The following is a 144,179-nucleotide window of genomic DNA, read 5'->3' as shown; positions in this document are numbered from 1 at the left end:
GTTGCGTGAGTAGAGCTTCCAATGTAGATAGTTGCTGCTTCATCGCCTTTTTATTATGTTATAATAAGGAATAACACAATAAATATATCACCGTTCTGCGGTTTATTGATACAACACTGTCACAAATAATTCTGTTACCAAGTGCCATGTTGTAGATGAGCACTTTATGGAAAATTATGTAAACTAATGGAGGTTATACCAATGCACGGGAAGTCCAAGTGAAATACATAATTCCGCTGGATTCACGAGCCCGTTGCCATACTAAGCCTACTGAACACTGAAGTCCAAGTTCCAATATAGCATTCGGATTCTAAGTCCAGAGCCAAACTCAATCAACATCGAACAGCAAACCCTCCGCAGCGTATCACTCCCGAGTTGTGGAGTAGAACGTTGCACGATGAGAACTGGCTTGTAAACGTCAGTTGCGGCGTTAAATAAGACTCCATAGTTAATGGACCGGCGGCTGGCGTCGCTGTATATTCTGGGTGGCAAATAGCTGAGTGTTATGCGTGGCCAATCGCTGTGATTTGAAGCGCGCTCGTGCGAAGGCGGTCTGCAATGTTGGCAACGGCCAGCGTACGGCGAAATGCGACCTACGACGCATTTCTCGGCCGCGCGTAGTGGAGCGCGACGCTGCTCGGTGCGGAGTTTTAATGGATACCACACTTCCCTTTCCTTATCTTTCTCCCCCGTCCATCTTTAGTTTACATATAATGTATCACAGCTGCGGATTCCGCGGGGTGTATTTCCTTTGGACACGTCTGAAAGAACAGACACCATGCATTCAAATAAAAGAGAGCTGCGTCACATATTTAAGCCTAGGCGACAAACGAGAGCTGAATGAAGCGAAAATGATTGTAAGGAGAGCAAAGAGAGAAGCATTCAATTACTTTAAAAGAAAAATTTTGTCAACCAATCTGACTAAAAACCCTAAGAGGTTTTGGTCTTTCATAAAATCAGTAAGCAGCTCGAAATTATCTATCCAGTCAACCAGTGGCCATACTAGCACAGAAAATGGAAGACACAAAGTGAAGGCCATAATACTGAATTCGGTCTTCCAAAACTGTTACCCCACAGATCATAACACGGTTCCTCCTTTCAGTCATCGTATGAACACCAAACTGGCTGATATTGAGATAACCATTCTTGGAATAGAAAAGCAACTACAGTCACTTAAGTACTGGAAACGTATCAGGACCCGATAGGATACCTGTGAGATTCTAGAAGGATTATGTGAAAGAACATGCTCCCCTTCTAGAGCAGCTTATCATAGGGTACCCAGCGATTGTAAAAACACGCAGGTCATTCCCGTTTTCTGAAAGGGTTGTAGCAAGGGCACCCATGCCTGCTGCGCCTATCTCCTCCACACAGCTGTCAGGGAAAGGAAAAAAATTATACTGTAGTCTGGCGTTTTTTCTTATTTTAATTAGAGGACGAAGTTTTTAGCGAGGTCAGAACTGGAACTTTTTTATGGTCACTTATAAGCCGCCATTCATCTTCCAAACTATTAAAAATACTCCATTCTCCCAGGCTGCCCCTCTCCCCCCCCCCCTCACCCCTACAAACTATCACATGGGTGCCCTTGGGTCGTAGGACAGATGCACATAATTACAGGCCTATAATGTGTTTGAATAACGAAAATCTTCCCTGTAAAAATCAACATGGATTCCGTAAACTGAGATCTTGCGAAACGCCACTTTCCCTGCTCCTCCATACGATCCATCCGGCATACTGTTTAGTGAAAATAAACACGAGCTTGCCGAGTATCGGACCAGACTTGCGACTCGATTCAAGACTTCCTTGCAGAACTCAACACGTCACAACTGCCAGAACAAAATCTACAGACGTTAAGGTAATTTTCGAAAGAAGTGTGATTTGATCGTTATTGTTTACAACGTATATAAATAACTTACTCGTAACTGTCGGATACTCTTTAAATGTGCGTCCACACGATGCCTTTTCTGTGTTCAACTTTGCGCACACGCATTAATTTCCAGCACCGCAACTACGCATGCGCATTTGTGTATGCGTAATTTCCTGGATATGGAGGCCGTGCGCAAGGCGCATTGCTATCCACCTTCGATCGGAATTTTTGTGGTTTTAGTATACGACAGGAACTGGCGCTAGGGTTGCCAGACGTACGGTTTCAGCCGGAGAAATATGGAATTTTCCGTTTCGTTCCGGGTACGGTGCAAACCTTTAACCGTACTAAAAATGTTCCGATTTTGAACATAAGGCATAATGACATATTTTGTAATCTTCTAGTACCAAATTTTAAGATGCAGATTACGTTTTTCATGCAAGGGGCGCATGTGATTGCAGTTGAGATTGAGAGATGGGATGTGCCGTGAGAAGCAGAACTGCGTTGTGTACAGTCTGTTAACAGAGAGATCAACATTGCAAAGTGATTGTTGTGGTGTGCTCTTTTTATTGCCAAAATGTAAGTTTTATTACTGGCCCTTTTCAGTTTCGAATTGTCTATGATACGGAATTTGGAACAAAAAAGCACCATCATTCAACATGAAACGATCAATTCCGATTGGGGCCTTGCTTGGGCATAAATTGATACCGGTATGTAAGTGCGAGTGTAGTACTATCTCTGCGTGTCGGAAGTGCGACTTGTTCTCCCAAAACCGCTCCCACTCAGAATTTTTCTTCTTTTTGTGAATAAGCTGTACTTCCATTCCAAGCAACAAGGCACATTGTTTCGTTCATTTCTGGAGCAGGTTCAACACTTTATCGCAAGGCATCGTATATTTTACGTTTTAGAACTTATTTCTTTCTGGAAGTAGTGTATTCAAAATGGCTAGGGCTGTGACATATCCCATGAAAAGGAAATTAGATATTCAAACCAGCACATACCGGAATAGAAGACTGCAAGTGTATCGTTCAGTTTGGGAAAAAGAATTTCCAGAATTGCGGCCAGTTCCAGGAAACGCATATTAAGCAAGGTGTTCTTTATGTGTTGAAAAAGCTGGAGAGGGATTTTCGATCTCACACGGCGGCGTAACAGGATCAACCACGAACGCAGACGCTTAACATCGGAACAAACGACACTGATGAAAAGTCTCTACAATGTGGACTCTGTTGAAGCAGACACAGTATGTAGCAGGTACATGCTAATTTCAACATTTCTAATTTTCAAGGTAATAACAGACCTGCTTAGGCAATTACAAAAAGACGCTATTATTGTTGCTTCTTTCTTCGTTTTCAGATAACAATGTCTGAGCTTACATTCGCGTTTCACACAGTTAAAAATCATCTTAGCTATGCAAGCGCTGACTGCATTGTAGAGATACCATCTCAGTTATTCCCGGATTCGACAATTGCATATAAAATAACGTGTGGTGAAACAAAATGTGAGGCATTAATTACTGATCTTTTGGGATCAAATAGCGTCAGTAATTTAGCTCAGAAGTTGAAGGATAACAAGGTTTTTTTTATGTGGGGTTTGACGCTTCGAACAAAGCTAATCAAATGTGTAATCCCATTTGTGTAAGGTACTTTTGTGTGCAAATAGGTGTGTCCCACAGAATTCTAGATGTCTCTGAGGACTCTGGTGAATCTGCACCTGCAACGTCTGAGCAGATCTTGAAAAGGATTCCAAAATACGAGTTGATTTTGTCCTAGGTTTCAAGTTTTACTGCAGACAATACAAATGCAAACTATGGGAAGAACAAATTTGTTTATGTTCACTTAAAAAAGGGAAAATCGTGGTATGGCGAGATCAAACTGCTGCTCACATATAGTCCATTATTGCTGTAAATCTGGTAAGAACGCTATGTCAATAGATTTTGAAGTGTTAGTAATTAAGACTTTCAACTATTTCTCAAATTCAGCTGAAAGGGTATCTCAGTTGCAAAATTTCTTTCAATTTGTTGATACAGAATACAATGTTTTGTTGAGGAATGTACCTACAAGGTGGTTAACCCTAAAGTCTGTCATATAAAAATTGTTGAAAAATCTTTCTGCAATTATATTATAATACATTTCTAGTGTAGATGATGGCCCCAGCATCATTAAAAACAACTTGATAGGTGTGTGTGGTTCAGGAGAACAACTAAGTTTAGTTTTCCTTGGACTTAACAGACGTTTTTTCGAAGGGTGTACTTAACTTAGGAAAAAAAAAATAACTGACAATTTGTGAAGTATAACGTGTGATGCAGAAAATAAAAATGGAGTTAGTACGTAGGATAAATGTTATGTTTTTTGGTTATAAGGTGCAACAGTTGCTAGATAAACTGGAGGACCTGATAGCTGGTGAAAAACAAACACAACTGGAAGAATGCAGAAATATATATGAAGTTTGTCTGAAATATTTAAATCAATGGTTTGATTTTGATAAGAGTAGCGCTTTGTCCTTAATGGATTCCATATCACTTGAAAAAAAAACTGAGTTTCAAAATATTTTGAAATTAGCCGAATCACTTTGCATTGCTGATTTCCTTGGTATACATAATATGTATTCAGAGGTCGTTATGGTTTCTGATTTGTTTTGGGGGGAAGGGAATGAGCATTTGAAAGCAAAGTTATCTACTATGACGATACCACAGAGATGGGCCGACATTATAGAAATGATTGGAGCATCAAAATTGTGCCGCGTTTTAGTTTTAGTTGCATTTATTTCGAGTATATTTCCTTCAAATACATTCACGGAGAGAGTTTTCTCCTTTATGAACATTAAATGAAGGGATGAGCGAAACAGATGTTCCGTTGATCTAATAAAAATTGAATTGTACACTTATTTCAAGTATGATGAAAGTTGCAGGGATTTTTATAAGATAGTATTGTCTAATGCAAAAATTTTGAGAATTGCACGCTCAACTGAAAAGTACTCCTCTTCATTGTGTCGAGTGTATTATCAAAAAATGTGTAATAAATATAATTTTTTTAAAATGTCAGTTTTGATAAATGTGTTCCTATTTTCCCTCAGCGAAATCAGGCAACCCTAACTGGGGCCCAAATGTGTCTGATTGTGTAGTGTGTTGACGTTATGCTGCGAACCAATTTATGTGCATAACGTATGTTGACTCCAGAGGAAGCACTCTTAAGTCTGCAGATTATTACAAAGAAAAAAGTCGTGTGGGACGCCTCTTCTGGAGATTACTTGAATAAATATTTGAGATGTGTTGTCTTGAGCATCAAGTATTAGATAAAAAGTCTCCTATCATATTTCTGCAAAGACTAAAGTACCATAAGTTTCGAAGTGTGAAAACTGAGAAGAATAAGCCAAAAATTTGTGAAAAGTATATATGAAAACCGTGGACGAGTATTCAAGCTACGGCGACTTAAAAGCACAATAACTGAGGAGCCTGACATCGGAAAAAAAGAAGTGAAAGGGTATGTGTAGCTCCTCAACAAACTACTAAAAATATAAATGAAGCACACAGATGGTGCAAAAAATAAAAAATTGAAAAACACAACTTCCGTTCTAGTATATTCTGACGTCTATGAAATTCCCAAATTTGTATAGTCCGAGAATGTTAATCTACACATATTTCATGACTTGTGTTGTGTGAATAAGTGAAATGCAAATGACGCGTCTTCACGTAACGACTAAGAACCTCACTTAAGTATTTCTTTGTTTCAGAAATAATCATTGAAATGCTTTGTTTTGAAATGAGGAATAAATACTCCAAACGTGTATTAAATCGCCAGTTACTAGCTAACGTAACGTTATTGCCGGCTTTATCGCTGCAGTTTCCCAAGCAGAACATCTAGAATCTGGCTGTGACCTTCTTCTGAAATTTGCAGACAAAACGTTGTCATCACTTTGTATTTCTCATACCTCTGTTATTTATATATGTACTTCTTTAACTATAATAGCTATTGTGTTTTCTTTTTCTGTCGCCCTTTTATCACAATAAACGCCACATGAGCTCCCAGGCAAAGAATGGGATTCATATCAGACTGCTTGTGCAATGAGGCAACATGTAGACACGAGAAAGTTCGTGCGTACATGCGTTATTTCCACAGATTTTTGCGCATTCCTTTTTATTCCCGTGCGTCTGCATTTGCGCATGACGAGAGAGGTTTCGTTTGAACATACCTGAAGACTGTTTGCAGATGAAGTGGTTGTCTACAAGAAAGTAGCAACACCAGAAGGCAGTACCGATTTGCAGAATGACCTACAGATGATCAATGAAGGGTGGAGGCTCAAGCAGTCACTCCTGGACATAAATAAATGTAACATATTGCGCATACATAAGTAAATAACTGCAATACTGTACAACTACACTATTGATGATAAACTGCTGGAAACAGTACCTACTGTAAAATATCCAGGAGTAAGTATCTAGAGCGACCTTAATTGGAATGACCATATAAAAGAAATAATAGGAAAAGCAGATGCCAGACTCAGATTCATGGGAAGAATCTTAAGGAAATGTAACTCGTCCACAAAGGAAATGACTTGCAAGGCACTTGTGCGATCGATCCTTGAATACTGTTCATCAGTCTAGGACCCTTACCTGCTCGAACTGTTAGAAGAGATAAGAACATCCTAAGAAGAGCGTCACTTTTTGTCATAAGATCGTTTGGTCAGCATGAAGACGTTACAGAGATACTCAACAGACTCCAGTGGCACACGCTACAAGAGAGGCATCGTGCATCACAGAGAGGTCAGCTATTGAAATTTGAAGAGAGTACTTTACATCTCACATGTCTCGCGAAATGAGAACAACAAGAAAATTCGAGAAATTATAACAGATACAGAGGCTTACCGACAATCATTCCTCCCACGTGCCGTTCACGAATACAGCGAAGGGGAGGGGGGCAGTTAGTGATACAAGAAATACCCTCTGCCACACACTATCAGGTGGCTTGCAGAGTATTAGTGTAGATGTAGAAGTCTGACGTCACAACAGTACATGACGGACGTTCTGTGTCCTCATGTGTTACCTCTCATGTGGCTGTATCATGGCGCCATTTTTGAACAGAGCAATGCTCATCCACACATGGCACATGTCTCTATGAAATGTCTGCATGAAGTTCATGTACTCCGATGGCCAGTAAGATTCACAGATCTGTCGCTGATAGAACATGTGTGGGACGAGTTCAGACATCAACTCCGTCCCAGTGGCAGTACCCAGGATATTAAGGACCATTTACAACAGTTGTGGACCAGCTTGCCACTGGAGACGATACAACATCTTTATGATACTCTTCCCAACTGAATCGCTGCGTGCATCCACCCCAGAAGGTATGCAACATCGTACTGATAAGTGGGCTCATACTGACCAGTTCCTTGTAAATTTGGCTAATGTTTGTAATCACTCAAATGACGCCACATACATTTTTGTAGGCAGTTTCCCAGCAGCTGTCACGTGTCGTCTAGGTGTAACTATGACAAGTTCCCAAACAGCAGATCGCATACAAGGGCGACTTGCGCTTAGCCGTGTTTACTGAAAGAGGTTTCCGGTGCCTCAGTTTAGCTTGGCACTTCCCTGGGACCTCGAGGACCATCCACCCACATCCAGCTACCGTCGCGTAAAACGCTACAGCAGTGACTACCGTATAAACATTCAACCTTTCGTACTTCCGGTATGAAATAATAGAGACAAACAGTTATGAGGGCTCAGCTGTGAGTGTATTTCTCTCAGGCTCCAAGACTGAACCGCGAACATCTTAAATTGGTGAACAAAAAGTACTACACAATGGGGAATAATTGAAAACAATAACAAATACTATTAAGAAACACATTCTTGGGGCATTGTGGCCTTGCCCCTAACTGGCGCCATTCAGACGCTTTTGAGTGACTTGTACTTATGTCTTCCTTTGACAATGAGAATCCCACAAATATATCTGAGCTTATTTCTCTGATTAATCAAGTATTCTACGAGTTATCCCTTTTCATTCTTTTACTTACACGTACTGGGGAGTGTCACCTCTTTGAATTCTGTCAGTGAACGATAGCTGCGAGACAAGATGCCTCTGGCCAGATTAGTACTGTGGTCCTTTATTCTCATTCACTAGTTATTCTGAACCGAACCTTGAGAGTCACTGCTTGAACTGAAAACGGAAAACAGACACAAATGTCAGCTGTTCCTCGCTTTTTTTCTTCTCTTTCGTCGCTTTAAGATCTGATCAGAAAATACAGCTTAATATTCTCGCCACTGGCTGCTCTTCATTTACCTATACTCAAAAACACATCTTTCCCAACGTGATTTTCATGAACCTTCTAAACCGAGCGAGGTGGCGCAGTGGTTAGCACACTGGACTCGCATTCGGGAGGACGACGGTTCAATCCCGTCTCCAGCCATCATGATTTAGGTTTTCCGTGATTTCCCTAAATCGTTTCAGGCAAATGCCGGGATGGTTCCTTTGAAAGGGCACGGCCGATTCCCTTCCCAATCCTTCCCTAACCCGAACTTGCGCTCCGTCTCTAATGACCTCGTTGTCGACGGGACGTTAAACACTAACCACCACCACCATGAACCTTCTCTACACTTTCCATGTTCGTGTTCAGAGACGTGTAGTTAAATATTGTTTTCTTTCCTGAGTGGCTGGCGTCGGTGACTGCCAGTACGGTGTTTGTGAGTGTGTGTTTATCATTTCTAGGACAACTGAATCCAACTGGAAACTATCTACTCGGTAAGATGGGTTTCAGCGTCTCAGCCGGATCCACTGATCAGAACTATCTTCGGCAAGTCCTTGTGAGGAATGGGAAGTCCTGGTGTGTAGATTACGTCCAGTACCTCGGCAATCATTTTTGCCAGTTCCTCTACCTATGAGGGAACACATTCTCATTCTTCCAATTACCTCTCTCCCTACTGAAAACACTTCAGCCTCTACTAAATTCGACAGCTCTTCATTGATAGTAGTTTTACCTCTCTCTCTTTCTCATAATCTCTCTCTCTCTATCTCTATCTCTCTCTCTCTCTCTCTCTCTCTCTCTCTCTCTCTCTCTCTCTCTCTCTCTCTCTCTCTCTCTCTCTCTCTCTTTCTCTCTCTCCCATCCTCCAGTCCACAGACTGGGAATGCCAGACTTTGGACAGCCCCTGTACAGTTCTTAATAATGATAATAATAATAACACAAGACCACAAAATACTCGTTACATTCATACCATACATGGAAATCAAACAAATTACGCACTCTTAAAACTAAGTCATGATAGACAGTCATCGAGCCCTGCCGAACTTATCACAACGAAAACTCTCAACAAATTTAACATGAACGTACCAATACAAAAGAAAAAAGTCTGACTTCACTAATAAAGGGATTATTATTTGCTATATTGTGTATACCCTTCTCAGTGTCAGTATTGGAGTCCACTACCACATAAGAAATAGGACCTTTTTCACTTTGATAGGGCCATCATACTGCAAATACGACTTGAAAATATTTTTTCGACCATATCTCATAGCGGATGATTCCGGACCAGTGCCAAGTCCATTCTGTAACTGTGAGTGTCTTTGCAAAGAGGGTATGATATTATTTCCTTAACGACTACTTTCTTTGAATCCTCCTTAGAGCAACAGCCAACTTTACTTCTAAATCTACAACAGGTGAAAGGGGTAATTTTGTTGTTGCTCTTATCGGCATTACTACTGACTTGTCTAATATCAGCTATGTCAGAGAGTAGCCATAGTGTCACTTGTCCATCAATTAATAATATCTCCAAACTGGGGTACATATTCCACCCATCTCATATGCTTCTCGGAATAGAGTATCCTCGTCTCTTAGTAGTTGGTAGTGTGGTAGACACTTATTCAGTGAAGGGTTGCTCTTCACTGTTGCATTTCGGAGATCCAAGCCCAAGAAGTGAACAGCGGATTTGCTATCTGACAGGACACCTTTTGGGTTACCAAAAACCCCTGTATAACAACGAAAATATTTCAGCTTGTCCAACAGACGTTTCAGCAGATTTTATGGATAGTTCACCTTCTCAGATCCCCGCCCACAGGCAACAGAAAACCTGGTTGTGGGCATTAGTTTTCCACACTTGCTTTGGATATCGAAGCTGTCACCACTTGTGGTGTATTATCTCTCATGGGTTGTGGTGGAGCACACCGTCAGTGATTTGACTTGTGTTTACTCCCCCTTGTGCCTCCATACTGCACAGACATTAGGTTCCTTTCGCCTTCGTAACTCTGATGGTAATCGTTTTTCTGGCTTAGACTGTCGACATCTCACACAAAAAGAACTCGCACAGAAGTCCTCCAACTGGACTGTACATTGGGCCATCATCAAAAAGCGTCTAGCACTCTGCTGTTGTGCCCAGATCCAATACTCAGTGAGGAATTCTCGGCTCAGTTGCACAAAGCTGAAGCAGTTCCTACTTCATATCTGCCACAAGAAGCTTGCTTCATGGTTTAAATGCTCACTGAACGCGTATATCAATTATCTAGGACTAATTCACATGGAACTGTACGAGTTGTCGAAGTTTTGCAAAAAATCTAACCCGTGAATTTTGGAAGTCATCCCACTAAATCTTTCCCATTTAGCAGGGTGGTTGGTGTGGGTGGATACGATAGCTATGGTTCATGAACTACATTGGAAATGTGGCAAATCTTTTGTGTGTGTAAGGTTGCGGGTTAGACTCCACTGGGATCTGTTGAAATAAACGAGCCTACTCTGGGAGTTCTGTTGTACTCAGGGTACAATACTGGAGAGAGAAGCAAAGCCAACAACTGTAGAGGTAAGTACTGGTCATGCTGGCTCAGTGCACATCACACAAGACAAGGCAATGTGTGAAATATTGTTTATTTAGGGATACAAGGCAGTGTATAGAATACCGTTTATTTATTTAACTATTAAAAGAATTTTGTGGAAAATCGTTTGCAATGTATGGAATATTGTTTAAACAAATTTTGATAGATAAGGCAATGTGTGGAATATTGTTTATTTAAACAGTTTACAGGATACAAGGCAGTGTTTGGAATATAGTTTATATATTTAACTAAAGAATTTGTTGGGAAATTGACTGCAGTGTATGGCTCTTAGCACTATGGGACTTAACATCTGAGGTCATCAGTCCCCTAGAACTTAGAACAACTGAAACCTAACTAACCTAAGGACATCTCACACAACCATGCCCGAGGCAGGATGCGAGCCTGCGACCGTAGCGGTCGCGCGGTTCCAGACGAAGGGCCTAGAACCGCTCGGCCACACCGGCCGGCATGCAGCGTATGGAATACTGTTTGTTTAAACAATTTGTGTGTGACAAGGCGGTATGAAATATTTAAACAATTGTGGCGCTTTTTTATTCTCATAGCGCATGGAAACGCTGAGTGGGCTTAGTTTATATTTGCTGCTCCAGTCAGAGATGTTAAGGCACTTTTTTTTTTTTTTTTTTTTTTTACATTCCTCGCTTTTCTAAGCGTAGACAGGAAAATCAGAACAATTACATATCTAAAAATTCATAACATATTTCAAAACCCGCGACACACTGTGAAAAAGAAACACACAAACAGATTTCGAAGCACTGTCCTACAGACGAGAAAAATGGCTGGGCCGGCCGCGGTGGTCTCGCAGTTCTAGGCGCGCAGTCCGGAACCGCGCGACTGCTACGGTCGCAGGTTCGAATCCTGCCTCGGGCATGGATGTGTGTGATGTCCTTAGGTTAGTTAGGTTTAAGTAGTTCTAAGTTCTAGGGGACTGATGACCACAGCTGTTAAGTCCCATAGTGGTCAGAGCCAAAAATTGCTGAAATTCTCAGTCAGTTTTGGATGACCTACAACTGTAGGTCTAGAGGTGCTCTGAAGCCACAATGGCGGTTGGGGGGACAACATCCCACCTGTCAGAACCAGAGGAGGCTTGTGTGCTTGGACTTTTCTCTGAACATTCGAACAAAGAAGATGTCACGTGACTCTCTGACGTCATCGACCTTTCTGTAGATACATTGCTCTGCTCTCGTCTTGTTCGACCCAGTCAGAAGAAACTATTACGCTCCCCCTCCCTACAAAGGATGTCATGTGACTCTCTGACGTCATGGAACTTCCTGTAAATCGAGGATTCTATTGGCTCCTACTGAATTTAGCCGCCAAACTGCTGTTGCTGGTGTGGGAGCACTGTCCACCACTTTCTGCAGATGCACAAATTACAAGAATTTCAATGGCAAACCATTTTGTGCAGATCGAGAAACATACAGCAGTCATATTGCACTGACAGTTAACCCTGCGAAAGTGGTCTACAGATCATGAATGGGATGAAGTGAGATATAGTAACCACAAAATGGAGTCTCCCAGGTGTGTGTCTATGGTCAGGGCGCCGCTACAAAGGTTAAACCACCCAGTGTCCTAATTACAGATCACATTACTAAATACCCAAACCACGGACTGGACATCAGCCTCCTTTGATCTCACGGCCTCCCAAACAAAGCATCAAGTGGTGGCGTTCTGTTGAACAGGAAATCCCAGACTCGCTTCCTGTCTCTGCCTCTCTCAAGAGGCCACTCCCTGTTTGTCTGTGTGAACCGACATTTTTAAACATGTAGATGGACGTTTTCATCTCTTCTCAGAATACTGTGTTCCTACTTGCTACTGCTGGTGAGAAAGGGAGAGCTAACGCAATTTCGACATCAAAAATACAGTGAAATAATCCATTTGCACTACCGCATCAAATTAATTGTTAAACAATTTACAGGAGTCAAACAGATCACTTAAGGCACTCACCTCCACCTTACGATGATCCTTCTTCATAATAAAACATATTTTCAATGTTTGAGTATCACATGCAAACATCATGTAAATCAAGTAATGAAATTTCCGCTACAAATAGACTGCAGCATTAAGCATATCCGAAGTCTCGTATACACGGACGTTTGAGAGCCAAACACCATCCTCCACTACAACGTTTCCACTAAACATATCAGGTGAAAAAATTCAACCATTCACATAAACTAACCTGCATCCGTATCGGCTATGCCGGCATCCGCACACCTGCTGTACCGAACGCTCAGAGATCGGCGAGAAACTGTCCACCAAGCAGTCAACCAATCAATTCACTTGCGTGGAATAATCATCCAGCCTTCTCATGCAACACAAACGTCCTCTTCTATCACCACTCACCTAGCACACTGCTCATTTCGCCATCTCCCGCAGCCGCAGGCGAGAGCAGACAGGTCGGCGCAAGCTTTGTACCTAACCACCCGTGTCACACGCTGAGTTAATCCATTACTTCCAGTCGCCGACTTCTCGTAACCACACCTGCCATCAGGCGCAGTGCACTGCAAAACAAACACCTGTGACTTGGACGTATAAGTACTTCTAACCAGTTCCACACCGACGTAGACCCCTAGTTTAAAAAATGCACTTTACCCAAACATACAAGTTATTCCCGAAGACAGAATAAATCGGGGAATACATGCGTTTTCACATCGCAAAAGTGTCGCTACTTGTGAAAATCCTGTAACAGTATAGCATAGGCTACATTTCCGCTAAGTATTTTCTCATCGGGTAGAACCAAATCTTCTGTTCTAATCTGCCTAATATCTGTTACATCATGCTCACAGGACTAGAATATTAAATTCATTTTTGGTTCATGATGGAGTGCTAAGATCTACCTCTGTCACAGGATGCCTCGTGACTTTTGAACTTGATGTGTTGGTAAATGTGCCAACACCTTGTAGATAGAGGAGGCCGAAATCTAACGCAGACGGGCGTGAATTCTGGAACAGGATAAGTAGTGAATTCTCATAAGAAAAGTATGCAGCTCCTCGAATACTTATCTTTTATTTATCCTTGTTGTGAATACAGCATTCTGGATGAGACATTTCATACGATAACTATCAAACTATGTAAGGCTAATGGCGCCTTGCTAGGTCGTAGCCAGGGACTTAGCTGAAGGCTATTCTAACTGTCTCTCGGCAAATGAGAGAAAGCTTCGTCAGTGTAGTCGCTAGCAAAGTCGTCGTACAACTGGGGCGAGTGCTATTCCGTATCTCGAGACCTGCCTTGTGGTGGCGCTCGGTCTGCGATCACACAGTGGCGACACGCGGGTCCGACATGTACTAAATGGACCGCGGCCGATTTAAGCTACCACCTAGCGAGTGTGGTGTCTGGCGGTGACACCACAGAACTCCCTTAAAGTAACCAAATACCTCGCCACCTACGAAGTCTCTTAAGTTACCAGTACAGAGAAGTTGTAAATATCAGGTTTATACTATGTATCACTTCGTAAGTTCGGTAATACATCTGATTTCACTACTATGGTCGTCTCTCCCTGTGTGGTTCGAGATTGAAATTTCGTTAGAAGATATCGCCGGAACGAAAAAAAGCCTAATTACCGCTCCAACTCAAGAAACATATTTGTGGTGCCCTAGCCATCGCTTCCACCCGCCAGATGGCACATAATTTATATCAAGTTGGTAGACTAATTAATTAAATTGATCATGAGAGTCACTTTTCAGTCGGTTTATGCCCACCAGGCAGGCCAAATGGGAATCTCTGGAAGGAACAGGTTCTTTTCAAGGAACACTATTGAGAACCGACATTTGAAGCTGACCGCAGAAGGATTCTACTGCCGGGAACATGCATTTCGTGCAGGGACCGCGCTATTAGAAACACGATCACAACGACTACGTTACCGTCATGCTGCATAAAATGCAGTCTTTGTTCTACAGGCAACCACAAGAGTCGCTGATAGTGTTACTCTTTCTGGTAGAAAAGCTGTCTGCGATTTGGAATCAAGGCTATCAATACAACTACATACTTGAGTTTAATCCTATGGAGAAGTCTTTTAATGATTAAAACCACTCACGAATCATATTTGTGGCACTCTCATATCTCAAAATAAGTCACCTTTTTCGAACCTGTCTACTAAAGATCCCACACAGCAAAACTCCAGTGTAGTTTTTTAGACAGTCCCTCTGCATCTTGTAACTGTTCCTCAGTCTCTGCCGCGCCCTCCCTGCACCAAACGAAGCTTTCTCCTGCAGCCTGAGGTAGTAGGAAAGACGGTACCAGCAGTTAAGGTACTGTTTCTTGTCAGGAAAATTAGGAAGACTTCACATCATACCAGAACTGGAATAAGGCCGAGGATTTTGCTACTGCACTGCAGTATGTCTCTGAACTACATATAGGTACTGCAGTCCAAAGGAGGTCTGCGTCTCTCAGGATGCATTAATGTCTGTCATCCAAGCATTCTATCCCTCCTCGTTATTTGTACCATCCTGTGGAGAAAAACTATAAACTATAAAAACTCTGCTAATGTTACCCGGTAGACAACTCAATAAGATATTACCGTGTCCCTATCTTCCGATGTATCGAAAACAAATACCGTCTGCGTGATGTTGTTGAGCATGTGTGACTATCCTATTAAATATACAGGTATTGGTCCACTGGAGAAGGTGGCCAATGACTGAAGTTGCTTGCACAGACCAGTGTAAAGTTTCGTCGCCTGTACTGTAGGAGGATCATATGACGCGGACTATCATTTGATGCATTGTTCTTTTTCTGCTGTAACACGTCCAAGCATTGTATGACTCCAGCTTTTTACATGACCACCATTTCCCCCCCCCCCCCCCCCCTGTAACAACTTTGAGGTCTGTGTCAGGTGCTAAACTGACATCAACGGGTCTTGAGCCACTTGCTCTCACTGAAATCTAGGCATCCTATGGTGTAAACTATGCTGCTCCCACAACACACAGGAGGGTTGAAATAAAAGACAGAGGTGGTGTTTCTTATTGACAAAAATGTGGAATACATTGCAACATATGGAAACTGTTAGAGTTTGGGGCATTGTGGAGCGTTTTCAAATAGCTGCCCAAAGGTGACTGGTGACCTTCATCTTCCACAGTGACTTGGTGGTAGATGTCTAGTTGTTCCATTTTGATTGATTCCTCATATTGTAGTCAAGTATGCGATCACAGTTTCGTGCAGGCCATCCCCGAAAGCTGCTGCTCCAACCAAGAGTCTCCCATATCAAACAAGTGGCATCAGTCAACCATTATGTAGTAATCAACAGCATACCGGTGGGTGGATAGGATGGAAATCACACCATCAATATGAGGTGATGTACTGCAATAAGCACCACAGCTGATAGTGCGATCAATTTTAGCAGTTTTACCAGTTTTTCCATAGTTTCACTGTCGACCAGTGACATGAAAACATGATTCAAAATTTCTATATCATCGCTAAACCACCCCTCCCGCACTTTGCATGTACCATATAGTAGATTGCGAATTGACTGCGCAGTTATTTCATTACCAGATTTATATAATGTTTGTGTGTGATAATTAAATATTGATAATATGTTTTATTATGAAGAAGGATCATCATAAGATGGAGGTGAGTGTCTTAATTGATCTATTTGACTCCTGTAAATTGTTAAACAATTAATCTGATAGGGTAGTGTAAATGGATTATTTCACACTATTTTTGACGTCGAAATTGCGTCAGCTCTCCCTTTGTCACCAGCATTAGCAAATAGGAACACAGTATTCTGAGGAGAGATGAAAACCTCCATCTACATGTTTAAAAATGTTGGTTCACACAGGCACACAGGGAGTGGCCTCTTGATAGAGACAGAGCCAGGAAGTGAGTCTGGAATTTCCTGTACAACAGAACGCCACCACTTGTAGCTTTGTTTGGGAGTCTGTGAGATCAAAGGAGGCTGATATCCAGTCTGTGGTTGGGGTATTTGGTAATGTGATCTGTAATTAGGACATTGGGTGGTTTTAACCTTTGTAACGGTGACCTGACGAGAGACACACATGTGGGAGACTCCATTTGGTGGTTACTATATCTCACGTCATTCCATTCAGCCGCTCAAATTCTTGTAATTTGTGCATCTGGAGAAAGTGATGGATAGTGCTCCCACAACATCAACAGCAATTTGGCGGGAAAATTCAGCAAGAACCAATAGAATGCTCCATTCACAGGAAGTTCCATGACGTCAGAGAGTCACATTACATCGTTTGTGGGAAAGAGGGGCATACTAGTTTCTACCGACTGGGTCGAACAAGACGGGGGCAGAGCAATGTATCTACAGATGGGTCAATGACGTCAGAGAGTCATGTGACGTCCTCTTTGTTCGACTGTTCAGAGAAAAGCAGACCAGCCACCTCTGGTTCTGACAGATGGGATGTTCCCCCCCCCCCCCCCCCCCCAACCACCATTGTTGCTTTAGAGCACCTCCAGACCTACATTTGTAGAACATCCAAAATTCCCCGAAAATCCCAGGCATTTTTCCCGTCTGTAGGACAGGACTTCGAATTCTGTTTGTATGTTTTTGTTTCACAGTCTGCCATGGGTTTCGAAATACATCATGAAGTTTTAGATATGTAATTTTTCTGATTTTCCTGTCTATGCTTAGACACCAGTGTGGTTTGAAAAGCGAGGAAAATAAAAAAAGTTCCTATATAGCCCTGACTGCAGCAGCAAATATAAGCTAAGCCTATTCAGCGTTTCCATGCACTGTGAGAATAAAGAAGCACCACAATTGTTTAAATTTCCATACCGCCTTGTCACACACAAATTGTTTAAATAAACAGTATTCCATACACTGCAGTCAATTTCCCAACAAATTCTTTAACTAAATAAATAAACTATATTCCTAACACTTACTTGTATCCTATAAATGTTTAAATAAACAATATAACGCATATTGCCTTATCTACCAGAATTTGCTTAAACAATATTCCATACACTGCAATCAATTTCCCACCAAATGGCCAATCAACTCAGTCTTTTTCCCGCCAATTTCCGGGTGGCTGTAGGAAGGGGAAGGGCAGGGGGTTTCCCAGAGAATCGATTTAACTGATTAGTCAATGAAATTGACATCACAAGTGCACTTGTATGGGTGAGGGAGTTCACAGAGGGTTGGGGGAGGAAGAGAGGGAGGAGGAAGGGGAGGGGCACAGGGAAGGGTCAGCAGTGACATGGGAAATGAGTTAAATTAACAATAGGTTAAGGACGCAGTACCCGAGAGGGTCATAATCCTCTTAGCAGAACAATAGGTTAAGGTCCTGTCAATCAAAAGAGCACAACAGATTTGCCACTGAATGTATGCTTGCCCCTGATGCTGGATGATGCTCTCCTATCCTACTACTTTCGTGTAATAGAACTCGTAATAAAAATGAAAATGCTTGATAGCAAAGAGATTTGCATTTGAAAAAAAGCCCAAACAGAGGCAGCATGAACTGGCTTCTCATATCGGCGAGAAAAAATTATTTCTCTCATTGGTGGTGACGTAAACAGTTGCATCTCTTGGAAATCGCAATTAAAATATTGAGAGCATTCTATCGAGAAATTGTGGTGCTAAAATGTACTGCTTGGTTCATGGCAGCTACGAAGCAATGGAAGCAGGTACACAACCAACGTAATGGAGTGGTGGTTATAATATGTTCCTGCCAATGACAGAACGGCCTACCAGCTCTAGAGTTGGGGAGACTGAAGGAATGTCAGTTCCGGGAATTTGGGAAGGCGTGGCATCCTTGCACGCCAAAGCAGCTGTAACTTAAAATTCAAAGTAACAGCCCAGAACCACTACAGAATTTTGCCATCTCGCAAATTACTAGCTATAAGTAGTCTGCAGTCCTGATAACTTCTTGATCCTCACCAGTAGATGGTTCTCTGTTCACGTGAGCCATTGACGGTCTCTGATTGCTGTGGAATACTGATTTGATATCATTTACTCATCAATTAATTTTATCGACTTTCGAATTAATAACTTCATTCGCCTATAGCATGTATCATTAAATTCGTAATTTTACAAAAACCCGAGTCTGTCATCAGAAATGTAGATCAGATTTAATTAGCAGCTCTCTCTTTTTAAGGAGAATGGACAGAGCTGCTGCCATGGCATCTCCACATTACTTCTATGTCAGAAAGGAGTCTCTGAGTTCCAATTAACCTCGACTGCAGCACTTTTCTAGGATCAAATATCATTACTCAGGTGCTCCAAGCTTCAAAATTCATGCAAGGGGCTATGTTTCAAAATTAGGTCTTCTACAAGAAACCTGTTGATTTCTGGTGCTTCAGCAGTTGGCACAAGTAGATGGCAATATTGCTACTCTGACGACAGCCTGAGTTGTTGCCAAATTTCTGATGGCCTACTTTCCCTAATGATGTCATGTGGTGTTGCCATTATTTCCTTCCTGATTCTTCTGATCTCACGTGGGTAGTCACTTGTGATACATATACAGTCCAGGATGACGAACCTAGTCCTTAAGTTTAAAAGTGTCGGAAATTCAAAAAACTCAAGATGGCACAAATGGTGCGATCGTTCTAAGTTTAAATGGCGGAACATTCAAAGTTTTTCCTGCATGGCTGCCAGACCTACTTAGACCACTTGTCCAAAGTTTAAAGATGTGATGTCACAGCATGCATGGTTGGCAAACAAATGCAGCCATGACTGTGTGTGTACTAGGATAGGATAGGAATGTTAAACAGTTGCATCAGACTTTTATTTATTTAAACAATTGTGAAGTCAAACCCAGGGGACATAGGGTGCATGTCATCACTGTCTGACAGCCACACCAGCACGCCAAGCAATTGCAACTGCACGGTATGAGTCCCACCTTTGCAATTGGCCAGTACCACTAGGTGTGCAGTAGGATACACACTTATGTTGACGTTGTATTTGTGTAAACACTCATGAACTGTTGCAAGGCTGTCGCGCCACGGGTCAGCCAAGACAGGGTTGTGCTGGGAATCTTGCCCAGCAGCCACGTCAAGCATAGCTCATGCAAAACAAGTTTCTCTTCATTGCTCAGCGAAGCCTCTACCAATCGCTCTTATTGCACCAGAGAAGTTCTCAGCTGACTGCATGCAACATGATACACAGAACTAGGCAACTTGCACTACGTTTACAATTGACATATTTAAAGTTTAAACAATTAAATAACTGAAACTTCCTGGCAGATTAAAACTGTGTGCCCGACCGAGACTCGAACTCGGGACCTTTGCCTTTCGCGGGCGAGTGCTCTACCATTTGAGCTACCGAAGCACGACTCAGCCCCGGTCTCACAGCTTTACTTCTACCAGTATCTCGTCTCCTACCTTCCAAACTTTACAGAAGCTCTCCTGCGAACCTTGCAGAACTAGCACTCCTGAAAGAAAGGATACTGCGGAGACATGGCTTAGCCAAAGCCTGGGGGATGTTTCCAGAATGAGATTTTTTCCCGCAAGGTTCGCAGGAGAGCTTCTGTAAAGTTTGAAAGGTAGCAGACGAGATACTGGCAGAAGTAAAGCTGTGAGACCGGGCGTGAGTCGGGCTTTGGTAGCTCAGATGGTAGAGCACTTGCCCGCGAAAGGCAAAGGTCCCGAGTTCGAGTCTCGGTCAGGCACACAGTTTTAATCTGCCAGGAAGTTTCACATCAGCGCACACTCCGCTGCAGAGTGAAAATATCATTCTGGAATTAAATAACTAATTTTTGATGTTTAATTGCACTCTGTGCACCACTCACCATTCTTAAACATCTGATATGCTGTTTTTTAGTTTATAAACAATTGCAAGTTCTACGTCACTCACATACAGATAGTGCCGATATAGGGCTATTAGTTATTTGCAGCTCCCAAACACACCATTTCAATGAACTCAAATACTATACATGGATCAGTACTCACAATATGGACGTGGTGATGGTAGCAGTTAAGGTGTTGAGTCCATATGATTGATTACTGAATCATTTCAATCGAACGTTGATGTAGCTCCTTCAACAAGTTCACAGCACATTTATACCAATACCGATGTCAGCTAATACTATCTCGATGTTGATAGTACCTTAATTTCCAATCCACACTTTCTCTTTACAATCAACCCAGTTAAAACAACAATTACACTTTGAGCAGATAGCACTCAAGCGCCCAGACTAGCAATACTTTTCTTTCACTTTAGCAAACCCACATGAGTTAATCAGAACGACTCGCTTTCTACAACTTCGATAACGTACAGTGAATCAGCAAAAACGATATGTGTAGATGAGGTGTTCTAGGACTGTCAATCAAACATCTATGATTTGCACTCACATCGAATAGAATGAGGGCATAATGTCACAACGACATCACGCAGCAGCTTCTACGATATAATTAACAATAATATGTTGAGTGGTAGCTTTCATAACAGCAGCAGCATGTCAGAGTACTGTGAGTTGGCACAGCTTCTCACAAGAAGAGAATTATTTTAAATTTTGTAAGTGCTCTTTAGCTTTTCCTATATTTCATGCATGTTTGCTTAATTATCAGGCTACCTTTAGTATGGATAGTAACTGTGGTTGCTATCTTCAGATGCAAACTGTGTTGGTGACCCTTCACTCAAAGCTCCAGGCTACATCTACATCTACATTTATACTCCGCAAGCCACCCAACGGTGTGTGGCGGTGGGCACTTCACGTGCCACTGTCATTACCTCCCATTCCTATTCCAGTCGCGTATGGTTCGCGGGAAGAACGACTGCCGGAAAGCCTCCGTGCGCGCTCGAATCTCTCTAATTTTACATTCATGATCTCCCCGGGAGGTATAAGTAAGGGGAAGCAATGTATTCGATACCTCATCCAGAAACGCACCCTCTCGAAACCTGGACAGCAAGCCACACCGCGATGCAGAGCGCCTTTTTTGCAGAGTCTGCCACTTGAGTTTGCTAAACATCTCCGTAACGCTATCACGCTTACCAAATAACCCTGTGACGAAACGCGCCGCTCTTCTTTGGATCTTCTCTATCTCCTCCGTCAACCCGACCTGTTACGGATCCCACACTGATGAGCAATACTCAAGTATAGGTCAAATTAGTGTTTTGTAAGCCATCCCCTTTGTTGATGGACTACATTTTCTAAGGACTCTCCCAATGAATCTCAACCAGGCACCCACCTTACCAACAATTAATTTTATATGATCATTCCACTTCAATTCGTTCCGCACGCATACTCCTAAATATTTTACAGAAGTAACTGCTACCAGTGTTTATTCCGCTATCACATAATCATACAATAAAGGATCCTTCTTTCTATGTATTCGCAGTACATTACATTTGTCTATGTTAAGGGTCAGTTGCCACTCCCTGCACCAAGTGCCTATCCGCTGCAGATCTTCCTGCATTTCGCTGCAATTTTCTAATGCTGCAACTTCTCTGTATACTACAGGATCATCCGCAAAAAGCCGCATGGAACTTCCGACACTATCTACTAGGTCACTTATATATATTGTGAAAAGCAATGGTCCCATAACACTCCCCTGTGGCACGCCAGAGGTTACTTTAACGTCTGTAGACGTCTCTCCATTGAGAACAACATGCTGTGTTCTGTTTGCTAAAAACTCTTCAATCCAGCCACACAGCTGGTCTGATATTCCGTAGGCTCTTACTTTGTTTATCAGGCGACAGTGCGGAACTGTATGGAACGCCTTCCGGAAGTCAAGGAAAATAGCATCTACCTGGGAGCCTGTATCTAATATTTTCTGGGTCTCATGAACAAATAAAGCGAGTTGAGTCTCACACGATCGCTGTTTCCGGAATCCATGTTGTTCCCTACAGAGTAGATTCTGGGTTTCCAGAAACGAAATGATACGCGAACAAAAAACATGTTCTAAAAGTCTACAACAGATCGACGTCAGAGATATAGGTCTATAGTTTTGCGATTCTGCTGTGTTGGCTTTGGTTACACAGCTTGAGGCTTCTGCCAATGGGGCCAGACATGGGGATCTGTGAGATGTCCAGCACGTCCCCCGTGCCCCCCAATTAGTTCACTATTGTGGCCACCCTACATATTACCCACACTGAAGTTGATCCCTCACCTGTGGTTGAGTGAGATGTCGCCCCAAGGTGTGGCAGGCAGCAAAAGACAAGGACTGTTGGAGGGTCTCCTCAGTTTAGCTGCCAAACAGGTTTCAGGCACTGCGTGGCTGACACAGTCCCTGATACAGATAGTTGATCGCCCTGTTCGAGAGGAAGCCTCTCAGCCTGCAAGGGCTGGGCATTCACAGAGGTTAGAATTACTGGTAGTTGGGAGCTCCAATAGCAGGTACGTAATGGGGGGCCCTTAAGCGTATGATTGCCAAGGAGGGGAAGGAATCTAGTGTGCACTCTGTGTACATAATAGGAGGATTCATTCCAACTGTGGAAAGGCTGCTTCTGGATGCCATAAAGAGTGCAAGGTGCAGCCAGCTTCATATGGTGGCTCATGTCGAAACTAAAGACGTGTCTCTTCAGATCAGAAGAGATTCTCTCAAGTTTTGGGCGGTTAGATGAAGTGGTAAGCACTGCCACCCTTGCTTGTAGGATGGTGAAGTCACCATCTGCAGCACTGTCGACAAAAGTGACTGTGGCCCTTGGTACACTGTCAAGTGGAAGTTCTGAATCAGAGGCTCAGGCGGTTCTGCAGCTGTGTAGCCTGCAGCTTCGTCGTCTTGCACCATAGGGTAGTGGATTTCTGGGTTCCAATGAATAGGTCAGGGGCTGTGTGGAGGGAATTGGGCTGTTTTTTTTTTTAGGTTAGAGGGTCTTGGGAAAGTGCAGAAAGGGCTTCAGTTTCAAAGGGTGCGGGACGAACACAGGAAGAGGGTAGACGTAGCAACATCCAATACTGTAGTTTTAAACAGTCGTAACTGTGTTGGGAAAGAACCAGAGCTCCAAGCACTAATGGAAACTACTGAATCTCAAATCGTTACAGGAGCTGAAAGCTGGCTACAGCCTGAAATAAGTTCAGCCGAAATTTTTGCAAACGACCTAACCATGTTCAGAAAGGATAGATTAAATACAGTTGGTGGTAGAATGTTTATTGCTGTCAGAAGTACTTTACCTTCTAGTGAAACTGAAGTAGATAGTTCCTGTGTGGTAGTATGGGTAGAGGACAACCGCAATAAATTAATAATTTGTTCCTTTTATCGCCGCCGCCAACACAGATGATACAGTTGGCTGAACAGTTCAAAGAAAACTTGAGTCTCTTTTCAAAGAGGTATCCCACTCATACAATTTTTATAATTGGTAGTGACATCAGTATACCCTCGATATGTTGGCGAAAATTCATGTTTACAATTGCATAGGCATAAAACGCCGCCCGAAATCATACAAAATAGTTTCTCAGGTAATTACCTTCACGGTGCAATAACAATAGTGATGTTATTGATGACAGTACCACTAAAGCAGTGTTATTAAACATGGTTTCCCGAAATTCATTCACAAAAGTAAATATTCCAGAATTCGAATCAAGAACAACTACCAGTACGAGTAACTTAGAAATAGATATCCTCGGCGTAGTGAAGCAACTTTTACATCCACACCTACATGGATAATCTGCAAATGACACTTAAGTGCCTGGCAGAGGGTCCATCGAACCACCTTGACAATAATTCTCTATTGTTCCACTCACGAACAGAGCGCGGACAAAACGAACACCTATATCTTTCCGCGTTAGCTCTGATTTCCCTTATTTTATTATGATGATCATTTCTCCCTATGTAGGTCGGCACCAACAAAATATTTTCGCATTCGGAGGAGAAAGTTGATGATTTAAATTTAGGGGGGAAATTGCGCCGCGACGAATAACGCCGTTGTTTTAATGGTGTCCATCCCAAATCCAGTATCATGTCCGTGACACTCTCTGCCGTATTTTGCGATAATGTAAAACTTGCTGCTCTTCTTTGAAATTTCTCCATGTACTCCATTAATCCTATCTGGCAAGTATCCCAGACCGAACAGACACTTAGTAAAGACAAGGCCTGCAGTCCAGACGGTACAGCAGTTAGGTTTCTTTAATAGAATGCTGATACAATAGCTCCATATTTAAACAGTCTCATACAACAGCTCGCTCGTGGGAGGATCCGTAATCAAAGACTGTAAAGTTACACAAGTCACAATACCGAAGACAGAAAATAACCGAGTGCGGTGGCGAGTTAGTTATCGCACTGGACTCGTATTCTGGAGGAGGAGGGTTCAGACAAGCGTCCGCCCATCCAGATTTAGGTTTTCCGTGATTTCCCTAAATCGTTCCAGCCAAATGCTGGGATGGTTCCTTTGAAAGGGCACGACCGATTTCCTTCCCTATACTTGACACATCCCGAACTTGTGCTCTGGCTCTAATGACCTCGATCTCGACGGGACTTTAAACCTAATCTTCCTTCCTTCCTTCCTTAGAAAGGAAATAGGAGGAATCCACTGAGTAACTCGCCCAATCACAAACGTCAATTTACAATAGGGTTTTGGAACATATGCTGTATCCAAACATTATGAATTGCGTCAAAGAAAATGATTTACTGACAAACAGCCAACACAAAATCAGAAAATATCGTTCTTGTGAAACACATCTAGCTCTTTATTCTTACGAAGTAACGTGTGCTATCGATAGGAGATGTTACACTGATTCCATAATTTTAGATTTACAGAAGGTTTTTGACACCGTTCCTCACGAGCGACTTCTAATCAAATTGCGTGCCTATGGAATATTGGAGTATCGTTTAAGCTGTGTGACTGGATTCGTGATTTCCTGTCAGAGAGGTCACATTTCGTAACAACTAACGGAAAGTCATCGAGAAAACGGTAGTAATATATGGCGTTCCCCAAGGAGGTGTTACAAGCCCTCTGCTGATCTACGTAAACAATTTGGGAGGCAATCTGAGCAGCTCTCTTCGATTGTTTGGATATGATGCTGTCATTTACCGTCTCATAAAGCCATCAAATGATCAAAACAAATTGTAAAATGATTTAGATCAGATATCTGTATGGTGCAGAAAGTGTGAAGTCACAGGAGTAACAAAAGCAAGGCACTAAAATTCTGTTATACGGTAAATCACACAAATCTAAAGGCAGTAAACTCAACTAAATACTTCATTATTACAGTTACGAATAACTTAAATTGCGACGATAACTTAGATAACGTTATGGGGAAAGCAAACCAAAGACTGCGATTTATTGGCAGAAGATGTAGAAAATGTAAGAGGTCTTCCAAAGAGACTGCTTACACTACACTTCTCCGTCCTCTTCTGGAGTATTGCTGTGCGGTGTGGGAACCGCATCAGATATGTAGCGGCACCACGGTTTAGGATAGGGAAAGGTAGTTTAGTGCAAATTTCTGAGCACAACTTACAGCCAAGTGCGGGCCGAATTGTAGTTCAAATGGCTCTGAGCACTATGGGACTCAACTTCTGAGGTCATTAGTCCCCTAGAACTTAGAACTAGTTAAACCTAACTAACCTAAGGACATCACAAACATCCATGCCCGAGGCAGGATTCGAACCTGCGACCGTAGCGGTCTTGCGGTTCCAGACTGCAGCGCCTTTAACCGCACGGCCACTTCGGCCGGCTAGACCTTAAGGAAGGCAAGACAGTTTAAGCAGTTAAAGGAAGGGCTTTTACAAAGGTACAAAAAGCAGAATAGCGCTCGGTACTTTAGAGAGAGGTTAAGTACAATGTCCGAGAGACTGGGGTAGACAATGGAGAAATTTGTGAACGGGATAAGGGAAATTAATGAGTATATTTACGAGTTGGGTCAGAGTGATGAAGCGAATAGTGTTCTGTTGCAGGAGGCCGAGCAAAGGGCACTTGATGTATTTTTGAGAGGGTTATCGGTGCATATGTCACGGAAAGGGCGTGAAGGGACTCCAAAAGATTTGTATTCGGCCATTCAGCTGGCAGTTCAATGTGAGAAAACAGACGTGGCAACAGGGGTACGCAAGAGGCAAACAGTGTTTGCAACGGGTGTGAAATGTTTTAAGTGTGGTCGTACGGGACATGTGCAGAGGCAATGTACCAAGTCACCGAGGAATAAAGGAAGGGGTGGAAATCAGCAGCGGGGAGGATGGAGAAGTGGAGAGGTGGACAAGCGTTAAACGGCGGAAGGGGCCCAAGAACCACCTAAGGGAGCTCCTGTTTAATTTCAACGCTACGAATACGTATTCAGAGGCGGAATGTTCAGTGGTAGGATCCATAGGAACTAAGAAGTTTAAGATTTTGTTGGATACAGGGGCGCAAGTGTCAGTGGCTACTAGGAATACAATGAGACGAAGGAAGTTAGACCCACCACGTTATAGGTTGCGTGGAGTGGGGAATAAGGAGGTCACGCCTTTTGGGTCACTGACAATTGACTTTCAAATAGAGAAAGTCCAATTTAATGCATGCATGGCGGTAGTACCGTGGGCAAGCGAGGACTACGACATGATCCTAGGAGTAGATTTCTTGCATCAACATCATGACAAAATTGACCTTTGAGAACGAACTGTCGTACTTGGTGGGATGTTATTTCAGCAAGGGGAAACTATTGTCAATGCAGAGCTATCACGTCGGGCGTTCAACGTAATGAACAAACCAATATCGCTTCCCACGCCCGGGTTCCCTGGTTCGATTCCCGGCGGGGTCAGGGATTTTCTCTGCCTCGTGATGGCTGGGTGTTGTGTGATGTCCTTAGGTTAGTTAGGTTTAAGTAGTTCTAAGTTCTAGGGGACTGATGACCATAGCTGTTAAGTCCCATAGTGCTCAGAGCCATTTGAACCATTTTTTGAACAAACCAATTGAACCGCGTACATTAACATTAAGGCTTAATTCGCATGAGTGTGTCTAGTGGCACCGGGAAGTCGCTTTAGGTACGTGTTGAGTCAAATCTACCTGTGGGTGCAGCATGTGTTATTGAACCATTGGAGGATAATGAAGTTTTGGGTCCATTGGGTTGTTCTGTGAAACGTAGTGTTGTACGCGTACAGGAGGGGAACGACGGGTGAGTAGTTCCCGTGAACGTGGATAATTTTAGTACTGTGGACGCGAATTTCGGGAAAGGTGTTTTAGTAGCAAATTTGGATGTGCCAGATGACGAAGATTGGTGTTCGAGAGGTAGGCGAAGCGATCAACCACGAACTGCCGATAGAACTGCATTGCATGACAAAATTAAGCATTTGAAAGGAGGAGAAAGAGAGCACATGGAAGAATTATTGTGGGAATTTAAGGATTTGTTTTTTTCGCAAGGGCCGTTACCAGCAACTCCATTAGTTCAACATAGGATACCAACAGGGAATGGAGCACCTGTTTACCGTAAACCATACAGAATACTGAGGTATTTGCAGCCGATTGTGGAGGATTTCATTGATCAACAGCTTGCGGACGGTATTATAGAGCATAGCAATAGTTGCTGGGGAGTGGGCATTTTCGTTGTGCTTAAAAAGTCTATGGATGGAACTAAGAAATACAGATTCTGTTGTGACTACCGATATCTCAATAATAAGACAGTAACGGATGCATACCCCATTCCAAACATATCGGAGACTTGGGATCACTTAGGACAGTGCCAGTACTTTTCTACGATGGATTTGACAAGTGGTTATCATCAGTTAGAGGTGGCTAAAGAGGGGCGGGAAGCACGTATATTTTATTAACTGGCACACCGCCATATTTGGTGTTATATAAGAACACTGCGAGTTGCATTCTCACTAGGCACTCGACTCTGTAAAGATTTTATATTTATGAAAGTAAGTTGAATTATTTAACTATAGGCTTATTCGTTGAATATGTCTGATTTAACTAACTGTGTAAACTTTTTTATGTTTTGTAGACAGTCACCTCTGTACGACGTATTGACATGGCTGGCAAATTATTCTAATATTGAGATTTTGAGTCCGCACCTACCGCAGCAGTCTTTGGAAACGATTTAAATACGAAGTCCGATTATTTGAGTCTTATTTCACGGTCAACTACGAATAACATTGCATTTACGAAAAAGCCATTGTCAAGCGTCTGCTACCAAATAATTAAACGTCCACGTTCCAGATAAGCAAATATTAATTACAACCAATCACTATCATACATATACAAAAAAGTTTCAGAGGTTGCTAGACAGTGTCTTGAGGGGTTTGAAACCACGACAGTGTCTGGTCTATTTGGATGACATTATAGTGTTTTCTAGCAGTATGGAGCAACATAGACAGCAGTTAAGAGAAGTCTTTATGAGGTTAAGAGCAGCTCGTTTGCCGTTGAGCCTGGAGAAGTGTCATTTTGCATTAGAAGAAGTAAAATATTTGGGTCATATTACCAGTAAGGACAGAGTGCAAACATATCTGAGATTGGTACAAGCTGTAAGGAATTTTGGGAACCGAAAACAGTTAAGGAAGTGCAGTCATTCATCGAAATTTGCAATTTCTATCGAAAGTTCATGAAAGGTTTTGCAGATTTAGCACAGCTGTTGACGTGATTGTTACGGAAGGATGTGAAATTTGAGTGGACAGAAGGCTGTCAGAAAGCATTTGACAAACTGAAAGAAGCGTTAACATCAAGTCCGGTTCTTATGTTTCCAGATTTTGAAAATGAGTTTATAGTAGCATGCGATGCATCGAATCAAGCATTAGGGTGTATTCTTAGTCGGGAAACTGATGGGAAAGAATATCCTGTAGCCTATGTGTCTAGGCAGTTGAATGCAGCGGAGAGGAATTACTCAACAACTGAGAGGGAGATGTTTAACGTAATCTATGGAATCGCATACTTTTAATGTTATTTATACGGGAGAAGATTTCGGGTAGTGACAGATCATGCTGCATTGAAGTGGTTGTTGGGGTTGAAGGATCCATCCACTAGACCCGCTAGATGGTGTGTGAGGCTCAGTGAATTCGACTACGAGGAAGAAGCATGGTAATGCAGATGCACTAAATAGGAAGGTGGCAAAAGTAGAAGTCATAGGTGACGACCTAGCAGTACGGCAAGAATTACAGGACGTGAACAACGATTGAAAATTGTATCGGACACAATCACAATTTAATATGTACGGCGGTCTTCTGTGCAGGGAAACGAGTTAGGGCCAAGGGTAATAGTGCCAGCGAAGTTGAAGGATGATGTTTTAAAGGAAGCACATGATCACGTGTTATCTGGTCATGGAGTGTGTAGATCGACGAATAGGAGAGTGGCGGAGAGGTATTGGTGGAGCAGTAGGAAGGCAGATTTGGATCAGTATGTCAAGAATTGTATACCATGTGCGCAGAGAGCAGATTTGAGCCAGAAACAGATACAGTTACAACGATTGCCGGAAGCGACATGTCCATTCTCTATGCTGAGGATCGATGTCTTAGGACCTTTCAGGCGCACACCATTGGGGAACAGATTCGTTCTGACAATAATAGACCATTTTTCGAGGTATGTGAAGATTGTGGCTGTGCCAAATCAGCAGGCAGCAATGGTCGCGCAAGCGTTAGTAAACAACTGGATTTTGAAGTTTGGTGTACAGGAAACAATAATTACTGACCATGGGACCAACTTCATGTCGGATTTAATGAAGGAACTGTGTGAATTGTTGAACGTAAAGAAGTTGAGGACGAGCGCGTTTCATCCACAGGCCAACGGAAAGACAGAACGGGTACACAGAACAATCCGCAAGATGCCGAGTTTTTTTGTGGATTCTCATCACCATCGGTAGGACGGGTATTTGAAGCATATTGTATGCGCATACAATGCAAAAGTCCATACAAATACCGGTTTGTCTCCATATGAGGTAGTGTACGGGCCAAAAATGCCGTCACCTTTTGATTTGGTGAGGCTACAGAAAGGAAGGACTGGTGAATCTGTACGTCAGTTCGCAAGGACAGTTCTGGATGTTTGGAAACCGGTACAAAAGGCGAATACAAAGGCTTTGGAAAGGCAGGAAAGCCGGCCGGCGTGGCCGAGCGGTTCTAGGCGCTACAGTCTGGAACCGCGCGACCGCTACGGTCGCATGTTCGAGTCCTGCCTCGGGCATGGATGTGTGTGATGTCCTTAGGTTAGTCAGGTTTAAGCCCCACAGTGCTCAGAGCCATTTGAACCATATTTTGAAAGGCAGGAAGACGCAGTAAGGCGGAAAGGAAGTTTACCGCAGTATAGAGTGGGGCAATGGGTAATGCTGTCCAGCCCCTATACGCAAAAAGGGAAAACGAAGAAGTTCCTCACGACGTATCAAGGGCCATACCAAGTTGTTGAAATCACATCCCCCGTTAATGCTAAGCTTCAGCTGCCAACTAGAACAACGATAGTACTCATTGGGCGGTTACGGCCATTTATGGGTTGCCCAGATGTGATTCCAGGCAAGGAAAGGGGAAGAAAGAGAGAGTGAAGAGAGGTGCTAAGCTCAGAGAAAACGAGGAAGATAGAGTACAGCATGAAGTACTGTATGCTTTGCAATCCAGAAAGTAATAGAGTATCTGTAGTTTTTTTGTTTTCGTGTCATGTATCATTGGGTTTGCGTAGAGTAATTAGGTATTGTATTTTCATATGTTGTATGTATTTTTGAATAAAGCCTGCTGTGGACAGCAGTCCATTTGAAGAGGGAGGAAGGGTGATGGTGATCCTTGTCCTCAGGCCACTGAAAGGAGGAAAACTTTTAAAGACAGTTTTTGGAATCGCGGACGAAAGCGATATAAAAGAACTGAACATCACGGTGGAAGCGGTGAGGCAACTCGCAGAGGAGAGTAGGGCAACGGAAGCTTGGCATGCAACTCAGACAGGGACATTGGAAGGCAGAATCCTGAATAACACACAGTTGCTCCGCGCATTAGCAGTGCAGGTAGTGAAATATGCTACGGCGTCGGAAGACGCAATAAATCATAACCTGGGAAGCTTACAGGGGCGTCTGGAAGTCCTAGATAGCTAGGTGGTGTTAACGAGACTTTTGCAAGGAGTAGCTGACAGTGTGTGAGATGTACAGGAAGTAATAACGAATATGCAGGAAGCGCTGCATCACGCATTGCAGGGCAGGTAGTGGAATATGCTAAGGCGTCGGAAGACGCAATAAATCGTAACCTCGGAACCTTACAGGGGCGTCTGGAAGTCCTAGATAGATAGGTGGTGTTAACGAGACTTTTGCAAGGAGTAGCTGACAGTGTGTGAGATGTACAGGAAGTAATAACGAATATGCAGGAAGCGCTGCATCACGCATTGCAAGGCCAGATAAGTTCCGATTTGTTACCCTAATGAATACATAATACTGATACTTAAATCAGGTGCCAAATACTTTCTACTCGATTTGTGTATGCCTTAGTGACTTTCATACGCTGGAAATTTGTCAACAGAACACTTCCCTTTAGCAATTTTATCTGACGGTGTTTTGTCGGCAGACTCACATCGTCCTCGTCGGTTAAGTGGAGCAGTTGCACTAACGCCTTTCTGTTTCAATATTCATTCTATTCGTCCCGAAGATACTGCCAATGTGTTCTGAAAAAATAGTTCGCACATCATTACCATGAATATTAAGCAATAAGTATTGCCTGGTAGTTTCCTCTAGAGAAAGGAACGTGGTATACGTTCGTGATGTTTTACAAACACGGATACTGTTAAAATAGAAAGGCCGAGTGCAAATCAAAGTTCGCCACTCCATAATAATCATTAAATATTTTACACTGCCTGTCTGCACATATTTTTGGGTGGCATTGCTTCATACTAGAACATGGTCCCATTCAGCATTCTTTTTGACGTGTAATCTTGCCCTTACCATTTACATAGTCTTCCCCCTTGGCTCGTCTCTCTTTTCTTACATTCGATTTTCAATCTTTCTCTTTCCTCAAACGTTTTTTGCCTTTCATACTGTCTACATTATCTGGGAATGATGAGGATGCAGGTAGTCCTTGTATTGAGGACATTTCCAAACCGTCGTTAACATCGAGCCGCTCTGTATGACGTTCTTGATCGTCACCTTCCTCCTCCGATTGAAACATATCTGTCAAGTTCAGTGTCAAACGCACAGGAATCAATATTTTCGTATTACCGCTACACAGTACGATAGCACACACAAACAATAATAACATACCTTGTAATTGCTCCTCTATCGTTTTAGGTTGTGTGTTTTGATCCATCGTTGAAACTTCAACTGTCACCCAACCAACACACTACTCCTGCACTACGCGATTCAACGATGTGAATCAATGTGGAGTGACGCGAATACTGCGATAGCAACTACTACACAAGGCAACATCGTCGCATCGCGCTGGGCATGACTGCTGGAGGTGGTTCAGGGAATTCCTGTCGGTGCACCAGTGGACTAATGAATCATGGTCCACTATTGCTCCATGAAAATGTGACAAAGGCTCAGTGCAAAAAGTAGTAATTGGATCCTCGTCTACGTTTACCATACAGAATTTAAATATGTGGTTTCGTAGGGTTTTTACACTTCACATAGGCATCATTTCATGCAGGTAACTTAACACAGCAACAAATGTGGGTTAGTCCACTCTTTCTCTCAGTGCCTCAAATAGCAGTGAATCGTCATGGCAATTATTGATCTGCCGAAATCTTTTCTTCGAAGATACAATAACGGTGTCTACCACAACCTAGTAATAGTTTTCTCGGAAGTGGTTCTTTTGTTCTGGAAACTCAAATTTTGTGATTTGTTTACAGAGGTGAGACAATCCACTGAAACATTTTCGATCATTTTTGCAAGTGTCCTTTACCTCTGCTAATGCACATCTTATGTTACTAAGCTCAGCTATCGCAACCTAAACACTTTCAATCCAGTCTCCCATCTTGTATCGCACAGCGGTTTCAGAGTCAAGTTTACACAATTCTCTAGTGCTTCTAGAGGCAGCAAATAATGTGAGCAGTCTTTGAATCACACCAAAAAAATGTAGCACAGCTATAGATGATTTAACTGCATCACTAACAAATTCAGCTATGAGCACAACAAGGGACATAATGAGCTCTTGGATTTCTTCTACTATAGGAGCTTGGCTATTACTATTTTTGCTCTTCATGTAGTTTGTGGTGTTGTAAGATTGTTCCCAACAATCTACAGGCGGTTTGCCAAGTTTATGTAATACTGTATCTGAAGCAACCATTCTGAGATACCTTTTCCAGTATCACTACTCACTCCAAAAAAAACCATAAAAATATTCTTCAGTTGCGACTGGTTTGGAAAACACGTCTCTCAGTCTTACAACCACACTTAATTGCCACTCATGACTAAAACTAGTGTGGGTCAACAGTCCAATATTTATTCAATAATATTTATTTTTCAGTACAGTATTATTCATGATAGATACACTCACCAGAAACTATGATAATGATTTCATTTTGTATGGCCTTACTTAAGTAAGAAACCAGTCTGCCAGGCTGAGCCACATGATCAATAAGTTCATTTAATGCATTGTCGAATTTGGCGATTGATTCTACTTGACTTAGTTTCCATTACCTGGATTTCCCAACATTTCATGGACGCCTCTTCATGGAAGATTTCTTTCTGCAAGGTAACATACTATGGAAAATAAGCTTAACAAAACCAATCACCACCTCTTTTCTTCCTGATCAAATTGTTCTCGAGTTGCCTGACCTATTAATTATACAGTATTATCAACTGATGAACCTTTAGTAGCATTCAAAAATTTATTTAATGAACACTTTTGGGGCAACTGCTGTTTTAAGATGCCATACCTACATTTACTTTTTGTAGTACCTGAAAAGTACTTAAAATCCACTCTACATTCTTGCATAAAATAAATTAGTGTCTCCAATAGCACTGGGCATAAACACAAATTGCATTCTTACTTCATGTCTGACTGAGTTGCTCAGCCAGTATACTGAAAACATTACAGCGCATTACTCTAACGCGCCCAGCTTGCAGATTAGCAGTGAAAATTCCAGATCACATGTCAGTTGCAAGGCATAAGGATTTCCACCATGGGCTACCTGTCAGTCTTGGCCTACAAGCTGCACATTGTCTAGAATTGCAGGCAAAAAGGTGTACCACGCTGGTTTGTGACATCCAAGGTTTCTGGCATTTCCAAATTAGTCAGTGGCTGATGAGAGACAAATGGAAATCTGTATTGTTGTCAGTTCACATGGAGAATGGCTGCCACAGGATTCATATAAGCTGTCCAGTTTCAGGAAAAGTAGTATCAACAATGACAGTGCTCTGAACAGTAAGACTAGGGTGAGTGCAGCTTATTAACATTCTGAGTTTGAAGATTTTTTTCCTTCTTTTGACAGTAAACCAGACTCTTCTTTAAGGACAAATTCTGACAGGGATCACGGCAGGGCTCCTCGAGCTCAAGGCCCCCTGTAACTGCAGTTGTTGCGGTTATCCCCAAGCACTGCCAATATATCCGTACGTGTCAACTCTGCTTTCACATAAGCACAAAAAACAGGTAATTGTGCCAGAACTGCTACAAGCAACTCACTGCCCCCCCCCCCCCCCCCCCCCCCCCCCGCAACACTCCTCTCACACCAGCAATCTTGACTTGAAGCAGAGCACGTCTCTTGCTGTTCCCGACAGTCACTGTGTGAGGTGTATTACCAGCCTTTGGAAGATCACCAATCCAGAAAGCTTTATTTTTGACTTAAATAAAATTGACGCTGGACATAATTCTAGCGTCATGGTGCATCCTTGTCATAAGCAAATATTACCACATCAGCTGATTTACTATTTATTTGAGCTATTCAGCAGTGGCAGCCGCGGTGGTATCTGAAACTGGATATTGCACCAAAGTTCCGACACTGCTTTTTTATATGAGATACTTAAAAGGGAGGAAATTGTTTTGCCAGCACCTGGCTTCCCGACACTTTTTATGATGTAAACATCCCTAGAATTCATGGTGTATGAAGGTCACAAAATTCAATTTTTAAATCCAATTTACAATCCTGTGAAGAGTGAGGGGTACATCTATGACAGAAGAATAAATGTGGCAAAGAGCATGTTACAGTTTATCAACTGCCTAGAAAAACTTATTATGTAATGAGCTACATTCCTGGTAGAACTGAAATAATTTGTCATTTGAAAGACTGGAAATAAGAGACAAATCATACATTATAAGTACACTTATTCTATTTTTCATTGATACAAACTTGTCAGTCACCAGTTGATTGAAGTCTGCAATCTCCATCACGAGATCTCTTTCAATTGAAAGAATCGCCAAGGCTGTCAGTCTTTCATGGCTCATAGAGCTGCATAAGACTGCTTGAAAAGCACCTTTCTGCTTCAACCGATGTCACGTGAGTTGAGAGAATTAGCTTCAAAAGTTTACAACACTCAGTGAATGTTTTCCCTAGATTGTTACGTTAATACAAACCTGCTAGATTAACAGCACTGGGCAATGACCTAAATTTGTGTGCTAGGTTGGTAGGAGATAGTTCATGATGTAATTCCAGTTAAAAAAATAAAATAAAAAAATTACACTGAACACACTAAAATATCTTCAGGAAATGCAGTACAGCACAAGGGGAACTTTCCCAGAAGAAGCAGCGATGAAGCTAAAAGATGACCTGAGAAACTAAAATGATATTTAGCTTCAGAAATTGTAGCATTGTACACTTACTTTGCTTATTTTCCATTCAGTCTTGTCCAACTTCATTTTCTTTACTGAGCACTCAGTAGATTCATCACCACTGGGGATACCAAATTCTTCTAAATCTTGACAGTATTTATTTCAAATGCTGAAATGGCCTTATGTTCAGAAGACACACAAGTGTCTCCATGCTGTAGCTCACCAAAGAGAACTTCGACTAATGGCGTGACATTAATGAAGAGTTTCAACCAATAACTAAAGCTACAACTGGAAAGAACTTTTTTTATGAGAAAGAGCCTGGAAAATTGTATTTTCACTCATTACAGTCACCTTCCAATATGTGATTCACACACTCAATAATGTCTCTTGCAGTCATGCACTGTGTTTAAGGATTGAGACTGGAAATTCCACTCAGTAGGACAAGATCAAGGCAAACGCTTTCTCCCACCTCATCAAGGATAGTGGTCCGTTTGAAAACCAAGCACATTTCCCCTGCAAACACAAAAAAGTATTTTTGCACAGTGTACATATTTTTTGATAGTATAGAACGTTTACACAACGGCTTGTACTCCACCAGAGGAACCACTCATGAAGGATACCCATTATGAGTGTGAGCAATTAATTTTTGGGGAGTCTCGTTTATTTCTTTTGCATGGCCAATTCTAGCAAACGCACAGATAATTTCTGTGCATCAAGTTTGGAAGGAGTCAGGAAACTCCAGAACGTTTCTATTGATTTACCTCTTATACAACAGCCATCTAAAATACATTTGATATATCATAGATTCATCTGATGTAACAGCTAAATATTCCTATTTCCTTATTTTCTTTGAAAATTCTCCTCAGCATACCCCCATCATAATGTGGAAACATTCACTTTGATAGTTTTGGTTGTTGCTTTGAAAACAGTTGCAGTATCCGAATGATCTTCAAGAGCCATATCTAATTCAGCACTTAAATTGATTAGTCCTCTGAAAACACTAGGGTTTGATGAGGATTCAGTTTAATCACGACTCCTTAAGGCCAATTCATAGGAATCAAATGAATACAGTTTATTAAAATATTTAACACATACCTACTATGTCTAACTCGATCCTTATACTTTGCAGTTTTCCTCCTAGCTGCACTATCCAGCTGTTCAGCTATGCTGACAGTTTCAAAAAGTGCCAGTTGTAAGCAATTTTGTATGTGAACAGCTGAAGATTCACACTTCTTCACTTTTGTACTCAGATGACGTAAGTCCACAATTTCCATTATGGGTCCAGTAGGGTTCAGTATCAGCCAACAGACATGTGAAACAGAATAATGCACTTTTAACTTTCCAGTCTATAAGCAATCACTGTTTTTATAAATACCGGTTTTAAATGCTATCTTAGACTGTTGATTTCCACTATTAATATTTTGCATGGTATTTAAAATTGGTAATGGTCATCCTAGTCTCTCTGTAGAAATCTTCTCCTCATCAGATAGTTGGGAAAAATCTGTACCTTGTAAATTATTTACCCATTTTCACTCGCACTCCACAACCTAGAATCCTAACCTCTGCGTCTCCTCCTCTCTCCCTCTTTTTTCCCACCTCCTCGACCCTCCCCCGTGTGCATCATCTCCTCCTTTCTGTCCATTTCCTTCACTTCTCCACTCTGTCCTCTTATTGCTCTCTGACCTTTAGCCTGCTTTTCTGATATTGCAAATGAGACCTTGATTGAGAACTGCAGTCACTTAAAATGAATTGGTAAATTGGTTGGGATCAGTGGTATCTGGGGTATGACAGACACCTCTCCAGCTGCTGGATCTGTGAGGATAACAGCTTCAGTGACAGTATTTTGCATAGTTGTAACCTGCAAATGGACAGGTTTACAAAGTTTTGGATGATTCAGGTTCTGTAGCAGTTATTCTGACCATTAAAATTACCTGTAAAAAAACAATGGCAAGGAAGGAAAAAATGGCACATTGTTGTATATACAATTTTTGTTTGAAAATTTATATAGGGAAGAAGAATATGGGAAAAACAATTCGTCTAATGGTTTATGTCCCTCCTAGTCTAGTTGAGACTGACTGTAAGAAAGATATAGAAGCTGTACATTTTCACAGCACAGCATTTTCTTCCTCGCAATCTGTTTTAACAGAAAACCTGTATGCTGTAATTTAAAACTAAATTGCAGCCTATGTCCATTTGAATGTTCATTAGAGTAGTGTGTAAAAATTGAAGTAAATCGATCAAGAACATTTCAAGATTTTGGTAACAACATTAAATGACTTGTCTTTATATAGCAAAGAGTGTAAAATTATAGATAGTGGCATTTTCTACATCGTGTTATGTGAGCAGCGTCCATCCAAGGTTTGTCATGAGATTTTCTTGTATGTCACATTGCTACGACAACAAGTACTCTTCACACACTCTAAAGTGAATTCTAGCATCCTACATGGATGGTTCCTTGAAATTCAATAGTTTGTTGATGCCCTACTTACCACAAAGTGTCTTGATGAGCATAACGCCCTATTTTATTTACTATAGTAATACCTTTTAGCTCATACACAACATTCTCCCCAGGATGTGAAACAATACTTCAAATGATCTCCCAACTTATTCGATCAGTATAATATCGATTTTCTACATTCAGTGTCGATGTGAATCTGTCTTAACTATGATACTGTACAGTTAACCGGCATGGGCAATCTTTCCTCAGATACTGCACGTAATACCCACAATTACTAAATTAAATATAAATATTTAACTATTACCATTCACTTTATACTTTATTTAATACATCTAACCCCCCCCCCCCCACACACACACACACATACACACATTCAACATGTTACTGTTCAGTGTATGATGGTGTGTACTTACTATCTTGGTCCTGTCACTAATGGAGTAAGGCTCACTTCAGCTGAAGACAGAAATATTGTGTCAAAAAAATTACATCTTGTATTTTATCATCTTCAGAAACTGTATTTCTATTTTCTGAAATAAGCGGTAACCAAATGCAGAAAAGAAATTTTACTCCATTACCAGTTTCAGGCACACAGTGCCCTTCGTCAGAAGAGTATAATTAATGAATTATTTGCAAGTGTCAGAAGTAAGTAGATGTATGCAGCATATTGCTGTGGTCTCAGTCACAGCCCTGAAAGCACTAGGTGCTTGAAATTGGTGAACGAACAAAATCTCTTTTCTGCAACTGGTTGCTGTTTGTTTCAATAAAAATTACATTTACCCACTACTAAACTACAGAGTTTTTGTAATAATTTTTTCAAGACAAATTAAGCACTTACAAATCACAGAATCATTACACACCTTTTCAAATAAAAATCAAGCTCTTTATGTGTGTATATAATATATCTTTTATTCAGAACAAAGAGTATATCACAATTAACGATTCAGTGATATAAACAATGAGTAATTTCAGTGTCCCTTCTTAATTTCACTGAGCTCTAGACTAGACAATTTTATTCTAAGTGAACAACAGTTAAAAAACAAAAAAAGACTTACACAAAACATACTTGGGAACTATCTGAATATGGCAAACTTCTCAAAGTTTACAATAGATTTACACATAATAAAAAAGAAAGACTGAGCAACTGTTTCATGCTAAGACCATTATGTCAAATGTAAAATATCCACTTCCTTAAAAATGAAAACATTGTGGTGAAAGACCTGCTGTATGTGCATCTTTCTCTTACATCTGTTTGCTATTTTTACAATATTTATTTTTTTCATTAGAAAACTCATGAAGTGAACAACCCTTAGAAAAATTTTCAAGTAGTAAATTATCTCTGTATGACATAGAATAATAAAAAATTACATGAAACTATAATTTCTACACAGTTATTAATATACAGTCAACAAGATTATATATAAAAAGAGCCTCTACCTATGGAGGGATTATTACAAGGAATGCTGCCCACAGAGGGTAACTCGCATGCTTGCAATGGAAAGCACACTGAAAGCAAGTCGCAAATCCAGTCTAGCAGTTACAAACCAACAACAAATTAGAAAGGAAGTTGTTTTGTGCGACATACAAAAATTGTACCACCTAAATATGTGAAGAATGAACTGAATTAGAGTAACTTCCCTTACAATGTGTGCATGTTTGGAATGATAGCAACTTATACTAATGTCATTTATAAATGACAGTTACGTCTTTATGGAAAAAATATGAATGCAAATGAAACTACAAAAATTAGCATCTTTCTATATCACTGAGTAGTATAAAACATTTTTCTGTCTTTGAGGAATCTCTTACACACACACACACACACACACACACACACACACACACACACACACACACATCTAGAGCAAAATCTCACATTCCTACAAAAGGTAGTCTAACTATATTGCTGTTTTTCAGGAAAGGTTTGTAGGTTTGTGTCAGTTAAACTTGATGGTACTTGGGGAGGGGGGGGGGGGGGGGGGCAATTGTATTTATAATTTAATTCTGATTCATAGATCTTATCATTAGAATCCAGAAGTTCAATCTTAAAACTTGAAATTATGTTCTCATGAGCATTGCAATATTTGTTTAATGGGAGGTAATAATTCACATTCACTGAAGGGCATAGAGAATGATTCTAAAATTTCCATTCACACATAGTACAATATACTGTATTTAATTAATGTGCAGCAATCGCTCACTTTTCAGAATTGTTAGTCATATTTACTGTGTGTTTGCATCTTTGGTATTCCTTTACAGACTCTAACCCCAAAGTAGAACAAATACCACTGGCACAGAGACAATAATATTACTCACTATACTATATATTTTGATCTCTAACACAATATGGGACACAACCAGCATACAAAACAACACACAATTATTAATGCACACATGTTCTGGTCATGTGTCTCTACAATAAAAGTAGGTTTCAAACAATTTAAATTTAAAAACTTTGCACCAAATTTAATTTGTACAATGATTCTAGGGCATGAACAGTTTACATCTTCTACACGACAAGAGACAAATAAGAGAAATTCTGGTGTATACATGTGAGAGTTTTACATTCATAACAATATTCTGGTATATTATAAACTGATAAATGATGCAAAAAGATCTTTCAAAGGTAAAATTCAGCTTAATGTCCCTTGTAACAGTTCCAACTCAAAATGTTACAAGCTCTAGTGAATTTTTAAAAACTATATAGGTGTTATGAAGCTGAAAATCTGTACGTCAGTATATCCAGCCTTCTCTGTGTTCAGAAACTGCTCAGTGTATCAATATGAACACAGTAGTTACTATAAAGAGAAGTAAGTTGTCTAGAACTTATATACATAATTACTGTGAGCAGTAGGTAAGCTTACTTTGAAGAAGGCATTGGAAAACGGCACTTGGAAAATAAGCTCCTGTAAAACACAACTTGGGCCTTGCCTTGGTGACAGTAAATACATAATATCTTGCAAGTAAGTCATCTACAATCATAACACAATAAACTGATAACAGATTTTTTAAACTAATGCATATAAAAGATGTTTATATGATAACTATGCTACAATGGCAAGCAGCAGTTGCCTGAAGATTTCAATGTTTCTCAAAACATGTCCATAAATATTGCAGTTCTAGTCCCTCATCAATATATTAGTACTATCTAGAGGGTGATTCACATGTGACACCAAATTTCATGAACATGTTTAAACTACTCAAACTAACAGTCTTTGTTATATGACTGCAAGAGATCACCATTCATTCTAATATCAAATCATTATGTACCAATAATTATAAATTTATCATCTATACAACACAAAGGAGACAAATACAGTGGAAAAAACATTCACTTATCATCAAGCTTTTGTTGAAATTAGGGGATATTAACTTTTGCTGAAATCATGAACAGAATGCAAATTCTTTATGCAAAGATGTGTCAAATAATGATTATAAACTTAGCTATTGAACCTAATGACCTGTAGAATAATTTGAGTACAATTCTATTTTGTTTGATCTAAATACACTTATATCCCTATGGGTCCACATTAAGAAATTACAAGCGCACATAAAGTCTCAAAATACACAAGTTTAATTACAAAACACTAAGATTGCTTGCAAAATCAGTAATGCACATTAGCCATAAACAAAATCAAATGAAAGCTTGGAGAGAAAATTTTCAGTTTTTTCAACTCGTTAGCCTCCCAATTGACCAACATCTATACTTTGCTATAAAAATGACACACAGGTTTACAATAACAACTTAAAATGAAACTGGGTGTTTTACAACACTATCAGTCAATCATAATATATCACAAATCAGTTATTACTTTCTACAAACAGTGACCTAAACAGAATGAACTGTGAAATACAATGCACCATTGAAACAGTCTGTTGCACATTGTGGCCATATGAAAGTGCCACTTTCATAATTTAATAAGTGTGTTACACAATATTTAACACATAATTAATCATTAAAAATGGCAGTAATGAAAATTAGATGTTCAATTTGCGAAAAGTGGAGGGAAATCATGAATTAAGATCAGTACGTACTATATGTAGGTCAACAAATATCACCACACACATTGCTTAACATTGAAGACTTATCAGATGTGCTATAAATAAAAATTGTTACGTATCCAGCGTTTCATTCATTTCAAAGTTAACAGATTAAAATGTGATCGCTCTTATCTACAAAATAAGTGAAGGCGCTCTCAAAAACTGTGCCACATGTGGATCACCCAGTATGTAAGCAATTTACATTGGTTATTTTTATCACAGACTTAATACAATGAACTAGATATTTGCTCCCCAACACACAAAACTTCCACAAATAAAACGTATGGCTTAACCAAAACCTGACACTCAAATTCAGTTTCTTTGAGCAGTCCAGCATTTATTTCTACAATTCAGTAGTCATGTGAGATGTAAGAGCCTGCACTCTTTTAGCATTGCAGCTTTTGCATAATACATGATCATCCAGAGGGTAACATCCACGGCCCTCAGCTTCTGAAGACAGTATGAGACCGCAGTCCTACAATCATACCAGTAATTATTACACACAAATTCTACAAACTAAATGGAGTACACAAAATATTTGGTGTTTACTATACACTGCATAAAGTCAACTTGACCTAAGTAGAGTAGAAACACAAAAAAGTGAGAGTGCAATGTAACAAGCTGCACTGAAACAGATAAATTATTGCAGTTAGGTCCATCATGATTAACCCTGTAGTGTACCAATGGGGCACTTCTAAAGATAAATCTTATCCAAATCCTAGAAGTAAAATCTAAGCAGAGGAAAAAATATATATAAAATCCAAGATTCATTACAACTATACAAAGCTAAAATTACAACACCGACAAGCATGCAAAATGTGTGTCTAGGAATCTAAAGAGAATCATTTCCCTTTGAGCTATGTAATGTATGGGATAAATCTTTACAATATGCTCCTGGGTGCAGTGTAAAAGTGAAAGCCACAGTCGATTCTCCAGGAGTAATGATCAAGACATCGCCGAAGACGCTGCTCAGTGAGACAGGTCCTTGGAGGACTGCAATAGATGGCAAAAATCATCAACAAAAAGGGAGCCAGAGATGACCGGCGAGAGACTGGCCATTATAGGGTTAGTGGTGATAGCAAAGAGGACGACACTCAGGATGGAACCCTGAGGCACACAGTTTTCCTGGATAAATGTGTCCGACAAGGCAACACACACACACTACACACACACACACACACACACACACACACACACACACACACACACACCTTGAAAACACTTGGTCTTTTACAAATTCCTGAAGGAAACAGGGCAGGCGGCCACGGAAGCCCCATGTGTAAAGAGTACGGAGGACACCAGTTCTCCAGCAGGTGTCTTAGGCCTTATCCAAATTGAGAAACACTGCCACAGTCTGGGTTTTCCACAGGAGACCATTCATGACATGGGTGGACAAAGTAACGAGATGGTCAACTGCAGAACACCGCACTCGAAATCCACACTGTGCATTCGTCGGTAAATTGCGAGACTCGAGCCATCATACCAGCTGGGCATGAATCATATGTTCCATCACCTTGCACACACAGCTGGTGAGAGAGATGGGGTGGTAGCTAGAAGGAAGGTTTTTGTCCTTACTGGGCTTAGGTATGGGTACGACAGTGGCTTCACGCCAATGTCCGGGAAATGTGCCCTCTGCCCAGATGCAGTTGTACGTGTTAAGCAGAAAGTGTTTGCCCCCCTAGAGAAAAGTGCTGCAACATCTGAATGTTGACAGCGTCTGGCCCTGGGGTGGAGGATCGGGATGTACTGAGAGCATGCTCTAGCTCCCTCATAGTAAAGGCGGCATTGTAAAACTCACGATTCAGAGAAGAGAAGGGTATTGCCAGAGCCGCCTCAAATTGGTTCCGATGGAGGAAGGCAAGGCAATAGTGAGAAGAACTCGAAATGTCCACAAAATGGCAGACCAAGGTGTTGGAGATAGCAATAGGGTCTACGATGACATCGTCTACTACTGTCAGGCCGGAAATTGGGGAATGGATCTTGGTCCCAGAGAGCCGTCACAGGTTGGCCCACACAACAGAGGAAGGGGTTCAACTGTTAAAAGAACTAGTGAATGAAAGCCAACTAGCTCTTTTGCTATCCCAAAGAAAGTGACGACACTTTGCACACACGTGTTTATAAGGAATGCAGTTTGCCATCATAGTACGACAGTTAGAAATGTGGAAAGCACGTCTCCGTGCACGGATTCCATCGCAGCATGCCTCAGTCCACCAAGAGACTGGGACATGGCATGATAAAGAGGATGTGTGAGGAATGGAAAGTTCTGCAGCAGTAAGGATAACGTTTGTGAGATATTCCACCAGGCCATCACAACAGGCGAAATCTTGTTCTTAGAAGGCTGTTAGGGAGGAGTAAAGCTGCCAGTCAGCCTTAGTAAGCTGCAATTTGGGTGTGCACGCAGATGGGATAGGAGTCAGCAAATAGATAGCACACAGGAAATGGTTGCTCGAGTAGGCATCCGAAAGAACGGACCACTCAAGACAATGGGCAAGCTGGGCAATGCAAAAGGATAGGTCCAAGTGGGAAAAGTGTGCGAGGAGTCAGAAATGGAAGTGGGTGCTCCAGTGTTAAGGCAGAAGAGGTTAAGTTGGTTAAGAGGATCAGCGAAGAGAGGAACCCCTTTTGACAGGTCCTGGGAGTACTCCAAAGGGGATGATGCACATTAAAGTCATCGAGTAGCAAAAACAGGGGAGATAGCTGCACAATAAGCTGACGGAAGTCTGCCCTGGTGACATCAAATGACAGATGATGATGGGGATGATGTTTGGATTGTGGGGCACTCAACTGCTCGGTAATCAGCACCGACGAAATTATGAGGACAACACAAACACCCAGTCACCTCGAGGCAGGTCAAAATCCCTGACCCCGCTGGGAATTGAACCCGGGACTCCATGCTCGGGAAGCGAGAACACGACCGCGACACCCACGAGCTGCGGACATCGAATGACAGAGGACATAAATGGTACAGAGGGAAAAATCAGATGGGGTAGGAAAAGGCGAACTGCAATAGCTTGAAGATGGGCAGTCAGGGAGATGGATTGACTATTAATTTTGCCCTGTATGAGCAGCATGACGTCCCCATGAGATGGACTGCCCACCTCAAGGGGAAGGTAAAAATGAACCAGTAAGCAATGTGAAAGCTCAAAGAGGTTGTGAGGGTGCAATTTCGTTTTCTGAAGGCAGAGTGCAAGGGGACGCTGTGATGCTAAAAGCAGCTGTAAATCCTCTTTGTGGGACCAAAGGCCAAGAACGTTCCATTGGAGGAGAGTCATGATGAGGAAGAGATGTAGGGGTGTCACCTTGGCGGCTGCGAGCTACAGCCTGTGAAGAGTCACTACTACAGGGCACAGAAGCAGGATTATCCTACTCCATGGGGTCCACAGAAATATTGGCTTGCTTGTGCAGTTGGTCTGAGGAGTCCAACACTGCAGAACTGTAGGTTGTATGCACTGGCGACATGGAGGCTGGCCGGGCTAAGGTATCATGTGGCGACACTGTTGAAGAGGATCTGGGAGTCAGCAAAGGAGAAAACCGTTTTCCTTTGGTGGACTTCTTTGAGCCTTTCTGGTTAGAGGAAGACTCTGGTGTTGTTTGGCTGGAGGGACACAGGAAGTCTTCATGGGAGTACTCCTCCTGTCCTTTCCGCCCCTTGAGGTGAGAGTTTGATGGCTTGTTGCACAGCTGGACAGTTGGTATGGAGATGCTACCTTGACACTGGGCGATTTCACAACCTCAGAACTGAATTGGAGGTCGCATGTCTGTGGGGCCATGTCCTCCATGGAGCGAGGGGTAACAAGAACACATTATAGGTGTCAGATGGGAGAACACAAGGTCTGTGACTAGCCAATAACTTGTGAGAGACTGGGTAAGGAACCTTTTTCCTTTACCCAGATCTCTTGGACAGCTCGCTCATCGAGATACATGGGAAAATCCCAAGAGTAGGCGGCATGGCTGCCATTGCAGTTGATGCAGCAAGGAGGAGGAGGCGGCGGGGAATCGCCCTTGCGCACATCCCTACCACAGATTGCACAATTGGCTGGTTGTTGACAAGACATTCTAGTGTGGTTGAAATGATGGCGTGGGTAGCAATGCATCAGATTCAGAATGTACAGCCAGAGTGTGGGTGGGCACTAACGAGGCATCTACTTTTTCCATTACACAATGGACAGCAATGACACCCTGATCAGAGAGATACAATTGAATTTTGGTCTCAGTCGGACCATCTAGCAGCCTAGTGTAAATAACACCACGGGAAGAATTCAAAGTTCTATGGGCCTCGACATGAACAGGGTAACCATGGAGAAGTGAGGCGGCAAGCACTTGTTGTGCTTGAGAATCAGACGTAGTCTCCAAAAGCAAAGTGCCTTTCTGTAAATGAGAGCAGGATTTCACAGGGCCAGCATTTGCATTATCACCTTTCTGAATAATAAACGGATTCACCGTGGTGAAGGACTGACCGTCTTCAGTACGTGAGACCATGAGGACCTGTGGCGAATCATTAGCTTAATTACTTTTACATTTAGTAGATGTTGATTGTGAAGATGATTGACCCATTGCTAGAAAATCCCCCAGGATTGTCGGCGTCTCCAACGGCACACTCCTTCCAAGTGCGGGCCCCTTTCACAAGGGGGCGCACTCGCCTTGGGTGACTTCACACCTCCCAAACACTTGATGGAGGGACCATTCGGCAACTTGGGAAGGTTGCAGCTCAGACAATCACCCCTCCCTGGGCCTCATTTGCACCAGGGGGTACGTGCGAACCCCCCTACCTGTCAACTCAGAGCTGGGAATTACGAGTTACCCAGTCACTTGTTACATGTCAGACATGTGGCCGACCTTCAGGAGCACACAGGGAGGAAGAAGAAAAAGGGGAACCACAAACGCCGAAGTGGAGGAACGAGAGGAGAAGGGAAACAAACTAAGGAAAAGGGAGTGAAGAACAATGGTGAGACTGTTCTTACGTCAGCAACATACAATGCAAAACGTTTCCAGTAACACCCCAGACATGTTCCCCAAGGGAGGGAAAAAAGAATAGCACGAAGATAGACAGGCAGCATGGAAGAGAAAAAATGCTGCACAGGCTGGGGGCCCATGGTAGCCAAGCACGAACCCACCAAAGAGTGGCAAACCCTCCTGGTGGGCTAATCAGATGGTGACGAGGAGGCTGTCGTCACCTGTTGCATGTGTAGGTTCCCCAGATTTTGTAACATAGGGACTAGAATCTACACGTTCGTGCCAAAGTTTTTTTAATAATTCTTCAACTAAAACCCTTGTACGGCCACAAGAAATGGAAAAATTTCAGTTTCTGGGAACATGTAAACTCTATCCATCCTATTACAAAACATATAGTGTAAGGTGAAGAAAAATAGGGGGGAGCTACCTTTCCTTGGGTCAGTTAAGAACAGAGCAGACAGATCTCATGGCCATGGCATGTGTAGAATATCCCCCCACACAACAAATTCTGGATCAATGATCATACCGTCTTGCCATCCACTACACAGGAATGTTGTTTTGAGTACTCTGATTCACAGAACTTGCACAGTGTCAGAGAAGGAGAACCCTGTGAAAAAACTGACTATGAATGTGCTAAAAATAGGTACTTAGAATGGAAGTTGAGGCCAAAAGCATTGTCTTAGTGGAAAGGCTAGGTACCACAAAAAAAAGCCAAGGGCCATTTATCTGTCCTATGCTGACCTTAGGAAATTTAGCAGGCTCCTACAGAGAATCAGGGTACCTGATACGTACAAGGTATACTTCATAATGTTAAAAGTACCTGCCTGTGCGAACTGACAACGTGAAGAAGATGGATGCTACTTTGAGCAACAAAAGCTCCACAGAAATTGAAAAGTATCAATCTGCCATCAAACTTGATGACAAGAATATTTGATTTATTTTACTTTACCACTCTACATTGTGAAATATCTGACACACCAAACACAAAATCTGTATAGTCTCTCAAAAATGTACGGGCAGGGAATATTGAGCAGCTGTCATCAGAATATACATAGGTAGAACATATAGCCTATATGCTGAGTGTCCATATGAGTCAATGCAATCATCATTTAAAAACTCAGGATAGTAAGTGAGCATACTAAAGGTAATAACAATAGATCCTTCACCCTTCTGTCGAATTTACATGTCATTTATTTATTCATTTGAATTATTCTCCACAAAAAACTGACAATACTGGAGAAATGACTAACTTGGAAGATGAGCTTGTTCCGTCACTATTTAACCACTACACGAATTTTAAATGTTGGGAACTAGTTGGGGCAGACTATTGGTTTTCCAATGTGCTTTCTATTATCACCTGTAGCCACAAATATGTATCCAAGAGAATTTTAAGTTGTCACTGAAATTATACCACATTAACTGAAGTACGTTTGCAGAAGCATACCAATCTCGCTGCAGCATGTTTGCAGATATGACAACAATATGGTTTTAGTATGGCATCATCACTGAGATACTAAATCTGTTACTTGTCTGTCTTATTATACATCATTATAATATCAGTTGCATTACAGAGTTCGAGCAGAAGAGCTATTGCTTGTTTCAGAATGTTCAAGAGGAAGGACACTTGGATTCGGGGTGAAATGTCGCCTACTCGCAGACTAAAAATGGGGGAGATGTAAAGGCTGGAGGGAGGGGGCAGGAGTGAGATTGGGGGGCAGGGGGCAGATGTGACAATGCTGCTGAATCCGGTATATGTGTATTCTATGTTGGGTGAATAAGGCGGTCATCTGCAAATGCTAACAATGGGGATGAATCCATGACAATGGAACCTTACCTGCCCAGCAATGCTATTAATCAGTAACATCAAAAAACAAATTACTTGTTACACATCCTCCAAATAGTATTTCTACACAGAAGAATGTTAATTTCACTGGCATAAGTGAAGTAGTCATGCAGCATTCTAAAATACAAAGGTTTTGCTGGTAATAAACACAGATAAGGGATCTTTGCTGCATTTCACAAGCAATGCAATGGAAACTGGCCACTTCTGTTTTTCTCAAAAATACCTCACTAAATTAGCACCAAACATTTGAAAATAAATGCCTTTCAATACCCCAATGTGCTTACATTGCAATTGCCATACAAATCACAAACAAGTAACTTGAAAGCTATCCTGTAAATAATATGCTGTATTCTCAATGGAATGTGATCCAAATTTAAATATTGACGTGAGTATTATAGAAAACCTTACCATGAGCTCACTGGACAATATATTAGTCATCTCCTTAAAAGTGTACATAGGTCACTTTGGAGCACTATACACAATGCAAAACTGGTACCAGGCGGTCATGTGACACTCCACATCTGACATGAATCATGGCAGAGAGAGAGAGAGAGAGAGAGAGAGAGAGAGAGAGAGAGAGAGAGAGAGAGAGAGAGAGTAGTGTGTGTGTGTGTGTGTGTGTGTGTGTGTGTGGGGGGGGGGGGGGGGGGGGGGGGGGGGCGGCAGGTGCGCGGGCGCGCACACACACACACCAGTAAATTGTATGGAATCAGTGCAGTCGTACCAGAATGGCAGACAGAAACAATCATGTTTAGACTTGCCCATGTTTCCAGAAGGAATGGTATTGTTATAACGTCAAGTTTAACACATATATTTCAGAACGACACAACACATATACGTCACAGAGTAAGTTGACAAGCAAGACATGTGTACACGGTAGCATTCAAATGAGCACTGAGTCCCAGTCTAGCAGCTGCTGCTCGGCTGGCTGCTTAGGTGGCGCAGCTGCTGCATGGCTGACAGACAGTGCTGCACGTAGAGGATGCGCGTAATTGCGCGGCGGCACTTTGAATAATTGGCGAGTCACAACAGGTACCGTATTTACTCGAATCTAAGCCGCACTTTTTTTCCGGTTTTTGTAATCCAAAAACCCGCCTGCGGCTTACAATCGAGTGCAAAGTAAGCGGAAGTTCTGAAAAATGTTGGTAGGTACCGCCACAACTAACTTCTGCCGTCGAATTATGTAGCGCCACACAGGCATGCTTTGCAGGCACAAAGATACTGGTGACAAAACCTCTGCATCATAAAAAAAAAAAAAAAAAAAAAAGGTGTAAGACGAGCTTTTTTTCACCGCCCCAAGTTTCGACCACTGCATTTTCATACATTATCCAACGAAGTAAATACAAATTCCGTATTGTTCATCTTTGAATGTAGCGGCATTTCAACATACTACGAAAATTCGACTGGCAAGATTGTTTGGGATGTTTGTCAATATGGCCAAATCTACGTTCTGAATTTTTTCCTACCTGTGACAAGAGATCGTTGCTAATAAGAACTTTTATGAATTGTGAATCGCATGCAGTATTCTTTTCATCATAAGAATAATACTGTACGAAATATAAACATGTTGCCATGTATTCTTTCGTGTTTGCTGCTATCTCATTTAAATCCTGTCTGCCTAATAAACTACGAAACTAGCGTAAGACAACAGCAAACGCGGAATAATATACATATCATGCCATGTTTATATTCGTATTGTTCTTATGCCTAATAGTGATACAGTCAGAAATGAAGCACGACAATTGACAAGATTTTTAAATCTAAGATGACTAATTTCTGTGCAGAATGTAAAGAATGTAATGTACTATTGAGGCGTCTGCAAAGATTTTCAACCGGAGAAAAATTTTCGCTAAACTCTCGTTCAGAACATCTTCTATCATACGCAATATTTTTTTTTTTTTTTTTAAAAAATAGGCGGTAGCGCGCACAAAAGCAAGCCATGCCGCGAGCGGCGACAGGTCGTAAACACTCACTATCAGAATGCGACAAACAATGCATGACACAGTACAGTTATGCATTTTCAGCTTAGAGTGACGTAAACATCTATAACAAAGAGAACGACACTTACCAGATCAAAGAAAAATAAGCAATCAATTCAAACCAGACGAAGCACGTGAAAAAGAAATGGTACCCGTACAAATAGGTATGGAGCACCTGACGCATAGCAATGGCTATATGGTAAAGCTTAACTGCTAAGCTTAAGACTCAAACCAAACTACTGTAGCTGTATAGTCATTCATTCGACCTAAATTGTGTTTCATATTACAGTGGACCAACTTTGTTTCAATTTGGATGTGCGACCTAAAACTTTTCTCTCCCTTGGAATTTCGAGTCTCAAATTTCAGGTGCGGCTTAGAATCGGGCAAATTTTTTTTCCTTGATTTCGAGTCTCATTTTTCAGGTGCGGCTTAGATTCGAGTAAATACGGTATATCATTAGCAGCCATGTAACACAGTTTAAGAACAGTAGCTGTAAAAAGATCCTATCCAACAGAAACTGGATAGAAGTGTCATGCATTTTCAATGGCAATAGTTTTCAAATCTGACAAGAATTGCCATTTTCAGTGAATGCAAATCAATTTCAACCAGTTTATGGGCAAACATTGCCAACAGAATTGCATGCAATGGACATACGAGTGCAGGTACCTCATAGAAGATCACTGCTCACAACAGCACAATTTCTATGGGCCAAACTACTTAGAAACTGGACAAAAAGTGATTGGAGGCATGTAGTGTAAGTGCCGAGCTGCGATTTTGCCTCGTTTTGAATGATTCAAGGTGTCAAATGCACAAATGGTGTCATGATGTGTTGACCACATCATGTGGACTGTGTAATCAAAGTTGGAGGTAGTTCTGCGATGTTTTGGGGATTTTTTTTGTACCCTGACTTGGGCCCACTCATTTAAGTTACCATGAACATGAAATCTGGTGTTTGTTTCAACATTCTTTGCAACCATGTGTTGTCCTTTCATCTGCATCTTCATTACGAGTGTGATGTGGATACCTGTCTTCCAAGATAACAACAGCCATGTTATAGGGCTGCAGAGGTACATTCTTGGTTTGAGGATCGTTGGCACCATATCACTCCTTGACAAGTCCACTAAACCATCATTCTTCATCCCATACATTTTGGGGGCTGTATGGAACAGCAAGTAAAACCGAAATCAACACTCCTGCCATGTGGTAGACACACAGGATCTAATCACTAATGAGTGCCTTCAGCTGGATATGGCACACCTGAAGAAAATTCTGGACACTCTTCTTTGCCAAATTAGGACTGCTATCAACAGAAAAGGCAATGTTACATTGTATTGGTGTATAATGTCTCCTGAGGGTGACAAATTTTTTATCCAGTGTACAGTACTTTTCTGGATTTTACTGTACGCAGCAACACAATATTTCTACTGTTATTGTCATTGTTGTCTTCTGTCTGCAGACAGGTTTGTAGTAACTCACCACACTAGTTCGCCCTATGTAAGCCTCTTCATCTTTGTATAACTAATGTAATCTACACTGATTTGAGTTCACTTACAATAGTTCAGCCATGGTCTCCTCCCAAAAATTTTAACCCACACTTCCCTCCATTACCCAACTGAAGATTCCTGGATGCCACAGGATGCATCCTATCAACAGAACCCTTCTTTCAATCAGGTCATGACAAATTTCTCTTAAGCTCTGTTTGTTACCCTTCATTATCTGATCTACCAATCTACTTTTCAGCTTTTGTCTGTTAGTACTGTATTTGAAAAACTGCTTTAGCGTGGAAACTTTAACACGGCAGCTGGCTGTGAGCACAACTGAGAACTTAGACTGCTGTCAGGAGATGAGAAGTGCAGTGGAGAAAGCCCCCATCTCATTTTTGCAGGGCTCGCAGTCTACATCAGTGTACTGTGCTTCTATGAAAGCATAAGTGATTCACAAGTCATATGGACTGACAATCCTTTTTGGTGTCCTGGGAATCTTACTTGAATCCCATGATGTACCACGATTAGTCTTTTCACTCATTGCAGAATGAGCAACGAGCAACGTAAAACACACAGGAAAGCAGAGTAAACAAGAATTTGGTAATGGCTACCGTGCCTACCAGCATCTTACGCCACCGTCATTGAAAATATCCCCCACCTAAAACTGCCACAGTGCAATGTCCTCACAATGTTCTCTTCTTGTGTGAATTGTTTATCATTCATGTTTCACTACCACACAAGTCAATGTTCCCGATAGATATCTACAGAAAAGGTTTTGTAACATAAATTTACATTCACTGTTAAATTTCTCTGTCTTGGAAAAACTTTTCTTGCTATTGCCAATTTGCATTTTTCACCCTCTATACTTCGGTCACTATCAGTTATTTTGCTGCGCAAACAGCAAAACTTGTTTACTACTTTTGATATTTTATTTTCACAGTCACTGCAAATCAGTTGAGTTTTCATACATACCTCACACTTGTAACAAGCTATATGGAAACTTCGATCCAAAGCAACCACACGAACAGTTTCATCTTGGCCAGGTTCAGGCATGATAGGCAGACCACAGACACAGCATCGTGGTGCAAATTTCCTGTATAAATCACAAAAAATTCTTATATGAAAAAATACCAATATTAAATATTTATGTGAACAGGATGTGTAAATCAGTCTATAGTAACTTACGTAACTGGCCATACTTTATGAGTATCACAGGTTTTCACCTTTCAAACACGGTACTGTCGTACATCATTTTACAGAAATTTATTTCCTTATATGTGTAATTACAGCTAAGTGCTACACATGAAAGGAACCTAACAAAAATCGTAACAACACACTTACTTGATGTTTAGATGCATTCGCTGATTAAAAGTTAACAGACATTTTCAGTCACTTTCCAAATCTGTCCCACCAACTTTAATGCGCTACCTAGCTCTCTTTGCAATAGTGAGTATATCTCGTAGCCTTTCTTGTACAAAGTAGCAATGTTCGTATTAGACCACACACTTTCTCTCTCATATTTACATATGCAAATCTGGCTTTTAACCATATAAATTTGACTTTTAATGCACATAAAGCTAATGACTTGTCTAAAGTCTGGGAATCTTTACACACCATGTAAGAATACAGGGTGTTACAAAAAGGTACGGCCAAACTTTCAGGAATCATTCCTCACACACAAAGAAAGAAAATATGTTATGTGGAAATGTGTCCGGAAACGCTTACTTTCCATGTTAGAGCTCATTTTATTACTTTTCTTCAAATCACATTAATCATGGAATGGAAACACACAGCAACAGAACATTTGCACTGAAATGAGGATTGACACATTGTTGGATGAACCATTCGCAGAAGTGTACCCGTGGACGCCAATCAGCTGCTGATAGTGCCTGCACACGCTGTACATGGTACAGAAACAGCTGGTTCTCCCGTAGCACTCTCCATACAGTTACGTGGTCAGTGTTACCTTGTACAGCAGCAACTTCTCTAACGCTGACATTAGTGTTATCGTCAACTGCACGAAGAATCATTGTCCATTGCAGGTGTCCTCATCGTTCTAGGTCTTCCCCAGTCGCGAGTCATAGGCAGGAATATTCCGTGCTCCCTAAGACGCTGATCAATCGCTTCGAACGACTTCCTGTCGGGACACCTTCGTTCTGGAAATCTGTCTCTATACAAATGTACCGCGCCACTGCTATTGCCCCGTGCTAATCCATACATCGAATGGGCATCTGCCAACTCCGCATTTGCAAACATTGCACTGACTACAAAACCACGTTCGTGATGAACACTAACCTGTTGATGCTACGTACTGATGTGCTTGATGTTAGTACTGTAGAGCAATGAGTCGCATGTCAACACAAGCACCGAAGTCAACATTACCTTCCTTCAATTGGGCCAACTGGCGGTGAATCGAGGAAGTACAGTACATACTGACGAAACTAAAATGAGCTCCAACATGGAAATTAAGCGTTTCCGGACACATGTCCACATAACATCTTTTCTTTATTTGTGTGTGAGGAATGTTTCCTGAAAGTTTGGCCGTACCTTTTTGTAACACCCTGTATAGCATGGAAAAAGTAATGACATTTACAAATAACACTTTTTGGTTGGTTGGTTGTTCAAGAGTTAGGCAGCTTCCACTACTGGTGTGCATGTTGTGTGAACTTATTATCTTGACAGTCTGTGCAACTTATTGAGCTAGAAACTTAACTGACTGACAATCTGGTCATGTTTTGGTCCAAATGAGATAATTAATTGTTTAATAAGTGGTGGTACTGTGGGTATGGGAGAAAAATTACACACGTTTTCAGTATTAATACTGTGACAGCCTCAGCACCCTATAATTCTGTGCACTGAAACCAGCAACACCATTGCAGGGACTTACCAACATCACCGTGAACAACTACCCACAGAACAGTACTGATTTGGAGCAAACTTTCAACCCATTCAACTGATAGTGTATGGGCACAAGCTGTTTTGTACATAAAATCATAAATAAACCAGTGTACTCATCAGAACATAGCTGTGTTAGTCTTCTGGAGTGGTTTGGTTATTATTATTACTATTTGTTTTAAATTTAAAAGGTTACAGTATGTGCTGAAAGTGTTAAATCACCCACACTGCAGCACAGTGAGATTAGCTACTGTATCTTGCACCCTGAAAACAATGCCCGAGATCATTTGCATTTAGATTGTCTACTTTTAGTGAATATGTATGTGCCTTCATGTAACCCCACAAATCAACTGGCATTGTGTCTAGTGATCTGGGTGAGGAGCCAGTCACACTTCTTGGATGTACTGCCACTTTGCCGTGTGTATCACTGCGTATATATCACATGTCACTACATGGCATCAGTGGCACAGCTTCAAAGAAGTGTAGCACATACTCATTAAGGAACTGTTGACAGAAACGTCCAGATAACTTTATGAAATGGATCTTCTTCATCCTAGCCTTATCCTGTATCTTCACAGTGTCTGTCTGTTAATGTGGACTTTACAATGTTAGTAGCAGATGGTAGCCTTCCGTTTGCCATCCCTTTTCCCCCTCCAGGAACTGAATTGGTGCACCCAATCTGTTTGCGTCTAGTGTTGTTCCATGTGAAAATGTGAGAACATTTATTATATGTTTGTGTATCATAACTGAGGTGGGACATGAATACCAGCTGGATATTCATGTAGTCAGATGTTGGAAACCACCTATAATCCACATCAAGGCTGGCTCATTGTTAATCCACTGGGCAGATTTGATTTGGGACTGAAGTGCCTCCCTAAATCCCAGAAGCAGCATTCCTAAAGCATGCAGTTATCTGGGTGGGTAATTGCATAAAAGGAATGTGTGGGCCAAGCAGCATCCTATCAATAACACCTGACCAAATATTGAGAGTGCCTTCAAAGGAGCCACACAGCACGTGACTTAAGTGGTGCATTTGAGATTGTGAGAGAAGTCTTTGTATCAACATAGTCCGAAACACTGCTCCATGGCTAACATAGGGTGGCTAACTCCATTATGACTTGTATGCGGGATACCTGTTTTATGCAACTATCTATGAACTATAGTAAATGCACAACTAGAAATCATCAAGTTGGAAACTTTAACATTTCAACAATGTGCAGATGATGCATTGTGCATTAGTTCACCATTATATAGGGATGTTAGTTAAGGTAGCAGGTCAGATGATGTGTGTTAGAAGCAGTATGGGCAGCCTAAGTCTCAGACAACCTATTGTGAACGCAGGCACTTAATACAAAAACTACCTGTATATTCCTTTCTGCAGCCTGCTTCCTACCATGTCATGAGAACTTTCTTGAAGTCTATGGTTACTAATTTCTAAGCAGTTTCAGGATGTTAACCACTGTGTAATGCACGAAAAGGAATAGTTTCTGCTAGGTTGTGTTGTACGGCAACATGTCAAGTTGAAGTTTCCCCAGTGCCAATTTTTGCTGCCTTTTTGAAACCAGTCTCCATTTTATCATCAGATAATATATTTTAAACTGTAATACATTTTAAGCCACCATCATTCAGAGCAAGCTGCTCTGTCAAAAACTACATTACGCACTATACTATACATTTGTTTCCCTATTTATAGTCAGTAAACATGTAGTAACAGAGCACTCTGAACTTTAAATATATTTATTATTAAGGAATTTGGCACAAACGTTTCATCTCTGAATACACTCAAGTGACAGTGGAAGTGATTGAATGAAAGTCTTGTATGGTATATAAACTCATATACACATGCAAGGCCGAAGTTGCACAGATCCAAAAGTGTGCTCTCCACAGCATGAATGGCTAACAGATGCTGAAACATTCTGGCACATAAAAATAGGATGTTCAGCAGAAAAACAAGTATTTTTGATGCCTCACTAAGGCAGCTTCAACAGTTAACTTCCTTATGCCTTTACACAGCAATACGAATGGCTTGGACAAAATGTATCAAAGACCAATCACTCAAGTGAATGGTAGAATTCTTCTAATGTCACTTTATGATTGTGTGTGACAACAAATAATATTACTTACCTATGAAAATCTTCAATGCAGTGTATCTGGTTTGTTGCATCAACTGTGAATGGGATACCATCTAGACTTTTCCCACATACTATACAAGTGAAGCATTGTGGATGGTATGGCTTTCCTGTTGCTCTTAATATACGGTCCAAAATAGGTTTCATGCAAACAGAACATTTTTCGAGTGTGTTCTGAAATATAAAAAGATCTAGTTTTTAAAAACATTCAGAATGCAAAGAAGTATAAGATAACAAGGGGAAATTAGCCATCAGCACAACAGATGCAAAATATGGACCACCACCACCACATCTTGACACTTATCACCCTGTCTTTCCGACAGTGTTCTATGTGTGTTTACTTCAGTTGACTACTCAGCCCTAAATGTTATGGACATATTTAGACATAGTGCCATGGTGGCACTTGTGTGCTGCGGACATCTTAATATGCACAGTTATATTTCTGTCCTGCTCATCCAGTAGCTTTTTGTAGTGTATATTGCTTATGTGTGGTAGTTTTGGGTGGTTGCTCTTGGGGTCTCCTGTTGATGTTTACCCTTTTCTCTAAGTTTATGGCTGTTTTCAGCAATGGCATTATGATAGTGTTCTCTCCATTGGCCAGTCCTACACCCATGAAGTATATTTCTGTTTTGCCCACAAATGGTAAATTATTGTAGTTGCACAGAAGAAGACTACCTACATAATTATAAGAATGGCAGAAAGTGATTTTTCAGCAGTGAAAATTTTGATGACTTCTACAAGATCTTAACACTCCTGAGCTGTGTATTTCAGCAAGTATAGCACATTACTGTATTCATTCTCCAACAGATGCAGTAGATAGTCCTTCATAAACTGAAGAATCCGAAAGACATCATAAAATTTTCGGGTAAGAGTACAATTTAGAGCAAAGTCTGATTGACAAAAAGCGATTTTCATTCATTTACAAATGTATTTACTTATTTTGCTTCAGCAGTAAAGAGTCCAACAGGTAATGATAATTTTTTTCATGACACTACTAGTGATATGTACAGTAAATGAAACCAATGGATTTTAATCATGCACCAAGACAAATGTGCAAGAAACGGCAAGATCTTGGTTCTAAAAACAGAAAGATACAGAATTCGTCATACTATTGTTTCATTGTTACTTGTCTTTTCATGGCTTGGGTGAAAGTTTGGCCTTTGTTGGTCCGGAGATGTACTTTCGAATACTTAAATTTTTAATAAAATTATGTTATAGTAACATTTTGGCTTCCTAATCAATGATAACTCTGCCAATACCAGAGAGGGAGGTCTATTCGAAATAAAGAATACTGTCAGTTTGTGCAGCAGCCAGCAGTCAATTTTATCAATATTAAAAGGAAAAAAATATTGTGCGATACATATTACTGCTTTGGTTGATATCATCACATCCACTGAAGTTGGTAATAAAGCTGTCCTAATAAGAAATGGAAGTATTCCTCTATTAGTAGGTATGAACAACTAGCAATGCGTGTTCACTTCATAGAATACTTCATATAAGAATACTTCATGTAACGACTACCAGTCACTTTTCAGTGAAGAACACGGCAGGGATCTACATCACACAAGCCACTGTGTGGTGTATAGTGGATGTTACTTTTGGTACCATTGTTGCTTTCACTACTGTCCTGTTTAATTCTTCTTTTGTTCCCCACACAGTCTTTCCATAAAATACATGAAGGAACAAATAATACAATGGTTCTAGGAATGTATGCTCCCACAATTTTGATAGTAAAACACATTATAATGCATATGCTCCATTGTGGCATCTGAAATTGGAGGTTGGTGAATATCTCTTTGATGCCTTCGTGCTTACTGAACGAGTGTTTGATGAAATGGCTGCTCTCTTCCTTGGATCTTCTTTATTTCCCCCATCAATACTATCTGGTAACAGTCTCAATACTGAAGTACTGGTTGAATGATGTTTTTCTAAGCTACTTACTTTTTGGGTGGACTACACTTCCTGAGTGTCTTTCCAATTAATCCCAGTCCAGTATCAGCCTATCATACAACTAGTTTTATGTGATCATTACACTTTGAATCAATCCATATGCATATTCTGGTGACTACTTCTAGAAACCATTTGAAAATTGTGTGATCGTGCAATAACATGCCTCTTCCGTACATTTATCTGCAAAACATTACAACAGTTTATGTTGTGGGTCAACCGCCAATCGCTGCACAAAGTGCTGAACCTCTGCAGATCTTCCTGCAGTTCCCTACAGTTCTCTAGCAATGCGGCTCCTCTACTACAGCATGATTTAAGAACAGCCTCATGGAGCTTCTGACATTATAAATGACCTAATAGTTAAATATTGTCAATAGCAATGATCCTGTAACACTTCCTTTTGGTACGTCCAAAGTTACTGATTTCTCTCTGTTAAAAATGACATTCATTTGCAAGGAACTCTTCAATCCCATAAGAAAGCTGATATGATTTCCCATATGCACATATTTGTTCATTAGGTGACAGTGTGGTGGAACTGTAATGAATGCCTTTCAGAAATCAAGGTACACAGCATCATTTTGGGTGCCAGTATCCACTGCTTCTAGGTCTCATAAACACCCTGCATGTATTTACTGTATTCAGGACCATTCATTTTGAATGCTTTGTTCTTCAAGTGACCTACAGTAGACAACTGCCAGAAGCGGTGCAATTTCTTTCGCACACCCTATGTAGAGTCATATAGGTATCCCATCAGGCCCAGTCACCTTTCCTTTCTTGAGTTATTTTAAATAATTTTCTATCCTGCAGTCACTTCTTTTGACGTTTGCCATTTTGACATTGATACAATGACTGAAAGGAGGAACCACAGAATGATCTTCCTCAGTGAAACAGCTCTGGAAAAAGAAATTTAGTATTTCGGTCATCTCTGCAATCCTCCGTTTAAATGCATTGTGGTCACTGAGCATCTGGAGAGATGGGTTTGATCAGTCTATTGACTGAATGTAAAAATTATTTTATGTCAGATCAGTATACAGAATTTTTCTTTGAATCCACTGCACACACAGCTCTCCTAAGCCTAATTTCAGCTTTGTTCACTTTTTGTTTTTGACATGTCTGTGCCTATATTTAAATCTGCAGTAAACTTCTCTCTGCTTTTAAACTCAGCTGTCAAAACCACGGCAGGTCCTTCCTATCCCTAACAACATTGCTCAGGACATACCTGTCTAAGGTGTCAAGTATACACAAACAGTTCAGCCTCCCAGTTTACAGATGGTAAGTTGAAATATCACCCTTTTCTTTATCATGCGGTTTTACAAGCACACGAAAGTACCTATGATCACAGAAACCCCACTTCTTCAAGGTGTAACCACACCTCTCTTTAGCAGTCCTAATGTGGTCCAGCCTCGACCCGGTTTGGTGTGGTAGTTGGAATCCCTTAACCTTCTTTGTTGTATCTTGAGCCAGGTGAGCACTGTTATTGGATGTTCATTCAAACATTGTTGACACTTCAAGATCACACTGAAATAACTGATGCTTTCAGAATCAGCCCAGACTGATTTGCGTGGTTTCACATAAGCTGTCAGTGGATCCTGTTAAGCATCGTATGAGGGAGAGTTCTTATGGTAAGTGATCTTCTTGAACAAGTTTATCTTAGCTGTTTTCCTCCTTCGACCATGTGGAGCAATATTAGCTAGGACAGGTAACCACTGACTGAGAGTAGATCTAACACTACCAGTGCTAACACACACGGCTTATTGACGCTGCACATCAATCTTTGTCATGTGGTGCTGTTTTCTCACACAGGAGCACAATATTCACAAGCAGAATACACAAGAATGAGAGCAGCAGAGTGTAGAGTATCGCAACTCAACAGCTTCTGGCAATTATGGAAACGGATATACTGTTGAGCCAACTTTCTTAGATAACTTGATACACTGTCTAAATGTCAAGGAGTGATCCACAGTGATTCCTATATATATATATATATATATTGGATTGCAGTTGTGCAGTATCTCTATTCCATCTAATGTTACTTGTAGCTTCCTTAGAGCTGGCTTCTTTGTTACTTAGGTGGACTGTAGTAACCTCAGTTATATTTGGGTTTGGCTGAAGTCTCCATTCATGAGTATAATCATTCAATTTCATCACATCACTTGTCAGCACATTCTCAGAGTGTGTAAGATCTTTACTCTGGTAGATTAATGCTAGACTCTTAGACTCTCTGTATACTGGATTTTAATGGAATCCATGTCTGACATGGATGAATATACAGGTTAAAGAGAATGAGGGCTAGAACTGATCCGTGAGTTAGGCCATTATTTAGGCACTCCATTTGCTAGCTTGTCAATTCAGGAACACCCTAAGTGCCTATGAGGCAGCATGTTGTTCCAATACAAATGCCAGCTTTTGACAGGGGACGATTTCAATACACTTTGACATCAATCCCTCCATCCACACATGGTCATGAACTGCCGTAAGATCTACAAAAACGACAGCTAATTTGAGGCATAATTGAAATACAGCTTCTACTTCAGTTGTCAATATCTAGACCCAATTGGAACAGCTCCAATGTATGCCAAAGCCACCTTGTTCATAGGGGATCGAGGAAGATGCCTACCCATACATTGTGGTTACTGCAATTGGACGATCCCTGGGCAACAGTTTAATACCATCTTATTCTTCCAAGAAGGTGCTGCTATACAGCAGTAAGTATGCTAGAGTACTTATCTATGAATCTCACCCTAAAACTATAGCAAGAATAGGAAAGTGGCACATGACTTTCTCCAGGTTTTCCAAGAAATGCTCCACCACTACTGCTCCTGACCATACTTTTTCACACATGTAACACTTATCACTTACTTATCCCAAATTATACTTCTCTCTCTAATTATTGGGGCTTCTGTTCTTCCCTCTGAAATCAGAACAAATGCATGCCACATATACTCTAGTACTTAGCTGCTACTTCCTGTGTGTGGTGCAACCCTGACCTATTGAGAGAGATCCTACAGTTCTCCACCTGATAACAGAAATCATTAAATCCACAACCAAAATTGTCACAAAATTGTCTGACACCCTGGTTTAAGTCTTCCACTTTGCTGCTAAGCAGAGGAACGTAATGGATTCTGGCAATGAGGCTGCAAAGTGATACTTTAGTTTCCATCCTGCACACAGGGTAGTTGTCTTCAGCACTGCACGTAGCTGCCTGTGCGAACCAAAGTTGGCCTCAGACCCAGGCAGCTGGCGTCACTGGCGCTGACATGAGTTATGGAAGGCAGCCATATGCACCCAGTATTCTCCACAGCCACTGGCAGAGTCTTCTCTACATCTACAAGGAACCCCCCCGCTCAACAAGCATTCAAAGTGGACACTGCCTTTCTGACCTGTCTGCTACTTCCCAAAAGGTTTCCATTACCCATCGAACTCTGGAGCTCTGAACAACCAACAAGCCCATCCTCTCCACTTCTTCTGAACTTTCAGGAAGACTGACTCCTGTTCCAACAGATGCAGCATCCTGTGCTGGCTCAGACGTACTTTCAGTAACGGGCAAGACCTCAAACCTGCTTTCAAGGTGTAAAGGACAGCCATGCCATCAGCACTCACTTTCGCTTTCACTCCAGAGATTTGTGACCTTGCCACTGTTTGCCACTCACATTAAGTAAATGCGGACCACACAGGACAAGTGAATCTAATGGTTCTGCAATATCAGAGACCCCAGCCAAGTCTGTAGGCACCAGAAGCGCCACAGTTTGTGTCTCAGGTGCCCCAGGGTAGCAGCTTGAATGTGTCAATTGTGGCCAACATGTCTTCCAAATACTTCTGTATCTGTACTCAACAGAGCAGTCCTTACCAGTTATGAAAATACATTCATATAGCCAAGAATGAATATAACATACACCAGAAGTTGCTTGATGCAATCTGAGGACTGCTACAAAATTGTTTCTGGCTCTCAATATGCCACAAAGTCATCTCACACAAGTTACTGCTCAAGAAATATGCAAATATTTAGAACAGAGTTACTTGAAGCATGAGATAAGACTGAACTGATGCAGTGTGGAAACAGAAACTGCTCTCTCTCTCTCTCTCTCTCTCTCTCTCTCTCTCTCTCTCTGTGTGTGTGTGTGTGTGTGTGTGTGTGTGTGTGTGTGTGTGTGTGTGTGTGGGTGGGTGGGTGGGTGGGCGCGCGTGCGCACAAATATATTTTCTCTCTTTTCAAAAAGATCTCTTCTGTTCAATGTCAAACATTACTGACTGTGTCACAGATGGAAAAGCTGCAGTGAACGACATGTGAGCAAAAAATAAAGAGATTAGTCATCAATTAATAATGCAAGGACTAACACTAGCCTCAGTATGTTGAATTTTAATTTACTCAGTGCTGTGTTTCAGGGATGATGTGGATTAATACAATGAAAATATGGTTTTTCTGTAAGCACAGTAATAATTAACGATGTGCTTCAAATCACTGTTTCAATTGTTTAACTACTGAATGTATTCCTATACATAGTGAAGTAGTTAAATTCCCTTTAATATTACCATAATTTTTTACCATACTTTGCACATTATTTACTCATAATTCAATCAAATCAATGTTAAGAGTAAAATGTACAGAAAATTAAGTTTTCAATGTAGACTAGTTTTCATGCAACCAGTGGTCTTTTCAAGGACTACCAGAATAGACAATGAAAAAAAAATTTCAACTTACGGTACGGTTTTCCAGAAATGGTCACAGATAATTAAGTTTTACTGGAAGATACATCTTGTAAAGAGAAACTCTAAACATACATTTGGTATAATATGTGCAACACACATCAATACGAAAATCTTGATGAACTACTCTTGAAAATTTAACCTAGCTCTTAAAACACATAACTGTTTTGATGTCCAACTTTCATGGAGAGGACTTCATTTCACTTTGTGTTGTGATAACTGCTGGCACACACCATAGTGTGAGCGATATTACAGACTCTTAAAATAAGTAACAGAAAACTATTCTCATCATTAACAACATTACACAACGTGACAAAATTCTTGTTTTTCAGCATGTTCCAGTGATGTTAACAGTGTGTGATGCAGGTTGTAACATAAATACTACCTTGTGTGAAAATGGTGTCCTGTATGGGCATATCAAAGCCACACTTAACTCTGAACATTTTGTATAGGAACGCAGCACCATAAGGACTGGACTGTTGGTTTTTTAAGGCTTGGATATTTAGCATATGATACTACTGAGGCATATATTATACCATCATGAATAAGACTACTGTAAGTAGAATCATTTATGACATGCTTCAGCACTGACAGACAATTATTTTATGGTTACCATCTCAAAGCCTGTATTTATCTGCTGTGCAGCTCTTGATACCAGATTTGCTTCCCTCACTAAAGAGACGGCACCCAGTGGCACCTGAAGGAAGCTTGACTGGCCTTAAAATACTTTGTCATGCTGGACACCTCTAACACCTGAACATGAGTGTCCTGGAAACACACAACTTTCAATGGCTACCTGATATTTTGTACAAGAAAACTGTGCATAAATTGTGAATATACAGGGTGGTCAGAAACAGCCCGAAACGCTTTTAAGGCTGCACTGAAAGATAACTATTAATAAAAAAATTCAATATGTTGTGCCATTTCTGAGGTAATGAGCATTGAAATTAGCCAATCATGCCACTGTATGCACAAAGTCAAGCGGCTCACCAGTGATGGTGTTGCCAAGCGTGTTCTTCATTTGATTTCCTAAAACCAAACAAGAGAGCTATACAAAACCTATACATGGGACAGTAGTACGGAATGAACCCAAACCAAAAGCTCAGCCGTCTCGTGCGCTATCATCTATGCTATGACAACAACTGACACTAAACCTGGTTGGCTGCTTGAATTTGCACATACAATGGCCTGATTGGCTAATTTTGATGCTAATTAACTCAGAAACAGTGCAACATATTGAATTTCTCCTTAACAATTCTCTCTCAGCACAGCCTAATCTGCAACACCTTTACAGATTTTTCCAAATGTTTCTGGCACCCTATATACTTTAGGGCACATAGTTAAACTCCATATAAAGTGGCCACATTTTTGCCTTGTTCTGGAGGCAGAAACCACCAATCCGGTTGACATGATTCCTTGTATTGACAGTACCTCCAATGCACATCAGTATCTTATTTTTGAGGATGCGATGTTGCCCAATTGGTATATACAATACCCACAAAGTGTGATCAGATTTTGCCCATAACGTTCACCCATTCAGACCACATAATGCACTAAGGCTTGGTTGCTGAGCATGGTGAAAGAGAGAGCACTGAGTCATCTGCAATGACTTCTGACTTAATTGACAGAATTTATAAGCTGAACTGAAGGATGTTTGACTTCCATATGAACAGCACATGCCATGTGAGAAGGGCTGAGAGATTTTAGTGATGAATAAGGTCATTTCATAAATCTTGTGGCTTCAACATTGAACTAAACCTAGCCGAACTCACCAAATAATCTTCTTCGCAATATGGTTTCCCATCAAGAGCATAAAAAGGTTTTCCTTGTAACTGGATTGCACAGTGCTGACATGTGAAGCATGAAATGTGGTACACTTGGTCCATGGCTGTACATCCAGATCCTTCTCCCACCACCTTTTGTCCACAGGCTGTACACACACCTACAAAAACATTTATAACACTATAAAGAAAATTATAAACAACATGCAAAAGCTATAGTCAACCTTCAGCAGAAATAAAGTGAGCAGTAAGTTTTTAATTACATTTCAAAATAAAAACACAAAGTTGTAAATGCTGTGTTATTCATCTCAAAATTACAAAGACGTTTGCAAAACCCAGGGTAGGAAACCAAAAGGAGTTATTACTTACCTATTACACATTCTTTCACTTAACTGACGGTAATTGTGTGTATTTCCTAACAGGCTAAAGAGCTTTTCCTGATTAAATTCTCCAGAGAAAATTGTTATTGCTCCCCCCCCCCCCCCCCCCAATACATTTGGTACCTTTTATTAAACATAGAACCACTTGGGAATGCAGCTGTACCCATAATTACTAGCTTCAACACAAAGAAACAAAAAGGTTTGAGTTAATTGTACTAGAGACTAAATGGCACTAGGATTCATTACCATACTGACATACCTAAACAACAGACAATTTATAACTACTTGTGAGAAAATAAATCAAATGTGTTTACATTTTTGGAGACTTAATTATTAAAAATGATCACATGTACTGAAATAAAGGCAATATACCCATGATCTGGTCCCATATAAGAAGCGAATGGCCCACTATTCAAGCAATCAACTGTGTCCAATGTTTCAACCAACTTCACAAATTATGTAATTCTCTTCATAAAGTCTTAGATGACCAGCAAAACACAGAACTTTGCTACACTGCTAGCTTGTGAGTTTGAAATAACACAAAGATCCCATAACAACATGACATACTCTGAACATGCAACACAACATGCCTTCAGGTGTAAGTGGAAAAATGGCAAAAGCATACTATAAGCACCCATCTCCACAGCACATCCACTCATGAGAGCATATTACTAGAGAGGGTAGTGGCATCTTAGCTGAAATGTGCGAGACTAAACTATTCACGTTTCAGTAAGTGGAAGAATGCAGTACACGTGATGCCACAGTTATTAGTATCTTTAAAATGGCTGGGACAGAAGGTTGCCAGTGAATCCACAGCACTATTCTATAAGCAGCATACTTCACCATCAATATGAAATGCAATACAATTGAAATAGTCCTGAAGGGGAAAAGGGAGTCTATTTAAAACTTGTTGTGGACTGTTTAGCAGCCTTCTCTTGCAACAGCTGTCCTAGTCCCTACAGAAAATTTCCAGAAAATACCACCTACCACCAGTTTCTTATGTGTTTCAACATACTAGAAAGCTGTTTTCGATAAAATAAAGTATCTTCCATTTCCTGGAAAGTACTTTTTTTTTTTTTTTTGCCTGCACCCCCCCCCCCCCCTCCTCCTCCAACACACACACCTGGGCACAATGTGGATGCATAGGAAACCTAGCAAAGTTTTCATTCTATTTTTTGTGGGCCTGTCAATAACTAAACACTTCTGCTATTCTGGGCACAATGTGGATGCACAGGAAACCTAGCAAAGTTTTCATTCTATTTTTTGTGGGCCTGTCAATAACTAAACACTTCTGCTATTCAGTGAGTCATCTCCTTACTCCTAAGTGTTTACGAATTAACATAAAATTTATATAACTGTGGAATAAAAAAGCTTTACAAGTATCTCAAACTATTTGGCCACACTAACTAAACATTTCACTGTGTGTGCACACGCATGTGTTTGCTGTAAGAAAAATAAAAATTTGCAGTGGAATGTGAGGGAACATTGAAGCAGCCTGCTTCTCAAAGATACTTATTAAACCCACTGTCATCAACAAGAATTTTTAGTTTATCACTGATTTTAATAATAATAATAATAATAATAATAATAAACTTTAAAACAATGATTTCATTACCACAATTACAGTACAATGACAATATCGTTAATAAGGCTTCTGTGTGAATCTAATCCAAATATTGCACCACCGCTTTAGAACTCTCGATCTGAAACCTGCAGCTCTTTCACACACTAATTTTTACAAGTCCCGCTATTCTGAATACCTACACCATTTTTGAGTATTTGTAGCAGCTATTATCCTCACTCAAATCTCCAGGAGCAAAAGTACAGACACACTGTGTTCTGCTGTTACTAATGATTGGAGAGTTGAGGTTCAGGGTCTGCTGTTACTAATGATTGGAGAGTTTAGGTTCAGGGTCTGCTGTTACTAATGATTGGTGAGTTGAGGTTCAGGGTCTGGATGAAACTAGTAAAAATACCTTACATACAGAGTTATTTGTCATTTCTGACTGCTCCATATTTTATATGCATCTTTTTTCTGCAACTCCAATAATCTTCCATAAAAGAGGAAATCTTTGTATTTGAATGTTCAGAATTACGTAATTCATTAAGTTACAATCAGCATGATAACCCCCTTTCGTGATTACCCCTTTCTGTTTACATAGTCCAATTACAGTATAGTAACATACACTAATATAACTTTTCTCAGATCAGCATCTTCAAATACTCTGTGGCAAAGACAAAAAGTAAGTGTTTAAAAAAAAAGTATGTAAATTACCATATATGTCATCGGGATCTGAGGAATCGTGCATGGATTGAACTAGTAAATTAGTCAAAGCATCAACTTCTGCTTCCTTTCCTAACGAAGGTGCTGTATTTGCTTCTTCTGATTTGTTTTGTGAGCCACTCATGTAAGGAGCATACAAAGAATAGTTGGAACGAGATGACATCTGGCTCGGTGGCCGCGGGTTAATAGGTTCATATATAGATTCATATGCAGAGCTCTGAAAATAATAAAAATCCTCTGTTATAAAACAAAACAAATTATTTCTGGTACAAATGTTACAGTAAGTAATAAAGCAAAACTAATCTTTCAAAATAATTTTAATGGGGGCAGCGAATCATATGAAACATCGTGGATGGGCATGTATAACGTGAACAAAATCAATCAAAATATTACAAATACCACTGCAATGAACACTGTGGACACTTTAAAACTATGTGCTGGATGAGTACTTGAAACTGGGACTTAAGACTTTCGTGGGCAAGTACTTTACAAACTCACAGTTTTAATCTGTCAAGAAACTTCAAATCAGCACACATTGCACTGCAGAACAAAAATTAATTCTATGGACTGTAATCATAGTTTTTTTATGCTGATTAATAAGAATATGATTCGAACAATTTAACTCACCCTTCTGAGAGAACATTCTAAGATATACAGGGTGTCACATTTAGCTTAAGCACAATAACTTTTTTCTGTGGAAGAGAAATAAATAAATAAAAAGTATCAAGCAAATGGTGTTTAGCTATCAGGATATTTACCTGCATGATAACAGGAAAGGCCACTTTGTTCATTACACAGATATGAATAGCAGTATGTCTTTTCCAATAGCATCCTATTCTTTTTTTATTTTGTAATCCACTTCCTATCCTCAAAACCTGTTCAAAACTGTACTGCAGTACACCAGCCATGTAAACATGAAGTTATTGAAAATGGAACACAGAAGTGACCAACTCTCACCCACTGGCATACAATGAAGGTATCTGGGGTAAAGCAGCTCATCCATTCACTGGAGTTGACAGTGAACTAATTGAAATATAACGCAAATGCATACTGGCCACTCAGTCAACTGTCTTTCAGTTCCATTTGTTTACTGTTAACTCCAGCATGTGGGTGAGTTACATTAGCCCCCAGTAACTTCACTATATTCTTGTGCAGGAAAGTAAGTGAATTTGCATTAAATTTTCAATAATGTTTCATTTCTGTGAATGATATGTTGTGCTTTTGAACACGACTTGAGGAAAGGAAGCAGATTACAGAATAAAAAATATAGGATGTTATTTAGAAAAGACATAGTGTTCTTCATGTCTATAATGAACAATGTTACAAGAATGGCAATGATATCAGTTAATGTCCACCTGGTAGATAAAAAATATTTGCTCAATATATTTTTTATTTCTCTTCTGAACACATTGTTACTTGAGGTTGTCAAGATGAATATGACTTCCTGGGTATGGGAAGTACTACAAAAATGAAGTGAGAAATTGCACAGTTGAACTAGCTTGTAGATCATGTTATACAAATTCTAGATAGAGAGACTCTGTAATGCTAATTCATTGGGGGGGGGGGGGGGGGGGGGGGGAGTTAAAGAAGCAAAACAAAATTTTACATGTGCTAAGAAATTTTGAGATTGCAAATACTTAGAGAACATAATGCTTGTAATAAAAATAATAAACTGTAAGGCTTACATCAATCACAGATATTAATAATTCTGCTATTAATGTTGCATTTCTGAAAAACCTTTTAATGAAGTCTCTTAAAAATGTTGCAACAGTCAAGGACTTATTTCATAGGTTTATCATATTATCGAATCATTTGATTAATTTTAAGGAAACAGTTCTTTGTTTTAATACTGAAATAAACAAAAAGAAACATAATATTTACAACTATAGTTTACAATAAATCATGATCTTAGAAGAACAAATCTAGAGGTAGAAAGTTTCAGACAGAAGTCAAATGATTTTACACAATAGCATGGATAGATTGAAGTGTAACTCTCTACACTAAATGCAACATACATACATACATGCTTCTTTTGTCTCTAAGAAGCCAATGTGCTTATTGCACATGTATCAGCATACAGATATTCTCTGCTGGCAAATTCTGTGACCCATTTATTAAACTTTCAATGCATTTCTCTGAGCAATGAATGATGGTTTTATTTTACTGCTTTATCTTTAGACATCTCTGGTAATTAAATATGATTCAAAATACAATATATTTTTCCATTGAATAAGCACTAAATCAACAAACTGAAGTTCTCATGTTTAACAAAAACTTTTTTCTGTGGGCGACATTGAAAATAAGCGACCAACAATTAGTAGTTATCTGAGCTCTGAGCACTATGGGAATTACTGCAATCATTCATTATGCTTGTGCATCATTATCATTGTCACAATCAGACTCTGTTCACTAAGGTGAAATGTCAATTGCACTGCAGAAATAAGACTATCAACATTGATGTTTTCTGGAACAGCAATACTATGACAGGTTTTAGAAAGAGTTATTGCACTGATGTGCATGGAGACACATGATGATGAACTCCATGCAGTATTAACAGTGCTAAATTAACACACATTTGTCTGCAGCAGCCAGTTAAAATTAGTGCATGTGAAGACTATTACAGTGCAATGGAGTAACACCCACTTTCCTTAGGAGCTGCTACAATGGAAGCCATTTAACATTACGGTAAGGGTGTGGAATAGAAGTCGGGCACTGAAGATGTGTGTAAAAAAACATCCGAGACAGAAAAGAAATAACTGTTACACAGTTCACTCACACAGTTTCTAACTTTTTATAGTACAAAGGGCATTCAAAAAGTTTTGCACAGTCGTCTTTAATTTTTTTATTTTTTGCAGGAGAAGAATGAAATTTTTTGTGAACATACTTGGAACATTTAGCTGTAAGTTGGTATATGAAAGTATTTTCTTTTATTTACAAGCGAGCCATAATGGACCGTGAAGTAGATGTCACGTTGCAACAATGGTCGGTGATGGAGTTCCTCTTCAAGACCGGTGATGACTCTGCCACATTGATTCACAGGAAGTTGCTCCCTGTTTATGACGGCACAGTGGATCACAGCAAAATCCAACAGTTGTTGCAGAGCTTTAAGAAGGTGATTTCTCTCTACTGGACAATCAACGATGCGGTAGAACATAGATGGCAGTGAGTGATGTGAATCCAAACAATTCAGTTTGCTGAAATGACTCGTTTGTCATTTGGTAGTGTGGTATCACTAGTACAGTCACTAGAGTACAGAAAAATCTATGCACGTTGGGCGCCTAGATTACTGACAAGAGAAATGCAAACGATGAGGAAGAATGTGTGCAACGGTCTCATGAAGACCTTTACTGAAGGGTGGAAACAGTGTTTTGACAGCGTAATTACCCAGGATGAAACATGGTGGTTTTTGTCCGAACCTGAGAGCAAAACCCAATCCATGGAGTTGCATTATCCGGGTTCCCTCAGAAGAAGAAACCAAGGCTTTCATGAACAGCAGGCCGAAAGGTGATGGGCTCCTTCTTCTGGGATGAGGGTTGTGCCATTTTCATTGACTTTTTGGAACCTGGCTCCACAATTAACTGGGACCATAAATGTTAGTCACTGGACAAGCTGCGATATGCCATCAAAACCCACAGACTACAGCTTCAGGGTCAGCTCATCAGACTACACCATTACAATGCCAAACCCAATACAGACCTTGTGAGACAGGAGAAAATCAGGAAAATGGGTTGGAAAATTGTTCCTCATCCTCCCTACAGTCCGGACTTGGCTCCATCTGATTTTTACCTCTTTGGTCATCTGAAGGCCCACCAGCACTGTAAAACATTTGATAGTGAGAATGACCGTCTTTCCTGCATCACGCGATGGTGTAAAAGTAAATTCCCAGAATTTTAGCAAAGTGCATTTACATCATTGAAAGAACGTTGGGCCAGATGCAGCACACCTGATGGAGGCTACATTGAATAGGCTCAATGCATAGCTAAACGTTCGAAGTACGTTCACAAAAAATTTCATTCTCCTCCCACAAAAAATAAAAAAGACTGTGCAAAACTGTTTGAACGCCCTTTGTACTTCTCACATGGTTATCTTTACCACCCAAAATAACTTTTTATCCAAAAGAAAAATAATAAGTAAAAAACAAATATCAAGCAAGTGTTTCTAGAATGAAATTTTCACTCTACAGTGGAGTGTGCGCTGATATGAAACTTCCTGGCAGATTAAAACTGTGTGCTGGACCGAGACTTGAACTCGGGAAGTTTGGAAGGTAGGAGACAAGGTACTGTTGGAATTAAGTCTGTGAGGACAGGGCACGAGTCATGCTTGGGTAGCTCAGTTGGTATAGCACTTGCCCACGAAAGGCAAAGGTCCCGAGTTCGAGTCTCGGTCCGCCACACAGTTTTAATCTGTCAGGAAGTTTCATCAAGCAAGTGTTGTTTAGCTACCAGAAACATTGACAAACATGACTATCTTTCTTGCAACTCTGTTCATTATGAGAATATGAACAGCATACAGCATGCTACATATTTTATTTGGTAATCCAGTTCCTCTATTCAAAACCTGTTCAAAAGTGTATCACAGCTACCATTCACACAAACATGTTATTAACATGAGATTTACTATGGCTATTGTTATGTGCAACATTTGGGTTAGCTGTCAAAATGTAATATTTTAAATAAGACTAGTAAATTTAACTCTGAAGAAAATCATATTAATACAAACTGTGATGTTTATAATGCTTTTCTTTTGCTAGCATTTCATATTCTGTTTCTCTCTACCAGCCCAATAATGTTTTGCTTTACTTGGGGATTTTTTTGGTGGGGGTGGGAGGGAGAGGGGGAGTGGGTGGTAGCTCTTGGGTGATGACCAGTTCTTCCATAAATGTCATACACTATGAGATACATCCAACATGAGGTCAAAGTGAAAGTGTGTGTAGCGAGTATGAATGTAAATGTCGCATGATTTGGCAGTGAAATGGGCACCAGTATATCACAGCCAGTAGTATGGTTCTTTAAGGATGGGAACATCAGTAAAATGAGTCAGTTACAAATTGACACTGGTCATGCAGTACTCATCAGAAAGGATGCAGGAATTTAAGCATTTGACTTAACTCAAAGCGTGCAAAGATTTCATTAATTCATATCACTTTTAGACCATGCATCTGTATGTGAGGATATATGCCACAGAAACTTCTCACTCCAAAATAAATTCCTTTTGATGAATTTACAAAAATTTGAGGATGCATTTTAAGAATGAATGCTGGAAAACTGAGAAGCTTTGCCATTCTCAAGTTCAACAGCTGAGTTACAGTGTTCAAGCATTTGTCTGTGCCCTAACTACTGCTGAACACTTCCTATATATATTAGTTTGGTTCTTATTTTACATGTCTAATTTTTTTGTGTGTGTTACTTTCCACTCTGGTTCTTTAGCAAGAAAAAATAAGTTGTGTGTAATTTGTGCTCAACAGAATAGGGGCAGGGGCGTGGCCTCAACATTTGGGGGAAAATCTCATTTATTGTCTCAAACCATATTGTACATAAATATGTAGCTGATTAACCAATAACTTCAATACTTTCAACTTGTTAATTAATATTGCTGTAGTACGTTTCATGATACAATCAATAACAGATATGTACTACATTTGTGGGGTAAAAATGAAAAAACTTTTTATGTTTAAAATCCTTATTCTTTAATAAAGTCTGTTTATATATCTTGGAAACCTGTGTCAATATTCTCCAAATTATTTCTTCTACTCCTCTATGGGCTTGATGCCTTTTTCAGTCAGATTAACACTTTCATTTTATTAACTCAAATAGTGTACACCTTTGAAATTACCACACAAAGTGTACACCTGTGTCACAGTGACCCTCAATTATTTGCTGGAGAAATTTCCTGACAATAGAATATTTTAATTGAAACTGGACTATCATCTATTAAACTCATTTTATCTCATGTCTCTCACATACTTTTTCAAACAATATTAGTATTAATGCATCCAAAATTCGAGACTAAGTAAAAACGCTCATGGAAACTTTTCAATGAAGAAACTTGAAATTGATCCAGCTCTAAAGACTTTATTTGCAGTTTAATTAGATGAAGGTGGTATTCATTTAATGAAGTGCACATATTACACAAATATTAACAATGACCATTCTTACTGTTGACTTCATCATAGTCTGAAAATTCTGCAGACTTATTAGTTTCGACATTGACTGTAATTGCTGTAGGAGCATCACCTTCAGAATCTCTTTCATCACTAAAGTCACTCATGTCACTTTCACAATTGAGTTCTGCTAACAATGGTTCCCATGTACCATCTTCTCTCAGTAAAACGTCATTCCTATGTGCCATTTTCATATAAACGGACCACACTCATCAACAGAACAGTTACACAATGTGCACACTACAGTCAAAACGCCCCTTCAAAAAATATTTCTGTCAAATTAATTAAACAACAATGTCTCAACTTCAAATGTCCACACACTACCAGGTATCACTCAATGCTGAATTTACATTGGTGGCAGTGAACTGTGTATGTGCAGCAGCACACACAGAGTAACAAACAAAAAAACTCCAGGGTCAGAGTGATGCTGGTGTACATTTCTAGGTTAGCACAGTGTCTGATCATTGCCAAAGTCTTCATTTCCATGGCACTCCAAAGGATCTGTTATAAAGAACAGATCACTCAAGCTAAATCTGGCAAAAACTGGTCTTCTTTTAGAAGTACAGTCCCATTAATTATAATTTCTGGGGAATGATTATTTCTATTAGAGCCATTTTACTATATTAGTCTAATGATTCTGCCTCATGACTCACTGCATTAAAGATTTTCATATTTGATTCAGAAGACAAATTAAGGTCAATGACTGCCAAGATAGCATACTCCAGAGACAGATAACACAAATAATCATTCAGTTTTTGAGAAGCCACCTGAGAAATATCATGGGTGGTAATATGATATTTATGAAATTTTGAAAAAATGAAATCTAAATACAGTACTCTATGTTGTACAAAACATTTTCATGTTTCCCTTTCTTGGAGGGCACTGACTTCATATAATGTGACTCACAGCTGTCATGTTGGAACACATACTTAAGATCATTAATTTCAGAATCCCAGTTGTCCCCGTCACAAGCAGTTTTTGCTCTGTGTACTGGTGTACTTAAAGCTGCTCTCTCCTGTACTGGATGGTGAAAAGTCTGGGCACCAAGATATGAGTCAGTGTTCATCAACTTGCGGTTTTCTTTAACATTCACGTGATGAGCCACCAATTTTATTTCTTCCCTTCCATGTTGGTACATCCAGCAAAATATGCAGAGTCCTGGGAAGACAAGGTACCAGATCTATTTTCTGACTTCCTAAGGAGATAAAGGAAATGCTACGCCCTCTTAACACTTAGGCGCCGACGCCTATAAAAATACGGGCGTGCGCGGCCTGCCCGAAAGTCCGGCAACTGTAATTTTACGGGTGCGTGTTCTCGTTGTTCCCCTTCCTTCATGTATTCTTATGGCTCCCACTTGTATGGGAGGCGCTGCGTGGACTGTAGTTCGAGTATTGGTCACTAGATGGTGCGGGCATGCTGTGGAAGGATGTGTTTACCTTTTTATTTGTCACGTTTTGCGAGCGGCGATTTTTTCCGGCGCTGTCTCAGTAGCGTCGACATGGCGAAGCGTGGCTTGACGGACGAAGAAATTGCTCGTGAGTTATATTGTGATTTAGAAGAAAGTGATGTTGATTTGTCAAAGGAAGATATTGTAGATAACTCTGATGATGATGATGTGGACTATGCTCAAGAAGAAGTTTCTGGCAGTTCAGGTAAAGAATTCTGACAACAAAACATGTATAATTTTTGTTCAGATTTTCACTGAAAAAACTCAGTACGTAATTATGATTTTATTTGCAAATACCACTCTTCTGATAGATTCAGAAGAGGAGACCAGGTGTCCAAGCACTTCAGCAGCAAGTAATCCCGTCGATATTGTGCCTGAAGAACAAGCGAGACTGACTGCGAGGGGGAAGCAGAGACCTGCGCGCCGCACCGATTCTGAGGAAGGTTGGACGACTACTGATCATGCACCAGATATCGATCTATTCTCAGAACAATTCGGAATATGCAATGTTGTCAGTTTAGACCAGAACAGTGCACCTCTAGATTTTTTTTTCATATTTCCTGACAGACAGTATGATGAAACATATAAAGGAACAAACTAATCTGCATGCTCAACAATGCATCAGGAAATTACAAAGCACAAATTCCCTTTCACCCACCTGCTCATAATCAAAGTGGAAAGGAGTTACACTTATGGAAATAAGGAAGTTTCTGGCAATTGTAGTCCATGTGTGTGTAAGTGTGAGGCCACGTATACGAGAGCACTGGTCCAAGAACCCTGTTGTGTCATGTAATTTCTGTCCAAACATCTTGAGCTGTGACAGATTTCTTTCTATTTTGAGAAACTTCCACAACGATAATTCCTTAGCTAAGAGGAAAGGAGAAACTGGCTATGACCGACTGCACAACGTGAGACCCCTCCTAGATAATGTGTATGCTAATTTCCAGCGTGTGTATACACCATCTCGAAAAATTACAACAGATAAAGGCATGTGTAAATTTCGAGGTCGCGTGTATTTCAGACAGTACATGCCACAAAAACCAAATAAATACGGTATGAAAATGTACATGTTATCCGAATCTGACACAGGTTACATCTGGAATTTCTCTGTTTACGTGGGTGAAAGGTCTGACACAGTGACTCTGGTAAAGACATTGCTTGCAAATCTGTCAGGAAAAGGCTACACTTTGTTTACGGACAGATTCTACACAAGTCCAATACTTGCTTCAGAACTGGAAGGTGCAAAAACTGCTCTTGTGGGAACAAGAAGAAAATCTCGGCAGGGATTGCCTAGTGCTATAAAAGATTCGAACCTTCAGCGAGGTGAACTTATTTTTAGGCGTAAAGGAAATATGTTAGCACTGTGTTGGAAGGACAAAAGAAATGTGCATATGATAAGTACAAGGCATACTGCTGGGATGGTCACTTTCACTGATCAGAGAGGAAGACAGAAGTCAAAGTCAGCCTGTGTAGTGGGCTACAATAAAAACAAGTTTGGTGTTGACTTATCAGATCAGCGATTGTCATACGGCACATTTGAACATCGAACTGTGAAGGGGTGGAGAAAGTTGGCATTCCATGTTATACTAATGGCGACTGTAAATTCCTGCATATTACACAATAAGGTTACTGGAAAACGCCTCAACATCTCATCTCACTTCATGACAGGATCTTGCACAAAGCAAAGATCTTGAATCCCGACCTGGTCCATCTGGACTCTCAAGCTATCAACTGGAAATCATTTCCTGGAAAAGATTGAGACAGAAGTAGGTAAGAAACAGAAACAAAATCAGTGTGTAGTGTGTTCTCTGAGAGGAAAAAAACTGACTGGAAAAGTGTGGCGAAAAGACACAAGCTACCAGTGTAGTGAATGTAAAGTAGCATTGTGCAAAATGCCGAGCTTCAAAATTTATCACACAAAGAGCAAAATTGCATCCTAAAATAGTTACAGGAGGTTACTGTAGATAAGACATACTGTATCCATCATAATTACAATTTCTGTGTAAAATTAAAAAAAAATTTCCTTCTAGAAAATACAGTGAATATACCTTTGACCAATTTTTCCTTTTTTCAAAAACAACGTTATTATTATAACGCTTGTCAAAAGTATGTATTAATTCAAGAGAAAGGTATTATATATGGTTTTAAACACGAAAGTCTAGGTTTTTCAATAAGAGTAATTTTATTGCTGTTACTGAAACCTTTCACGAGTTGTAGTTGTTTAAAATACGTTAAAATCAGCCAGTCTTTATGGTAGACACCGCGCACAATGGCTCAGGACCCAAAGTGTTAAGGACAGTCTCACCCTCAAGATTCCTGGGACTTACAACATCCATTGTGAGTGCAGAAGCTGTTACATAAGACTGTTCAACCACACCATTTCTGACCACTGTGCAAAACATCAATGGCATATTAAAAGTCAAGTACAGGATAAATTTGTAGTTGTCTCAAAAACAAGTAAAAAATATTGTTTGATGAAATAAAATTTTTGTCCGAATCTCCTACATACTGCGACTCCATAATGAAAGAGGCTGTAAGAATAAGAATGCGCAAGAAAATATTCAACTGTGACAGTGGATATAATCTTATCATTGCCTGGAAGCGAGCAGTTGATACAGAGAAGAGCCACATATATTTGTCACAATTTTTACACTACGTGTGGAGCGCTGGCGCCACAAGTGCAGGAGCTGATATCTGCGACAGCATGACTTAATTACTGACCCATCAGAAGCCGTCATTGGGGCCACAACAGCATCAGTTTCGACAGTCGGTTGTTCTTGATGAAGACAATGGTGGTAATCGTCGGAAGCTCAAGGTTTTACCCTGAACTTATGTGGCAAGAAGTCAGACTGTTCGGTGCAGTCGCGAAAGACTTCATTCTCAAACAGTACTTTAACTGCAAAATGAGCGCAGAACCTCACTCTTATGTACATGCTGATAGGGAAAATACAAACACAAATTGAATTACTCTTATGTACATGCTGATAGGGAAAATACAAACACAAATTGAATTCCTCTTGTGTTGTGACAATCCATCACAGAAAATAAATTCAAGCAATAAAAATTGCTTTCTTCATCCACTCTGGATGATGAATAACGCTCCAAACACAAAAGGATACTCCACGAGATGATTCTTTGCCAAGAAAGGTCAAAATTAATTGAAAACATTTCAGCATGTCTTTGTAGTTGCTTCTATTCCTGATGCAAGCTTCTAACTGTTTCTCAGCTGCTGTACAGAAATTCACGTTAATGAAAACAGTTACACTTTTTGCTTGGAAGATCTGAGAATATAAATTTTCTCCTGTAAAAGAATTGAAGATGAAGTCTTTACACTCATTATGACTGCTACCTTTTTTGAAAGTAGGGTGGTCTGGTTTCGAGGGGGGGGGGGAAGGCTTGGTTCATTCCTGCCTTCACTACCTGACTTTGGGTTATTGACCCATTATGTCACCTGACCCATGACGTGTGAAATTAAAACACAATTAAGGACACTGAAATAAGCAACATGTCTACATTAGGCAACGAATTAATTTATCACACATAATTCATATTTTGCGAAGTTGAGTGTGTTCTTTTTCCTTCTTGATTTTCCTATTTTCAAGACACAGGGGTACCCTTTCACATTATTCTATTTAGCCTAAATTTCATTCATTTTTACATGGAATGGAACAAAAAAAGTGTCATGAGAATGAACCTACTGCTTGCTGAATGGTAGTCTTGACTCATACATTGTATGGATTCCATTATCGTATCTCTTGTATTATTTATCACTGCCTATAATGATGTTCGACCTCGAAGCTTCTCTAAATTATTTACACATACACTGCACAGCCCAAATGTAAGGGCAAAGTTAAGCTGATTTATGCTGCTACAATGTAAATTTAACCATTCATGTCCTATTAATTTCAAAGAGTTTTAAGTTTGATAAAAATTTACATTCTTCCTGAAGTTGCAGTTCCTACAAAGAGAAATTTATATAAATGAGAAAGTAAGTAAAGAAAATGGTTTTACAGGATCAGAGAATAAGCACGATGAAAGACAATAGTCTGGCAGCTATTAGTAAGGCAGTAAATAGGTTGTGGATGACAATTCTTCATCATATAAGCTGTATAATATAAAGGTTCAAATAAAGACAAGGTTTAAACTGTGCTCTGTGACCATCACGATCAGTGTTTCCACATGAATCACAAAGATAGTAACACAATCCTTCCATAAACTTAATTTTGCAAGTACAGGTTGTATAAACAGAAAAGAAAAAATAATTCCTGGATTCTCCCAAATAAAAATAAACTTTTTCACAGGTGAATAAACACTTTTTTTGGTTATGTGACAACGCGAGGTCTGTTCAAGAAATTCCAGGACATTCGTAATTTCGCACCCATGGTGTGTTGGAATGAAATGATGTTGGCAGCCCTGCACACACCTGTGTTTAATGTGTAACTGATGGAAGTTTCATTGTATGTTTGTTAGCTACTGTTCAGAGCTGTACTGGGTAGAACATTGCGTTCCACAGTTTGCGAATTTCCAGATGACACAATTAGAGGAGCAATGCGTCTCCAATAAATTCTGCGTGAAACTCTAGGAAACCTTTACAGAGACACACTAAATGATGCAGGAAGCCTACGGTGATGAGTGCTTAAGCAGTACTAGGTGCTCTGAATGGTTCACACAATTTAAAAATGGCCAGACGGAAGTTAAAGACAACCCTCTTTCAGGAAGCCCTTCTTTGACTTTGAAGGATTGGTTCATCATGAATTCCTGCCACAGGGACAAACTGTTCATCAGGCGTACTATTAGGATGTGTAGCAATGACTGCAAGAAAATGTGAGAAGGATACGGGCTGAAATGTGGCGAGACAATTCATGGTTCTTGGATCATGATAACACACCCATACATTCATCCCTGTTGGTTCACAACTATTGCACAAAAAAACAAAATCATTGTGCTGCCTTGTCCTCCATACTCTCCAGATCTCCAGAATGAGATTTTCACTCTGCAGCGGAGTGTGCGCTGATATGAAACTTCTTGGCAGATTAAAACTGTGTGCCGGACCGAGACTCGAACTCGGGACTGAGTTCAAGTCTCGGTCCGGCATACAGTTTTAATCTGCCAGGAAGTTTCTTCAGACCTCGCCCATGTAGACTTTTTGTTTATTTCCAAAGTTGAAAAACCTGTTGACAGGACAAAAATTTGCAATGATAGATTATAAAGGAAAATTCACAAATAGCACTTCGCGCAATCTAGCAAGAGGTGTACCAAGACTGCTTCTGGAACTGGAAAAGGCATTGGGAGTGGTGTATCAATTGTGGAGGAGAATATTTTGAAGGAGACGATGCACAATAATTAAAAGGTAAGCATAGAAAAATGTTATGGACAAAGTTCTGGAAATTTTTGAACGGACCTTGTATACTTTGGCTCTGAGCTGTTTTATACACCAGCATAGAACTTTCCTGCACTTTAGGAAACGGAATCCCAGAAAAAAAGAAAAAAAAAACAGTTATGGAAAGATCTCTGATGCATGACAACATGGACACTGCATATTTTCATATTACCAACATATGAATGTGAATTCCACCAAATGCTGCACGGTAGCTTCTGAAGCACTGAAATCGAGATAGCGATGTGTTTTTGTCAGCCAATCATAGTCCACATCGTATGATCTCTCCAGCCAATGACAGCAAACGTTCAGAGAATAGGATACATGTTGTAGTCAGTCAATAGCAACATCACCACTAAGTAGTGTGAAAACATGAACAGAAAAAGTTAATGGTTTAAATTTAAAATACATAAAGTATAACCGAGCAAGGTGGTGCAACAGTTAACACAATGGACTCGCATTCGGGAGGATGACAGTGTTCAATCCCACGTCTAGCCATCCTGATTTAGGTTTTCAGTGATTTCCCTAAATCGCTTCAGGCAAATGCTGGGATGGTTCCTTTCAAAGGGCACAGCCAACTTCCATCCCCATTCTTCCCAAATCTGATGAGACCGATGACCTCACTGTTTGGTCTCTTCCCCTGACTCAACTGAACCCAACCATAAAATATAACTACAAGAGAAGCTAAGTTCTCATACATAATTCTAGTCTTTTTTTAGCATGTGTTACCCTTTAAGGTATATCAAACACAAACTTGCCAGTAAAGTTTTAAATAATGGCATAAATGGCTGGTCTTCTGGACCAGATATTTTTCTATCTGGCTGTTTCTCAAAGTGTTACATTTTGAATAAGAGTCAAATATTTTGTGGTACAAGATGTTCATCCTACATTCTCACAGACATATTTTGTCTTGTGTAGAATGAAATTTACTTCGAAAGTAACGCATCTCAAATCACCATTTGCAATATTTTCCCATGACCTGTTAGAAATGTAAACACCTGTGATGTGAAGCTCATCAAAAGCAGTTTGTTGTTACACAGTAAGGTATAGTGCATTTTCTTTACAACTGAAGTTTTATTTTGGCGTTATTCTCTTCTTGCGTTTTATACTGCGGTGCAATTCTGCAGTGGTGGTCTAAAGTGAAATCTTTGTTAGAGTACCAGTTCTTACCAGCCAAAATTACATGAATTTAACTGAAAATTAAAACAATGTAAAATATCCAAAATTTTAAAAAATTGGAGCAATTATTCCAGGTTTTCCCAGGACGAAAAAATTTCCACGTTTTTCCGATTTCCTGGGGCGTATACACCCTGATCTACATCTGTATCTTACATGACACCTTATGGTGAATGAATAAAGGGTATATAGTGTTTCAGAGTATTTTCTTTCCTTCGTGCTTCATTCATGACTGTAATGTGGAACTAATGATTATTGGATTACCTCTGTACACACCCGAATCCCTTCCATTTTACTACCATGGACAGTATGCAAGTTAACTGTCAAAGGATTCCTTGTGTCACACTGAAATGTTGCCTCCATTGAATTTTTAAGATAATTTGAAGAATCTCTAACTGGCATATGATAAGCATTTCTGTGCTACTCTTGCAGTGACTAAAGAAACCCATACCAAATTGAGCTGTTTCTTTTAAGGGATTTTTCTGTTTCACTAATTCAACTTGACAGGAATCCCAGACTGACAAACACCCTCCAACAACTGATCAAATGAATATTTTTTCAAGCAGTGTAGTTTGTGGGTGAATTATATTTTCACTGGAACCTTCTGATTAGATTCATGTGGTCTTTCCACCAGCACAATCCAGGATTGCTATCGTTTATAAGTAGCATCAGCAGAAGAGGAGGAAGAGGAGGAGGAGGAGGAGGAGGAGGAGGAGGAGAGGGGAGGGGAATTCTACCTTAATCGGTGGACCCACTACAGATGCTCCATAAATTTACCTTTAATTTAGATGAGGGAAAGAAATCTCTACATTCATCATGGAAATCTTCGTAGCATTGACCCATCATTTACGTGACCCTCAATTTGGAAATATTTAGGTACAAATTACATTTCAGCTTACCAACACGTATCCCGCCAATTTTGTAAATCACTCCAAAGGCACCAAGATAGTTCCTTCAGCATGAGCAAAGCCAAATTGATACTTTAACAAGCACAAATACAATATACTCAGTTCCACAATACACCCTAACAATGGATACTGAGCAAGCAGAACAATACCAGTTGCATGCTTCCAAATGTCTGTCAGTCACTGTGGTGAAAATTGTGATTCAACGTGAAAACTTACAAAGCCTATTATTGCCCTTCACATGCTAATGAATTTCAGCTATCAGTTATGTCACTTGTGATATCTTAATTTCAGTGGCAAAAACTGATGACACGCGGGCAAAATGTTTTTTAAAGCATCTGCACTTAAGACTGCTGGAAAGTACTTTGTGATTAGTAACACAGTCTAAATGCAAATACAGGAAATTGCATAATTTGTTATTTTAAAGTTTTAGAACCATTCTGTTCTTTGCAGATGTTAATCCCTGAAGTTTTGTTCTGTGCTGACAGGTATCATCCCAAAGTATTCCCTGCTGACAGTTGCATGTTAACCTGCAAGTGGCTTACCTCTTACCAGTATAATTCGCTCCTCCTTGGATCCCACGAGGCTCAAGGAATGTCACAGCACATTGTTGTCAGCCAGTTTTGGGGTGATATGAGAAAGATATGATGAAGCCAAAATACTCAAATTGAATAGCCTCTATCCAATTCAAAGCATCACTATTGGGATCCCTATAACGACAGTCAAAGTGCTGATGGAGAGCCAAGTGAGTTAATTATTCCATGCGCTACTCTTAAAATTTCATTGACTGTCATAGCTTCCTTCGAGTAGTTGCTCTGATGGCAATATTAACATAATTTTTTAAAGACTATCAGTACCTGAGATGAAGGTCCATAGGTCCCAAAGTCAGGTTGGTAATTTGCCCTGCGCAGCTCTGAATAGCTTGAACTAACAGGTGATGGAGGAGGAGGTAAGTCATCAGGCGGTGGTGGGAAGTTTGATGTGTGGCACTGACTGTAATCTGATGGCTCCGGTGGAGGTGGCAGATCATCAGCAGCTGAAAGTAAGTTTGTATCAATTAATAACAGATGTATAATTTGCATCCTAATCACTAACAACTAATAAAGTACAACTATTAAAAAACATCATAAATGCTGTTTTAAACTTAACATTAATTTTATTTTGCTGCAGTTTTTATTTTTGAAACAACATTAATAGTGATTGCTATTACTTGGTAATCAAAAACATGACACAATCATCATCATTACTGCATAATAAATTCCTGATGGACAAGAGTGTGTGTGTGCGTGTGTGTGTGTGTGTGTGTGTGTGTGTGTGTGTGTGTGAGGGGGAGAGGGGGGGGGGGGAGAGGGGGAGGGAGAGAGAGAGAGAGAGAGAGAGAGAGAGAGAGAGAGAGAGAGAGAGAGAGAGGGGGGGGGGGGGGGGAGCCATGTGCGCGCAAGCGGAAGGGTGGAGATAAGTGGGGGGGGGGGGACTGCGGAATGGTCTAACTTTGTTGTTATCTATCCTGTAGTTGCTTTCAGTGATGTAGTACAGTAGACAGAACGGGAAACTGCCTGCTCATTCTTCATTTTGCAAAACTATGAAAGGGGGTAGAATGACACTCCCCTCTACCACTGCACAAAAATTTGCGACTACACAAATTTTATTCCCAGCCATCTTTTGGTGTTTGTTGACTGGGCTAATGATCCATGTGAGCAACTTTCCTTCTTCAGGTAAGCTCACAAGGGGGGTGGATTAGCCACACCGTTAAAACAGTAGCCGGGTCACTTGGTAGTGCTTTAGGTGGTGTAGAACTGGTACCAGGTGGTTATATGTTGGAGCCCCCACCCCCTCCACCCACCACTGAACTAAATTACAGCATGAAAGTAGAGTGTGTGTGCTAGTCAGTTGTACGTGATTAACACAGTAGGACCGATTGATGTGGACACGTGAAATAATGGCAGTTAAGGAAGAAACTTGTGGAGTCTCTTCCTTGCTAAATTGAGGCAAAGGTCAGAAGCAGAGTTACATGCCATTAGCGTGTGACGAATGTTTTGTCCAGGGTCTACTTTCTTCTCCAATATTGATCAAATAAGCCACGGGCATGTTACCAGTTCATAGTGTCCAACATGCACAATATTTCGGTGATCATACATGTCATCATCATCAGATGCACTGAAAAACTGAGCTCCTAAGCACGCGTGGCCGTCTAATATCCCCTGCCTCCATGGGCTGCTCCCTCCATGGTCCGCATAAGCAGCCACACGCCGGTGGTCACAGAGACGCTAGTGTCGGCATCTGTGATAGTGTTGATGTAAGTTCTCTGTCCGCTCTGGTCGCAAGATCATTTTGTTTACTGAGAATCGTCTTAATTAAAATCAGTGCTTGTTCCTAAGCCTTGCTAAGATTATACCTGCAATCTCAATTGATAAGATCATCCCTGGTGTGAATTTGTACAGTCTCTCTGACAACACAGTCCCAGTATTTGGATCTGTATGCAATATCATAGTAAATTTCTTTTGTTTTGTTTTAGGGTGCAAAAAACAACTGAGGTCATATGCACCCAAGTCAAAACTATAGAACACAAACACAGAGATGAGGGAAATGACTATATGTCCGTCCCAATGGACAGAATAGGAGACAGCTAAACAAGGCATGTGGAAAAAGGGCTAAAGAAACAGCACACAAAAATTGAGATCCAAAACTAAAAATTAAATGGCCTTTGCCATATTGCTTTGGTGGATAAAAAGTAAAACGCGGGTGACAGCCCGTGTGTCATTCGCTAAAGCAGCTGATAATTCAGATGGCAATCCCAAAATGGAACGTAAATTGGTAAAAAAAGGGCATTCCAGCAGGTAGTGGCAGACAGTTAAAATTTGGGCACATTGAGTACAAAGTGGTGGGGCCGTGTCACTGACCAAATGACGATGGCTAAAAAGGCAGTACCCAATATGCAGCCTAGTTAAAATGACAGGAGGACTGAGAGGAGGTCATCCAAGCTGCTGGGAGACGCTTAATAAGCCAGAGTTTATTCCTGTAAAGGGACGACCATTGACGATGACAATGGGACACTACCTCCCGACAGACGGCAACACAGAAATCATCGGAGGGAATATAGGAACTAGTGAGCTGAGGTACTAGGACTGCAGCATTGGCAGCAGCGTCAGCAGCCTCGTTTCATGGCAGACTGACATGACCAGGGACCCACAGAAACATCACATTGGCTCCACCAAGAGTTAGCAACTGACATTTTCCCTGGACCTGCTGCACTAAGGGACGAGCAGTGTACAGTGCACATAGACCTTGGAGGGCGCTGAGTGAGTCTGAGCAGAGGAGACACTTGGGAAGGCTGTGTTGCTGGATGTACTCCTTAGCCTGATACAAGGCGAAAAGCTCAGCTGTGAATACTGAGGAGTGGGCCGGAAGCCAATATCCAAAGACATGGGTGCCAATGACGAAGGCATACCCAACCCCACGGTCAGTCCGAGAGCCATCAGTGTATACAAAGGTTCTAGGGCTAAGTTCCATGTGAAGGTCGTGAAACTGAAGGCGATAGACCAAGGATGGAGTAGTGTCCTTAAGAAGCAAATGAAGGCCAAGGTTAAGATGGGCCACTTCACAAAGCCAAGGTGATGAAAGGTTCACACCCACGGGGAAAGTTGCAGGTAGTGTGAAGTTAAGCCACCATAGCAAGTGGCAGAAGCGGACTCCAGGAGGTAACACAGAGGAGGGACGAGCCCCATACTGATGATCTAATGAATCATCAAAGAAGGAGGCATAGGAGGGTTGGCCACACATGGCAGAACAAACGGCATGCATACCTGCTGAGGAGAAAGTCACAGCGGTAGGGCAGTGGCAGTTCAGCAGCTTCAGCATACAGACTCTCAACCGGGCTAGTGTAGAAGGTGCTCAGGGCCAAATGGATACAATGATGATGGAGAGTGTTGGGATGACGTAAAAGGGATGGGTGTGCAAATGCATAAACAAAGTACCCATAGTTAAGTTTCGAACGTACAAGGGACTGGTATAAACAGAGGAGGGTGGTTCAATCGGCACTCCCAAGAAGTACCATTGAGGACATACAGGACATTGAGGGACTGCGTACAGCGAGATGCCAAGTAATAAACATGGGAGGACCAAGAGAGTTTCCTATCTAGGATGAGCCCCAGGAATTTCATACTGCCAATGAACGGAAGAGCAACAAGCCCAAGATGTAGAGATGGTGGGAGAAAACATGTGCGCTGCCAGAAATTCATACAGAGGGTTTTGTCAGTGGAAAAGCGGAAGCCACCGGCGATGCTCCAGGAGTAAAGACGATCAAGACAGCACTGAAGACGCCACTTAGTGAGACAGGTCCGTGAAGAATTGCAATAGATGGCAAAATCATCAATAAAAAGGGAGCTGGAGATGCCCAGAGGGAGACAGGCCATTATAGGGTTAATGGTGATAGCAAAGAGGATGATACTCAGGATGGTTCCCTGAGGCACACCATTTTAATGAATAAAGGTGTCCGACAAGGCAGAACACACACACACACACACACACACACACACACACACACACACACACACACACACCCCTTGAAAACTTGGTCTTTTACAAATTCCTGAAGGAAACAGGGCAGGCGGCCACGGAAGCCCCATGTGTAAAGAGTACGGAGGGCACCAGTTCTCCAGCAGGTGTCGTAGGCCTTCTCCAAATCGAAAACACACTGCCACAGTCTGGGATTTCCACAGACAACCATTCACGAGATGAGTTGACAAAGTAACGAGATGGTCAACTGCAGAATGCCACACTCTAAATCCACACTGTGCAGTCGTGAGTAAATGGCAAGATTCGAGCCACCACACCTGCCGGGCATGAATCATAGGTTCCATCACCTTGCAAACGCAGCTCGTAATAGAGATGGGGCGGTAGCTAGAAGGAAGGTTTTAGTCCTTACCGGGCTTAGGTAAGGGTATGACAGTGGCTTCACACCTACGTCCAGGAAATGTACCCTCTGCCCAGATGCAGTTGTATGTGTTAAGCAGAAAGTGCTTGTCCACAAGAGAAAAGTGCTGCAACGTCTGAATGTGGATGGCGTCTGGTCCTGGGGCAGAGGATCGGGATGAACTGAGAGCATTCTCTAGCTCCCTCATAATAAAGGCGGCATTGTAACACTCACGATTCAGAGAAGAGAAGGGTATAGCCAGAGTCGCCTCCAATTGGTTCCGATGGAGGAAGGCAAGGCAATAGTGGGAAGAACTCTAAATGTCTGCAAAATGGCGGACCAAGGTGTTGGAGGTAGCAACAGGGCCTGCTACTGTCAGGCTGGAAATTGGGGAGCGGATCTCGGTCCCATAGAGCCATCGGAGGTTGGCCCACACAACAGAGGAAGGGGGTTCAACTGGTACATGAACTAGTGAATGAAAGCCAGCTAGCTCTTTTGCTATCCCAAAGAATGCGACACTTTGCACATGTGTTTAAAGTGAATGCAGTTCGCCATCATAGGATGACTGTTAGAAACGTGGAAAGCACGTCTCCGTGCACAGACTCCATCTCAGTATGCCTCAGTCCACCAAGGGACTGGGAGATGATGTGGTAAAGAGGTAGTGTGAGGAATGGAACGTTCTGCAGCAGTAAGGACAATGTTGGTGAGATAGTCCACCTCATCATCACAAATGAGGAAATCTTGTTCTGTGAAGATCGCCATGGAGGAGTAAAACTGCCAGTCAGCCTTAGTAAGCTGCCATTTGGGCATGCATGTGGATGGGGTAGGAGTCAGCAGACAGAGTGCGCACAGGAAATGGCCGCTCGAGTAGGTGTCAGGAAGAACAGACCACTCAAGACAATGAGGAAGCTGGGCAGTGCAAAAGGAGAGGTCCAAATGGGAATAGGTGTGCAAGGAGTCAGAAAGGGAAGTGGGTGCACCAGTGTTAAGGCAGAATAAGTTGACTTGGTTAAAAATGTCAGCCAAGAGGGCACCTCTCTGGCAGGTCCTGGGAGAACCCCAAAGGGGATGATGTGCATTAAAGTCACCTAGTAGCAAAAACAGTGGAGGTAGCTGCCCAATAAGCTGAAGGAAGTCTGCCCTGGTGACACTGAAGGACGGAGGTACATAAATGGTACAGAGGGAAAAACCAGGCAGGGAACGAAAAGGCGAACAGCAACACCTTGAAGATGGGTAGTCAGGGAGATGGGTTGACTATGAAGGTCATCCCGTATAAGCAGCACGATGCCCCCAGGAAATGGGATGCCGACCTCCACAGGGATGGTCAAAATGAATTGGTAAGTAATGTGGAAGCACAAAATGGTCTTGAGAGCGCAATTTCGTTTGCTGAAGGCAGAGTACAAGGGAACGCTGCGAATCTAGAAGCAGCTGTAAATCCTCTTTGTGGGACAAAAGGCCGCGAACGTTTCATTGTAGGACAGTCACGAGGAGGTAGAGATGTAGGGGTGTCAACTTGGTAGCCACCGAGGGACTGCCAATGAAGAGTCGCTACTACAGGGCACAGAAGGAGGAGGATCCTGCTCCATGGGGTCCACAGAAGCATCAGCATGCTTATGTGGTCAGTCGGTGGAGTCCAATGCTGCAAAAATGGTTGGTGGTGTGCACTGGCGACACAGAGGCTAGCCGATCTAAGTGACCACGTGGCGACACCGTCGAGCAGGATCTTCAAGTTGGCAAACGAGAAGACCGTTTGTCCTTGGCAGACTTCTTCAAGCCCTTCTGGTTAGAGGAAGACTTGGGTGTTGTTTGGTTGGAGGGACAGAGGAAGTCTTCTCAGGAGTACTCCTTCAGTCCTTTCCTGCCTTCCACTTGTGTACTGGGTAGCTTCGCCCCTTTAGGTGAGAGTTTGACAAGTGTTGCACAGTGGGACGAGGGGACGGTGATGCTGGGCGACGTCACAACCTCGGAGCCAAATCTGAGGTCGCATGTCTGCATAGCTATGTCCTTCATGGAGTGAGGGGTAACAAGAACCGAAGTATAAGTGCCAGACGGGAGAACACATGGTTAGCGACTAGTCAGTAATTTGCGAGCTACTGGATAAGGCACTTTTTCCTTTACCCAGATCTCTTGAACAGCCCACTCATCTAGATACAAGGGGGAGGTGGCATGGCCACCATTGCAATTGATACAGTGGGGAGGAGGAGGCAGACATTTGCACTTGTGTGCATCGCTGCCACAGGTTATGCATTTGGCTGGGTGTCGACAAGATGTTCTAGTGTGATTAAACCGATGACACTGGTAGCAGCACATCTGATTTGGAATGTACGGCCAGACTGTGATGATTTCATAGCCTGCTTTAATCTTGGATGGCAGCATCACCCTATCAAAGCTGAGGAAGAGTGTGGGTGGGCACCAAGGAGTAATCTACCTTTTTCATTACTAGATGGACGGCAGTGACATCCTGATCACAGACGTAAGATTGTATTTTGGCCTCGGTTAGACTGTCAAGCAGCCTCATCTAAATTACACCGCGGGAAGAATTCAAAGTTCTATGTGACTCGACACGAACAAGGTAGCTGTGGAAAAGCAAGGCAGCAAGTATTTGTGCTTGAGAATCAGAAGCCGTCTCCAAAAGCAAAGTGCCATTACATACATGACAGCAGGATTTCACAGGGCCGGCAATGGCATCAACACCTTTCTGAATAATAAATAGATTGACCGTGGCGAAGGGCTGAACATCTTCAGTACGGGATACCACAAGGAACCGTGGTACAGTGGGAAGGGTCTTCGTACTAGTAGCCTCATTACGTTTACGTATCATTGAAGTCAACGGAGACGATGAGTGACTCATAGCAAGGAAATGCCCCATGATTGCCAGCGTCTCTGATGGTGCACTCCTTCCAACTGGGGGCCCCCTTCACATAGTGGAGCACCCGCCTTGGTGATTGTTCACACCTCAGGTCACACCTCCCAAACACCTGATGGAGGGACCAATGGGCAATCTGGGTAAGTTACAGCTCAGGCAATTACCCCTCCCTGGGCCTGGCCTGTACCAGGGGGTACGTGCGAACCCTACCTGTCGACCCGGGGCTGAGAATTATGCGTCACCCAGTCACCTTTTACGTGCGAGACAATTGGGCCAGTTTCAGGAGCACACAGGGAGGAAGAAGAAAAAAAAGGATCCTCAAACACCGAAGCAGAGGAACGAGAGGAGAAGGGAAACAAAGAAAGGAAATGGGAGCTAAAAAGAAAGTTGAGACTGTTCGCAAGTCAGCGACAGAATGCAGAACATTCCCAATAATACCCCAGACATGTTCCCCAAGGGAGGGAAAAAGGAATAACAAGAGGATAGACATGCAGCACGGAAGGGAAAAAGTGCTGTAAAGGCTGGGGCCCTGTGGTAGCCAAACACAAACCCGCCAAAGAGTGACGAGCCCCCCGGGGGAGGGCAAAGTACATTTTTACTCCATCGGATGATTCTCAGACAAACAGTGCTCTACAACAGCTGACTTGTTGGGAGACATCCGTCGAGCGAGTCTTGGGTATTCTCAGCAACAATCTTCAATGATACGCACTATATGTCTAATATGCATATTCCCACATTCACATGGAATCTGGTATACACTGGCCTTTCACAAACATATCATCTTTGACACTTCCCAATAATGCTCATGTTTTATTGGGTGGGCCAAAAAGAGTTTTTACTTGATGCTTCTTAAATATGCATCCAGTTTTTCCCAATAGTGCGCCTATGTATGGTATAAAGGCTGTGGCTGCCTCTTCCTCCACAATTTTTTCTGTCTGCATATGTTGTACTGTTGTGATAGGGTGGAGAGAATGCCTAATCTGTCAGTCTGGTTACCCCCCCCCCCTTTTTGGGGGGATACATTACTGAGGCATTCCGGCTCCTGTATCCTGTTGCAGACTCTCTGCATCTGAAATGATGTGCACTCTGCCCATTCCTCTGCAAGGGGTGATGGCAGGTGTCTGCATGCAAATACAGGCCACTGTGTGTTTTTTTTCCCAATACAAACCGTGACACAGAGTGCCATTAGCTCTTTTCTTGACCATGACGTCTAGGAGTGGTAATCTTCCTTCTGCTTCAGTGTACATAGTGAATTTGATGTTGGGATATATGGAATTCATATGCTAAGGAAGTCAAGGAGTTTGCACCTTCCATGGGGACAGGCAATGAACTTGTTATCCACGTAATGGAAAAAACACTTGTGTTTCCATGTGGATGATGCCAGCATTTCCTCCTTGAAGTTCTCCGTATACAAATTAGTGACCACATGTGACTGCCCATTGTGACTCTTCCTGTTTGTTCAGAGTATTCTTCATTAAACAGAAAATATGTGGAGGTCAGCATCTGCCTAAAAAATCCAGTGGTTTTCTCGTCAAATTTCTGACCCATGAGCTCTAGCGACTCTCGTAGAGGTACCCTGGTGAATAATAAGAAAACATCAGAACTCCCCAGGATATCTGAGTCCTTCACCCTGAAGTTGTCAAGGCATTTTACAAAATCTACAGCATTGCAGATATGACGACGGCTTTTACCCACATAATGGCTTAGTATTTCTGTCAGGTATTTTGCCCGCAGATATGTAGGTGCCCTAAGGTTGCTCACAATGGCATGCAAAGCCATTCCATCTTTGTGAACATGTACTGAGTCAATAAAGTCTTGGCAGTACAGGTCCTTGAGGTAACAGTTTCTTGGTGACCCCTCTGGTAAATCCATGTGCTTGAGAATAGCACCTTCTTTGTGGTTGTCATGAAGCAGGCTCTGCATCTTCTCAATGTTATCCTTGTGGGAAAGGACAACATTAGCATTGTCTTTGTCAGCAGGTAAGACAACAATCTTAGGGCACTCACTCAGGTCTTGAATAGCTGCCCTCCCTCTGCTGGCAACGTTGAACTTAGTGGGCTTGGTTCTCATCAGTGCATGGCAGGTTTCACAACATACTTCTTTAGCTGCTTTAGACAGTAGTCGTGGCACAACTTGTTCAAGTGCGCTGATGATGTCTGTGACTGGTATGAATTTTGGTGTGGGAGCAAAGTTAAGTCGCTTCTTCAGAACTGAAACCGCATCATCACTCTGCTCCACATCAGTCAGATTAATGACCATCTTGCATTGGGCCTCCAGTGATGGTTTGTCAGAGACATGTGAGGATTTTGATATTTGAAGTCCCATGGCCTTCATATGGGCAGAATCAACTGCCATCCAGGTATCATCATCAATCCAATCCCAGATCAAGAAATTAAAATGATTGGCTACAGATTCCTTGACTTGCGCCATAGGGTGGTGGGGTTTCGGTTTCCGCTGGATAGGCCAGGAGTCCACTACACACAACAGGCAGCTACACAGGTAGCACGGGTTGTGTGGCGTGGACTGGGTGGTTTTTTTAGGTTTATGGCCTCGGGCAAGTACGGAAAGGGCAACAGCCTCAAAAGGTGCGGGACAAACATGTGGGGACCAAGCAGTAATTGGTATTGTAATTGTAAACTGTCGAAGCTGCATTGTTAAAGTACCGGAACTTCAAGCGCTGATAGAAAGCACCGAAGCTGAAATTTTTATAGGTACGGAAAGCTGGCTGAAACCAGAGATAAATTCTGCCGAAATTTTTCCAAAGGCACAGACAGTGTTTAGAAAGGATAGATTGCATGCAACCAGTGGTGACATGTTTGTCACTGTTAGTAGTAGTTTATCCTGTAGAGAATTAGAAGTGGATAGTTCCTGTGAAATATTATGGGTGGAGGTTATACTCAACAACTGAGCTAGGATAATAATTGGCTCTTTTTACCAACCTCCCGACTCAGCAGCATTAGTGGCAGAACAACTGAGAGAAAATCTGGAATACATTTCACATAAATTTCTGCAGCATGTTATAGTCTTAGGTGGAGATTTCAATTTACCAGATATACAATGGGACACTCAGATGTTTAGGACGGGTGGTAGGGATAAAGCATCGAATGACATTATACTGAGTGCACTATCCGAAAATTACCTCGAGCAATTAAACAGAGAACCGATTCATGGAGATAACATCTTGGACCTACTGATAACAAACAGACCCGAACTTTTCGCCTCTAAGTGCAGAACAGGGAATCAGTGATCATAAGGCCATTGCAGCATTCCTGAATATGGAAGTAAATAAGAATATAAAAAGGGAGAAAGGTTTATCTGTTTAGCAAGAGTAATAGGAGGCAGATTTCATACTACCTAAAAGATCAAAACGAAAATTTCTGTTCCGACACTGACAATGTTGAGTGTTTATGGAAAAAGTTCAAGGCAATCGTAAAATGCGTTTTAGACAGGTACGTGCCAAGTAAAACTGTGAGGGATGGGAAAAACCCACCATGGTTCAACAACAAAGTTAGGAAACTACTGCGAAAGCAAAGAGGGCTTCACTGCAAGTTTAAATGCAAGCTAAACCTCTCAGACAAACAGGAGCTAAGCAATGTCAAAGTTAACATAAGGAGGACTATGTGTGAAGCATTCAGTGAATTCGAAAGTAAAATTCTATGTACCGACTTGACAGAAAATCCTAGGAAGTTCTAGTCTTACGTTAAATCAATAAGTGGATCAAAGCAGCATATCCAGACACTCTAGGATGACAATGGCATTGAAACAGAGGGTGACATGTGTAAAGCTGAAATACTAAACACCTTTTTCCAAAGCTGTTTCACAGAGGAAGACCGCACTGCAGTTCCTTCTCTAAACCTCGCATGAACGAAAAAATGGCCAACATCAAAATAAGTGTCCAAGGAATAGAAAAGCAACTGAAATCACGCAAGAGAGGTAAGTCCACTGGACCTGACGAGATACCAATTCGATTCTACACAGAGTACACGAAAATACTTCCCCCCCTTCTAACAGCCGTGTACCACAAGTCTCTAGACGAACGGAAGGTTCCAAATGATTGGAAAAGAGCACAGGTAGTTCCAGTTTTCAAGTTGGGCCGTCGAGCAGATGCGCAAAACTATAGACCTATATCTCTGACATCGATCTGTTGTAGAATTTTAGAACATGTTTTTTGCTCGCATATCATGTCATTTCTGGAAACCCAGAATCTACTCTGTAGGAATCAACATGGATTCCGGAAACAGCAATCGTGTGAGACCCAACTCGCTTTATTTGTTCATGAGACCCAGAAAATATTAGATACAGGCTCCCAGGTAGATGCTATTTTTCTTGACTTCCGGAATGCGTTCGATACAGTTCTGCACTGTCGCCTGATAAACAAAGTAAGTGCCTATGGAATATCAGACCAGCTGTGTGGCTGGATTGAAGAGTTTTTAGCAAACAGAACACAGCAAGTTGTTATCAATGTAGAGACGTCTACAGACGTTACAGTAACTTCTGGCGTGCCACAGGGGAGTGTTATGGGACCATTGCTTTTCACAATGTATATAAATGACCTAGTAGATAGTGTCGGAAGTTCCATGCGGCTTTTCGCGGATGATCCTGTAGTATACAGAGAAGTTGCAGCATTAGAAAATTGTAACGAAATGCAGGAAGATCTGCAGCGGATAGGCACTTGGTGCAGGGAGTGGCAACTGTCCCTTAACATAGACAAATGTAATGTATTGCAAATACATAGAAAGAAGGATCCTTTATTGTATGATTATATGATAGCGGAACAAACACTGGTAGCAGTTACTTCTGTAAAATACCCGGGAGTATGTGTACAGAACAATCTGAAGGGGAATGATCATATAAAATTAATTGTTGGTAAGGCAGGTGCCAGGTTTAGATTCATTGGGAGAGTCCTTAGAAATTTAGTCCATCAACAAAGGGTTCATCAGTGTGGGATCCGTACCAGGTCAGGTTGACAGAGGAGATAGAGAAGATCCGAAGAAGAGCAGCGCGTTTCGTCACAGGGTTATTTGGTAACCGTGATAGCGTTACGGAGATGTTTAGCAAACTCTAGTGGCAGACTCTGCAAGAGACGCGCTCTGCATCACGGTGTAGCTTGCTGTCCAGGTTTCGAGAGGGTGCGTTTCTGGATGAGGTATCGAATATATTGCTTCCCCCTACTTATACCTCCTGAGGAGATCACGAATGTAAAATTAGAGAGATTCTAGCGTGCACGGAAGCTTTCCGGCAGTCGTTCCCGTGAACCATACGCGACTGGAACAGGAAAGGGAGGTGATGACAGTGGCACGTAAAGTGCCCTCCGCCACACACCGTTGGGTGGCCTGCAGAGTATAAATGTGGAAGTAGATGTAAATGTAGTCTATTTATTCAGTTTGTGGGAGTTGTACTCAAGGCTCCAATGGATAAAGTGCACTCTTTCACATACCAAAGCAAGGCTGGCCCTATGTGGGTGAATGCACTCATCATATCTGCAATTCTGTAGATTTTGCAAAATGCCTCGACAACGTCAGGGTTTCGTTATTCACCTGAGTGCCTCTGTGAGTCACTAGAGCCTTTTAGGTTAGGTTAGTGTTGTTTAACGTCCCGTCGACAATGAGGTCATTAGAGACGGAGCGCAAGCTCGGGTTAGGGAAGGATGGGGAAGGATATCGGACGTGCCCTTTCAAAGGAACCATCCCGGTATTTGCCTGAAACGATTTAGGGAAATCACGGAAAACCTAAATCAGGATGGCTGGAGACGGGATTGAACCATCGTCCTCCCGAATACGAGTCCAGTGTGCTAACCACTGCGCCACCTCGCTCGGTACTAGAGCTCTTTGATCAGAAATTTGATGAGAAGACCACTGAGCTTTTCAGGCATGTCCTGACCTCCATGTATTTTCTGTTTAATGGAGAATACTATGAACAAATGAAAGGAGTCACAATGGCAGCCCGTTCTCGCCTGTGGCCACAAATTTGTGTATGGAGAACTTTGAGGAAGGAGCCCTGACATCATCCAAGTGGAAACATTTATTTTTTTTTTTATTTTTTTGTTTTTTTTTGTTTTCCCCTCCCCCTCCATTATATGGATGACACGTTCATCACCTGGCTCCATGGAAGGGGCACACTTCTTGACCTCGTTGCACATCTGAACTAGTACATCCCAACATCAAATTCACTATGTAGACCAAAACAGAAGGAAGATTACCATTCCCGACATCACGGTCAACAAGAGAGTTGATGGCACTCTGGGCCACGGCGTGTATTGGAAGAAAGCAGACAATGACCTGTATTTGCGTGCAGACACCCGCCATTGTCCTTTGCTAAGGAGTGGGGTACTAAAAACACTAGAACACAGAGTGCATATAATTTTGCATGCAAAAAGTCTGCCACAGGAGCTGGAACACCTAAGAACTATACTAAAAAAAAAAAAAAAAAACGGGTACCCAGAACGGCAAGCTTGGCACACTTCCTGCCCCACCACAACAGGGGAACCTGTGCAAATGGAAGAGGTCACAGAGGAAGAGGCAGCCACTGCTTTTATACTGAACACTGGCACACTATTGGAAAAAATTGGATTCATACCGAAGAAGCATTGAGTAAAATCTGCCTTTTACATATATTGGACAGACAGTGTGCACCGTCAAAGATCGTTCCAAGAATACTAGAGGCACAGTCAACTGATTTATCTCAACAAGTCAGTAATTGCAGAGCACTGTTTGTCTGAGAATAGCATGATGGAGTACAAACATACCAGGATCCTGGCACAGACATCCAAATAAAGCGACAGTGTCTTTAGAGAGGCCATAGAAATTTGCACCAGGGATGATCTCATCAAGCAAGATTGTGTCTATAATCTTACCAAGGCATAGGAACCAGTACCGAGTTTAACTAAGAAGCAAACAACGATCTGGTGGCCAGGGTGGACAGAGAAATTATATCAATGCTATCACAGACACTAACTCTAGTGTGTCCGTGACTTACGATACATGGCTGTGGACTGCAGAGAGAGTAGCTTGTGGGGCAGGGGATATTGGTCAAATGTGCGCCCTGAGCAGCTCAGTTCGTCAGCACATCTGATGATGACGAGATGTCTGATCACCAAAATATTGAAATATTGTGCCCATTAGATACTATGAACCAGCAGTATACCCATGAGCTTTTTGATCAACAAATATGCTGGGAGAAACTGAAGAATCAATTCTCAAATATTGTTTGTTTATAAAAATTTACTCCATCAGGGCTTCAACAAGGAGTGTCTTTGGGCTACTGTTCATGCATCGAAAAAAAGAGAAGAAAGAAACAGGTGCTTCTGTACGCAGTTGGCACTAATTACATTTATATAAGTAAGCTGGAGGTTACGAAAAAATGCTGTTGCGTAAAATGGGGTTGCCGATTAAAAACTTTGTGAACCATTGGTTTAATAAACATTGCTCCCAAGAATCTAAAATATATTAACAATTGCTTAACACAATGTGAATGAGATCCATTATTAAACTTTGCTATTTGACAGACATGAGAATACGAGACAGGTGTTAAGAAATGACAACTGTATGACACAATTGTAAAGTCAATGGTTGAAAAAAAGGACTTTGCATGTAGATTTATATATTTGGTAGAAATACTCTGAAGGTACTTCTTAGGAACATAAGAAACTTTGTGTGAAGGCCATTTAATGAATTAAGACCAGAGTTCATCTGCTACAGTTTGCTAATACCACATTAAAGAAGAGAATGCTGCTTTTTTCCACCATATAAACAATGGTGAAAAATTTATTACTCGACGCAAGAAAAACAATTACATGGAAAAAGTGTTGCAAGTCAGAAAGATGCTTAAAACAGTACACCAGTTAAAACATTTTATTCAATATTTAGTTGTTGTGGTCTTTGAAGTTTCTGAACATCCTTTCTATAGAACTGATTCAATGGATGAACATTTTGTATAGACACTGAGTTTCTGTAAAAATGGGGTGATGAATGCATCAAGATTCCAAATTAAACAAGAAATGGTTCTGTAAGAGCTTTTGAAGGATGGAGAGAGAGAGAGAGAGAGACTGAATGTAGTGGACTAAGTGGGACAGGATTGAGAAATATTCTTGTTACCCTATGCAGTGTAAGCGTCAATGTGCAGGCTACAAAACAGAGACCAAAACAGGAATATATGCACAAGACACCTGCTCAGTATCATTCTTCTCAGCAATGAAGGATATTCATTATTTCCCAATTTGTGTATTTGATGTTCTAGACAGGGGAAATTAATGTAAAATGCAATTCTTCTATGTAGGGCATTAAATTACAAAGATAAAGAGCCAGGCCACAATTCATAAAATTCAACTCTTGATAAATCATAATAGGAGACAATCTGTAATATGTAAAGGTCAACATGTATAAATATATAGCTTTGTGGGAACATGTGGCCATTAGGCATTTAGTTTTCGACTGCCACACACGAAAAGTGACATACTTGTAAATTTGCATGGAAAGTGACACGCACACACATGCACGCATGCAAGCACACGCACGCATGCGCGCACACACACACACACACACACACACACACACACACACACACACACAAGCACAATCAGTTGGGTGTGGAGTGGGAGGGGTATGAGTTACCTTAGATTTAGGCCAGGAAGGTTACGAGAGTGAAGAATGTGCTGTAAAGACAGCTCCCATCTGTGCAGCTCCCATTGAAATCTTGCATGTTGTGCTCTGCTGCATGTTGTGCCACTGGGTGGTCCACTTTGTTTTTGGCAACAGTTTGGCAGTGTCCATTCGTTCTAGTTGACAGCTGCTTGGTTACCATAAAAATGTAAAGCACTGCGCAGTGGCTGCAGCAGAGATGGTATATAACATGGCTGCTTTGATAAGTGGCCCTGCCTCTGATGAGGTAGGATAAGCTTGTGATGGGACTGGAGTAGGCACCACCTATTCCAGTCCCGTCACAGGCTTATCATACGTCATCAGAGGCCAGGCTGCCTGTCAAAGCAGCCATGTAATACACCAGCACTACTGCAATCACTGCACAGCATTTTACATTAGTACAACCAACCAACTGTCAATTAGAATGAATGGCCACTGTCATACTGTTGCAAACCCAAGTGAATCACCCAGTGACACAATAGCAGAGCACAATGTGCGAGATTTCAATGACTGCTTCACAACCCGTGCTATCTGTTTCCTCACCACAAACCACCACCACCAGCTTTCCTGAGCTGCGCAGATGGGAGCTGTCCTTACAGCACATACTTTGCTCCCGTAATCTTCCTGGCCTAAATCGAAGGTAACTCATGCATCCTTCCCCCACTACCAAACAGAGAGAGAGACTCTTACCATTGCTGTTGGGTTGAGTAAATGCAGGAATGTTTGAATATGTATTCTGATCTTTCCGACTGTGGTCTATATTACTGTATATAACTTGTGCTTCTTTTTCTGCATGTTGCGGTAGTATATTGGAGTATGTTGGAGATTGTGCTGAAAAAGATAGCAATATGAAAATTATATTTCAAACAATGATTAGTATAGAACATTCCTGAAAATAATAACATTGACTAGGAAATGAATAAATTAACTTCACAAATTCAATTAAACGAGTGTGCACATAATTGTGCATATACTCTAAGCTCATTATTTCTGTAGGTGTATGCAACAATGGGAGATGAAAGGTAGATCAAGCCTAATAACTTTCTGTGTACTAATTCAACAGGCCTTATGGCTGAGCTGTATTACAATAGTAGATAGTTATTTGCCTAAACTGTGGAAGTCTTGTTACATTCACCTACATATACATCCGTAGTCCCCACCTACATATACACTCATAGTCTGAACTACTGTAAGGTGCATGGCACACCATACATCCCACATTACCAGTTATTAGGTTTTTTTCTGTTCCATTCATGTATGGAGCATGGGGCTAATGACTGTTCAAATTCCTGTGTGTGTGTGTGCGCTATAATTAACCTAATGTTGTCCTCTTGATCTCTATTGGAGCAATACATAGAGGGTGGTAGTAGATTTCTACATTCATCATTTACAGCTGGTCCAAGAAACCTTGTAAACAGGATTTCTTGGAATAGTTTACATCTATCTTCAAGAGTCTGTCATTTCAGTTCTTTCAACATCACTGTGACACTCCCCTGTGGGTTGAACAAACCTGTGACCATTTGTGCTGTCCTCCTCCGTATACATGCAATACACGCAGTCCTATATAGTAGGGGTCCCAACATACTTGAGCAATTCTCTAGGATAGCTTGCACGAATGATTTGTAAGCAACCTTCTTCATAGACTAACTGCATTTCCTTAGCTCTCCACCAACGAACCAAACTCTCCTACCTGCTTTATCCACAACTGAGCCTATGTGATCAGTCCATTTCATGCCCCAACAAAGAGTTACACATAAATATTTGTATGAGCACGATGATTCCAATTGTGACTCATTGTTATTATGGTCATAGGATAGTAGGCTTTTTTCCTTCATTTTGTGAAGTGCATAATTTCACATTTCTAAACATTTAAAGAAAGTTGTCAATCTCTGCATCAGTTTGAAATCTTATCAAGATCTGACAATACTTTAGCATCTTCTTTCAGACTGTACTCCATTACATATACCTGCATCATCTGTGAAAAGTCTGAGGTTACTATTAATATTGTTTGCAAGGTCATTAACGTATAACATGGATAGCACGGCACTTCACATGAACTTGACACACTTCCACGGAGTCCACCCAAAGCTACTTCTGCATCTGTCTAATACTCTCCATCCGAGATAATTTGCTGCATCCTCCCTACCAAGAAATCCTCAATCCAGTCACAAATTTTGCTTGATATGCCATATGATCATACTTTTGATAATGAGAGGTCCCTCGTTCAAGTCTTCCCTCGAGTGAAAAGTTTACTTTCTTTATTTTCCCAAAGTTATGATCTGTCCGTTCGTTCATTGACATCTCTGTTCACTGCAATACGTTTAGTGTCTGTGTTTTGCGACCGCACCGCAAAATCGTGCGATTAGTAGACGAAAGGACGTGCCTCTCCAATGGGAACCGAAAACATTTGATCGCGAGGTCATAGTTCAACCGATTCCTCCACAGGAAAACACGTCTGATATATTCTATACGACACTGGTGATGGCATGTGCTTCACATGACAGGAATATGTTGTCGACCCACCTAACTTGTACACTTGGCGAATGGGTAAAAAGATTCTTCTACCTTGTTCGATTTAGGTTTTCTTGTGGATGTGATAATCACTCCCAAAAAAGTGATGAAAACATAAGAGCTTGTCACATAAACTGCAACAAATGAATGCAACAGTTTCACAGTCACACAGTTTTCCCTGTGCTCTGTCAAAACATATGTTTTTAACGTTTTCAAATTTTTCCGTGTGTAGACCGTCAAATCCTGCATATGTCCAAGCAAATCTGAACATGTCCTGGAATTTTGAAGAGCGAAGTTGATTATGTGTGAGTGCCTGAACTTTGATAATTGTCTGAAAATAAAAAATTAAACTTTTCACTCGAGGGAAGACTTGAACCAAGAACCTCTTGCTCCGCAGCTGTTCACGCTAACCACGGGATCACGGTGCTCCTGTGCTCCCACTGTCCTTGATGTTGCCTACGTTACTCATGAACTACTCAGTTTGTATATCTTGCTTATTTTTTTTCATAGTTCCACACAACTTCTTCCTGTTTTCTCGATTGATCTGTGTTCAGTTTTTCAAGGCCTATCCACTGTGCCAACTTATAACTAAATCTGAGGAGAGTGCAATGGGGAGGTTCCCTTGTGAGTCAAATGCTTTTCGGAAATTCAATACTGCATCTACCTGACTGCCTTGATTCAATTGCTTTCACTATGTCATGCCTAAGCAGATGGTGATTAATGGGATTGCCGTATTGCCAGTGTGCTCCCTGCCGCCGTTGGATAAGCAGCTGCAGCAGCAAGTCGTATAATCCTAGCTCACTCATTTGTTACATAGTTTAATTCTTAATTTCTTTGCGTGTTTTTGTTACTTGCATTGTTTAATTCATAAATTTCGGGCGTATTATAGTATTTGAGAGTTGTAGCATCGCGTTTTAGTACCTGAATAGTGTAAAATCGCGTAGTCTCCTTCCGCCGGCGAGCAGTGTCAGCAGTGCGCAAGTAGCAGCATTACTGCATTTACTAGGCAATCTTGTATTTTAATAACCGTTTAAATTTTGTCTATTTGTTTGCGCTCTCTGTAGATTAGTTCAGACGTTCTTTGCAAAACAGTTTTTAGCATGGATAGGGACTGCAACTGCTGTGTTCGGATGCAGGCTGAGTTGGCATCCCTTCGCTCCCAGCTTCAGCCAGTGTTGGCTTCGGTCACACAGCTTGAGGCTGTTGCCAATGGGCATCACTGTGGGGGGTCCAGATGGGGGTTTGTCGGGGACGGCCAGCTTGTCCCACGCATCCCCTGATCGGACTACGACTGTGGTTGCCCGGGATACTGCCCGCATTGGGGCTGATCCCTCACCTGTGGTAGAGTGGGAGGTCGTCTCAAGGTGTGGCAGGGGGCGAAAGACATTCCAGAGGGCTGAATGGAAGGCCTCTCCAGTTTGTCTGATGAACCGGTTTCAGGCTCTGTCTCAGGCTGATACTGATCTTCGGCCTGACATGGCTGCTTGTCCTGTTCCAGAGGTTGCCCCTCAGTCTGCAAGATCCGGGCGGTCGCAGAGGGTGGGCTTACTGGTAGTTGGGAGCTCCAACGTCAGGTGCGTAATGGGGCCCCTTAGGGAAATGGCAGCAAGAAAGGGGAAGAAAACCAATGTGCACTCCGTGTGCATACCGGGGGGAGTCATTCCAGATGTGGAAAGGGTCCTTCCGGATGCCATGAAGGGTACAGGGTGCACGCATCTGCAGGTGGTCGCTCATGTCGGCACCAATTATGTGTGTCGCTATGGATCGGAGGAAATCCTCTCTGGCTTCCGGCAGCTATCTGATTTGGTGAAGACTGCCAATCTCGCTAGCGGGATGAAAGCAGAGCTCACCATCTGCAGCATCGTCGACAGGACTGACTGGGGACCTTTGGTACAAAGCTGAGTGGAGGGTCTGAATCAGAGGCTGAGACGGTTCTGCGACCATGTGGGCTGCAGATTCCTCGACTTGCGCCATAGGGTGGTGGGCTTTCGGGTTCCGTTGGATAAGTCAGGAGTCCACTACACGCAACAAGCGGCTACACGGGTAGCAGGGGCTGTGTGGCGTGGGCTGGGCCGTTTTTTAGGTTATATGGCCTTGGGCAAGTACAGAAAGGGCAACAGCCTCAACGGGTGCAGGGCAAAGTCAGGACATGCGGGGACCAAGCAGCAATCGGTATTGTAATTGTCAACTGTCGAAGCTGCATTGGTAAAGTACCAGAACTTCAAGCGCTGATAGAAAGCAACGAAGCTGAAATCGTTACAGGTACAGAAAGCTGGCTTAAGCCAGAGATAAATTCTGCCGAAATTTTTACAAAGGTACAGACGGTGTTTAGAAAGGATAGATTGCATGCAACCGGTGGTGGAGTGTTCGTCGCTGTTAGTAGTAGTTTATCCTGTAGTGAAGTAGAAGTGGATAGTTCCTGTGAATTATTATGGGTGGAGGTTACACTCAACAACCGAGCTAGGTTAATAATTGGCTCCTTTTACCGACCTCCCGACTCAGCAGCATTAGTGGCAGAACAACTGAGAGAAAATTTGGAATACATTTCACACAAAATTTTCTCAGCATGTTATAGTCTTAGGTGGAGATTTCGATTTACCAGATGTAGACTGGGACACTCAGATGTTTAGGACGGGTGGTAGGGACAGAGCATCGAGTGACATTATACTGAGTGCACTATCCGAAAATTACCTCGAGCAATTAAACAGAGAACCGACTCGTGGAGATAATATCTTGGACCTACTGATAACAAACAGACCCGAACTTTTCGCTCTTTAAGTGCAGAACAGGGCATCAGTGATCATAAGGCCGTTGCAGCATCCCTGAATATGGAAGTTAATAGGAATATAAAAAAAGGGAGGAAGGTTTATCTGTTTAGCAAGAGTAATAGAAGGCAGATTTCAGACTACCTAACAGATCAAAACGAAAATTTCTGTTCCGACACTGACAATGTTGAGTGTTTATGGAAAAAGTTCAAGGCAATCGTAAAATGCGTTTTAGACAGGTACGTGCCGAGTAAAACTGTGAGGGACGGGAAAAACCCACCGTGGTACGACAACAAAGTTAGGGAACTACTGCGAAAGCAAAGAGAGCTTCACTCCAAGTTTAAACGCAGCCAAAACCTCTCAGACAAACAAAAGCTAAACGATGTCAAAGTTAGTGTAAGGAGGGCTGTGCGAGAAGCGTTCAGTGAATTCGAAAGTAAAATTCTATGTACCGACTTGACAGAAAATCCTAGGAAGTTCTGGTCTTACTTAAATCAGTAAGTGGCTCGAAACAGCATATCCAGACACTCCGGGATGATGATGGCATTGAAACAGAGGATGACACGCGTAAAGCTGAAATACTAAACACCTTTTTCCAAAGCTGTTTCACAGAGGAAGACCGCACTGCAGTTCCTTCTCTAAATCCTCGCACAAACGAAAAAATGGCTGACATCGCAATAAGTGTCCAAGGAATAGAAAAGCAACTGGAATCACTCAATAGAGGAAAGTCCACTGGACCTGACGGGATAACAATTCGATTCTACACAGAGTACGCGAAAGAACTTGCCCCCCTTCTAACAGCCGTGTACCACAAGTCTCTAGAGGAACGGAGGGTTCCAAATGATTGGAAAAGAGCACAGGTAGTCCCAGTCTTCAAGAAGGGTCGTCGAGCAGATGCGCAAAACTATAGACCTATATCTCTGACGTCGATCTGTTGTAGAATTTTAGAACATGTATTTTGCTCGAGTATCATGTCGTTTTTGGAAACCCAGAATCTACTATGTAGGAATCAACATGGATTCCGGAAACAGCGATCGTGTGAGACCCAACTCGCTTTATTTGTTCATGAGACCCAGAAAATATTAGATACAGGCTCCCAGGTAGATGCTATTTTTCTTGACTTCCGGAATGCGTTCGATACAGTTCTGCACTGTCGCCTGATAAACAAAGTAAGTGCCTATGGAATATCAGACCAGCTGTGTGGCTGGATTGAAGAGTTTTTAGCAAACAGAACACAGCAAGTTGTTATCAATGTAGAGACGTCTACAGACGTTACAGTAACTTCTGGCGTGCCACAGGGGAGTGTTATGGGACCATTGCTTTTCACAATGTATATAAATGACCTAGTAGATAGTGTCGGAAGTTCCATGCGGCTTTTCGCGGATGATCCTGTAGTATACAGAGAAGTTGCAGCATTAGAAAATTGTAACGAAATGCAGGAAGATCTGCAGCGGATAGGCACTTGGTGCAGGGAGTGGCAACTGTCCCTTAACATAGACAAATGTAATGTATTGCAAATACATAGAAAGAAGGATCCTTTATTGTATGATTATATGATAGCAGAACAAACACTGGTAGCAGTTACTTCTGTAAAATATCTGGGAGTACGCGTGCGGAACGATTTGAAGTGGAATGATCATATAAAATTAATTGTTGGTAAGGCGGGTACCAGGTTGAGATTCATTGGGAGAGTGCTTAGAAAATGTAGTCCATCAGCAAAGGAGGTGCCTTACAAAACACTCGCTCGACCTATACTTGAGTATTGCTCATCAGTGTGGGATCCGTACCAGATCGGTTTGACGGAGGAGATAGAGAAGATCCAAAGAAGAGCGGCGTGTTTCGTCACAGGGTTATTTGGTAACCCTGATAGCGTTACGGAGATGTTTAATAAACTCAAGTGGCAGACTCTGCAAGAGAGGCGCTCTGCATCGCGGTGTACATTGCTCGCCAGGTTTCGAGAGGGTGCATTTCTGGATGAGGTATAGAATATATTGCTTCCCCCTACTTATACCTCCCGAGGAGATCACGAATGTAAAATGAGAGAGATTAGAGCACGCACGGAGGCTTTCAGACAGTCGTTCTTCCCGCGAACCATACGCGACTGGAACAGGAAAGGGAGGTAATGACAGTGGCACGTAAAGTGCCCTCCGCCACACACCGTTGGGTGGCTTGCGGAGTATAAATGTAGATGTAGAAATGTAGATGTAGAATCCCTCCTTACAAACTGCTTAGTGACTGGATTGGATTGCATTAATCTGGGGGAAAGCGACCAAATAGCAAGGTCATCGGTCTCACTGAATTAGGGAAGGATGGGGAAGGAAGTCGGCCATGCCCTGTCAAAGGAACTATTCCGGCATTTGTCTGAAGTGATTTAGGAAAATCACAGAAAACCTGAATCACGAACGCCAGACATGGGATTGAACAGTCATCCTCCCACATATGAGTCCAGTGTGCTAACCACTACGCCACCTCGCTCGGTAAACCGCTTAGTGACTATCAGGTCCCAGATATCAGGGGGCATGTCCCTAGCACCACATTCGATGATCAGCCTGGTGCTCGTCACTCAGGCACAGGTCTGGATAACTTGTCAGATACTTGATTGCTGAGTCAACCTCTTCTTTCGTATTTACAGAATGTCCTCCAAGAGGTATCCTATCAAGGTGTTATGTTGTTTCCAGTTAGTGATACGAAGTCTGAGGCTACTAACAACACTGTCCGCAAGGTCATAAATATGCAACATGAACAGCAAAGCACCCAACACATTTCCCTGGGGCACTTATACATCTACGTGATTACTCTGCTATTCACAATAAAGTGCCTGGCAGAGGGTTCAATGAACCACCTTCAAGCTGTCTCTCTACTATTCCACTCTCTAATGGCGCGTGGGAAAAACCAGCACTTAAATTTTTCTGTGCGAGCCCTGATCTCTTATTTTATCTTCATGATCATTTCTCCCTCTGTAGGTGGGTGCCAACAGAATGTTTTCGCAATTGGAGGAGAAAACTGGTGATTGAAATTTCAAGAGAAGATTCCCTCGCAATGAAAAAAGCCTTTGTTTTAATGACTGCCACTCCAATTCACGTATCATGTCTGTGGCACTATCTCCCCTACTTCGCGATAATACAAAACAAGCTGCCCTTCTTTGTACTTTTTCGATGTCATCTATCAGTCCCATCTGATGTGGATTCCACACTGCACAGCAATACTCCAAAATAGGGTGGACAAGGGTGGTGTAAGCAGTCCCTTTGGTAGACCTGTTGCACCTTCTAAGTGTTCTGCCAATGAATCACACTCTTTGGTTGGCTCTACCCACAACATTATTTATGTGATCGTTCCAATTTAGGGTATTGGTGACTGTAATCCCCAAGTACACTCCTGGAAATTGAAATAAGAACACCGTGAATTCATTGTCCCAGGAAGGGGAAACTTTATTGACACATTCCTGGGGTCAGATAAATCACATGATCACACTGACAGAACCACAGGCACATAGACACAGGCAACAGAGCATGCACAATGTCGGCACTAGTACAGTGTATATCCACCTTTCGCAGCAATGCAGGCTGCTATTCTCCCATGGAGACGATCGTAGAGATGCTGGATGTAGTCCTGTGGAACGGCTTGCCATGCCATTTCCACCTGGCGCCTCAGTTGGACCAGCGTTCGTGCTGGACGTGCAGACCGCGTGAGACGACGCTTCATCCAGTCCCAAACATGCTCAATGGGGGACAGATCCGGAGATCTTGCTGGCCAGGGTAGTTGACTTACACCTTCTAGAGCACGTTGGGTGGCACGGGATACATGCGGACGTGCATTGTCCTGTTGGAACAGCAAGTTCCCTTGCCGGTCTAGGAATGGTAGAACGATGGGTTCGATGACGGTTTGGATGTGCCGTGCACTATTCAGTGTCCCCTCGACGATCACCAGTGGTGTACGGCCAGTGTAGGAGATCGCTCCCCACACCATGATGCCGGGTGTTGGCCCTGTGTGCCTCGGTCGTATGCAGTCCTGATTGTGGCGCTCACCTGCACGGCGCCAAACACGCATACGACCATCATTGGCACCAAGGCAGAAGCGACTCTCATCGCTGAAGACGACACGTCTCCATTCGTCCCTCCATTCACGCCTGTCGCGACACCACTGGAGGCGGGCTGCACGATGTTGGGGCGTGAGCGGAAGACGGCCTAACGGTGTGCGGGACCGTAGCCCAGCTTCATGGAGACGGTTGCGAATGGTCTTCGCCGATACCCCAGGAGCAACAGTGTCCCTAATTTGCTGGGAAGTGGCGGTGCGGTCCCCTACGGCACTGCGTAGGATTCTACGGTCTTGGCGTGCATCCGTGCGTCGCTGCGGTCCGGTCCCTGGTCGACGGGCACGTGCACCTTCCGCCGACCACTGGCGACAACATCGATGTACTGTGGAGACCTCACGCCCCACGTGTTGAGCAATTCGGCGGTACGTCCACCCGGCCTCCCGCATGCCCACTATACGCCCTCGCTCAAAGTCCGTCAACTGCACATACGGTTCACGTCCACGCTGTCACGGCATGCTACCAGTGTTAAAGACTGCGATGGAGCTCCGTATGCCACGGCAAACTGGCCGACACTGACGGCGGCGGTGCACAAATGCTGCGCAGCTAGCGCCATTCGACGGCCAACACCGCGGTTCCTGGTGTGTCCGCTGTGCCGTGCATGTGATCATTGCTTGTACAGCCCTCTCGCAGTGTCCGGAGCAAGTATGGTGGGTCTGACACACCGGTGTCAATGTGTTCTTTTTTCCATTTCCAGGAGTGTATTTAGTTGAATTAACAGCCTTCAGATTTGTGTAACTTATTGCCTAATCGAAATTACTCAATGACTTTCCATCTATTAATACGAACTGTGGTCCTTCTGGCAGGAAATCATGAATCCAGTCACACAAATGAGGTGATATTCCATAGGCACACAGTTTGGTTAGAAGACTCTTGTGAGTCTTCTAACGATGTCTACGGTGTCTAAAGCCTTCTGGAAATCTAAAAATATGGAATAAATTTGACATCCCCTGTTGATAGCACTCATTACTTCACAAATATAAAGAGTTTGTTGTGTTTTGCAAGAATGACATTTTCTGAATCCGTGCTGACTACGTGTTAATAAATCATTTTCTTCAAAGTACCTCATAATGTTCCAAAACCCTACTGCAAATCAACATTAGTGATATGGGCCTGTAATTCAACGGATTACTCTTACTTCCCTTTTTGGGTATTGGTGTGACTTGAGCAATTTTCTAGTCTTTAGGTATGGATCTTTCTGTGAACGAGCGTATACAATTTGGACTGGAAGCCTTGCTTTTATTAAGTGATTTGAGCTGCTTTGCGACACTGAGGAAATCTATTTCTATGTTTCTCACCCTGGCAGTTGATCTGGGTTGGAATTCAGGAATATTTACTTCATCTTCTTTGGTGAAGGAGTTTTGGAAAACTGTGTTTAATAACTCTCCTTTGGTGGCACTGTCATCAGTGACTTCACCGTTATTATAGCAAAATGACCCAATTAATAGTTTAGTCCGATTGTCAAGTACAACCTCTACCCATACTATTTTGCAGGAAATATCTAGTTCAATTTCACTACAAGGCAAACTAATTCTGATACCAATAAATACTCCACCACCAACTGTATTTAATCTTGCCTTTCTGAACACTGTTAGATCGTTAGAAAAAGTTTCTGCCGAGTTTATTTCTGGCTTTAGCCTGCTTTCTGTACCTATAGCTAATTGAGCTCCAGTGTTTTCTATTAGGGCCTGGCACTCTGGTACTTTTCCAACACAGCTACAACAATTTACAACTACAATACCAATAATTTCTACAACTCACTTACTGTGTTTTACTTGCCCCTTTCAGATGGACACCCTTTCTATTGTTCCCTGGGGCCCTCTAACCTAAAAAACCGCCCAGTCCCTTCCACACAGCCCCCGCTACCCGTATAGCCACTTCCTGCGTGTAGTGGACTCCTGACCAATTAAGCGGAACCCGGAAACCCACCACCCGATGGCGCAAGTCAAGGAATCTGCAGCCTACACGGTCACAGAACCACCTGAGCCTCTGATTCAGACACTCCACTCGGCTCTGCACCAAAGGACCACAGTCTGTTCTATCGACGATGCTTCAAATGGTGAGCTCCGCCTTAATCTTGCAAGCAAGACTGGCAGTCTTTACCATTTCCGCTAGCCACCCAAAACCAGAGATAATCTCCTATGATATATGTCATTGGTATCGACATGAGCCACCACCTGCAGTTGGCTGCACCCTGTACTCTACAAGGCTTTTGCAAGCAGCCTTTCCACATCTGAAATGACTCCCCCCGGTATGCACACGGAGTGCACACTTGCTTCCTTCCCCTCCTTGGCAGCAATGTTCCTAAGGGGGTCCATTACGTACCTAACATTGGAGCTCCCAACTACCAGCAAACCCACCCTCTGAACGCTCAGACCTTGTGGGCCGAGAAGCTTCCTCTGGAACAGGGTGGATGATTGCATCCGACTGAGAGACATCATCAGCTACAGATAATGCCCGAAACCTGTCCGTCAAACAATCTGGGGAGGCCCTACGATCAGCCCCTTGGAAAATTTTTCATTGCCTGCCAGACTTTGGGATGATCTCCCACTCAACCACGGGTGAGGGGTCAACCTCAGAGCAGGCAGCACCTGGGACAGCCACAGCAGTGGACCGAATGGATGACACATGGGACTTGCTCGATGTCTCTCACACCCCTGTGTCCGACCTCCGACCTCCTCCCCCCCCCCCCCCCCCCCCCCCGACTGGGATGCCCCTTGGCAGCAGCCTCAAGCTGTGTGACGAAAGCCAATGCAGCCTGGAGCTGTGACCGAAGGGTCGCCAACTCTGCTGCTCGCATCTGTCCACAGCAATCACAGTTCCTACCCATTACTGCAGTCGCTTCGATTTGAAGCTCGTAAAAATATACAACAAACGAACGGTGTACTCGGCTTATTAGCAGCAGGAATTGGAAATGCTCTCTCACTAACAGTCTATCTGACACTAAGCTACACCAACCAAAACAAACAAAAGCCTGTACAATCCAAGGTTTGATAGCAACAGCGGTATGGTATGCTACACAGTTATTAAAATAAAAGCTTGTGCCTAGTAAGCACTCTAACACACAAGAAACTACTACTACATTTACTGATGATTCTTCATCCAAGAGAACTTGCTGCATCCTTCCTCTCAAAAAAATCCTCAATCCAGTCACAAATTTTACTTGATACCCCATATGATCATACTTTTGATAAGTGCATGTGTGGTTCTAAGTCAAATGCTTTCTGGAAGTCATGAAATACTGCATCTACCTGATTGCCCTGATATAGTGCTTTCTGTATGGTCATGTGATAAAAGAGCAAGTCGTGTTTCACATGACTGATATTTTCGAAATCCACGCTGGTTGGCATGGAGACAGTTTTCCTGTTTAAGATATCTCTTATGTTTGAGCACAGAATACACTATGCAACAATGAAAATGTAAATCGAATGAAAATAGCCAATTCCTATCAATTCTAATGTGCTGATCGTGAGTATTAGCAAAGACAATTCAAAATTAGCTTTAGTTTTCATTTTACAGTGTTTTATTACGGTGAGATAATTATACACGGATTTTTATGTTAAGTTTAAAATCAAATATTATAATGGTCTGTCAAAGTAATAATAACTAGTAACAATGGATTATATTATTGTCCCTAGTCTTACTTGTGCACAATATTTTGGTTATAAACATTCTGATACCAATTTTGGTGCTCTTTTTGTCTCCCTCCTCTTCAACTTCAGTGACTTTATCAATGCATTTAACAATTTTTGCACATTTGCTTCCAGATTAACTGCCAGTTATTAAAGTTGACTGCTATTGAAGTGAACAAAACTGCCACAAGTTTGTGTTAACAGTGTTAATACATTTTGCTATGTGTATGGAGAAGTGACACTTGTGTCACAAAAACAGCAACCAACTCCATTGATTAAAAAAGCTTACAGTTGTTATTTTGGGTGCAAAACAGGTGATCAGGATAAACCCTGGGCTCCACATGTGATCTGCAACACTTGTGTCAACAACCTCAGGAATTGGATGCATAGGAAAGGACATTCAATGCACTTTGCAGTGCCCATGACGTGGTGTGAGCCAACTAACCATGTCGCTGACTGTTACTTTTCTATGGTTTCTCCTATCAAGAAGGGAATATCTAAGAAGAAGAAGAAGAAGAAGAAGAAGAAGAAGAAGTGGACCGTGATCTATCGCAACATTCCATCTGACTTATGTCCAGTTCTACACAGGGGAAGGATTGCCAATACCTGAACCAACAACGGAGTACAAGATCACTTCTGATGGGGATTCTGAATGTCCTGAACCATGTACATCACATGATCCAGTTTCTTCTAAATACATCATCAACTGATGATCCACAAAACTTGTCTGAAAATGAGTTCAGTGATCTCATTAAAGATTTGAAGCTCTCTAAAGCTAAGGCTGAGATTTCAGCCTCAAGATTGCAGCAGTGCAATTTTCTGGAAAGCAACGTAAATGTTTCATTCTACTGCAGAAGAGCCAAAAATTCACTCCTCTTTTTAAAATGCAAGATAGTCTTGTGGCACATGTAGACATAAATGGTCTAATGATGGCTCTCAGAATTAATGACAACCCTGATGAGTGGAGACTCTTTGATTCCTCAAAGTTGAGCTTAAAAGCAGTGCTTCTACATATTGGCAATGAGCTTCCTTCTATTCCAGTTGGGCATAGTGTGCATATGAAAGAGTCATACCAAAACATGAAAATTTTACGAGAAGCCATCAAGTATAATGTCTGTGAATGGCAGATTTGTGGTGACTTGAAAGTGGTTGCACTGCTATTAGGTAAACAGTTAGGGTATACTGAATATTGCTGCTTTGTCTGTGAATGGGATAGGCGAGCTCATGCATCTCATTACAGTAAACATGAATGGCCCACCAGAAAATCTCATCAACCAGGTATAAAGAACATTAAGAGTGAACCTCTAGTAGACCCTAAAAAGATTCTGCTTCTGCCCTTACACATCAAGTTGGGTCTCATGAAAAACTTTATAAAGGGAATGAACAAAGAATGTGACGCATTTAAGTACGTAAGGCAAAAATTTCCTTACTTAAGAGATGCCAAAGTAAAGGACGGCATCTTTGTAGGCCCACAGATTTGACACTTTTGATGGAATCATACAAGGTGATGAAAAGCATGCATGGGAATGTTTTAAGACAGTTTGTTTACAGTTCTTAGGGAACAAATGAGCAATAAATTATAAGGAGATTGTAGATAACATGTTGTCATCTTATGAAAAACTTGGTTGCAACATGTAATTGAAAATGCATTTCTTACATAGTCATCTTGACTTCTTCTCCAAAGATTGTGGTGCAGTAAGTGATGAACATCGGGAGCGATTTCATCGAGATATTGCCACATTTGAGAATAGGTATGCTGGAAAGTGGAGCCCTACTATTTTAGCAGATTGCTGTTGAACTGTCATAAGGGATGTTCCCGAGTATGTGCATAAACATCAAGCTAAGCGAAAACGGTCATCTCCTGAATTTATCTCTGAACAAAATATGTAGTTGTAGATACTGTACATATGGACATTTAACATTTATAATGCTTTATATACATTTGTGACCAGGTAACTTATATATTTTCTTTTGTGCTTTACATAGTTGTGGTACAAAGTAGACTTAGCAAGTATTTTCATTCCTGTAATATTATCTGCAGTTTTTCTTAATATTTTATTTTTGTACTTGCAGAATGGCACTGAAATTTATCAATGCATAACACATGACCTAATTCAAGGAACTATTCACTTAAAATTTGTTAGGCTAAATCTTGGAACATGAACGCATATTTAGTTGGTGAGTTATTTATACAAAAATGTAGATTAGTTTTTCAAAAAACTAGAACTAAGTATTTATGAAGATGATTTTGTATCATTTTATACCAAAATAAACATAAATGACTCAAAATCATACGATTTACACACTTTCACTTCAAATTTGTTGTTCAGTGATATTTTCAAAGATCCTACAACAAATAGGTGTCAAGGACACTGGACCATAGTGTGACTTGTGCTTTCTTCCAACAACTGGGCACAGTTTGTGTGAGGAACCTACAATAGATTACAGTTAACATATGGGCTACTCAACTGAAAACTGGCTATAGAATCTGCAAGGGATTCCACCAGACCTTGGGTCTTCCTCTATTTTAACGATTTCAGCTGCTTCTCAGTGCCACTGACGCTAGTATCTATCCGACTCATCTTTTCAGTGGTGGTGGTGTTGTGGTCTTCAGTCCAAAGACTGGTTTGATGCAGCTCTTCAGGATACTCTATCCTGGGCAAGCTTCTTCACCTCCGGGTAACTACTGAAACCCACACCCTTCTCAATCTGCTTACTGTATTTATCTCTTGGTCTTCCTCTACAATTTTTACCCACCACACTTCCCTCCAGAACTAAATTGGTGATCCCTTGATGCCTCAGAATGTGTTCCACCAACTGGTCCCTTCTTCTAGTCAGGTTGTACAACAAACCTCTCTTCTCCCAATTCTATTCAGTACCTCCTCATTATTTGCATGATCTAAACATCTAATCTTCACCATTTCAGCATTCTTCTGTAGCACTGCACTTCAACAGCTTCTATTCTTTTCTTGTCTAAACTGTTTCATCCATGTTTCACTTTCATATGTGGCTACACTCCATACAAATACTTTCAGATAGAACTTCCTCACATTTAAATCTGTACTCATTGTTATCAAATTTCCCTTCTTCAAGAATGCTCTTCATGCCATTACCAGTCCACATTTTATATCCTCCCTACTGCGACCATCATCAGTTATTTTTCTTCTCAAATAGCAAAACCCATCTACTACTTTAACTGTCTTGCTTCCTAATCTAATTCCCTCAGCATCACCTGATTTAATTTGACTACATTCCATTATCCTTGTTTTGCTTTTGTTGGTGTTCACCTTGTACCCTCTTTTCAAGACACTGTCCATTCCGTTCAACTGCTATTCCTAGTCCTTTGCTGTCTCTGACAGAACTGCAATGTCATCAGCAAACCTTTTTATTTCTTCTCCATTGATTTTAATTCCTACTCCAAATTTTTCTTTTGTTTCCTTTACTGCTTGCTCAATATACAGATTGAATAACACCAGGGATAGGCTACAACCTTGTCTCACTCCCTTCTCAACCACTGCTTCCCTTTCATGTCCCTCGACTCTTATGACTGTCATCTGGTTTCTGTACAAATTGTAAATAGCCTTTTGCTCTTTGTATTTTACCCCTGCCACCTTTAGAATTTGAAAGAGAGTATTCTAATCAAGATCGTGAAACACTTTCTCTAAGTCTAAAAATACTATAAACATAGGTTTGCCTTTCCTTAGTTTATCCTCTATAACATGTTTTAGGGCCAGTATTGCCTAGTGTGTTCCAACATTTCTCCAAAATCGAAACTGATCTTCCCTGCGGTTGGCTTCTACCAGCTTTGTCATTCTTCCACAAAGGAGCTGCGTTAGTATTTTGCAACAGTAACTTATTGGACTGATAGTTTGGTAATTTCCACATCTGTCAGCACCTGCTTTCTTTTGAATTGGAATTATTATAGTCTCCTTGAATTCCAGAGATATGCTTCTGCATCCTTACATTTGCCTTCTAGCCAGCCTGCTTAGCCATTTTGCACTTCCTGTTGATCTCATTTGTTAGACATTTGTATTCCTTTTTGCCTGCTTCATTTATTATATTTTTATATTTTCTCCTTTCATCAATTAAATTCAATATCTCCTGTATTACCCAAGTATTTCTACTAGCCCTCGTCTTTTTACCTACTTGATCCTCTGTGGTCTTCACTATTTCGCCTCTCTGAGCTACCCATTCTTCTTCTACTGTATTCCTTTCCCCTGTTCTTGTCAATTGTTCCCTAATTATCCCTCTGGAACTCTCTACGACTTCTGATTCTTTCAGTTCATCCAGGTCCCATCTCCTTAAATCCCTACTTTTTGCAGTTTCTTCAGTTTTAATCTGAAGTTCATAACCAATAAGTTGTGGTCAGAGTCCACATCTGTCCCTGGAAATGTCTTACAATTTAAAACCTTGTTCCAAAATCTCTGTCTTAACATTATATAATCAATGTGAATCCTTCCGGTGTCTCCAGGTCTCTTCCACATATACAGCCTTCTTTCATAAATCTTAAACTAAGTGTTTGCTATGATTAAATTATGTTCTGTGCAAAATTCTTCAATGTGGCTTCCTTCTTCATTCCTTTCCCTCAGTCCATATTCACCTACTACTTTTCCTTCTCTTTCTTTTCCTACTATCACATTCCAGTCCACCACGACTATTAAATTTTTGCCTCCCTTGCCTACCTGAATAATTTCTTTTATCTCATCACACATTTCCTCAATCTCTTCCTCATCTGTGGAGCTAGTTGGCATATAAACTTGTATTACTATGGTGGGTGTGGACTTGGTGTCGATTTTGGCTACAATAATGCATTGACTATGCTATTCATAGTAGCTTATCCACATTCCTATGTTTTGATTCATTATTAAACCTATTCCTGCATTGCCCCTATTTAATTTTTTATTTATAACCCTCCTGTATTCACCTGACAGGAAGTCCAGTTCCTCCTGCCACAGAAGTTCACTAATTCCCACTATATCTAACTTTAACCTATCCATTTCCCTTTTTCAATTTTCTAACCTACCTGCCCGATTCAGGGATCTGACATTCCATGTTCTGATACGTAGCATGCCAGCTTTGTTTCTCCTGATAATGAAGTCCTTTTGAGTATTCCCTGCCCGGAGATCCAAATGGGGGCTATTTTACTTCCACAATGTTTTACCCTAAAGGATGCTATCGCCATTTAACCATAAAGTAGTTGAACACAGAAGGGTAGTTGGAGCTAGATGCATGGAACATTCCATTTTGGAAATGGTTAGGGAATTCAACATTCCTACATCTACAGTGTCAAAAGTGGGCCAAGAATACCAAATTTCAAGAATTACATCACACCATGGACAACACAGTGGCCAATGACCTTCACTTAACGACCAAGAGAGTGGCGTTTGCATGGAGTTGTTAGTGCTAACAGACAAGCAACACTGCATAAAGTAACCGCAGAAATCAATGAGGGATGTGTGGCAAAATCTGGCATTAATGGGCTATGGCAGCAGACAACCAACATGGGTATGTTTGCTAACAGCAAATCATCACCTGCAGCACCTGTCTTGGACTCGTTATCATATCTGTTGGACCCTAGACGACTGGTAAACTGTGACCGGGCCAGACGAGTCCTGATTTCAGTTGGTAAGAGATGATGGCATGGTGCGAGTGTGGTGCAGATCCCACGAAGCCATGGATCCAACATGTCAACAAGGCACTGTGTAAGCTCGTGGTGGTCCCAAAAATGATGTGTGGGCTAAGTTTACACGAAACTGAATGGGTCCTCTGGTCCAGCTGAACTGATCACTGACTGGAAATGGGTATGTTCAGCTACTTGGGGATCATTTACAGCCATTCATGGACTTCATGTTCCCATACAATGATGTGTGTTCTATGACAAAGTACCATATCACCGGACCACAATTGTCCACAACTGGTCTGAAGAACATTCTGAAGAGTTCGAGTGAATGATTTGGCCACCAAAATGCCCAATATGAATCCCATCAAACATTTATGGGGCATAATTAAAAGGTTAGTTCATGCACAAAATCCTACACCGGCAACACTTTGGCAGTTATAGGTAGCTATAGAAGCAGCAGGTCTCAATATTTCTGCAGAGGACATCCTGTGACTTGTTAGGTCGATGTCACATCGAGTTGCTGCACTATGCTGTGCAAGATAGTAGGAGGTATCCCATGAATTATCACTCTCTCCCATTATGAACTGTCCTACTGCATACTGAAAGTTTTAAGTTCCTTAATGAGATATGACACTACTCTTTCTGTATCTGGTTTGCTGAACATATAAATCTTTCTACTTTTTTGTTGTTCATTGAGTGAAATAAAAACGAGTAAAAATATTCTATTCAAAATGTACTTAACTTTGTCTCTTAGATAAAATGTTTTATTGAAGTTTCAAACAAAAAACACAAAATAATAAAATATGGAAAAATAATTAATAATAATAATGTTTATAGATTGTGCCATCACTCTTGCATGAGCTTTAGAAAAGCAGCAAATAAACACGAGCAGAATATTGTGTACAGCACATAGCAACACATTTCAATATTTTAAAAGCTCCCACTTTGTACATATTGTCTTTTATAAGCTTTTAGCAAATAACTTTACCCTGATTTACTACATTAGTTTCTTTGGAAGTGTAATTCATATCAATATTCAGATTATTTACTGATTTTTATAAATGAATTTCATATCTTTTGCTGCCATTTGTTTAATTTATGTCCTCAGAAACACAAGATCAATTCATACCTTGTGGTGAGCTGCAGCAACACTTACAATAACCTCTGTTACTATTTGGTCCATGTAACTTTAACAATCTTTGTCATTACGTAAGGATATACAGGCAAAAGGAAGTAACAAAATTTACACACAGTAGTAAACATAATCAGAAACAGCGAAAAATACAATACAACCTGTCAGCTTTTGCCAGTGACACAATACACAGGGCAGCACTACTTAGCGACTATGATGACAATGACACAATAGAATCATATTTTAACTACCGAAAAAGCGTACAAGATCTTGACAATAAAATGGAGTTTACGGGTTAATATATTTTGTTATTAATGCATTCACATGTATTAAAAATCTGACATCGGACCACAGGGGGGGAGAAAACATTTTTTGATATTTTTACTTTCCTCTCTTTCTGTTTTAAATATCCCGTCAGAATCGTGGCTCTGAAAAATTCACCCACTGCCCCTAAACCTTGAAAATGATGCATTTAATGCTTATTCATTGCTTATGGCAGGAATCAGCTTTCCAACTCACCCCCCCCCCCCCCCCCCCATGGTTTTAACTACCTGTCAACAACAAAACAATTAGAAATTGAGAACATGGGACAATGTTACATTTTCTGACAATGCTGAAAACTGATAACTAACGCTTTTTAACAAACCATTCGAGCGTATCACTCTATTAATTTTGTTGAACCCAGTATATCAAAATGGGTAGCCTAAAACTTGAATTGACCTCTAAATTCCACATAGAACCACTACGGTCAACCATCTAGTTCCATTTTCTACAGTTTGGTAAGAAAAGAAAATTCTACATATAAAACACCATGAGAATGGTGAGAAAAATAATGGAACATTGGAATTAAAACAATATAATGGGGGATAGATATGGTGGCATGTTGCTTGAGAAAATAAACTGCTGTCCCCCTCCCCTCCTTATGTGGTGATGCATGAACCATTTATAAATGAGTAGGTAATTTTGAAATACGCTTACCACTCTTATTTGGTCCCAGATTTGAATACAGTCTATTTTTGTCATCTGATGAACTTGTTGGACCACCACCTGCATTTTGCAGGAGAGTACTGTAGGATGGTTCACTTGGTTTCTTTAAAGAGTAACTTTTTGGAACCTAAAACAATAAACAGTAACATGATTAGCAAATAACAATTAACACTACGAAGTTCTAACAAAAGCCCAAGCTTCTGATAATAAGGAGTTTTGTTTTATGGGAAAATTAATTTCCTGGACACTTGGCAGGTCTTCTAACGTCAGGGATACGGACAAAAGCATCCATATTTTCTGCATTGTTCAACTGGAAAGTATTTCTGTTTTACAGACTTGCAGCTTGCTTTGATAAGGCACACTAAGATTATATTATCTTACAATAGCATAACTGCAGCTTCTGTGCTAAAGGTTGATAGGTATGTCTTGGCCACTCCCTACTTCACATGAGAGAGAGAGAGAGAGAGAGAGAGAGAGAGAGAGAGAGATTTAGCATAACACACATGATATGCTACCTATACAGTATGCAATGTGTGTTAGTGATACACAGATTATTATGTCTGAGAATAAACTTTAACACTGACTACTGCAATAGAAACAGAAATCATTGTTATCCAATTTATGTAAGAGTTGGTGGTAGCTACTCCTTGCATTTTTCATAGCTGATGATCAATATATGTAGCAAAATATGTCAGTGATTTGTCAGTGGAGCAACTAATAAATGTACCCTGGTGGTTTAGTTTTTACAACAAGGTGTGTTAAATGTTGCACTAACATAGACATCAGAACAAGCTATAGATCAATGAGTAACCACACTCTTTATCTCAGAATCACACTCATTGGATTTGCTAACTTGCAACGAGATTATCACCTTTCTATGCTATGGATCAGTCTGTACAACAAGCAACATATCAGGGGGGAGATGAAAGACAGCAATATCACACACTAGCCTCAATTTAGTTTAGGATCTATTAAAGAAATTACTATTGTTAAATCTTAGGCAATAGACCAAATGAAATATTACTTGCAGCTGTTGTACCTACAATGGACATAAAGATTATTATTTTACTTGAGATAGTACAGCCTGAAAGGTTTTATTGATTTATTCTGATTATTCATAAGCCTGGCTCATTTCAGATTGAAAAATGCAACATTTACCTGTGGCTGTGGCTTCTTTGGTTTTGGTGGCACTGCCGGCCCAACTTTTCTATTTGTATTCAGATCACTTTCAGTGATTTTTAAGTTAGCAATCTGTTGGTCCAAGTTACTAGTCATTTTGTACACCTGTGGAAAAACATACATATAATTATAATAAAGACAATTACAATTTGTTTGGCTGTAAAAATGATTATTCTTTATTTCTGCAAGAGAAAAGCTACACAAAGTACTGAATTCGGAAAAATGCACTACAGTCCTTTGAACAAATGGAAGTAACATTCAAAACTTAACTATTAAATCACACAGAACCTGACACACATGATAATTTACAAACAACAGGCACACAGTGAAGAAAGAACAGAGCCTGGGTGGCAGTAGAGGAAACACGGACTGAAAAGTAACTAGATGGCACATCAAACGGGAAAATCTTGCTTCCACTTCGAAAATGTTTTTACTGTGTAAAAAGTTGTATATACCCACAAAGCAACAGGGATGAGGTTTGTTGGCCGGAACTTATTTCCAACCGTGAAGACGATGATTACAAACGACGTTCTAATAAAATAAGTTTCAATAATGCTGACTCCTTAATATACTGTCAAAAATAAGGGAAACTTAGATTTCGCCAGTTCTAAAAATATAGTATTCTTGAAGACCAAGATCTGGTATCTTACAGAATTCAATGCGTTTAAATCTCAACAAAACAATGATGATTACTGGGACAATTGTTGAACAGTTTTTATCTCACACTTGCAAGATAGAGATATTTCAATACTGCCATTCAAGTTCCTTCGTAAACACGTTAAATTAATAGTCACTATAAATAATTTCCCATGATTCTGCAAGTATTTCATCGAAACAAAATTTGAACAATTTATGTCGCGGCATAAATCTGAATTCAGTTCAACAATCAGCAATCGATGACTGCAATCTGTTTACAATTAGGCCACTGGTTCAGAAACTGTACGGAATCAACAGCAACAACCACCACAGAAATTCTATTATAATTGACACATAAGAAAACGATCCGTAATACAGTATTATTACACTTAAGACGACTACAATGCTACCTAAATTACCCCTGAATATCCAACAGGTCTTTTTCATCCAAAACCTTTCTTTCACTGCGGCGCACTGCCACTCCACTTCCTACCAAACACTGCTGTCACTGTCGTGAGTCAGAGTTGCAGTCTGTGACACGGTTGAGATAATAGAAGTCTCACTGTGATTGGTCAATATGTTGATGACATCATGTATTTGAATGAGCAAGACGACTGACGGAGTGACGAAGAGTTGGGAGTGCAGCGGTGTGTGTCAGCTGTAAACGTAACAAAACAAACGGGTGGCTCATTTGTTTCGAAATTGCATTGAGGGTTGGTTGTGTTTTTCGAATCGACGTACAAATCAATATAAGCAATGTGACTGACAATTTGGACCAAACAGTTTTGCTATCGCAATATTTACAATAGTTTTATAGGGGTAACACGATAAAGATCATAATAATAATAATTTAGTTGTGGTTAGGCGATAGTACATTAGTTGAACTAATACATACAAAAATACTGTGGGTTGGTTTACAAATAACAAAATGAAATTGCTATTATTGTATTTGTTCATCTCAAGGAATGGGTGGACAACTAGCGACTCATATTCTGTCTTTAAATTGAAGTTCTGAAAGATCTTACGCAACTAGGCGGCAGTTTATAAGCTCATAGCTGTTAATGTATTGTGGTAAGTTTATTGTACAGTGACCATAGAATTTTCTCGCGTTTTAATTCTGGTAACTTCTTCGTAGACAGTCAAACGTGGAATATATATAAGTTAATTGCTGTCATGATTGTTTGCTCCTATCGGCCCATGTGGCCTAGCGGTTCTAGGCGCTTCAGTCCGAAACCGCGCGCGGCTGCTAAGTTCGCAGGTTCGAATCCTGCCTCGGGCATGGATATGTGTGATGTCCTTAGGTTAGTTCGGTTTAAATAGATCTAAGTCTAGGGGACTAATGACCTGAGATGACAAGTCCCATAGTGCTTAGAGCCATTTAGCCCATTATTTTGTTTACTCGGTGCACAGAGATTTATAGTGTGCCCTATAATTAGTAATTATTCTAATGGTCTTTTTCTCCAATAACAGGATGCCGTGAACGTCACTGCAAAACAATACTTTAATACATGACATAATGCTTTGCAAAATGAGGCATTGTAAGATAGACTTCAGATGCACGGGTCATTAGACTCCTTAAGAGATAAATACTGGGCTCTAGGCATCTTATCATTAATATATTATATATACATATTGTGTACAATAATTAATCATACACCCAAGAATTTGACAGCACTAGTATCATAGCAAGGAAGTTTGCTTTTTAAACTAAAAATCATCTGTTATGTTTTGTTTTCACTAACCAAAAGTCCATCTGCTTTAGAGCAACAAGATGTGATGTGCAATTGCATCTTCAACACAATTTCGAAGGCCTTTTGGGATCGTTTTTAATCTGAAGGAAAGTTGTGTCTTCTGCATATAATACAGTAGTCAAATTTATGAAACGAAAGTAGGTCATTAATCATTATCAGAAACAAAATAGGTCCAAACACAGAGTTCTCTGGATCACCAATGTTGATTTATTTTGCACTACATCTTTCATTACATATAGAAACAGCTATTTCACATTTCTGTAGGTTAGATATTTTATAAGTTGTAGGCTGTTGTCTCTGATAATGCCAACTTTTATGATACATATTCTACACAATGAAAGGTCTAGCTTAGATCAGAAAATGTAATCTGAGTAAAGCCTGTGCCCATGAACATTCAAAGGGCATTTATTTATTTAGATTTATATTCAGATTTCGTTTTATAGACCCAAAAAATGAGATGATTCTTGTGGGTGTGGGACATTTATTTATTGTATTGAGAGTGCCATTGATCCTGATAGCAATTGAGTTGCAATGATATGGAACGAGTCAGTATTTTTTTCAGTTTTAACAATGCAGCAGCACACTACATGGTTAATTCATGACAAGACTCATAGTAACAACATGGAACACTAGAAGACATAAAAACATATAACATACATCAGAATTAATACTTATATGTACACATTTAAATTAACAATATCAAAGTATTTAAGCAACAATATAACACTGCAGCAACAAATAGTTTACATTTATGATTACATTGAATGCCTAACTCAGTTGTATAATAGAAACTTGCTCCTATGCACTAAAAATTCATTAATTGAATAGAATGACTTTTGTATTATATATTCTTTCAGTTTGCTCTTGAACTTTGGTGTTTCAGGAGCAAGACCTTTGATGTCACTGGGTAGAGCATGGTAAATTTTGATGCCTGTATAATTTACTCCTTTCTGTACAAGGGTATAGTTTTACTGGTTGCTATGAGAGTCCTCTTTTGACCTTTTATTGTGACCATGATACTAACTAGTGGTTTTGAAGAGAGAATGATTTTTATTAATGATACATACAAGAGTATATGTACATATCACTGTAAATATCTGTCGTTTCCTAAACAGATTCCTGCATGAGTGCCTTCGTTCCACATCACTCATGACGTGTATAGCTCTCTTCTGTGCAATAAACACTTTTTTTTGCCAAGGACTAGTTGCCCCAAAAGATGATTCTGTAAGACAAAAGTGCATGGAAGTATCCTAAATAAGCAGGTCTTATGCCATCCTTGTGTGTGGTTGATGCAATTATGTGTAAGGCAAATGTTGCAAGATGTAGCCTTTTTTCTAGATCTAGGATATGGTGAGAAAAAAATTAGCACAACATGCTATGCCTTATAAATATCAGTCACTGTGTGCAATAGTTCATGCCAGAGAATGACATACTTTGCACACATACATTCTATAATAAGTTATTGCATAACATTCTGCAGTGCTCAAAATGTGAAATATGGGTTCAGATTGCAAAAACGAGGTATCAGAATAATGAGCAAGATACACAAAAGAGCACATTTCAGTGAGCTATTTAAAAAATGGGGTAGTCTGACAATCCCAAGTGAATATATCTTGCAAACTACAGTTTTTATTCACAAAAATATTGAGCAATATCTAGCAAACAGCTGCATAGATGGTCACCAAACCAGAAACAGTAATTGCGTGTACCTAGACAGAATGAATAAAACTAAAACCCAAACCACTATGTTTTAGCAAAGTGTCAAGATATAAAATAAATTGCCAAAAGAAATCAAAAACATAAAGGAACTCTATATATTTAAAGCAGTCCTTAAAGAATATTTATTAAAAAATAGTTTTTACTCGATTAGAGTGTTCATGCGGCACAAAATTGTCACAAATAAATAATGAGGTTAATCAATTATAAACTGGACATTCTAGATTGTAATTTACCCATACAAGTATTAGAGGAGTCTTGTGATCTATTTCATTTGATTGAAGCAGGTTCTTCTGCATTATGTAATTCAATGATAAATTGTGTGTGTAATATACATATATATATATATATATTATGAATTTATTATACATAGCTTGTATTTCATTATCTTATGTGACAAAATAATGTACATATGTATGCATAACGACGACATCCGTACAAAGAAATTTGTTTATGGATGAATGAATAAATAAATAAATAAATAGTTTTCAATCTATGTACACACCCAGGAACTTAGCTGAGTCGACTTGCTTTATTTGTTGTCCATTACAGGCTATATTTATATCCCTGGTAAATTAATTACAGAGTAAATGATAACTTCGAATGATTTAGAAAAAGCTTGAGCTAGAGAAACTGGTCTGAATCTTGAAGCCGAATCTCTGACTCCTTTCTTCATATCAAAATCATCCTAGTCCTTTTAAATTTCCCAGGAAAATATCTACACTTTAAGGGGTAAACTACCCACTGAATAGTTGAGGCACTAGTTATTGATGAGCACATAACCAAGGTTGCGAAAGTTGCTTGCTTGTGGAATAATCCTTCTCCAGAGTTTCCAATAGCTAGTTACTTTCTCAGTCTTATTTATGTGCCTATCCACAAATAAATTCCTCAGCTATTTGGTGAGTTGTTACATTTACTCTTTAAATTATTTATATTCTGTCACAGAATTTCCAGTACCAGGAAATGCCTCTGAGATATACACTGATTTGTACAATGTGGTGAGTTGTAAATAATTCAGTATATTACGTCCTTAATTCTTTACTACATTTAAGATGAAACTTGGTTAAATCTCAGAGAGGGTGAATGTACTCATATTGTGAAATGACCTATAATAGTTTTCTGGCAGTAGTTGTGAACAGCTGATATCCAACTTGATGATAGCACTGTCTACTTTATCCACTTACATAATAATAATAATAATAATTGAATTTTTGTGGAGAGGTATCTATTTTTCCATTACCATTCATTAGCTTCCGTGCAACTTTGCATTTGTTGGTGCAGTTCTCATTATTACTGAAATTATGTTTTTTGCTTCCAGTATGTCCTTTATAATCACTCCTGCATCTGATGCAAGTGTCTTACGCAGAATCGATCTTCGCTCTGTTATATACATTACGCATTGCAATTTGTTCTTTATTTTCCACATTAGTCAGATATGTAGAATCATCATCGTTATCATTATTATTTCTTTACTTTCTCAGATGTTAAGTCTGGTTAAAAATGGGACGTGACGCGGACCTTGATCAAGCGTCACTTCCTTTTAACTGTACGGTATATGTTATATTGCATTTAGGAACTTTCGGGTAATTGAACATGTATCAATAATTACGGATTTCTGTAATTGTATATATAAGTTTGGATGTAGCTGTATTGTATTGATGTACTGGTGGATATTGTGTGGTATGACTCCTGTAGTTGATAGTATAATTGGTATAATGTCAACTTTATTCTGATGCCACATGTCCTTGACTTCCTCAGCCAGTTGGATGTATTTTTCAATTTTTTCTCCTGTTTTCTTTTGTATATTTGTTGTATTGGGTATGGATATTTCGATTAGTTGTGTTAATTTCTTCTTTTTATTGGTGAGTATGATGTCAGGTTTGTTATGTGGTGTTGTTTTATCTGTTGTAATGGTTCTGTTCCAGTATAATTTGTATTCATCATTCTCCAGTACATTTTATGGTGCATACTTGTATGTGGGAACGTGTTGTTTTATAAGTTTATGTTGTAAGGCAAGCTGTTGATGTATTATTTCTGCTACATTGTCATGTCTTCTGGGGTATTCTGTATTTGCTAGTATTGTACATCCACTTGTGATGTGATCTACTGTTTCTATTTGTTTTTTGCAAAGTCTGCATTTATCTGTTGTGGTATTGGGATCTTTAATAATATGCTTGCTGTAATATCTGGTGTTTATTGTTTGTTCCTGTATTGCAATCATGAATCCTTCCTTCTCACTGTATATATTGCCTTTTCTTAGCCATGTGTTGGATGCGTCTTGATCGATGTGTGGCTGTGTTAGATGATGTGGGTGCTTGCCATGTAGTGTTTTCTTTTTCCAATTTACTTTCTTCGTATCTGTTGATGTTACGTGATCTAAAGGATTGTAAAGGTGGTTATGAAATTGCAGTGGTGTAGCCGATGTATTTATATGAGTGATTGCTTTGTGTATTTTGCTAGTTTCTGCTCGTTCTAGAAAGAATTTTCTTTAATTGTCTACCTGTCCATAATGTAGGTTTTTTATGTCGATGAATCCCCTTCCTCCTTCCTTTCTGCTTAATGTGAATCTTTCTGTTGCTGAATGTATGTGATGTATTCTATATTTGTGGCATTGTGAACGTGTAAGTGTATTGAGTGCTTCTAGGTCTGTGTTACTCCATTTCACTACTCCAAATGAGTAGGTCAATATTGGTATATTTTTGTCTTGTTTCTTGCTGTCAATTCTGTTTTCAGTATTTTTGTTAGCCTTTGTCTATATTTTTCTTTTAGTTCTTCTTTAATATTTGTATTATCTATTCCTATTTTTTGTCTGTATCCTAGATATTTATAGGCATCTGTTTTTTCCATCGCTTCTATGGAGTCACTGTGGTTATTCAATATGTAATCTTCTTGTTTAGTGTGTTTTCCCTTGACTATGCTATTTTTCTTACATTTGTCTGTTCCAAAATCCATATTTATATCATTGCTGAATACTTCTGTTATCTTTAGTAATTGGTTGAGTTGTTGATTGGTTGCTGCCAGTAGTTTTAGATCATCCATGTATAGCAAATGTGTGATTTTGTGTGGGTATGTTCCAGTAATATTATATCCATAATTTGTATTATTTAGCATGTTGGATAGTGGGTTCAGAGCAAGACAGAACCAGAAAGGACTTAATGAGTCTCCTTGGTATATTCCACGCTTAATCTGTATTGGCTGTGATGTGATGTTATCTGAATTTGTTAGAATATTAAGTGTGGTTTTCCAGTTTTTCATTACTATGTTTAGAAACTGTATCAATTTAGGATCTACTTTGTATATTTCCAATATCTGTAGTAACCATGAGTGGGGTACACTATCAAAGGCTTTTTGGTAATCAATGTATGCATAGTGTAGCGACCTTTGTTTAGTTTTAGCTTGATATGTCACCTCTGTATCTATTATCAGTTGCTCTTTACATCCTCATGCTCCTTTGCAGCAGCCTTTTTGTTCTTCATTTATAATTTTGTTCTGTGTTGTATGTGTCATTAATTTCTGTGTAATGACTGAAGTTAATATTTTGTAGATTGTTGGTAGGCATGTTATGGGGCGATATTTAGCTGGGTTTGCTGTGTCTGCTTGATCTTTAGGTTTCAGATAGGTTATTCCATGTGCAAGTGTATCAGGGAATGTGTATGGGTCTGCAATGTAACTGTTAAATAATTTAGTTAGATGTGAATGTGTTGAGGTGAACTTCTTTAGCCAGTAATTTGCTATTTTATCATTTCCAGGGGCTTTCCAATTGTGTGTAGAATTAATTGCTCGGGTGACTTCATGTTGCAAAATTATCACTTCAGGCATTTGTGGTATCATCTTGTATGTGTCTGTTTCTGCTTGTATCCACCGTGCATGCCTGTTATGTTGTACCGGGTTTGACCATATGTTGCTCCAGAAGTGTTCCATGTCTGTTATGTTTGGTGGATTGTCTATTTTAATGTGTGTGTTATCTATTGTTTGGTAAAATCTCTTTTGGTTTGTGTTGAATGTTTGGTTTTGTTTCCTTCTATTTTCACTTTTTTTGTATCTTCTAAGTCATTTGGCCAATGCTTGTAATTTCTGCTTCTTTTCATCTAATTGCTCTATTGCTTCTTGTTGTGAGATTTTACCTAACCTTTTTTGTTTTTTGTCTGATATTTCATTTCTTATAAATTGTGTTAGCTGTCCGATGTCTTTTCTCAGTTTTTCTGTTCTGATCTGTAGCCTGTATTGCCATGCTGGTTTTGTGGGTTTCTTCTGTGTGTTGGTTTGTTCTGATCTCTGCCTAGTGTGTATATTTAGTGTAGTGAGTGCTCCTATATAAACCAGTAGTTGTAACTCTTCCATAGTTGTATTTTCATTTATTTTGTTGTGTATGATTGTGTTGATAGTTTTTATTGTTGTTTCGACTTGTGGGTTATTTGGCGGTCTATGCAAGAATGGTCTGATGTTTGTATTTGTGTCTTTGTATTCTATATATGTCAGCTGAAATTTCTCTTCTATATCTAACACGTGTGTCTCTTCGTGTTCTATTTGTGCTTGTTCTGGTGGCTGTCTTAAGACTTCGTTTTCCTCTGATTGTTTAATTGATGCATGTTGGTCTTTGTTTGTTTGCACTGGGATGTTTGAGTCCATTACTGTATTTTCTTCTTCTTCTGATTGCACATTATTTTGTTCCAGTATTTGTTGTACTTGTTGTTTGATGTTTTCTAATTCTGACTGGGGTATCCTGTTATTTTTTATTATTACACGGATCTGATCAGCTAGTCGTTGTTGTGTTAAAAATTTTAATTCCGGGTATCTGGTAATAAATGTTGTGTATACTTGTGATCTGTATCCAGTTGTGTTGGTTCCTAGGTTTGTTGCTTGGTAATAACAGAACATGAGGTGTCGATTAACTTCATCTGACCATCTCATCCTCTGTCTTTGTTTTCCTTCTAGGGTGGTTGCAGGAAGCATATCCTGCAAAACGCCTCTATTTGGATTTAAATCATTTTCCAGTTGGCTAGCAGTGTCGTTACCATTGTGGGCGGGCATAGGGGTCAAGCGTCGTCCCCGACCATGACGGCGCTTGTCCGAGGCTTCTTTAGTTCTGTCCTGAACCAAGTAATCACACTAAAAGGGGGGTTAGCCCTATTAGTGGTTTGTTCTTTTCGTCGCCTTTTACGACTGGCAGAACATACCGGAGGCCTATTCTTTATTATTATTATTATTATTATTATATGATACCTGATTTTCAAAACCATTGTCTATCACTTTACATTCTCTTATTTGAACATTATCATTAAATATTGTCCAAATTACCAGAAAATACTTTCAAATATTACTGTGGCTAGTAGTATGTCAACTGAAGTACAACGTATATCAGTATGACAGCGACAAAAGCGTCCAGTGCTCAGGCAGAAACAATTAATGTGTACCCAGTTGTTAATGGGCTATCTGATCATGATGCACAGTTAATGGAAATAACACATATGGCACCTTACAGGATTCAGGCAGGTTCATACAAGGCAGGGAAACTTATTAATGCGAACAGGATACAGAGCTTTAAGTGCAGCCTAGAAGAGGTAGAATGGGATGAAGTATACACAGAAAATGATGCTGATGCCAAATTCAATTTATTCCACCATAAATTTGTCTCAATATTTGAAAGTTGCTTTCCTGAAACGTTATCAAAAAAAAGCCATTACCAAGTCAAGTAAGTCATGGATTATTAAAGGAATTAAGATATCATGTAAGAGGAAGAGGGAAATACATGGACAGGCCAGAATAAGTCAGGATCCGACGTTACTTGCTTACTACAAAAGATACTGTAATATTTTATAGAATGTCATTAAGCTGTCGAGAAGCTTATGTGTTCTAACAGAGATTAATAATGCCGATAATAAGATTAAAACTATATGGAATATTGTCAAATGGGAGTCGGGGCAGCCTGACAGTGCACAGCATACCATAGCAATAAAGCTAAATGATGATGTTGTGGGTGATAATTCACAAGTTGCAAGTATTTTTAACAATCACTTTCTGGATGTAGCAGCAAAATAGGGTTAAAGGGTTCAATTGAAGAAGCAAAAAAGTATGTTAAAAATGTCATTCCTCAGGACATTAGGCCTTTAGAAATAGCACCAACATCCTCCACTGAAATTAAAGGAATTATAAATACACTGAAAAACAAGAGCTCATGTGGTTTGATGGAGTCTCTAACAGAATTTTGAAGTATTGTTCTAATTTAATAAGTGGAGTCCTTAGTGATATCTCGCATTCGGAAGGACGACGGTTCAATCCCGCGTCCGGCCATCCTGTTTTCTGTGATTTCCCTAAATCAATCCAGGCAAATGTCGGGATGGTTCCTCTAAAAGGGCACGGCCGACTTCCTTCCCCAGCCTTCCCTAATCCGATGAGACCGATGACCACACTGTCTGGTCTCCTTCCCCAAACCAACCAACCAACCTTAGTGATATATGTAATGCTTCGCTGGCACAGGGAATTTTTCCAGACAGATTGAAATACACAATTGTCAAACCTCTTCATAAGAAAGGGGACAAGAGTGACTCAAATAATTATAGACCAATCTCATTGCTGACTTCATTTTCTAAAATATTCGAAAAAGTTATGTATTCAAGAGTAGTCTCACATTTAAGTGAAAATAATTTACTCAGCATGTCACAGTTCAGATTCCGGAAGGGTTACTCGACTGAGAATGCTATCTGCACATTTACCCATCAAATAGTATAAGCCCTAAATAACAAATTATCACCAGTTGGTATTTTTTGTGTTCTCTCCAAGGTGTTTGAACGTATGGATCATGTCACACTTTTAGAAAAACTCAGGTTTTATGGAATCGAAGGCTATACACACAGCTGGTTTGAATCATACTTAATGAACAGAAAGCAAAAAGTTGTGCTGAATAGCACAAATAATGTTGGGAAGGTGATAAATTCTAGCGAATGGGGAGTTATCACAAAGGGAGGCGCCCCCCCCCCCCCCACCCCCCCCCACATGGTTCAATTTTAGGTCCTCTGCTGTTTCTTATTCATGTGAATGACCTGCCACTTAACGTCCAGGAAGCGGAACTAGTACTTTTTGCAGATGACACGAGTGTTATAATAAATCCCATTCCAGAAAAAGCAACTGAAGATATTGTTAAGGATGTCTTTCAAAGAATTATTAAGTGGTTCTCAGAAAATGGACTCTCCTTTAATTTTGAAAAAACTCACTATATCCAGTTCTGTACACCAAATAGAGTCATACCAACAACTGATGCAGCATATGAACAGGGCTCAGTTAACAGGGTAGAGTTCTCCAAATTTTTGGGTGTTCACATTGATGACAACTTGAACTGGAAGAAGCATATTACTGAGCTTCTCAAATAACTAAGTTCAGCTTCTTCCGCTCTTTGTATAATCGCTAGTCTTGGTAATAAACAGATCAGCCTCCTAATATACTTTGCATATTTCCACTCAAGAGTGTCTTATGAAAGAGTTTTGTGGGGTAACTCACCATTTAGACATAAAGTATTAATTACACAAAAGAGAGCAGTGAGAATAATTAGTGGTGTTCACCCAAGGACATCATGTAAGCACCTTTTCAAGGAGTTAGGTATTTTAACTGCACCATCAGAGTACATATATTCGGTAAGGAAATTCGTTAGAAATAATCCATCTCAATTCACAAAGAACAGTGATGTTCATACGTACAACACTAGAGGGAAAAATGACTTTTCCTATCCGTTATTGAAGCTGTTGGTTGCTCAAAAATGAGTGCATTATTCAGCAACAAAAATCTTTGATCATTTGCCCAATAATATAAGGTGTCTGGCAGGTAGCAGATCAAATTTTAAATGTAGCTTAAAATCATTGCTTTTGGGCAACTCCTTCTACTCCATGGACGAGTTTTGGTTTCAGAAATGGTAAAAAAAAAGTACCTCTAAATGTAGTTGCATGTGTAGAACTAAAAATTTCAGTAATATTAATATTAGCAGTATTCATGTGTGTGTACATATCTTGTTATCTGATGTGTTCCACATCATATCGATAAAATAATCGGAAAAATGATTTACGGAACATGACATAACTAAAACTAAAACACACCACGATCACAAACCACACAAAACGACGACATAAAAACACCACCAAATTCCCCAGCTCCACTACACTTACAATATTAACAGGAATCAGTCACTTCCCTTCACCTACATAGCTCAACCGCAATTGTCAATGCCACAAAACAAAAACCAACTACTCCAAAAATTATAATCAGTCCGCAACTATTGATACCACAAAACCAACACCTAAAACAACAAAAATTGGAATCTGACACTTCCCTTGACCTATATAGGTCAACAGCAGCTCACGATACCAAAACACACATAGCTACAACAACAAATTGCAATCGGTCACTTCGCATGACCTGTGCAGCTCAGATACAACTGATGATACCAAATAAATTGAAATCCCCCTAAGATACATAAATTAACCACAAGTGCTGATACCAAAACATCAACCGCCAACACATGCAGTAAATAACATCGAACCAACAACACATAAAAACCCCACCGAACATCATAACACACAAACAATAGACCCAAAAAAACAACTACTTACCATAAAAAAGTTCTGGTGCTACACACTAACCCCCAACTCCCATATTCTGCTCGCATATACCGCATTTCACTATCTCTGTCACAAGCCCAAAAAAGTTGCAGAAACTTAATGTCTGACAACATGTTGTCCTCCATTTTAGCATACAGACACGCACTATTAAACTTAGAAATCATATCCATACATAACAAAAGAAGCCACAAATTGAATTAAATGACTTAGCTTGTGACAAACAGCAAACCAATAACATCAAACGACACCACAATAACATAAACACAACGGAAACTTAATTCTTAACTCGTTGAAACTAATTTCCGTTCTTCTATAACAGCCACGACCAATAAATGCCCACTTCAAGCATCTACACCCAAATGAACGCAATACACCACCAGAGGACACCACAAACCGCAACAAGACGACATCTACAAACGCATCACATTCATAAACTGAACTCCGTGCCGTCATGACGTCACACAACACAACACCTTTACATGACGGGTCAAAGCCGACGGGTGGGATCGGACGCCTCCATTGATCCCCAGTCTCAATTAGTAAAGGCATGTTGGAAGTTGACAGTTTGGCCAGAACTTAACAGGCCTGTTAATTATGAGCTTGGAGATGTCCTTATTGATTCTTCCCCATTTCTCTTTGTACCCATACTTGATGCTAATTGTGTAGCTACAGTCATCACCCTTGGTGTATCAATTAAGTTAATCAGAAGATAGCATTTCTACATAAATAATTGCCATTCCATCTTAAATTATGTGCCAAGTGATGGACACTTCTGCAAATGTTTTCATCTGTGTGTGGATGCTAGATGCACTCATTAGTTCTACATAATTTTGTTACCTAAATAAAACAAAATTTGATTAATTTGCTTTAAGAAAGTAATACAATTTTTTTATATCATCTATTTAGTTTTTAGTATTCCTAGAAATGTGCGAGATAATTTTAGCACTTTCTGTGTCGCAGTATGTTAGTTTCTCTGTTGTCAGTACTGTGTCAGAAGCAGTCAAATGCCTTTGAAAGGTCCAGGAACAAACCACAAATTTGTCTCCTATCATTAGGTGCCTCTGTTACATGAGCTACAGAGTTCATTTTTTCTGTGCTAACAGAGCTATGTTTTCCATATCAATACTGCTTGTAATTCAGCATGTGATTTTTCTTTGTTATTTTCTGAATTCTGTCTTTTATAACTGTTCCCGTGATTTTGGGTAAGACTGGATTATTACTGTCGCAATCCCTATAAATGGGTTCAGCCATGCTTTTTTAAAGGCATTGAAGAATTACTCATTTCTGCGTGAATTTTTCTATGTGAAGTAGAAACAGTAAAAACAAAAACTCAAAAATTAATTAATTATATTGTGTGAAGAAAACTCACGTTAAAGTGACACGTTCCAGATCATTACAAAATGTCGTGTTCATTATCTACGTAATAAGTATTAATGTAATGTGTCCTTTTTTTCATTAGAGAATGTATTGTTTTTGTCACTTCTGATTAATTTATTGGCAATCAGAAAAGTCACTGTCATTTCATACTTTTTAGTTTTGAAAACTGCTGACTTTTCAGTTCATCCACTACATCAGTATATTGTTGATTACAGTATTACTGATCTCAGTTGTGGTCCTCCGGTCCTGCCTTGCCTTCTTCAGTATTAGATTGCAAAAATCTCTTTTTGTTAGAACCATACCAATTCGTATTTGGCCAAGGGGTCTTCTCAGTAATATTTGAAACTGCAAATCCATTAACCGAGCGAGGTGGCGCAGTGGTTAGCACACTGGACTCGCATTCGGGAGGACGACGGTTCAATCCCGTCTCCAGCCATCCTGATTTAGGTTTTCCGTGATTTCCCTAAATCATTTCAGGCAAATGCCCGGATGGTTCCTTTGAAAGGGCACGGCCTATTTCCCTCTTCATCCTTGCCTAACCCGAGCTTGCGCTCCGTCTCTAATGACCTCGTTGTCGATGGGACGTTAAACAACACTAACCTAACCTAACCTGCAAATCCATTTCTGTAGAAGATGAATTAATATGTACTTTCTTCTTATCTCTGAAAATGTAAAATTGTCCAATATTTCATTTATATGGCAGTTTTAATATGGTATTTTACATTCTTCCTTTGGTATGATTATATTTCTTGTGCATGTATTTCTGTGTGCAATGGGCACTGTAGTGTTTATATAGCGATCTGTTAATCAGTAGCAGGCTTTCTATCGCCTTTCTGCATTTTGTCTCCAGTCATCTGACTGAAGTAACTTTTTTTAAATTTTCAAATTTTTATTGGCTCTGTGTACTTTTCTCCCCACAAACTTTTTTTTCCGAGCTCACTTTCTTACATCTTACTTCAGCCATCTGACCATAATGGCCTGAGAATCCTATGTTTATCACTTGCCCATTTTGTCTATCCTGAGATATATTAGTAAATTCTTGATCTGTTCATGTCTCTGTGATCTTTCATCGCACATTAGTGTGTTGTGCTCTGCATATAAAATTTTTCTAGGATACATATATTTGGTTGTATGTAGATGGGATGAAGCAGAGGAAACACATGTTTTGTAAACTGCTAGTACTCGGTGATGAGTGAGGGTATTGTCCTTGAGCAACCATTGGCAGACAGCTCTGACAATGCAGTTTCAGTCGCACAGGAGTGTTGGTACGTAGAATAGCATGTGTTTGTGGTAGAGAAGTTATTGAGAAACAGTGGTTCTGTGGTCACGGTTCAGTATCTTTTCCATCTAAAGTTTAATGTCGGATGTCAAGATGCAGTCGCAGATCGGAACACTATACTCTGATGGGTTGTAGCATTTATAAGTACTGGATCAGTGATGAAAAAGAAGCCACCTAGTCCTCTCCTATCAGCTTGAATGCTAGAAAACATAGACAGAGTGAGAAATGTAGTTCTTGCTAGTGTGAGATGATCTGCCAGGCAACAGGCTGTATTGTTGGGTACGTCCCATCATTCACTTCATTGCATACTATATGATGATCTCTAGTTTCACCCATACAGCATAATGATTGACATGTGGAATAATCGGGTCTACTGCCAGATGCTTGTGTTGCTCTGGCACAATATATTGGCTACGTAACCCGTTGCCTTCTTCAGGTGCTAACTAAGACTGCCGTATTGGAGTCTCTTGTCCCGTATTTATGCCCAGAGGGCGCTGGGCACTCTGTTTGCCGTCCGCGCCCACCTGGCACTGCTTGTAAGGTGTTGCCTCTTCCCTGGTGCTCCTTCAGACATCCGCACCCGACTTGGTCGCCATCTATGACAGCTCTCTGAGGTCCGTCCTGTGTCGGGTGCTCCGTTCATGTTCCGCACCCGCCTGGTGCTGCTCCTGAGGTTTTGGCCCTTCCCTGGTGCTCCCACAGACGTCCGCACCCGGCTTGTCCACCATCTGTGGTCGTGGCAGCTGTCTGTGGCCGAACCTGCGCTAGGGCAGCGCCAAGCGGGTGCGGTCCACGAGCAGAATGCCAAACTTGGGTCCGGCCCCAGACACGAACGGAGCGCCCGATGCAGGACGGGCCGCAGAGGACTGCCAGAGATGGTAACCAAGTCGGGCGCAGACATCCGAGGGAGCACCGGGGAAGAGACAACACCTTACAAGCAGTGCCAGGTGGCTGCGGACGGCAAACAGCAGTCTTAGGTAGCACCTGAAGAAGTCAACAAGTTACGTGGCTGAAATATTGTGCCAGAGTGACACAAACATCTGGCAGTATACCCAATTATTCCACATGTCAAGATCTCGCCGGGAAAGCCTGAAGAGCTACAACATAATGATTGTTGAGCAGCTAAGTGGAATGGATTTTGTGGAGCACAGAGAATTTTGTGGCATAATGGACTCTCTTCTTGCGGAAGATGCTGATGTCCCAGTATTCATGAGTGATGTAGCCCATTTCCAAGTGGATGGTTTTGTTCATGTACATGATCCACACCATAAACCTTTGCACAGCTCAAAAGTGGCAGTATGCTGCGGTATCTCTGAGATAACTATTGCGATTGTTGGACTTAGCTTTCTTGAAGAGGGTGTAACTGTAGTTACTGTGACATAAGCACACTGCATCAAAATGTTGAAGAACTTTTTTCAACTCGAACTTGAAAGGTGTTGAGTGAACATGAGCTCTGTCAGGTTCTAGCAGGATGGTGCCACAGGTCACATGGCGAGAGCATCCGTGGAAGTGATTCGACAAACGTTCCCAGGACATATCATTTTATGATACAGTGATGTTCTTTGTCCCCCATGCTCACTCGACCTGTTAATCTTTGACTTCTTGTTGTGGGTCTACCTGAAATCAAGACCCACACAACTGATGACCTCAAGAGATCCATTCGTCAGGAAATTGAAGCTGTGCCAAACGAATGAAATGTTGAAGAGAGCAGTTAGTAACTTTCAGGAGAGGATTCAAACTTTTGTCCAGCAAGAAGTACATCATCTCAGTGACATTATTTTCCAAACTTAGTTAAGGTTTGTGGATTCTGAAAATGCAATAAAGGTCTATTACTGATTGCAGTTTCTTTTTTTTGTAATAAAACAAAGTTTCAGTCATTCAGTAGTGAAAAATTTGCATTTCCTCTGCTCTACCCAGTGTTAGATTACTTACTGTTACTATATTTTGGAATTCCTTAACAGCTCTGTATAGAAGTACTTATTTGCCTTTCAGAAAACTTTACATTAGACCTATTGTCAAACATTTACCTCCCTGGAATGTTATCTGTAGTGTTGCTTCTTACAAAAAATTCTAAGCTGTTTCTTGCTGTTCATGAAGACTACTTACTGAAATAAACTTAACATAATGTCTACTTATCTGAGTGGTGGTGCCAGTTTCCATATACAGAAAATACTGAAAATTCAGAAGGGATATATTGGATGTAGTGTGAAAATATTCTGTAGACGATCACACAGAGATAAATTTGAAGACCTCAAGATATTAACTGACCCAGCACTTCATAAACATGTTTTTGTTATTGTGACCTTCTGTCCAAAGACTGTTCTGATACAGCTCTCTGTGCAAGTCCCTCAACAACAACAACAACAACAACAACAACAACATATGTCCACTTGAACCTACTTACTGTAGTGAAGCCTTCCCATTGAGAATTTATGTATTTCTTTTGACTCCCATTTTATCCCTAACACATTCAGAATTTCAGAGAGTCAGTTCCATTCCACATTATGAAAGCTCTTTATTTATGCTGCAAATGTAGGTTTATCTTTTTTCAATCTACCTTCTGAGGTAAGTTGTAGAATCTGTATTGACCCGTGGTTCCCACATTTCTCTTGAATCCAAACTGATCTGAGAAAGGAGGTGTTTTTCTGCAGGGTACCAGGGCACATGGGAATTGCAGGGAACAAAAGAGCGGATTTAGTAGCCAAGGAGGTGTGTGATGATCCTCAGGTATTTCAGTGTTCTATCACACTACATGCTGTAACCTCACTGTTGAGCTCCAGAATCTTGCATTGGTGGGAGGATGAGTGGCTGGAAATGACAGACAATAAGCTCCGTCTAGTTAAGCCCATAATGCACCCGTTGTGTACTTCCTTTCAGCTATGTAGATGGGACGAGGTTCCCCTCACTTGTATTTGCATAGGCCACAGCTCTATGACACATGGCTCCTTGCTCTGGCAAGAGGACCCTCCAATGTGTGTTGTGCTTGTGGTGTACAGATCACTGTTCACCATTATTTATTGGACTGCATTTTATTTTCCAACCAGAGGACCATGGCTGATTTATTGACAGGTCTGCAATCTATTTTAGGTAACGTTCAAACAAATGTGACAAGAGCTTTAAAGTTTTGTGAGCTGTCCAACATTTTTCCAAGATTTTAGGGAGATGGTTTTCATATGATAATCGGGTGACACGGTTATCCATATTTTACGTAAGTGGCTAGTCAGTGACATTTTCCTGTGCCTTCCCTTTAGCTCCTTTGTCATGTTACTTGTGTTTTAGTCTCCTATATAGCATCTTTTATTCATTCCTGTTGTCTTAGTGTGTGTGATCAGTTTTTAGTAATTCCTCATGTTCTTAAAGGTGGAGAGAGAAATGCATAATTATAATGCTAGATGGTCGAATTACTGTACACAAAGCAAACACAGAAAATTAATGGATAATGGCCCAGTAGGAGCAGGCAGCAGTTTCCCCAAGCAGGTCCCAGACATCAGAAGAGTATAAAAGTAAAGTCAGTTTTCAAAAATTGATTAAAACTGTTTGATGCTGGCTTACTCATACAACAGTACTGAGTACTTGCATTCATACAAAGCTAGCAGAAAACACTAACAGCTTGTAATTAAATGTTTGCATGCATAAAGTTTGTTTATGCATATTATAAATGAAACTTTTCCTTGATATATAAAACACACTTATACTTGGCTAAAAAAAGATTATGGTAAAATTCAATTACTTTACAAATGAAGTGTTACTGATTGCTGCTCCTGCTGCTGCTGCTGCTGCTGCGGACTACTACTACTACTACTACTACTACAACTACTACACCTATCCTACTTCTATACTGCTACTACTAATACTAATGTGTACATAGAAAGCAGGTGTACTGATTTTACTTTCTGTCTTTGGTTGAGAATTTGTCCCTTTATTTTTTCTTGCTTTGTTCAGATACATTTCAGAAACTTGTTGAAGTGTCCTTGCAGAGGAAGAAGAGACATGAAGTTGAGATGGTGTACATAAGTATATGCCAATGTGTTTCACAGAATTTTTACTGAAAATGTAAATATAAATCTGTCATTGTAGTTTAGGATATATTCTCCCCAAATTTTGGCAGGTCTAATATCTGTAACATCTGTCCTCATATACACATAAATGATTTTCCAAATTGTAGCTACTAGTCCAATATCATTATATGAAATAGCTTATTAGCTCACAGAATTTGAACATGATACAGGTTCTCATAAAATGTTACGCTTATTACTAACCTGTGGTGCCAAGTTTCTGTGTATTCAAACCTTTTTAATGTTAGCAGTTCATCAGTACATTGTAATATGGTCCAAAATCAAATAATGGAAATTCTAGGTTGGGATATCAGCACTGTAAGGAAAATATAGGTTGCTACTTACCATAAAGATGACAAGTTGCAGGCAGGCACAATTAAAAGACACTTGCACATTAGCTTTTGGCAAAAAAAAAAAAAAAAAAAAAAAAAAAAAACAAAAAAAAAAAAAAAAAAAACGCGCACACACACACACACACACACACACACACACACACACACACCAGGTGGTCCGAACTGTCTGAGATGATAGTCATGTGCGAGATGTGAGTAAACCTAATGTGTAAGTATCTTTTAACTGCGGCTGTTTGCAACTTGATGTGTCACATTCAAGGTGAGTAGCAATCTGTCTTTTCCTTACATTGTTGTAATATTGTCTGTAATGCCTTGCTGGTAATAATCAATTATAAAAGAAAATTGTCTGTAGTGCTTTAGGTAACACCTTAAGTGTGTTGGGTCAGTTGAAAACTTTCATAAATTAACTTAGGTATTTGATATTGGTTAGAACAAAGGGAGAGTAGAATAATGAATCACATGCACTTTATCTGATATTACAATGGAACATTTGCACTATCACAGTGATTAGTAATGTGTACATTAATTACAGGCTCAGGTATGTTGCAAGATCACAAACCATTTGCTGTTAATGCTGCCACTGATATTTCCACCATTTGCTGCACACTCTACACGAGGAATTTGTCTAATATGATCCAATAAACTGCCAGACAGCATTGCATTCTTATTCTAAAAGCTTCTTGCATGATATATTCACATAGAGTGAATCAGTGCCAACAGTCCATTTACAGATAAGTTTTTAGAATAATGAAAAATACATTTGGTTGTCTGATCTTTGTCATTTGGCAGCAACAAAAGTTTCTTTTGAATGCAACAAATACTAACCAGAATTAAAAATGTTTCGGTCATAGCATAAAAATAGAATATATCCTGGGCAGAGTTAGGGATGCAAAAGTAGGAAACTAGTTTTTTGACTTACCTGGCAGCTTCAGAGACATTTATATCAAAGCATCTTAACATATTCACACTTTTTTACTTGTTAGTATTAGCATCTATGTGTTGTAATATAATGTATTGTGCCAAGTAAAGTAACATGATATATGATATGTTGTACAGCATGACACATACCATCATGTCATTCAATGTGACATTTAGCACGTCCTGCAGTATGACACAGCATGTCATTAAAGTTTAGGACGCATGCATCACCACTGTGGGATACTTCCTATTATAGATGCACTCCCATTTTTGGATGCTTCCTAATGCAGATGCACTTCTCCCTATTTGTGTCTGTCTGTTCTTATACCCCCGCCCCCCACCACAGATGCAACAGGGGATGGGTTTGAGGGAGAAATGGTTCACTCGGAGGGGGTGGGGGGGGGGGAAATCAACCCTCCCCACCCAGAAATATAAAAATTGTTTTAGCGTCCCTCCAGGAACAAGGTCATCCCCAAAATTTTATCCCCCCAGCCATATGATATTATGTATCATTCACTATGGCTGGTGAATCTTCTGGATTTTAAGCACATGATCAGGGACTTTAGCCTATAAATTGCAAGGTGCACATGTGCAACACCTTGCAGCCAAGAGGGCGCGCAGTGGTGGGGGAGTAGGATTAACTTGCAAAAAGGTGGGAATGTGTCACAGTGTTTTGATTTAAATGTCTTCAAAGCTGTCACATAAGTTGAAAAGCTAGTTCCATTCTCTTAATCCCCAATTCTGCCCAGGACATATTTGCCTTTTTTGTGCTAGAATAGGAGCATTATTCATTCTGGTTCTCAATTTTTACTCTACCATAATTTTGACACAAGGCTGCCATAGCTTGGCAACCAATGTAGACTTTTGTTGACTCGGGCAACAACAGATCTTGTATCATGTTACTTGAGTTGGTCGTCATTAATTAGTCTTGTTCCTCTTCAGTTACCTGCCTTGTATGCTTGAACCAATGCAGTAGACTGAAGTGAAAAAAGTCATGGGATACCTCCCAATATCATGTTGGACCTCCTTTTGCCCAGCATAGTGCAGCAGCTCGATGTGCTATGGGCTCAGCTAGTCATCTTAAGTTGTCTGCAGCAATATTGAGCCATGATGCTTCAATAGCTGTCCATAATTACGTAATTCAGTCGTTAAGTGAAG

General features: G+C 40.7%; 1 protein-coding gene across 2 annotated transcripts; it reads right to left on the bottom strand.

Moving 5' to 3' along the window:
• Positions 1-39,398: 39,398 nt before the first annotated feature.
• Positions 39,399-123,527, bottom strand: LOC124555537 (lipoma-preferred partner homolog). Of its 2 annotated transcripts, none has more exons than XM_047129491.1 (10): positions 123,386-123,527; positions 122,310-122,435; positions 121,143-121,278; positions 101,105-101,245; positions 84,858-85,036; positions 68,927-69,152; positions 66,263-66,432; positions 57,835-58,013; positions 53,788-53,908; positions 39,399-43,031 (listed from the first exon to the last, which is right to left on the bottom strand). In XM_047129491.1, the coding sequence occupies exons 2-10, from the start codon at positions 122,424-122,426 to the stop codon at positions 42,900-42,902; spliced, it is 1,401 nt and encodes a 466-aa protein (XP_046985447.1). In that variant the 5' UTR covers positions 122,427-122,435; positions 123,386-123,527; the 3' UTR covers positions 39,399-42,899. The 2 variants fall into 2 exon arrangements, with proteins under 2 accessions (XP_046985447.1, XP_046985448.1); XM_047129492.1 differs by having other exon boundaries at positions 123,377-123,475.
• Between the last annotated feature and the right edge of the window lie 20,652 nt (positions 123,528-144,179).

This window comes from Schistocerca americana, chromosome X (assembly GCF_021461395.2).
Source record: "Schistocerca americana isolate TAMUIC-IGC-003095 chromosome X, iqSchAmer2.1, whole genome shotgun sequence".
In the NCBI taxonomy this organism is placed as follows: Eukaryota; Metazoa; Arthropoda; class Insecta; order Orthoptera; family Acrididae; genus Schistocerca; species Schistocerca americana.
Note: the sequence above shows the minus strand (reverse complement) of the source record. Positions and strands in the feature narration are given on the sequence as shown.

Bases quoted from the DNA above. Each gene is read 5' to 3' on its own strand.
- LOC124555537 (XM_047129491.1), bottom strand. From the start codon at position 122,426: ATGACTAGTAACTTGGACCAACAGATTGCTAACTTAAAAATCACTGAA. The intron at 101,246-121,142 runs GTAAGCGTATTT...TATCTTTTTCAG, and splicing joins TCTGGGACCAAATAAGAGTG to CACAATCTCCAACATACTCC. The intron at 53,909-57,834 runs GTAAGTAATATT...TGATTTATACAG, and splicing joins TGCATTGAAGATTTTCATAG to GAAATTTGCACCACGATGCT.